Raw genomic sequence first — 144,179 nt, 5'->3', positions numbered from 1 at the left:
TTGTTCCAAACAATCTTAATTAAAACAGTGTAATTAATGGCAAAACCTCATTTCTTATCTTGTTTAAACAAACAAACAAACAAACAAAAAATTCTATTTTCATATAAGCTTACACTAGTAATCATGTTTTCTTTTGACACTTTAACTTTTGTGCTGCTGGAGACCTCAGTCCTTTGAGAATCTCTGGCTTGTATGCCAGTGTTGCTGTGTGATGTACCTTTCAGTATGGGAAGCTGGAGATACAGCTTGCCACAAATCTCTTTGTGTTTTTGTGTTCAGGCTCTCTTGGTGGGGGACTTTCTTGACTTTCATGGACTCTCTGGTCCTGTCTCCAAGTCCTCAGGAACAGTTTGTTGATATCCCTGGGAAAAGAAGTAGCAAGTCTTACCATTTCATCTTGCTTCCAAAGGTTTGAACAGAAATATTTATATTTTCCCTTTGATTGTGTATAATAGTGTTTTGTTTGTGCAAGATGCTAATTTGCCTCTCAAATCAGGAATCTCCTTCTCTGAGTTTTTCTGTTTCCTCCAACACAAATATTTTAAATTTTCACTGTCTGCAATTTCCTGCAGTCTTCTTTCTTCAAGGAAGAATGCAGAGGTTAGAATTTTTCAGAGTTAATAACTTTTCATTATGAAAATATTTTTATTAAAATATTATTTCAGACTAATCTTGGTGTGGAGAAAGAGAGGAACTACAAAATAGTATCAGTGATACTGTTACACAAGTACATGGCATTTATTTAAGGCAATTTTTAGTTTTCCTGGTGGATAAACCTGCTGTTTCACATAACAAAGTATCCCTTATAAGCTATTATCCCCAATAATAGCTTATTACAAGCTATTTTGAGCTTTGAATTCTTGCACTGAAATGAGAATTGAGTTTCATATTCTTAGAATAAAATTCTTGATAAAATCATTTACAAGTTGTTATTCAAGTTTGTTTCTATCACTAGATACCTCTAGAGATGGTAAGGATGGTGATCAGTAGGAAGTACCTGTCTCTCTTTTATGGCCCTATAGAGCTTAGGTATGTAGTTGAGGGGTACAAAGATGTTGGGCCTTTTTTCCTTTTTTGGCAGAAAGAGCCACCACCATAATTCTTTCCATAGTTAACTGCCATTTTTTTTTTTTTAATTTTTTTAAATATATCTCTTTGTTACATTATCTTTAAATTGACCATGTCATGGTATGGCCTTACAATCTTCATAGTGCTAAGAGTATATGAACTTTGGAGTCAATGTTGTTGATGTGAAAACTAGTGGTAGAGGGAATAAACATCCTCAGCTGGCTTTGCTGCTGAAACCATCCCATAGTAAAATGGGACCTTGAGAACATTTTTTAGTCGGATAAAGCTTTGGGAAATAAATCCTATCAAGCAGGAACAAAACTGTGATTTCTATTCTTTCTTACTGGGAATCATAACGAATTCTCATTACCCTGTGGGAAAACCAAACTCACAGCACCTAAACAAATTAATAGGGTAGGCAAACAACATCATTAAATCTGCGTGTTGCTGGACAGTTAGAAGAAATAGGAAGAACACATGAAGAAACTCCAAAAGCCAGGCTGTGTTGGACACGCTGAGTCATCTTTACTTGTACCAGTTAATTAAACCTTTTCCTGAGTGAATGGAATCTTCTTCTGGCTTCATTTTCCTTGCCATCTTCCTTGGTATAGAAACTTTGTGCTGACTCACAAATACTAATGTTCATCTGCCAGTTGTTTTGCACATGGTGCCTGAAGCCCATTTCCAAAACTGAGAACATATTTGAGATGAGCACCTTTGGCAATGCATCTTGATTTGGAATCACATATCATTCACTATCACTTTATATTTCCAGCAGGTCTCTTGCACACCAATTTCACAGCTTCCCATTCTTTCTATGAATAGACAAGATATAGCTTACTTTATAAGCAGTTGTGGCCAAATTTATCTTCAATGCTCCTGTGGTAGTGGGATAAATGCCAACATCTTTGTGACTGAAATTTTGAAGGATATTTGCTGTCTTTCAAATTGGCTGTTGGTCTAGTTGCATCATACAAAATTAGCTGAGACTCCACTGGTAATCCTGTCTCCAAGCTGCTTTGCATAGCATGTGAATACTGAAGCTATCAAAAATATTTTTGTGTAGAAATGAGTTGTATAATGTTTTGTCTGCTTTCCTGAAGATCTACACTAAACTTGGGAAATTTCAGAAGATCTTAGGAAAAGCACTGTGATTTTTTCCCCCTTATTAATTGGATAATGGTTTATGCTTGGAGGAAGCACCAACTTCTGAGCTATTATATACTTTGACCTGCTTGTACATTCCTGTTTGTATTGTTAACAGCTACCGTTATCTGAAAATATCCATTGCATTGACAGAACAATTTTGTTCATTAAGTTTAAATATAAAATGTAAAAATTGCATTAGAGAAGCAAATGCATATTAAAAAAAAATCTGTACAGAACTAGAAGAACGTGGGAAAGAGTATGCCATGCATTCTAATGAGATCTATTTTACAGACTTAGGCTTTTCCAGATGTGGCATATATAACTTGCCCTTAGCCAATATTGTGCACATTAAATATGCACTCATAATAGGACATACAACAGTCTGGTATAAAGTGTTCTGGACTTTAGTTTGAGTTGGAGGTGTTAGTTTTGATTTTGGGAAGAATATTGATTTAAAAATAATATTTACTTAAATATGCCCTTAAAACTTCTCTAAGAGATAGTTTCACAAAAAGAATGTCATGTTTTTGAAAGTGTGTAACCTGGCAGAAATCATATAAAATGGAAATCAGCTCAAATTTACATCTTAAAATACTTTGCTTCATTTTTAAGTCCCGAATCCTGTTCCCATACATGCATGCATTTTTCCTTTTGATTTCTGCTTTTGTAGTAATTGAATCATTGTACTGCACTCTACATAACTCCAATTATGTATTCATCAACACTCTTTCAAAAAGTGCTCTTATTTTCATTGTAAAAAGAACATGGTTTAATAAATACAAACAGTACTAGAATAATTGCCTAAAAATTAACTTTTTTTTTTTTTTTTTTTCATAAATATACCAACTTACATAGCTAATCTTAAAATTTCAGTACCATGTGGAAAATTCAGGTGGATGTTAATTTTACTGTGTAAATCCAATTTATAATGTATGTTCCTTGATTTGAAACCTATGGTACTTCAAATGTATTGTGAACTTGAAGAAATAATATATCAGATAAAATCTGGAGGCTTAAGATTTGCTCTTCTTCACCCCGTTGAGCTTTGTGTAATAGGTAATGGAAAATGCCTTTTCATTAGTGTAGTTGATAAAGTTAAAACTTTTCTTGATTAATATTCTCTTGCAGAAAGCAGGCATGGCTGTGGATTTATGCTACAGATGTGTCTTGGTGCTTGTAATTTCTTTTGTACTAAAGATACAGCTGATAAAGATTTTATTAAATAAAGATAATTGTTGTTGAAGGGTTTGGATGTTTAATATTCCTTAGGTATCTCTACTGACAAATCAAAAAATTGTGAGAATCTTTGATACTTGACAATGACCTTCAGTGATATTACAGGGATTTATGCAAGTCTTATTCAGGTAAATGGTGCAAGGAATATGGTATTTCATTGTTCTCATGTTGATACATGATAAGAAGATAAGGCCTGCAGATAGAGAGTACTGTGGGTAACCATATTAATCTAAGTTTTCTGTTTGACTATTCTAATTATTAGCACAGTAGATGGCACCCTTTAAAATTCTTATACATCTTCAACAAATTCTTGAAGCATTTCAATATTCTCATCATAACACAAGTGATTTTGAGATAGTCATTTACTCTCCCACCAGCTTAAATTAATATAAATTCTATCAGTAACAAAGACTGTGCATATATCAATTTCAGGATGTATTGACTACATCTATGCAAGTAAGTTAAACATACCTGGGAACTTTCTTGGGCACTGATGTCAGCTTATAAGAAATGTCACATGATGATGCTAGTCCTAGCATCAACAGAGGATGCATGGATGATTTCTCCTGGAAATCATCTCTGGAATATATTAACTCTCAAACCTATTAACTCAAATCTATTAACTCAAAATTCAGAAATTGTTTGGGAGCATGCTAGCAGGACCTCAGTCTAGAAGTGTGGCAGAGTCTTTTTAAAACAATTTGATGGTATAGATTATAATCTCCCAGTACCAGGAGATGTTCTGTAGCACTGTCTAATAGATTAACAAAAATGTGGCTTCTCCATCCCAATTACTCTTGGTCAGATTCTTGGCACCAACACGTCTTCTAGGATTATTAGTAAGAGAAGAATACAAGTAAAGTCTTCTGAAAAGAAAGAGGGAACTTGTATGATTTATGTCATCAAGAACTCAAGGTAAGAGAATAGAGTGACACACAGGCAAAAAAAAATTGGAGAATATTTATCTGTTTCGACACCAAAAGCACATAAATATTTTTATATATTAACATGTATACTAGAAAAAAAAAAAAAGAAAAAAAAAAGAGTTCTACTGATGTAAAGACCCTCAGCTAGTAAATTTATTTGTCTTCATACTTTTCAGTAGCTTCATTTGCTTTAGAGTGCAGGACCTGAAGACCAACTCTGTCAGTGGTTGGTGACTAACTGCTCCACAGCTGACGGGAAATTATTCATAATTACACTGAATATTCATAAAATGTGAAGACACTTTCATGCTTGCAGAAGTCTTATGTCTGCAACTGAGTGTGGATACTACACTAAAAGCTAGCTGAGTTATGAGTACTGGCTTCCTCAAGGAGGGCAGGAAGAAGAACTCCTTTTGCATGAACCACCAGTGTAGGAGTTAACAGAAGGTAAATATTCTCTCTGAAAATATTATTTTGCTGTTTTCTTAAACAGATATTAAAGACCCACTGAGATGGTTAAAGCCCAGCTACTGTAAGGTCTTGAAAAAACATTGAAATCAATAAGCATATCAAAGTCTAAAGAACATGAATTTCTGTGTGCTGTTATCTTTTTTTTTCACTATATTTATGTAAAAAATGTAAGATATTCACAGAAATTTAAGGGTTAGCACTTTGGAGCTATACATATTCATTAACTAAGAATGTTTGTTTTCCCCCCTGTTGTCTTTCTCATGGGTACCTGAACTCTTAGGGTACTGCTTTATATTCGAGAAGTTTAATTCTTTTTTAATTCTCCAGTGGTCATATCTTCCACTAAGTTTATGTTTAGCTTTTCTCTCTCCAGGTGTCATTTCATCAGTGAGTAAAATTTGGTTAATGCTACCAGAGAGATGCATTAACTGATTCAGGGACAAATTTCTATTTTCCTGGTAATTCTTCTTATATATATATATATATATATATGTATATGTTAATACATAAAACAGCATAATCTGTTCTGGCTGATCAGAACTGATTCTGATCTCATTCCCAATCACTCTGGCATTGATTTAACATTATTCTTGCTTTATCAGGCATACTAGGATAAAAGCTGTTGTGTGCATTCATCTTTGTTAAAAGATGAATGAATAAGACAGCTTTCGAAAGCTTTTTAAAGAGCAAGGTGCTGGAACTGCATTCTCAATCTGCATTCTTTCCTGCTGTTTTATGGGATGTACTGAAAATGTGCTTTTTAGAGGTCAGATCATTTTTTCTAGTTGTGGAAAAAAAAGGATGTAAGCCATAAATTAAAAGACCTATAGGATAAGTTCTATTCCAGCTACAGACACCCTATTCCTTTGAAAATTATGACTCATCAAAAGCAAGAGTTATATTGCATTTATAGAACTCCAGTTAGTTTAACACTTACACATTTGTAGATTGGACTTTGTAATTAATAATAATAATTCTTAAAACAAGTCCTTATTTTCTGTTAACTCAGGAAAGAATTACAATCTGCTGGAATGGAAATTACTTAGAAGAGGTCTTACCTGATTGTAAGTATCTACAGGGGCTTTGTGATATACCTTCATCTTTTATTCTCCTCTAAATTAGCAGCCAACAGATAGATGTATGACATTTTGTAACCAGCTGCCTCGTGTCATCTTTATGTGAGAAAAAAAAAAAGAAAAAAAGAAGAAATTAATGAGTTCCTTGGAACTGGTTGAAAAATACACTGTAACAGAGAATAATACTCAGCATGGTCAGGCAAGCATGTCCAGAATTATGGGAAAAAGTGCTCAATGAAATACCAGGTTTGAAAATTGCCTAGCTTTCCTGGGGGAACTGCCCCTTTGACAGCATCTCCAGTCTCAGGTGAAGAAAAGAGATATTCAAGGATATGTTCTTTACACTCTATGTTCTTTATAAGGTGCCAGTCTGAATATATTTTTCTAAACTTGTGGCAAATAATTCTGAGCTTTTGTTGTTAAATTAAATTGACCCACATAACCAAGTTAAGTTTGAAATTACTTTGTGGACATTAAGTAACGTTAGAGATCAGTGAGATTATGCAAGTAACATTTCCTTGAGCCTGTCAGCACCTTTTTCATCAACTACACAAGCTGTTTTACCAGCGGACACTCTTGTACAATATGTATAGAATGGGGATTTGAGTTACAGTGTAATGTAGAATTACATTTGGCACTTGGATTAGGGCCCTTACTTCCAATTCTCCTTTGGTTTGTTGTAAAAAGATAAAAAGTGTGTGTCATCCTTTTCTCTGTAACAGAGATTTTTGACAGGAATAAACCATATTCTTCTGTTATTCTTGTTAGCTGAAGGCTCAGTGATCAGGTGCTGTACTGTTTCCCTCATTTATTCAGTGCCGTATTATCCTCCATTGTCTCTTGATTGATTTGAAGTAACTTTAACATTTGTAGGCCACAGAGAAGATTAAAACATTTCTATCTGTCTTTTGAAGACTTTCTCTTAGGATTTTGAGCATGACAGTCCCGTGATGACATTCTAGATCTAGAAGAAAAGTCAGCAACTAGTTCATTAAATGGGACTTAGGCACAATGTCCAGAAACCAGGACCTGGAAACTCATGTTCAGCTGTTGCCTGAGACTTGTGACACTTAAACTTTATATATAAAATGTTTTATTACCTTTGACACTGTAGGCACAGAGCCCATGCCTTTCCATGTGCCTAGGACAACCTGGTCCTGACTGATCAGCACAGTACCACCTGAATGGGATTCAGAAATCATAACACAATTTAGTTTCAATTACATTTAGCCGTCTATAGTACAGAGTCAACATCTGAACCAATCATGACAGATTCTGTACATGGTCAGTTGAATAATGCAGGGTGAGATTAATTTCATCCTATACTAAACAACCAAAATAGGTTAGATGAATCATGTATCATAAAAGTATCTTTCTCCATTAGCTCTCCATTAGCTGTACAGGGAATCTAAATAGATATCTCAGGTGAATCCATCAGAATTTAGTTAAGATGGAGACCACTTCATATTCTTCCTTGTAGATTCCAGAGGGATTAAATATAGGATGCATTCTCAGAACATGGATAAGATACTGATGCAACTGGCTATTGTGTAAATGCAGCTGAGACTGACACTTTCGTTTAGCAGAGATCTATGGTTACTGTCTTCATGTCAAATTTCTTAACAGTTGATGGTAGCCCGAAGCGGACAATAAGTTTGTTGAGATGACTTCAGAGACCCCAATCTTCTGATGTACTTCCTTGCAAGACCACTGAGCAAGGAAAAAAACAGATAGAAGACTGCTGGATTGTCTCATGTCAGTGGAAGAGGGGAAGAGGGGAACACTTCCAGTACTCATGTGTTATAAGGCTTCCTTTTCTCTCTGCTGACAAATGATACATGATGCATTCAGTGCTGAATGACAAGATTTTCATGGCTGATGCAATCTGAAATCCACCATTATTTTAAGGAATAAGCTTGCCAGTTTATCAGTTTAAGTTATGCTCACTTCCGAAACAATTGTTTTGTACTACTGAAAATTGTAATTTCTGTATCCCTATTATTTCCATTGAGATTATAAAGGTATTTCAAACTATTGATGGCATACAGTGAATCACATTTTCTCTGTATTGTATAGTGAAAAGTGATTGTTTCCTAGAAGAACCTAAAATGAGTGATATTTTTAGAGTAAAATATGAATAATTAAAGCTTGAATGATAAGATGTTACTGCTTTAGGCTGTCCCACTTGCAATCAGGAAAGAATTGGTGAACTGGTTTAACCTTTTGGTTTATGGTATCATCATACATCTCTTTGTTTGCTCTTCTGCTGCTATACATCAGTGGAACATTTCTCTGCTCTCTTTTCCCTCAGTAATTACATTCTGAAAGCAGGATGGCATATAATAGCTACTATCATGATGCCAGTACAGCCTCTTGAAGTCTCTTTTGTTATCTTGTTATTTATAGAGAACTTAGTCATTTTGACAAAGAAGTAAATCCCTTAAATGGTGTTACCCTTTCAATACCCAGTTATTAAATCAATTGATTTTCAGAGACAATGGAGGACTGTTGATGCATGGCCCTACCTGAAGAAAACCTATGCAAAATAATCATAGTTTGGGTTGGAAGGGACCTTAAAGATGGTCAAGTTCTAACGCTTCTGTCTTGGGCAGGGACACCTTCCACTAGATAGTATTACTTAAAATCCCATCCAACATGTCCTTGAATGCCAAGGCGAGGTAATCCATAATTTCTCTGGGCAACTTTTTTCACTGACTCACCACCCGCAAAACAATTAATTTCTTCCTAATGACTAATCTAAATCTACCCTCTTTCATTTTAAAACTATTACCCCTTGTCCTATTGCTACACTCCCTGATAGAGTCCCTCTCCAGCTTCCTTGTAGGCCCCTTTAGGTACTGGAAGGCTGTTATAAGGTCTCTCCAGAGCCTCCTCTTCTGTAGGCTGAACATCTCCAATTCTATCAGCCTGCTTTCGCAGGAGAAGTTCTCTGACCATCCTCTGGACTCACTCCAACAGGTCAATATCATTCTTATGCTGGGGTCTCTATGGCTGAAACCCCCACCCAAGTGGGGTATTCTGAGAGCAGAGCAGAGGGGGAGAATCACCTCCCTCAACCTGCTGGCCACACTTCTTTTGATGCCGCCCATGATACAGTTGGCTTTCTGAGCTGCAGGTACACACTGCCAGCTCATATTCAGTTTTTCATCCCCCAATGCACCCTGGTCCTTCTCCTCAGGGCTGCCCTCAATTCATTCTCCACTCAGTTTGTATTTGTGCTTGGGATTGCCCTAATGCAGGTGCAGGACCTTGAACTTGGCTTTGTTGAACTTCATGAGGTTTGTACAGACCCACCTCTCAAGCCTGTCCAGGTCCATCTAGATGGCATCCCTTCTCTTTAGTGCACTGACCACACTACATAGGTTGGATGTTTGTAAACTTGCTGAGGGTACACTCCAAGAAGCATCAGAGGAAGAAAAAAAAATAAAGGGCAGACAAACCCTAACATCCATTGGTTTTGATTTTGTTAACACTTTTGTTAGCAGTGTGATTCTACAGGTAGTAGCAAATTTCAACAACATACAGAATACTATAATGTACATATAGGTGTGTCAGCACTGATAGCTATAGGTTGATGTCATTCTTCACACCTAGTGGAATGCAGGGTGATATCCCCTGCTTTATTGCCTAACAGTGAGTACTCTTGCTGGTAACATTTTCTGCTTTTTCAAGCTCTAATTCTGGGTTTGGCTAAAGATTCTGCCTGTCAGCTGTGGTGGCAGGTGTGTGGATATCGCAAACTGTCATTCATCATCCCCATCAATGCCTCTCCTATAGAAATAATGTTAGTAGCACTGATCTTGCTTTATTTTAGACATCTACATCACAGACACCTGCTTTTGAGCCAGTCACCTTCTAGATGTGCTACTTCTAGGACACATCTTTGTATGTCTGCCATTCAGTGGAATGAATTTCACAAAGTGCTTATTCTATCCATAGAAGATGGGGGTTTAGAGACTTCAGTAAAGACTATTGCTTGGGGAAAATGTACTTTTGGACTGATGAAGCCCACTCAGTAGTAATTACTTTGACCATTCTGGGCTGCGTGAGTGGCTTGCAGGAGACTTTTGCCAGGAACTGTTTGTCTAGGAACTGTCTAACTAGATGGCACAAACAGAAAGACATGAAAGCAGCATTAAACTCTGAACTTAGTCCAGAAATTATCTAAATAGCGCCAAAAATTGGAAAAAAAAATTGCCTTGATGATCACTTCAGAGCTTTTGTCCAGTGGGGCTACATGTATGCTAGTAAATTAAACCATTTCAGGAAAACATTATTGTGTACAGAAACTAGACCATCTGAATTATTGAGATCTTGGTGAGGTTTTGGACTGTGATAAGAGTTTTTAAATGGGAACAAGGGGACCTTCCTTATTCACCTTCCCCCCATCCACCCTCTTCCAACTTCTCCCCTGACTGGCACAGGAAAATGGGGGAATGGGGGCTGCAGTCAGTCTCCATCTGACTTTGTCTCCACTGCTCCTTCTCGGTCACTCTCTGTCCCTGCTCCATGTGGGGTCCCTCCCACGGGATGCCGTCCTTCCCGAACTGATCCTGCAGCGGCTGCCCACAGGCAGCAGCTCTTCAAGAACTGCTCCAACATGGGTCTGTAACACAGGTCTGTACCATCAGGAGCAAATTGCTCCAGCAGGGGTCCCTCACAGGTGGCAGCTCCCCCCAGACTCCCCCATTACTGCGTGGGCTCCTCTCCATGAGCTGCAGGTCCGGCCCAGGGCCTGCTCCTGCGGGGGCACACCATGGGCTGCAGCCTCCTCCAGGCCACATCCACCTGCTCCACCGGGGGCTCCTCCACCCACGGGGGGGCTGCAGCATGGAGATCTGCTCCATGTGGGACCCATGGGGACTGCAGGGGGACAGCCTGCTCCACCAGGGGCCTCTCCACAGGCCGCAGGGGAACTGCTGCTGCCTGCCTGCAGCACCTCCTCCAGCCCTCCTGCTGCACTGACCTTGGGGTCTGCAGGTCTCCTTCTCACTCCTCACTCTTCCAGCTGCTGTTGTGCAAGTTTTTTTTTGCTTTGTTTTGTTTTTCTTAAATCTGCTCTCACAGAGGCGCAAACATCACTTATTGGCCCAGTTCTGGGCAGTGTTGAGTGCCTTTGGAGATGGCTGAAACTGGCCCTTATCTAACATGTGGCAGCTTCTGGATTCTTCTCACAGAAGCCACTGCTGCAGCCCCCTGCTACCAAAATCTTGCCAAGTAAACCCACTGCAACACCCTATTTTGGGGAATAGACAAGTTTCTAAGTGTGTTTGAGGACTATTTCATGCCAGTTGCTCTCAGTGCCAGGGAATATTCCTGATAATGTTTAATTTACTAATATAGATGCAGCCTGAGTGGATGGATGACTGTATTTCACAGAATTTCTAGGTTGGAAGAGACCTCAAGATCATCGAGTCCAACCTCTGACCTAACACTAACAGTCCCCACTAAACCATATCCCTAAGCTCTACATCTAAACGTCTTTTGAGGACTTCCAGGGATGGTGACTCCACCACTTCCCTGGGCAGCCTGTTCCAATGCCTCACAACCCTTTCAGTGAAGAAGTTCTTCCTAACATCTAACCTAAAACTCCCCTGGCTAAACTTTAGCCCATTCCCCCTCGTCCTGTCACCAGGCACGTGGGAGAACAGACCAACCCCCACCTCGCTACAGCCTCCCTTGAGGTACCTATAGAGAGCGATAAGGTCGCCCCTGAGCCTCCTCTTCTCCAGGCTGAACAAGCCCAGCTCCCTCAGCCGCTCCTCGTAGGACTTGTTCTCCAGGCCCCTCACCAGCTTCGTCGCCCTTCTCTGCACCCGCTCAAGCACCTCGATGTCCTTCTTGTAGCGAGGGGCCCAAAACTGAACACAGTACTCGAGGTGCAGCCTCACCAGAGCTGAGTACAGGGGGACGATCACCTCCCTAGCCCTGCTGGTCACACTGTTCCTGATACAAGCCAGGATGCCATTGGCCTTCTTGGCCACCTGAGCACACTGCTGGCTCATATTCAGCCGACTATCCACCATCACTCCCAGGTCCTTCTCTGCCTGGCAGCTCTCCAACCATTCCTCTCCCAGCCTGTAGCTCTGCTTGGGGTTATTGCGCCCCAGGTGCAGGACCCGGCACTTGGCCTTGTTGAACTTCATGCAGTTGACCTCAGCCCATCAGTGCAGCCTATCCAGATCCTCCTGCAGAGCTTTCCTACCCTCAAGCAGATCGACACACGCACCTAACTTGGTGTCATCTGCAAACTTACTGAGGGTGCACTCGATGCCCTCGTCCAGATCATCGATGAAGATATTAAAGAGGACCGGCCCCAGCACCGAGCCCTGGGGGACGCCGCTAGTGACTGGCCTCCAACTGGACTTGACTCCATTTACCATGACTCTTTGGGCCCGGCTATCCAGCCAGTTTCTAACCCAACGAAGCGTGCGCCAGTCCAAGCCAAGAGCAGCCAGTTTCTTGAGGAGAATGCTGTGGGAGACAGTGTCAAAAGTCTTGCTGAAGTCAAGGTAGACCACATCCACAGCCTTTCCCTCATCCACCCAGCGCATCACTTTGTCATAGAAGGAGATCAGGTTCGTCAAGCAGGACCTGCCTTTCATAAAGCCATGCTGACTGGGCCTGATCGCCTGCTTGCCCTGCAAGTGCTGCGTGATGACTCTCAGGAGGATCTGCTCCATGAGCTTCCTTGGCACTGAGGTCAAACTGACAGGCCTGTAGTTTCCCGGGTCTGCCCTCTGGCCCTTCTTGTAGATGGGCCTCACATTTGCTAGCCGCCAGTCAACTGGGACCTCCCCCGATCGCCAGGACTGCTGGTAAATGATGGACAGTGGCTTGGCCAGCTCCTCTGCCAGTTCTCTCAGTACCCTTGGGTGGATCCCATCCGGCCCCGTCGACTTGTGCACATCCAAGTGCCGTGGCCAACCAGTTCTTCGTGGATAGTGAGGGCCACATCCTGCTCCCCATCCCCTTCCACCAGCTCAGGGTACTGAGTATCCAGAGAACAACCGGTATTGCCGCTAATGACTGAGGCAAAGAAGGCATTGAGCACCTCCACCTTTTCCTCATCTCTTGTAACTAAGTTTCCCCCGGCATCCAGTAATGGATGGAGATTCTCCTTGTTCTTAGTAAAGTTAAACTGACTGCATTTTCTGAAACTTTCAAGAAAGTCTCCAACCCTTCTGGCCTATAGAAACATTCTGTATTCAGTGTCATTAGCGTGATAGCATATTTGATTATTCTTTTCATTTGTGTGACTGTGTGCTGCTACCAAAATTGCCATTAGCTATTTTGTTTCTGTGCACATTGAGAAAAAAAACAAACAAACAAACAAACAAAAAAGTCCATTTCAATGTGAACACCAATTTATACTGTAAACAACGTCCACTGATAATAAGGGCTATATGAATTTAAGGAAATCATGGAGCTCTGTCCCCACTGAAGTTCTTATGTGTTACAACATGAGCTACTCTTTCTACTACTGCCCATTAATTTTTACACAGGTTGATTTCTGAGTTCCTCATGTTCCCCTAAGAATCTCCCTTCAACACAAAGGAAGCAAATAAACAAATAAAATAATAACAATAGTAATAGTAATAGTAATAGTAATAGTAATAGTAATAGTAATAGTAATAGTAATAGTAATAGTAATAATAATAATAATAAAACAACAACAACAACAACAACAAAACAGTCCTTTGCAACCACAGGTCTGTTGACATTCATTAACACTGTTAAAAACCCATAACCTTGGGGAAATTATTTTAAGACTTTTTAAAAAGAAATTTCATAACAGTTGTTGGTATCCAATCACAAAAAAAAAAAGATTCAATGTCATTCTGCATATTTACATAACATAAAAATCTCTCATTTGTGAGAGATGGAGTTTCTATGAGCAATTATCAGTGACCCTTTCTTGAATACACCAATCAAATTAGCATCTCTGAGGACAAAAACATATTTATTTTTTATTTTTTAACAAGAAAAAGAAAAATGAAGAAGTCTCTTAGAATAGAAAACCATAACGAGTGTCAGTAGTTCTCCCAGTGGAATTATTTGTGATTATGTCAACCTTTTTCAGACAAATTCAAATTCTGAGATAGAGAATGAAGCCCACAGATCTAAAAGCAAAAATAAATAAATAAGATATAATAAAATAAAATAAAAATCAGTCCATTTCTTATAAATCAAACAGTCTGACAAGTGAGGTAAGGATTCAGAATTTGAACTAGGAGTGGTAGATGACTCTTACTCATGTCTAATAATAGGGAATTACATATCTGCCAGGAAAGAAACAAAGGAGACAGGCAAAATATTTACCATCCAAAACTGAAAATGATGAACCAGTTATCTGTCTGAAACAAATGGTTTTAATTCTGCTTATGCATTTAGTCCTACAAATTTAGTTCCTTTAGTTTCTTTACTCTTTTCTTGGTTGTTTTCACCCAGATATATATTAAGGAGAACAGAACTAAATCCTTATCATGAGTACAGCTCTAATTCCAGGGCTGTTGAGTCTTCTTTTAACCATGAAGTTTTTTTTGAGCGATTTCATAGTTCCAGAATGAATGCTACAAATCTCAGCACTCTCTGCTATTGTGCCTTCTACATTAAATTCACAAAAGTTAAAGTACTGGTCCACTCCATAGAGCAAAGATGAGACTCTGTGACTCTCCTCCAATAATGATATGCTGAAGTTTGTCGCTCTTTTTATAGTTCAATGAATTATGGTGATTTTTTTTTTTTTTTGGGGGGGGGGGTGGGGGGTCTTGTTTGTTTGTTTTTGTTGGTTTGGTGCTTTGTTTGGTGGTTTGTTTCCACCTAGAAGGGAACAGCTTCAATAATCACAGCATAAGACTAATTTCCTTGCTGCAAGCAGTCTGTGAAGTTGTGGAAAGGGAAAAGATACCAGAATGTACCCTGAAAGTCAAAGAAGGTGCATAAACAGTCTCCCACATTTTTAGCTTGTTTTGTATATGGGACAGAGATATCATGAATGTCTCTTCCATCTGCCTTTTGTTTACCTTCTTCTTCCATCTATTTTATTTTTTAGATAAAGAATATTTTTATTTATTTTAGCAATAAATATTATTTATTTATTTTAAATATCATTATTATATTTAAATATTTTATTTAAAAATAAAATGAGTATTTCAAAATACAAGTTATGAGCCTTCTCTTGACCCTCTCTTTGTTACTGAGATTCCAGAAGATGGACTTCATTTTAATATTCTCATGTTATTTAAAACCAGTTAGTTTTCTAACGCTGTGTTCCAGCTCACAGAACTGGGTGTTGGATATCCCAGTCTGAGGTGTCAAATTCTCTTCCTTATATCATTATAAGTCATTTGTCTCTGATAATTATAATAATTTAATTATAAAAGTAGTAGACTCAGAATACTGATGACTGAGTATGCTCCCATATTTAGTATTTTAGCAGTAAAATAATTTGGGCCTCATTTTGATTATCTTTATTTAATTTCACATTAATTGATTACAGATGCAAAAAGGCAGATCATTGTTACATTAACCAGGATAATTCACTTTTTGTTTTTGTTAACAAAAATTGAATTCTATGAGCTAGAAACCCTCCATCCTGCTATTTCTGTAGGCAAGAGAGAGTTTTCATTTAGAAGGGAACCAGTGTAACAGTTCCAAGGTTTGTCTTTGTTTGGATTCACTGCTGAGATGGCAAAGCTAATAAGCTTACATGATGTGATCATTAGTGTGACAGCAACTTGTACAGACCTGATCAGCCTTTCTGCAGCCGAGCTCTCATTCATGGTGCTGGTGGGATAACTACGACAAAGCAAAACTCAGAAGAGGGCTGCAGACCATGTACACATGGTACAAAGGAAAAGTACAGTGGCATAGAGGAAGGAAAGGTCATATAAAGACACAAAAAGGAAACAAAGCCATCATGCTTCTTCATTAAAATTTTAATTGTCAAAGAGTTTAGATAAATTACTTTTTTTTTTTTTTTTTTTTTATCTCTTATTATTTTTTTTCCATATTTACTCTTGATTATTTTACCAATCTCCCTAAATCTAAATTTATTTGATTTTCATTTTCAGTTTGGAAAAAAAAAAAATGATTAGCACGGTATAAATAATACTAAGACTTCCTCTCCTTTTGCTGTTTACTGAGGGCTTGGCTTTCTAAATCTCATCTTTCTAAACTTTACTTTTCTAAACCTGTGGAGACTTACCCACTAGTGGGTAAGATTGCCCACTTCTGCTTATGGCTTCATACATTTCTTACTAGTTTAAGCATAACTTAAATCATGGGTTTAGTCATCATTTTAAATCCTCTGTGACAGTTGTTCTTAGAAGACAAAACATAGCTTTAAAGAGCAATGACTGACAGATAAGATGAATCTAAACGTATAGGTAGAATACAGCTCAGAATATGTTGATTTCAGGCCTCAGCAAGTCAGTGAGATTGATGTAATCTTTCTCAGGCTTCCTTCCACCACAATATCTGATCTCCTTTTCCAAGGTTATTTTTCTATCCCTAAATTCCCATGTGAACTGAAAACTGGATATTGAGCTTTAGTTTCTGAATTCTTATTTTCATGTCTGAGCATTCAATCAAGTCCCTTGAGATAACTCACTTTTGTGTGTATATATGTATAAACACCATTTTATGGCCTTATAAAAGGTTGGATCAATACTTCTATATTATCTCAGAAAGCATAGTTAAGGCATTTACTATTTCTCAAGGTATTAGCTAACACCTTGCATAACAATCCTTCCATAAAATTTATACATATTTATATTTTCTCTTGAATGAAGTTTTTAGCACACTTGCTTGGATGCTTAGATTTGTGAGATAGTTTTGTTAATAAAGTGCTCTGACAGATAAAGAAGAACTTTATTTATTTATTTATTTTTCCATATTTTCTAACTGAATCATATGGGATCCAGCTCATTGCATGGGTAAGTGGGGAATGAGTAAGTAGGGAGGAACAAAGATATAGGATACAGGGATAACATTTGTTGATAAATCTCTCATTCTGCCTTACAAACTTATAAGCCTCTTGGTCTCTTTTAAAAAGGTTTTACAGATTTATTTTTTATTTTTAATAAAGACATGAATATACATTTTCTTTAGCATAAAGAAGAGAGCCTCTGTAAATGTCCTGTCATGTCATGTATAATAAGCATCAGAATTTTCACTGTTTGATTTAAGTTTCTTTCCTTAAGTCTAATAATTCTAATAAAGACTAAGTTTAGGCCCCATACATGTAAGAGAATTTAAAAACTCAAAGTAATTGATACACAAATCCATTAATTGAAAAGCTTTATTAGTTCTTCTGTTTATAGAACCACTTGTCTCAAGCAGCTGGTGATGGCTTAGATGCACTACCACATTCTGCTCTATAAAAACTGTGAGAAGTTCAGTTCTCAAAGGACTACTAATGGGTCAGATTCTTTCTGGCAGTATTTTAAAAATATCTAACACTGATCTAACTCTCTGAAAAATAATAACAGATTCATGAACTTGTTCATTCTCATTGTTTCTCAATTATCACTTCATGCTACGACTGGATTTGGATTAGTAGTGAACGAAACTCATTTCCATCCAGCACACAAGTTATTGCTTGCTTTCATAGCCTAAGCCTTCTTTTCCGAAAAATAAATAAGTAAATAAATAGATAAAGTAAAAATAAAAAAAAAAAAAATGGAGCAAAAATCCACCCACTGCGATGGGATCCTTACCCATTGTGACAGCAAGAAGTCCAAAAGAGGGCACAGGGTACAATTACAGTATTAAAACCACTAGTCTCAAGGATGAATTTTCCCTTCTGCGTCAGATTATGCTTAGAGAAGTATCCACTCTGTTCACATCTAGCCTTTTATTGAGTAGACTGATGTGCTCTTTCTATGAAAAATTTGGCCATTGGACTACTGGGACCCAAGAAAAAACTTTCCTGTGTGTGTGTGTGTGTGTTCATGCACAGGCAAGTAGGAGGTATAATGGCTACATGTATGTTTCTGCCAACAGAACACATTTTTCTATGCCATGAAACTGATGCAAGTTATGCATACCCTATGGGATGGCACATGAAATATGAGATTATTCATGGGTGCAGACCTGCCAGAGGACTTTTTCGTGTGGAGGAATTCAAAGCTTGTTCCATTGCATTTTCTGGAGGCCATTCCTGGAGCAAACCAGTCTCTCAGAACCCACCAGAAATTTTGTTCAAAAGCTAGCCAATTGGATAGGTGGTGACTAGATGAATTTATATTTGTGCAATGTGGATGACAAAAGAGTAGGGGAGCAGAATCTGGGCTGGCAGCACAGGAACATTTATTGCCTCTCACTAAATAAAGCAGCAACCGAGTGGCATGGCATGATTTACATCCACAAGGCAAAACAGATATCCAGATCCACAAAGGAAACTGTTACTGGCATGTGCTGTTCCCTATCCTGTGCCTGAACATTGACTGGGACAATCAGCATAGCCAGAAGGATGCTTATTATTAAAGAATAAGAGTAACTGAAGGCCAGCATCTGAACTAATGCAATAATCCAGTTTTTGATTGTTTGTTTGTTTGTTTTTACTAGCATGCATATAAACAACAAAATGTATTATTATTATTTTATTTTTATTTTTTTACGGTTTCTTTTTCAGTATTTGTATGAAGGAAATATTATGTTGTTTTTAAAGAATAAATATTTAAGAAATACTTAATTTTAATTTAAAAAGTAGGTGCATTCAAAACAATTAGATGACTATACTTGCTTCCTCTCCTAAATGCTGTAAAAAGCAAGTTTTGAACTTTTTTCTTTTGATAACCTTTTCTAAATTAAGGTAATTTCAATTTTATCTTACGTGACTTTCCATTTAATGATAGTTAAATCATTAAAAATTAAAAGTTGTAAGTAAAAAAATGTAAAAAATAATTAATTAATAACTATTAATTAATCATTAAAATTGTAAGTAATGTTTAGATCTTCAGTAGACTGCACATACCTACTTGTATTTTGTTTGGTAAAAAAAAATAAATATATAGAAATATCATTGTTGTCAAGTTATTACTTAGCACTTCAAATGCCAAGAATGGGAAGCAGTGACCAAACAGAAAAGTGTGCTAAAAACAAAAAACAAAGCAAAACAAAACAAACAAACAAACAAACAAACTTTAAATTTAGATAATTAAAGAAAAGAAAAAAAAATAAAAAGACTGTGGAGGGGATGGAGGTCTTTAAAGTTTAATTCCTAACAGAAAAAGTTTCCGATTACGGAAACTTTTATATTATATGTTAATTTTATATTAAAAGAATAAAAGAATTGTTGCTTGTGGTTATTTTCAGAAGCTTTGTGTACATCCAGGTACTACCAAATACTTGAGGAGTTTGCTTTTTCATATCATCAACTTATAGCCTGTGTGTTAGAACAGCAAAAGTGTTCAGTCTCTGATGAAGCTCAGGGCTTAGTTGTGCTAGATGTTCTCTGCACATAAAGCAGTGTCTTTAGTCCCACTGGTATAGGATATGGCAGGAATTAATGCTTCCTGGAATAAGAGCTGTTGGGGCCTTTTTTGATGTTGTTTTCATATGTCAACACAACTGGTCAAAAAAAAAAAAAGTGCTTCAGAAAGGGGATGTTATGGGACAATCACAACTCTTATGTCAAATCATAGCCTCATCCAAAACATACAAACAGCACATTGCCTTGGGTAAAATATCCAACTGAGTGGAATCTAATAAATCTTTAGATTCAGTTTATTATTTTTCTCCCTGAAGTTACTGTTAGTACCAAAGAAAGAAAGAGAGACAGAAAGCCTGTATTCTCAACCTTGTTGGTAGCCTGCTGATTTTCCATATTTTGCTCTGCTCCCCTGCTTATCTTCTATTTTACCTCAGCAGTTTTAACAGGTATATGTGGATCATTGGGTTGGCTGCTTTCCATGTGTTCTTGTCACACTTCAGAAGGTGCTCTGCTATCTACATTTTGTTTTCTACTGCAGAAATAAGATCACATTTTCCATTAAGAAGCACCTGTGGCCTCAGAAAGATTCACCTAAAAAGCAACATCAAAAGAACTCTACTGGCTGGCCTTCAACTGCCAAAGAATGCAAATTCACGGTTAAAGATAAAACCTGTGAAACCCGAGTTCAGCAGTGCTCTCTGTGGGTAGTCTTAAGGCAATGACAAAACATGAGTAGGCAGCAGGGCTTTGATTTTTAGCTGTGCTATCTAGTTTGTTTCAGTCAGCAAAGTAATATTCTTTTCATTAAATATTTAATTTGAATTTTCCATGTTTAACTGCATTTTTTTTTAACTCAATAAAAAATCTTTTGTGCTTGGGGCTATCGTGATTGCACTATCATTTTGTGCTAAATTTGTTCCTTTCTCTCTCTCTCTCTCTCTTTCTCTTTCTCTTTCTCGTTCTCGTTCTCGTTCTCGTTCTCGTTCTCGTTCTCGTTCTCGTTCTTTTTTCATTTTCTTTCTTTCTTTCTTTCTTTCTTTCTTTCTTTCTTTCTTTCTTTCTTTCTTTCTTTCTTTCTTTCTTTCTTTCTTTTTCTTTCTCTTCTTTTTCTTTCTTTCTTTCTTTCTTTCTTTCTTTCTTTCTTTCTTTCTTTCTTTCTTTCTTTCTTTCTTTCTTTCTTTTTTTTTCTTTCTTTTTTTCTTTCTTTCTTTTCCTTCCTTCCTTCCTTCCTTCCTTCCTTCCTTCCTTCCTTCCTTCCTTCCTTCCTTCCTTCCTTCCTTCCTTCCTTCCTTCCTCTTCCTCTTTCCCTTTCCCTTTCCCTTTCCCTTTCCCTTTCCCTTTCCCTTTCCCTTTCCCTTTCCCTTTCCCTTTCCCTTTCCCTTTCCCTTTCCCTTTCCCTTTCCCTTTCCCTTTCCCTTTCCCTTTCCCTTTCCCTTTCCCTTTCCCTTTTCTTCCTTTCTTGCCTTCCTGCCTTTCCTTTTTTCTCTTTCTCACTCCCCATCTTCTGCTTTTGTCTTTTTCTTTTATCTTTTACTTTTATCTTTTTTTCTTTCTTTCCCTTTCCTCCCTTCCTCTCTTGTTCCCTCTCTGCTTATTCACCTCTCTTTCCCCTGTCTCTGCTTCCTTTCACTCTATCTTTTTGATTCTCTCTCTTCTTTTGCTACCTACTTCTCTTCCCAGTTAATAGTTTGATTGTTTGTTTTATATCCAAAACTGAAATGAAGTATAAAAAATGTGATTATCTTAGGAAGGCTTGTTCTCCTTTCTCTTCTTGTGCATTCTGTTTTCTCCTTACTTCCAGTGAAGTTACCTAATGCTTGTTTTTGACCTGATTGATAAAACCTGTTTAAAGGCAAGAAAGTTAAGGAGAAAATACTAGAGAAAACATTTGATGCCAACTGTTCTTGGCTACACAAGGAAAATAGGCAAGAAAAAGGCTGGAGATCAATAGGATATAGGCTAACATAATTTCTTCATTAGAGCTTGAATTTCTATCCTCATGACCTGCTAATTTGTTCTGTTTTCAGCAACATGAGTAATTCACAAAAGGGAAGATACAAAGGTGATTTTTATTAGTCTCGGTGGATCTGTGAATGGCTTTGCCTGTCAAAGGCTCCTTTTCATTCATACTAGCAATAATTTGTTCTGCATTAAGCAGTCCATTTGTATAAGTGCAGGCCATTAAAGCTCCTATGAGAACCTAGTGGAGTAGATTTGGATGAGTTCCACTTGGATATGTTGCTATTCCCCATGTCAGATGTGGAATATTATTTCTGAAAAATGTTTACAACACTGAAGATAAGGGAAGAAGGATGGTATTGTCATACTTTTTTTCAAGGTTTTGTGCAAAACTGATAAGGATTTACTTTATACACCAGATTTCACTTTCATAAAAAATATCTCCCTATCTTTATCTTCTCCGACTTCTGAAATGAAATTCTGTGCTACTTCTGTAGGAAGATATATAAAATATTCAGCCTGAGGCTGAAAGAAGAAACAGAAATATTTTTAATTATTGTTGTGTCTTCCTACTTGAGGGCTAGGAAGACCCCTAGTGTTTATATATTTTTGAAGGACCTAGTTTTTCATAATCTCACCAGATTTTGAGGTATTCTGTATCAGATTCTGCAACTTGGAAACCCTGCCCAGATGAATATTGAATGTTTTGAGTTGTATAAAATGTCCTAGATCCCTGTCCTGATATAAACAGGGAGTGGATTAACAATATCCATGGTAATATTTTTTGTGTGTCAATGACAATAAATTTGGCTGAAGATATAACTGAGAACTAAGTAAAGATATTTCATGTATCTGAAAGTTCTTCTGATATTGATGGATAAGATATCTAAAATAAAAATAATTATTCAGATTGCTTTAAAACAGCATCTTCTGTTTTCAATATCTAATCATACCAAAGCACACTTTATTACTCTGGAAACCTCATGTAAAAATACTGTTACTCATGTTAATAATAGTAGTGCCTAAAGACAATGTCAAAGTAATAGAATCATAGAATATCCTGATTTGGAAGGAAACTGAAAAGGTCCACCTCCTGGCTCCACAAAGGACCATTCAAAAATCAAACCAATTGTCTGAGGGCATTGTCTAAATGCTTCTTGACCCCTGGAAGGATTGGTTCCATGACCACTTTCCTAGGGAGCTTGTTCCGGTGCCTAATCACCTTCTTTGTGAAGTACTATTTCCTAATATCCAATCTGAACTCCTGATGCAGCTTCCTGCCATCCCCTTAGGTCCTATTGCTGGTCACCAGAGAGAAGAGATCAGCACCTCTCCCTCTGCTCCCCCTCATGAGGAAGCTGTAGACTGTGGTGAAGTCAGCTGTTAGTTTCTTCTTCAGGCTGAACAAGCCAAGTGATTTATCTGCTCCTCATATGTCTTCCCTTTCAGACCCTTCACTGTCTTTGTAATCCTGCTTTGGACCTTCTGTAATAGTTTCATATCCTTCTTCTGTTGTTGCACCCAAAACTGCAGATAGTACTTGAGGCGAGGCCACACCGAGTAGAGCAGAACAATCACTTCCCTTGACCAGTTAGCAGTGCTGCTGTACTTGATGCACCCCAGGATACAGCAGGCCCTTTTGGCTGCTAGGGCACACCACTGACTCATATTCAACTTCCCGTCATCTGACTTGCTGTCAATTCCAAATAGTTTACAATATAAATAGGAAAGGCACAGAACAGAGAGTAACAGATGACAAAATAATCTCATACTCATATAATACTATGCTTTACGGGCTGCTGCAGATGACTGTTACTAGTTCAGACTTCTCTATACTTTCCAGATAAACTTTAGTATGATAACGAGTCTTGTAATTTTGATGCTGTATTCATCTTCCTCTATACCTGGTGATCTCCTAATTTATTTCTTTTTCCTTTCCTTTCCTTTCCTTTCCTTTCCTTTCCTTTCCTTTCCTTTCCTTTCCTTTCCTTTCCTTTCCTTTCCTTTCCTTTCCTTTCCTTTCCTTTCCTTTCCTTTCCTTTCCTTTCCTTTCCTTTCCTTTCCTTTCCTTTCCTTTCCTTTCCTTTCCTTTCCTTTCCTTTCCTTTCCTTTCCTTTCCTTTCCTTTCCTTTCCTTTCCTTTCCATTTTATTTTATTTTATTTTATTTTATTTTATTTTATTTTATTTTATTTTATTTTATTTTATTTTATTTTATTTTATTTTATTTTATTTTATTTATTTTTTTCTGTGTTCACAGAATGGTTCAGTTAGAAGGAATCTTTGGAGGCCAACTGATCCAACCCCCCCCTACTCAAGCTGGGCCACCTAGAGCATGTTGCCCAGGACAATGTCTATGTCCTCAAAGAGGAATAGGGATAAAAAAACACTTTTATCTGTGCTATTGCTAATCTGAACAATTCAGCAGTCAAAGAACAATTGATTTTCATTTGACTTAAGCTGATAAATTAATTGACAAGTCCTCCATGGATGCTTTGCAGTCTTACAGTACATGAAAAGTGTGCCTCTCCTGTAGGGCTCGACCAACCAATTAAGGAAATCTAAGTTTGCTCCTGAGATATGAAGATTTTTTCAAATTCTGTAGGAAATGGTTTGCTGTCCAGGAAAACGACTCAAACAGCCTATTTTTGAATGCAAGGGAACAGCTCATAAAATTGCTTTTCAGAACCATCTAATTATGGAAGTGCACATGTTCAATATTTTCTCAATTTTACAACAAAAATGTCCTTTGGACTGTCTTTGATATTAGTTCTTGGGCACAATATATTGTTTAAAATACTTTTAACTGTTTCATTAATTGATATTCAGTTATACTTGTTATTAATTAGTATTATATAAATGGTATTAAATTATCACTGTCCCATAATATTGCCAGACTTGTTCAGGACTTAGGAGAGGCTAGGGACAATGGCCAGTAAGCATACTCTTTTGGAACAATGAAGATTTTAGCTAATATGCTGTTGTGGTTTAACCCGGCCGGCAGCTAAACACCACGCAGCCGTTTGCTCACCCTCCCCCCTCCCTCTCTGGGATGGGGGAGAGAAATGGAAAGTGAAGCCCGTGAGTTGAGATAAAGACAGTTTAATAAGACAGGAAAATAATAATAATAATAATAATAATAATAATAATAATAATAATAATAATAATAATAATAATAATACAATGATGATACTAGTACTACTACTAATAATATGTACAAACAAGTGATGCACAATGCAATTGCTCACCACCCGCTGACCGATGCCCAGCCTAACCCCGAGCAGTCCGTCCCCCTTTCCCGGCTAGCCACCCCTATATATTGTTTAGCATGACGTCAGATGGTATGGAATACCCCTTTGGCTAGTTTGGGTCACCTGTCCTGGGTGAGGTAAGACCCCTCCCAGGTCTTACTGCACCCCCAGCCTGCCTGTTGGCAGGACAGAGCAAAAGGCTGAGGTGTCCTTGGCTTGGTATAAGCACTGCTCTGCAACAATTAAAACATCGGGGTGTTATCAGCACTCTTCTCATCCTAAGCCAAAACATAGCATTCTACCAGCTACCAGGAAGAAAATTAATTCTGTTCTAACTGAAACCAGGACATATGCTAATGTTTCTTGGACTCAGTGTCAGAGAAAAGGTTTGGACTAGTACACATATAACCTGTGTGAACTAATCTGTGGTTTCCATGCACACCCAGAGGTGTATTGTTAGGTGGAATTAGGTGTTCCGTCTAAACTTCCTTCTAATATCCTTCCCTCTAAGCTCTACTGTGATTCATCTTATTAATAGAGAAGATGTCCAACATTGCTTAAGTTCCTGGAGGGGGTTGGACAAACAAAGAAAAGTCCTGGCATTCAAAGATAGCACAGCATCCCAGTTTTTCAAAACACATATGTCAGTGGAGCGACTATTGACTTCTTCTCTTGGTCCGCATAAGAGCCCAGTGTCTAGAGCAGTGACTACCAAGTGAGAGACATTAGTATTAGCCATCCTCAAACTCTTATTTCTACTCCACTAAAGATCTGATAGTGTAAATGTTGGAAATTTCTGAATCAACCTACTCAGTTTGAGCTGTTGTGAATGTAAGAGTGATTGTCAGAGTTCAGAAATTAAAACAAAATCTGTAGTTTGGAGAAAATAGAGCCCAAATGTAATGAGGAAAGCTGAATCAGTTATTTGTATCCAACAAAAGGACGTGTGTTCAAACACAGCTTGTTCGTAAATTATTGTTTCTTTGAAGTGTCTTGTTCAGCATAACCGTAAGCCAAGCCTTTCTCTTAGTACTAAGTTAAAAATAAATAAATAAATAAAGACAGTGTGAGTATCTTATTCTAACAGCTTATATGATCCTGTGTGGATGAATTTTAGTTTTCAGTGCATTATGGTATTTTGGTTCTGGGAAGGATTCATTTGTCCATCTTGGCTGGTCATTTTAAGATATTTCTAAAGTCAATGGAGAGGTGCATTTCTCTTAGCCTGTCTGCATTTGACTCACATCTCAGACATGACAATTCTCCTTAGTACCTCTAAGGGAAGTCTAGCTTACATTTATCCATTTACATTTTACGTATTTTAAGTGATATGAATCCCATTCTCTGAACATGATTCCAGACGTCTAAAAATGTGACCTTAAAATGCAATTAAGAAAATTCATTTCTGGATTATTCTGTAGTTATTTGAAACATATAGAGTATGAACCTGTAGGATAAGTTGACACACTAATTTCTGCAACTGCAGGCATTCAAAGCTTTCAAAAAAAAAAAAAAAAAAAGTTCAGAATCTGCAATTACTCATAATCACACATCTTAGAATTGGAAATTCGTATTAGATTAAGTTCCTTAAATTTTAGAAGAGCTGAGGCTGTTTTGTGATCTGAAAGTTGATTTCCTAAGACTACATAATAGTTTATGTTAGCTTAGTAATTGCTTATTTGTTTGCAAACACCTGTGATTTTATAATTTTCATCATGTTAATAGGGCTTCACTTGCTTAAAGATACTCTTAATGCACTCCTGAGCATGTTAAAAAGCAGGAAAAAAATATTAATATATTTGTTAGCAATAGGAATAGTGATTTGCTTCTTCAATTTTATTTATTTATTTATTTATTTTGCTATTAGATTGGAGAGGAAAAGTTTCTAATCTCCCCATTCCTACTGCTTTCTTCTGTTATTAAAATCTGCAGGTCATGACAACAGAATAAGTTCTACTGAAGAAAAAAAAAAAGAGAAGAAGAAGAAGAAATGGACAGTGGCACAGTGGCGGTATATTTGCAGAGGAAGCTCTTCAAAGCAATCTTAAAATCTGTTTCATATATTGGACCTTAGAAGTGTAAGTACAATGCTTACTTTAAAATACTGTTATGAATAATTAGTATAATAACCAACAAAGGGCAGCATTAGCATAAATGAACTGGTTAACTGAAATTGTTCATCATTGGTTTTGTCTTCTACTTGGTGAGCAACAGAAAATTGCTTGCAGAAGTATAGAAAGGTGAGAGAAGCACAGCAGGATTCTCAGAGGTTTAAACTTTTCTTCTTATTACCGCTTTTCCCCATTCTTTACGATTATACTTTGTCCAAACAGTTGGCATGTGAGCCTATCTGTTTTGATAGCCTTATTTCAAACTTGAGTTACTAGTGATGTTACTAGCCGATTCTCTCAAGCCCTGTGGAGTGATAAGACTAATAGGAAAAAAAGATGAATGAGTGTAGAAGCAAGACGCTAGACTAATTATAATTTAAAAAAAAAAAAAAAAAAAAGACTGAGAAAATAAAGTAGTTCTTTGCCATCAGGGAAGGAAATAAATATGAACATCTTTGGATCATGCAGTTCAGATGACTTAAGGCAATTCATAACCAACTATTAAAATAGCATATACTGTCAACAAACAAAAGTGCAAGGTATGGTAATCGAAAACAGGTTTGTCAATGTATCTTTCAGAATTTAGTAGGGTAATAAAATGAATGAGTTAAATTGTAAAATATTCAGAAATATGTGTGAAGTGAAATTTGGAGTCTGCTACAATTGTAAAGTAATCCTGAAAAGAAATGTAAGTCTCTATAAAGGGAAATTGTATGTAACAGGTTAACTCCCTACCCTTTTTGTTTTAAACGTGGAGAGGTCTGAGCACAAGTGAATCTGGGCTTGATGCTGAAGGTCACAAAGTAGGGATCTTACTTTTTGTGTTTTATCTTTCTGGAATAACAGCATTTTCATTGCCTTGTCCTTCACTCCTTCATGTCATAATATTCAGTCATCAAGAGTCCCTTCATCAAGTTGTCATTTTTGAACTAGTTTGTTTTGGTATAGCTATTCTGTAGTTATGCTTGTTTACAGAGTGAGGGACTTCATAAGTTTGATCAGTGGTTACTTAGGATCAGTGGTTACTTCGGGGAACTCCAGAGAATATCTTGATGTGGTTGACCAAAAAGAGGACTATATTTCAATTCAGTTTTGATCAAAATCTTGGTGTCAGAAAACACTGTGTAGTCAGTTGTTCTTAATGCGTGGAGCACAGATCTAGTGCCAAACCTAGTATGAAGTCATATGGACAGATTGAAGATCAAATTCATAACCTACAAAATGACATGCTCTATAAAAGAATAGGTACTAACTAATTGGCTTATTTCTAGAACCAGAAGTAGGAATTCACTTAAAAAATGATTCAGAACATTGCTTAGATAAAACATACTTAATTTCTCATCCAAATCCTTTTTTGTTGTATTGTTGTGAGTTGATAAAAATTCCCTCCCCACCTATCTCCGCTCCTTTTTTTTTTTTTTTTTTTTTTTTTTTTCTTTCCAGTCTTAAATTCACTGCATTTATATTGGCAGACAATATGTGAGGTTACCTAATTTAACAAGATCACATGATCACATTTAAGGCCACAGTACCCACATCAATCCTAGAAAAGAGTTGTTTTATTGAATACAGTGTCACTGGAGGTTTTAGATATTGATAGCATGATGTAAATGTTAGCAGATTGGACTACATCTGGATTTGATATTAGCACTTTATGGGCTGTGTTCAGGGAAAGAAACAGTCTTTGATAAGTTGTCATGGTAATAGGTAGTGTGCAAAAGCCACAGGTAGACAAATGAAAACAGAGTCAGGGTGTGATTCACCAGACAATATAGTAATCTAGAGTCATTTTAGATACGCAGAATACTCCTGCTGACCTCCAGATGTCACTTAAGAAAGACATGGGCTTCCTATTTGTCCTGGCTCTCAACTACCTTTTCTATCTGAGGTGCATTAGGGTATTTCAGATGACATGAAATAACTTATATTTAAAGGCAAATAAATCACTCCACCAGACTCCATCATCACCTCTATCTTGCAGATCTAGCTTTCTGAAATACCATGCTTCTTGCAGCAGCTCCCATTATTTTTCAGCTGAAGGACTTGCAGTTCTATGTGGATCAAAGTTCTGAATTGCTTTGCACTCACCGTAATCGGTAATATAACTGTGGACATTACTACAAGACAATGCTTCAAAATTGTGCCTCTGATATCTCTTCAGAATTCAGTCCATCAAATTAGTGCTTTTAGAGGTGAATCTATAGAATAATCTATAACTCCCAGTAGATATGGTATAACTTGCCACTGTACAGCTAACAAATTTTAAATGTACTTTGTACTTATCTTCATGGTGGTCTGACTTGGGATTTAAAAGAACGTAGCATACATACATGCCTTTCTTTCTCCTTTCAGGTCTTGCTACCACCCCTCATATTCCAACAGCAGTAAATGTAATTCATAGATTGTTTCATTGGTTCAGTACAATAACATAAATCCCTTATATTTCTATCTATTTGGTAGGAGCAAAATAGAACATGAATATTGTTATAGTGCAGATTTCCTCTCCTAAGGGAGAAAAAAAAAAACAAAAACACAAAACAAAGCACACACAACAAAAAAACAAACAAACAAAAACATTTCTAGTGATTGTGAACCAAAAAGAACCAACACTCCAGAATTCTTGACTTCTTCAGCTGAACCCTGTAATTTTAATGGAGTTTGGTTATCATTACAGATTAAATTCAGGCTCTGATGTAGTTACTTAACGCATGAGATCTCAGGGAGCTGCCCTAACTGTTATGATAATATATGAATGACAGGATTCTATCACTGGCAGCTGTTCTACATGGACCTTGTTATACATGGATGTGGCACTACATCCATGTCTAACAATTTGTCCTGCCAGTCAAAAATCTTGTCAAATATTGATCTGACATCAGATTCATGTATAACAAGATTTTTGATTGGCAGATGAGCAACTGCCCAGAACTAAAACAAAACTAAAACTGCTTTTTAAAGCTAACACTGCCAACCAGTAATCTGGATTTTCTGTAGCATTTATGCACATATACATCATCTTGTATTTTTAATTTCAGTTTTATACATAAATAAAAAACCTTTGAAGGGGTAACATTAAAATTTCATTAAGAAACTAAGTCCAATCTTCATAAAGATAAGCATTTGTCTCTATGCTAAGAAATGCAATAGAAAACCCTGCCCAGCATCTTCAATTTCAGTGCAGCCCTATGGGATATCAAAACAGCAGGAAGAAAGCGAAAAGGCCAAGGGGAATTAAGGTGATATGCATAAGAAAAGCATGTTAGACATGAGGAGCCTGGATATTATTACTAAAAAAATGCAGTCGTGATTTTTGAAGCTTATGTAAACTCAATCAGAATAAGAACTTCTGCTTGCTCATCTCTTGCAATATTTATGTGATTCTGAAGAAGCTTTCTGGATTCTACTGATTAGTAAGAGGAAGAGGAGAAGAGAGCAGCATCAGCTTGACTAAGCTTTTTGCAGACCTGTGCAAAGGACATTACTGCAGGCATGAGACACAGAGAATAAGAAAGAACATAAACTAGAGTGAAGAGATTAGGCATTCAGCAGTGAAACTGCTGCAAACCCCAAATCAGTCAAGATGTATCATCAGTAATTGAGAATTACTCAGGCAGCATCAGTCATTTAAAGTAACCAATGACATGGCTGAGAATTTTATTGCAGAAATGCTATCAACAGCAAAAATATAGTTTTATATTTATCTTTAAAAATCACAGTAGCTAACACCACCTGTCTTGGTCTTTTAAGGCAAAAATAAACATTCACTAGAACTTGTGACATGGAACAATCACACAGAAGTTCCTAGATGTTAACTAGCAAAAAAGCTAGCAAAAAAAAAATCAGGTCAACAGTGTAGACTAAAGTACAAAGGGAAATGACTGAGGCATGCCATTAAATTAGACTAATTATGATCAGCAGTTTAAGACAAGTGGGAATCTTATTACTGATGTCAATTGGCTGCAGATCAGGCTCTAAGGGATCTCACCTACTTCATAGGCTGCCTTTCCTTGTTTACTCCAACTGCTTTGAATTAATCTGATGACCCAATGCATCCACCACAAGGATACAAAATACCCGTTAATGTAGCTTAACTGGTTGGTTAAGTCAGGTTTATGGCTCCTTTGTGTTGCTCAAGCATTGTAAAGCATCCAGAACATACCAAGTTTAAAAGCTATAGAGACAGATTTTTAAACACATATAAACATGTATGCGCCATTTCTTCTGTGCTTATGTTCAATTTATTCAGTATCGTAAGCCACTTAAAAACATTAATTGAACGTTACAATAGCTCTGCATGTACTTTAAAGGGAAGGGCTTTATATCTGTTTCATGCTTCAGTAAGCAGTTGCACAAGGATGAGACAGCTTGCTTAGTGAATTCCATATTTGCAATTAAATTTCTATGTTGTCAATTTCCAGCTATTGTTACTCCTTGAATAAAGAGTAGGCAGAAGTACGGGAGAAGGGAGATGTGCACAAACACAGGCAAAAAAGTATGTACATTTATTTCTTTTTCAAAATAACAGATGCAGTGGTGGAATATGAAGATGTCTGGAATCGGAAAATTACAGAACTGCAGAGCTTGAAGCATAATCCATCTTAAACTACTGGAAGCCAGCTCTCAGCTTTACTGGCAAGGTTTCATATTGTTAAGTTATGAGACATTAATTCATTGGTGGGAATATGAGTTATATTTCTCCCTTAGTTGCACGTGCCTCAGGATAGGGGAAAAGTAGGAGAAAAGTTTTGTCAATGTGAGGATTTCTATGTGCTATTTGTGTTTTATTCACTGCAATCCATTATTAATTCCTACATTCCTAAAACTTCCAGCAATGTTGAAACCAGCGCTTTCAACTTCAGCCTGAGCCATAGTATCTATTAAGTGAGGCCTTTGAAATCTCTACATTTGAAACCGCTCTCAAATCAGACAATCTGGTAAATCTCCCTAGCCTGTGAATGTGTCTGTGAAAAGGCTTATTTTCAAAGAAATACATTTTTTCCTCTGGGTTGAGAGTGGCTTCAGACTGAGTGCTGATACTTCAGAAGTTTAAAACAGTCAGCTGTGGCTGAGGCTGAATTTGAGGTCCTATTTTCAACAAAGAGTAAAACTTTGAGTTCCTGAGACTTTCAGTTATTTTAAAATTAATATTAAATTGCATGCTCTGATACAGCATGTGGAAAAGTGTAATTTTTTTTGTTGTTGTTGCTGTTGTTCTAGAGGTGTGAATGTGATTAAAACACATGGTAAGCAACTGCAGAAAAATATTAAAACAACAACAACAACAACAACCAACCTAAGACACATTAATATTTTTTCAAATAGAAGGAAAACTTTACTGAACAACCTAAAGAAGTGTTCTGGGTGTTCCACCTACCAGTATCCTGATCTAGTAAAGACAATAGCTGAAGTATTTTTTTTTTTTTGGTATTTATATTTTCAAAATTTCGGGATACAAACCTGTGTATTCCAAGAACTTGTCACAGTATGATTTTATTTGGAATTTCTTTAGTTCTTCTATACTGTGGGGTTTTCTTTCATTTTCTTGGGTTATAACATCTGTCAGTTCTGTTTTATGATTTTGTTTATCTACAGAAAATAGAAAAAGTAATGATTGTACCAAGAGACCTCTTTTTCTAGCGATATCTATGTATCATTTTATATGACCATGAAGAATGGTCATTTATGACTTGCTTACAATAAAGACAATGGGCCTGATCCTGGTATCAGTTACACCAGTGTACAATGAATGAAGTTCCACTGGATTTCACCAGTGTAAAATTAAAGTAAGATTTGACAAAATGCTTTTCAAGAACAGGCAAGATATAAAGAAGTGTTTGTGCAAGTTCAAATATTGTTTTTAATAAATAATCTAAAATGAGCTTTAAATCTCTGCTTTCTCCCCTAAAAATGTTATAATTGGCCATAAGGGGGATAACACACTCTAGCAAAGCAGTCTTTCAGCTGCTTTGAGAATACAAGGTTTCTCATGTCTCACTATGTATCCAAGTTGTATAGTTCTCTCGTGACAGCTGCACATGCTGTCTCGAATTATTAACTCCAGTAGGAAACCTGAAGAGCTGCTGTGTAGCTTCTCCTCTAACAGAGTTTCTACACTGGCTTTTTTGGGATCCCACATGGGAAGTGGCTAGTATAGAAGAAGCCTCTCTTTTAATAAGAACTCTTTGGAATATTCAGATACCAAAAATTTTTCTCACCCTGATATGGGCTCATAGTGCTTGGGGAACACAAAGGAAATAAAAATGAGCTCCAGAAAAAAGATGTCACACTTTGTACTTTGGTTGCATTCGTATTTGTGGGTATTAATTCTTAAGAAAATAATAATAATGAGAAGAAGATTGGCTGGAGAGTAAACTGTTGTGCAGTAGGTTGTCTCTGTGATCCAGGGTGAAATGTGTATGACTTTTCTCTCTGTATTCATCTGTCAGAATAATGGTGGCAGTACTGCATGTAGGTCATGTTGACACTTTCTGAGAGTAAATAATTACATTTGGGGTACTCAGATAGTAAAATGACATGCATTTACATGAATTGATATACATGTTCAATATTTAAAATTTCCTAATTGAACTGTATATGTGGGCAGCAAATTATGCAGGGTATACTTACTGTTCCCTGAGTGAATGACCTGATTTTCAGTAGCTGAAGTTGGGTATGTTGAAAACTTTAGTGTGATAAATTGTCTTAGGAGGCAACAATAAAGATTTGGAGTGATAAATAAGACAATTAAGGAATTTTAAAAGTATCTTAGATACTTCTTCACTATCTCTGCATTAAAAAACTTACATTGAGTCAGTTTTGGAAAGGAAATAGGTTCTTTTCTGATTGTATGAAATAAAAAATGTATGAAAGAAAAAATGTAAATGTATAGACAATAAAAACGTAATGTTTATTGTCTTCTTAGCATATTTTGCAGTTGTTTGACATACACTTACTGAAAAATTGTTACGTTTGTTGCCAAGGTGCTTTATTTCTGTCTGGTCATGGGTCACACACCACATGCACATGGGATGACATACATAACCACATGCTGTAAAAAATGTAGATATTCCCAAACATGAACACTTCCAGTGTGATAGTGGGATGTATGGTTAACATCTTGCTCCAGAGTATGTGAATCATTTTACCATGTGCTTAGTGAAAGAACCTGTCTGTGTGTGTGTGTTTCAAAATGACCTTCAGCCTCCTTCACTTACTATTGCTGAAGCAATGTGCTCACTTAATGGAATTGAATTTGAAAACAACTTACCTTCGCATTCTTCTTTGTTCATTTTACCTGAAACAACTTTTTCCATCTGGCCCTTCTGTGTAAACGCAAACTAAACTGTCCAGGTGAACATTTCTGACTATTATCTTCTTTCTAGATACAAAAACATTTCCCTTTTTGTGCTGGCATTAATGCTCTTAGTAATAGAAATCTAAAAGGACAAATGAAAGAGTCCTGGAATAAAATATATGCAGGATAATATTATGTGAGAATAACGCTCTCTCTCTATATATATGTATTTTAAATCAGACTTTGATAAAATCTTTGAAGAAATATAACCTGTATATTTGATGGAATTGTATTAATCCTCCACTGTTAAACTGAAGGCATATGGGGCAAAACTCTGTTCTCATAGAATTCAGAGACTAACCCTTAACTGACCTCAGTGTGTTTAAAATTTCAAACTGCATTGTGTGTATGTTGATTACATGTTCATTCAAATTCAGAAATAGTTTTCTACATACTTAGAATATTTCTGAACATTTAAATTGCAATTAATAATAAGGAATGCAGAAAAAAAAAAAAAGAAAAAAAAAGAAAAAAAAGCCTTCTGCTTCTATTTTGATCTTGTCCAAAACAATGGAGTAAGGTCTGGTTTTGTTGTGAGGGTTTACATTTTCATTCATTTTTATAGAATGTGAAGAAGAATTGAAGACGTGGCTAGGTAGCCCATAGATATGACTGAATTCATATAGATGAGAGACTATCAGCAAAAACTATGGATGCTGATTAATCTATTTTTTCCTCCCCAGAAAAGACAACTTATCTTATCTATGCAGTCATTTCAATACAGTTTTACTCAGCCATTTCTGAACGGTTGTTTCATTGGTTGTTCTGAATTCTTTACATAAAACACTATGTATAAGAGTGAAATTTTGCCGTATATCATTGGTTAAAATGTTGATGACTGAGAGAGATGACAAATGTCTGATGTTAAGTAAACGTAATACAATTTTCAATAGAACTTACAATTAGGTATTATGTTCTGGACAATCCTTTCCAGATTTATAAAAGTCTTATGTTTTACTGGTAAGATATAAAGGTTGTAGAGATGTATATGTCAATCATGCACTGTACAAAATTGAATGATGTTATATAATAAGATTGTTTAAATGATTATAACTTTAAATATTTCATGTAAATAATTTTTTAGAAATTGTAGGTAAAGGTCAGATATAACAGAGGTAGAAAGTAAGCTAATTCTATTAAATTTATAGAAGAGTTACTTTTTTAGAAATTGTTGATGGTATACTTTAAAGATCATTACAAATCAATTGTTCCTTTGCCTGGAAGAAAGTAGTACCTGTAATGTGATTGCTATGTCAATACCAGTCATGAATTAGGTTTGGAAGCATGTAGAAATGCAAATTTCTGCTACATGCTGAGTATTCATCCTGAAGCTAATGAATATTCACTTGACTCTTGTAACCTAACCTAATTACCCATAAAGCCTCAGATAGATTTCACTTGACCCCAAACTTTAAACTGTTAGCTTCTCCTTTGCCTGATAACGAAGTGATAATGCAATTAGTTGTGTACCAAAGCAGAAAAAAGTTGTTCCCCATTAATATGTCAGTGAGGTGCATAACATGGAAAAACTCAACAGTTTTGGAGAAATCCCATTACATTTTTAATCATCTGCTTAAAGAGTGTAGGGGTCTTTTACACATCCCAATGGATAGTACCTACGCTGGGCTTTAGCAATATCAGCAGTGAGGGAAATGAGGAGAAGAAAATAGATTAAAAAACAACAACAACAACAACAACAACAAAACAAACAAACAAACAAACAAAACCGAGGGAAATAAAAAGAAAAACTATTTTCATTTGGACTTAAACCAAGTTACTACATATTTAATTTCATTCCCTGCTTAAGACAAAATCAGAGGATATGTGCCTACATAAGTGAAGAGTCAAAATTGAGAAAGGTCTCTTGCTTTGAACTGTTTAACCAGCAAGACAAAGGTCTAAAAAGTAAAATGCCCAAATGATGACAGCATTAACTAAGAGAAATTCATAATAAAAAGAATCTATATCTTAGGAAAGCTGGGAAATTTCTTCCCTACTTTCTGTATTTTCAAATCACATTTGTATTTTTTGAAATGATTTTGCCCTCTTTATCAACTACAAGTTTTTTCTGTATGAGTAAAGATTCTCCATCTGGCCATATTCCCAATGACAGTAGGTAGAAGCTGCAGAACAACAGAGTTGCTTCAGCTTAGCATTCCTCATGTTCTGCTGGAAGACATATATATATATACATGTGTATTTTTCTTTCTGGACTTGATTAGAAAATGATCTCCTGTTTTGTTTTCAATTGGAATATAATGGTGTTCAGTAGTAATGATGATGGAAGTTGCTCCTAGTCCTTCCTTCAGTCTTCCCTGCTTGTTCTTTTAGAAGGGTTATTTTTTCATTCAGGTCATTTCCATGACCTGGCCTGACTCCTAGCTTGACCATGGAGAATGGTGTCTTACAGCACAGAGAATAAACAAACAGCACAGGTTGCCATAGTCTGTGAACTCCTTTATGAAGACATCATGTGATTCCTCTCCTGCTGTAACACTGAAATTTATGAGAGATACAGACTTACTGTTTTCTTGTCTTAATCCTTCTGAGAACTGACTTTAGTCACTTCAGTACACTTCAATCTTGTTTTAGAAGTGATTTTTTTCTGGTTTTATCCCACCCTTATTATCTGTATCCTGGAAGTCTTCATCTTGTTTCTATACCTTATTTCTATTTGTTCTACTGACAGTGACAGGGAGTGCAAAGGGTACAAAACACCTGAAATATGTTTGTGAATTCCTATGACAGTGAACAAAACTGATGCTTTGCAAGAAGTGCAAGTGTCAAAAATGCTTTTCTGGCCATTTGCACTAAAGGGAATTAAAACAGTAAATCTGGGGTATAATAAAAAACCAGGATGACATTGTCAACTTGTCTGTCATGATTAGTATTGCTGGAGCAGGAGGCTCTTCAGTTGATCCCTAAAGGAAAGTTAAGGATTGCTGTCTTTCTTGCTTTTCAAATTGGGTAAAGAGAAGCTTCCAAGCAAGTGCTTATATTTTTAATTTTAAAGTAGGGTGGTTTTCAATTGACATGATTCTGGACAACACAATGAAAATACAATTCAGATCCTAATGCAGCATCAGGAAGTATGGGAAAGTAGCATCATTAAGCTAGTTAAACTTCTCTTTTTGTCCATCTTGTGCTTCACAGGAAGAGATAACAAAGAGCATTGTAAAAGCTAAAAGAGTGTTTATTCATATTTAGGAGAAATTGATCAATTTTATAGCTTCAAAGATTGTCTTGACCAAGAAATCCCTGACTGCTCAGCAGTCTTGTACAAGCCTTGTTTATTAACTAGGGTTGTTGAGTCCTGATAGGAGATCTTTTTACTCCTAAATAAGCTAATCCCCTTTCCACCTGGTTTAAGACAAATACAAGAAAGAAAGAAAGGAGAAACAAAACAAACAAACAAACAAAAAGTTTGTTTTTGACAAAGTTTTTGTGGAAACACAAATGAAATGTTGAAAAACAATAAAAAATGAATGTGTTGGCTTGAATCAGTAAATTTGAATTACATTGCATGTGTCATAGAATCACAGAATCATAGAATAGCCTGAGCTAGAAGGGACCCATAAGGATCATCAAATCAAACTCCTGGCACCACACAGGTCTGCCCAAAAGTTTAGACCGTGTGACTAAGTGCACAGTTCTATCACTTTTTAAATTCAGACAGGCTTGGTGCAGTGACTACGTCCCTGGGGAGCCTGTTCCAGTGTGCAACCATCCTCTTGGTGAAGAACCTCTTCCTGATGTCCAGCATAAAGTTCCCCTGCCTCAGCTTAACACCATTCCTGTGGTTGTCTTGAAAAGAGCAAATGTAGAAATCTAAGAAATCTAGAATAGTGATTTGAAGATCTCTGTTTGCTAAAGAGAAAAATTTAAGAAATAATGTTACAAAAGTTTATGGGTCAAATTCAGCTTTGGTGTAGGTGGGCATAACTTCCATTGCCTTCAAGGAAAATTGCACTAATGTAAAAATAAGTGTTGCCATATATGTCGCTTTCCTTTTAAACTGAATAACTGGGAAATTATTTTAAAAGCAGGAAACTTTTAAGATTACCTGCTGCTGATGTTGAAGAAATGCATGTAATATTCTGGTAGGTAATTTATGGAGAGGTGCTTTTGTATTTAATGTGTTAGGGATTTCAACAGAGACACTGTGACCTGCAGCTACAATGAGTGTGAGTCCTTCTACTTGTAAATGACAAGGTTCCTCCTGAAATTATTTCTTTTGTATTGTCTTCATAAAGTGACAATATTCTCTCTACAGGCAAACAAGGAAGAAAGAATGAAAGGAAAAAAAAATGTAAAAGTAATGTTTCAAGGCCAAAGAATTCACCTTTTTCCTGATGTAACAAAATCCACTCTGCTTAGTCTATGTAGATTTATGAACTTAAAGACAGAATTTGTAGGAGAGGATGTTAAAGAGTGCTTTTCTTTTATTATTCAGAAGAAATTAAGGCTCCAAACGGAGGAGAAAAGATACTTTTTTCACTGATCAATGATGCCAACAGGCTATTTGATATTCAATTTGGACCATATCAAAACTTGAACCTATCAAAGATGACAAATTTCTACATATTACCTTACATGCCAAATGAACAAATTCCACTGCATACATTTGGAAAACGTCATATAAGAAAACAAAGCTAAAGATTCTTCTCTTTCACCAGCCTTCATTTCAGCAGAGTTCTTTAGGGTTACCCTAGTAAAATCCATAACATTATGACTTATGTATTAAGATAGAAATTAGCTGACGTAACCTGTTATCATGCTGCAATAATTCTCTAGGATGTGTGACCTCAGCCTGGATGGTACACTACAACAACTAAGAAAAATGGTGTGATCCAGGAATAAAAATGGTTTAAATTGGCTCTTTTCCATTCTTCTGCAAGTCTGCTTAGAATTATTATGTTAGGATTGGGAAGAATATGAATAGGTCAGCATACTACATAGACAGTTTGTATAGGTAGGAAATATTGAAAGCACCTAAATTGTGTCATTCTGTACCCTTTCATACATTTGCAAAGCATTAGAGTTACTAATGCTTACAATTTCCTTCCTTTTATGAAACTTAAAATAACCTCAAGATGTCAAATCAAAATAGTAGATAAATTGTAAAATTAGGAGATAGCTCAATGCTTTCTACAAAATGACTGTCTACTTAGAGTATGAAAGCTTTCTTATGTTAGGCAGACCTTTTGTGTTGTTGGTTAGGAGATTGGACTAAGTAGAGTATGAATGGCTAGTTTGATGTTCCATCACTATTTTATAGTGATAGAAGGTTGTCCAAAAACATTGTGTCATGTGATTTGTACACAAATCAGGATTTTTTTTTTTTTTCCTCTCTAAAATTGAGAAGTCTGCAGAAGACTTCATAGTTTGGTTCCTAAAATGCATTAAGGAGTGTGACTGTTGTTCACCATTGATCACAAACATGGGACAATAAAGGGAAAAGAAACACAAGGTGTCACTGTATGAAGGCAGATGAAACTTGCATTATTTTTGGTTGACCTGACAATGAAATTTCTCTACCTGAAGTGTAACATTTATTTGCATTTCTGTTCCCTTTGTCTTTCAACTTTTTCAATCCAAAATCTCAGATTCTAACAAAAAGTCAGTTTTAAAGGGTTTTCTTTGGTTTTCAACACTGCTAGTAATGACGATTTTTTTAAATCCTATTAAATATTTGGAGGAAGTTACTACAAAATGACTAATTTGTTTATTAATTTATTTATATATTCTTTTTGTTTTTGTAGCCATTCCTCTATATAAACCATATATTCTGTCTTTAAATCCAAATGAGGACACAGGAAAGATACCAGGGAAGAACCTCTACACAGTCTGTAAGGAATATTTTATTTGACATTTCAAATATTTTTGAAAAGACTCTTTTGTTCTTCTCTTACAAAATACCTATGACATATGTTACAAATAAAAGCAAGCTGTATAGATACATGTATTCATGTTGAAATTCATGGTGAAATTTGGAACAGCGATATCTTTTCTCCATGCATAGGTATCATAGCACCTACCAACCGTAAAATCACACACTGCATATCCATGCTTACAATGTCTTCAGGAGCAACTGTGCTATGAAATATTTTACCTTCATTTCTCATCAGAGGCCTCAAAAAAGAGCTTCTTATTTCTTCAGTTACCAATCAGCGCAATTCCTTTCATCACTCCTGCCACCTCTCCAATCAGCAACCAATAGCTGTTCTTGTCTCTCTAATCATTGCTCACATCAATATCTCAACTGATTTTAATTTGAGCACAGTCCTGGTGATAGTACAGAAATTGCTTTCCTTCATCTAGCTAACAACATCCTTGTACTTTTCTCTTTTCCTTCTAGACTCTGGCTGACCTTTTAACTTTTTGGACTGCTACATGCTTTTGCCTCAGTTCCACACGCATTTTTGATTCTATTTTCCCACAATTATAACTTTCCTCTAAGAAAAAAAAATAGTTAAACAAAAACAAAAAAATCATGACTTTTTTTTTTTTTTTTAAAGGCCTTTATCTACAGAATTGTCTTCGTCAAATTCTGTCACTTGCTTTCTTTATTTATCAGTATTGTTCCCTTTAAATCATCTTGAATGCAATCCACTAAAGAAATCACTGTAGTCATTAGGATCTCATCCTATTTCTTAAGGTCCATTTCACCTGTTACAGATGTTTTTAGTACAGATGTCCTCAGTTTCAGTCCTTATCTGTTTCCCGCTTCTGGGCATGTCTAGGATGAGTATTTATGATATCCTTGTCCCACCCCTCCCCCCATATAAAACAGAAAGCCTTTTCCTTATTGTTCCTTAATAAGTGAAGAACATGTATATTTAGCCTTTTTACCTATAGGAAAGTGAGATGTAGAATTCCAGACTGAAGGCAGTCTTCTTACCTTCTTTTGCATTCAGTCCTTCCTAAGAGAAAAGCTATGCTGAATTTATTTATTGATTTTTGAAATATTTCTGCATAATTTCTTCATTTGAAGGCCTCTTCTGTTAAGGACATCCACTGTATAATCCAATTTTAAGAAGATCTGACTATGCAGGAGTAGAAGCCAATTTTGTCTGGATTCCCTAATCATCAGAATAATCTCACATGATGGGAATAAGAGTTTACGTGACTCAGTCAACATCAGTGATGATTATCTTCTGCTGAGACTGTTGCAGGGAATAATTTACAGTGTATTAAGCCACAGAAAGAGAGAATGAGCTAAATCAAAAATAAGGATTTGATAAATTTCCACTTTAATTTCTGTTCTTGATCATATAGTGGGATTCAGTGCTCAGAGTGAGATTTACCTTCCCACATAGGACCTGAAGATAGCTAAGACATTTGTAATTAAATCTTCTGCCATCCACCCCCCAGGAGCTATCTTGATGTAAGCATGGAAATCACTGAAGACAGGTGTATATCTAACAACCTAACCTTCTCTTGCTGACTGAATGGAAGATGCCTCTGGACCCTTATGACACAGTACCTTTCCTACAAGGCTTACTTACAACTCATCTGTTAAAGAATGAGACAGGAATCACCACTGTGATAACGAGATGAATGCCATAGTTTTCTATTTTTGTAGGATTGTTGAACAGACATTTATGAATTGTGAATATTACAGGTTCAGAAGACTTATTATTATTATTTATCAACCTGGAAGAACCAAACTCACATCTCTCTTTCCTTTCTTCTTGCTTTTATATTGAGTAAGTTTAACAAGACACTCTCCCTTTCATGCTGAATCTCCCGAAATTAAAGTTTAAAGATCTGTGGAGACAGAAATAGAAAATTATGAGGACCAGTCCCATCCTGTAGACCATATATTTGAGGAAATTGTCTGGTAGGTTAAAAAGTTTACCAGCTTTATCATGTAAATATATAGAGATTAATTTTGGCACTGCCAAAAAGCCAAAAAAAAAAAAAAATGTTACAAAGGGCTACAATCCCCAGTGAACAAAATACTAATGGTCTAGTCATTAACTTGTCATACCTGTTTCACCTAGCCATTCCCATGATGCAAAGAAAATTATGAAGAATTTTTATGTTTCTGTACTCTTGAAAAAAGGGTGATTGTCCCGGGGATGTCTGATTTAGAGTTTATGGTTGCTTTTCTCTGGAGATACTGGATGGGGAACACCTAAGAAATATATCTGATTAAATATGGGAATGTGCAAGATAGAGGGAATCATCTAGCAGAAATGAGCATTTTTAAGGAGCATTTCAAAGCACTATTCCAAGCTAAAAGTTTAAAACAGGTCAGTTGTATTGCACCCTATATAAGTATTTTTCTCTCATTTGCTATAAAGGGAAGGTACCTACACCACAGCATGTTTGAATTGTAATCTGTGTTATCATACTTACCCAAACAGCTGTTAACTTTTAATTCAAGGTACATACATTTCTCTGGATTGCTAATTATAATTACTATATACTGGCCATGTGACTGGTAAGTGACTGGTCACTTGATATCCATGTGTGTCATTTGAAGGGGTGAAGTGAGCTTTTCTAATTAAAAGGAAAAAAAAAAAAAAAAAAAGCTAATAAAGCTAATAAGTTAAAAAATCATGCACTCCAAATTCAAAATATCATTGGGATTTGTGAAAATAAAGTAAGCTCATTAGACTTTTCTTGCTCCCTATTCTCCTTTTCTAATATATATTTGATATTACAAGATATGCCTGGTGACTATGATGCTACAATTCTGATATAAACTTTAAAACTTCTAAATAACAGTTAACTTCTAAATCAGTGAGAAATTACAAGCACAAAATCTGTTTTATATTTATATTTTTTCTATATTGATATCCAAAAGCAACTTAGAAAGCAACCTCATCTAACAGGAGACAAGCCACTGGAAGGATGGTTAAAGCTGTAACTAGAAGAACAGTATCTTCTCTTTTTGCTATAGTTTGATAACCCTTTTCAATATATTAGAGGGAAAAAAAGTATGGTCCCCATGTTTGCAAATACAGATTGAAGCAATCTGAATTTGACATAGCTCAGGAACATATCCAAAAGTGAACTTCAAAAATGCTTAATTTCTATCCATTCCTGGGGCTTCTAAGGTGTTAGTTTTTGATAAGACCAAGGAGACTGATGGCTGTTTTAGAAATAAATTTGCTCATAGTCTCAATGGAGTTTTAATGAACAGAGTTCACTGCAATGAAAGGATACCAAAGTTAATCTGAACTTTGTTACTAGAGGAATATCTAGTAATACCTAGGAATACCTAGTTTCCACATCACACACCTGTTCAGATCTTACCAAAGTTCCTATTTCTCCACACATTTTTATTTTTTTTTCTCTGTGGGAATCAGAACCTGAAGCTCTCTCTCATCGTGGTAGTGCAGGGTAGTGGATGGGAGATGGGGAGCTGTATGAGTCCCATACCAACAGGGAGTGTGAACAGCCTGTATGCACATCCAGACCTGGGAATTAAGAAAAGTTACCAGGTAGTGTAATATAGTATAGTATACATGGACTGTGAATATGTCTACAACTCATGGCCATCCTCAGTGTGAGCCTGAGTCTATGTTGGCTTTATGTCCCACTTCACTCACAGGCCAAAAAATAAACATCATAAATCCAGATTAAAAATCTTTCTATCCAGGGTTTCAAGGCCTCTGTTGCATAGATTGACTTAGATAATTTCCTTATTTATTTGATATTATGCTAGAAAATAGTAAAAAAGAAGCCTCTATTTATCTGGTCATAGCCGTGAGGTTGCAACTCTTCAGGTTGCAAGTCCAGAGTCAACTGCAACTTACTTGAGTTTGCTGCTGCTTATCCATTATATGCATAATCAAGGCTTAATAAGGTCTGAGTCAAAGATCAAGGCTTATTTATGCCAGTATACTCACTCAGACAATATAATTTATGTGATTTTTATACCTTCTCTTTTCACTTTTCTATTATAAGATCTAAATGTATTACATTATATATCAGATGTTGGAATTTATATAATATTTTATAAAATATATCTTCATCTCCTTCTAATAAATTAAACTCATATAATCAACACAACACTTAATAAAACACAGTAATTGTGGAAATCAAAGCACACCTTTGAAACAGTCCAGTACAATTACCTCTGCACAATAGACTTTTCAGGGAAGTACAGTAATTATCAAACAGAAATATGTGTTCATTATTTTAATAATGAACACATACCTTACAACAGATGTAACAGTGACTGCTTCTCTCTCTTATTTCTAAATTTTAACTTTGTTTTAAATTCAGCAAAACCCACAAATCTTCCTTATTCTAAGTACTTTTGGCTTCAGGACAGATGATAGTCAGAAATTATAACTGAAGTTTTTGGAAGTTTTTCAGGGTAACTAAGAGGGTTGTCTGGGTCCTTGGTTAAATAGCAAGATACACTTCTTCTAAAACAGCAAGATGCTTCTAGCCTATACCAATATTACAAAAATTACCTGCAGCAAAGCTGAATTTTCCTGGCAAGAATAGATAACCTTCTTCCATTTTGAATGTTCTTTTCAAATTTTGTGTACTTACCTCAACAAATGTAACACAATATGTCATAATACAATATATAAGAACATACAGTAATGACTTCTGTCACATATCACCTAAGAATTGTGAATCTTAGAACTGCAAAGAATTATAACCCCAATGAATGTCACTTATGAATCCTTGACAGAAAATAGAATAAAATGATTTATTTATTTATTTGTTTGTTTATTTATTTATTTTAGGTTCTAACATCTAGTATCTGTCACTACATTTTGTGAAATGAGTAATAATTCGGAATAGTTACATTTGTTAACTTAAAATTACTGACATCTTTATTTTTATTTTTATTGTTTTTATTTTTATTATTTTTATTTTATGTCAGCCACAGCTGGGAGATCATGAGCTCGATAAACAGCAGATAGACCTTATATGATTAGAAATGATTCAAGTAATTCTGTTTTACATTGTATAGGAGAAAATATCTGTTATCTCAGGCTAGGACAGAGGAATGGATTTAGCCATTGTAAATTGAACAGGATCACATCCTAAAATCTGCAAACCAAAGGTGCAATTCTAAAGAGGATTTAGCCCCTTTTTACTGGGGTAAATATATGGGATGAATGAGGCATACATTTATCATGAATAAAACCACCGATCTTTAGATGCCGAGTCAACATGTTTCTGAGTATCTGAAACTGCCTGCCCAACAGCGTGCTGCCGTCATAGTTTGTTTTTTGAATTTGACTTTCTCTTTATATATTCATTGCCTTAGTCCATGACGATTCTCTTCTGAAAACACAAGGCAAACACCTCTGGTCACGGGTATATTTCAACAAAGCAAACAACCTTCACTTCTGAAAAACTGGCTTGAACATAGGAAGTAGAAAATAGAGATTATGTTTTTTCCACATTGCACAAAAGTTTCAAGTATAAAAATGACATCTTGCAAGAGAAGGTTCAGTGTTGTCTTTACAATGAGTGTTAATTGAACTGTGCAGTATATGAAAGAGAACATCACTAATTATAACAGTTATTAAATAGTTGTATATAATTATGTGTCAGAGAAAGACAAAAGTTTATGTCCAAGGCTAATAGATTAACACCTTTATTATTATTATTATTATTATTATTATTATTATTTTATTTTATTTTATTTATTTTTATTTATTTATTTATTTATTTATTTATTATGGAACATACTTCAAAGACTCTCTTGTTGTAATTCAGTACTTCAGGGGTGAAGTTCAGAACAGAGTGGCTCTGCCTGAAGCCAATACACTGATAAAGTGCTCAAAGGATAGGGTATGTGTTGGCTTGTGCAGGTCATCAGGACAAAAGAATTTTATCCCAAATTCTATTTTATCTAGAGAGCTACGGTCTAGAAATACCACTAAATTATATAGCTGGTTGCTGTTATGGGAAATGGTTTTAGTATTGTTATGCCACCAAAGAGCTACAGTTCACAACCAACTTCAGTATTGCATATTCAGCATTTACTTATTGTTAGTTGTTGTTTATTAAATAATTAATTGCTAAAAAGAGCAGTGGTTTGACATTCAAATGACATTTGTGAAGATATTTGTCAGACATTATATTTTATTATATTTTATTTTATTGGATTTCCTTTGCTGCAAAAAATGTGGTTCTATGTTTTCTAGACAATTGAGTATACTTTTATAGGTAATTTCTTCTCTAGTCTGGACAGGTTTGCTGCTTTTATTGCCAGTTACAATTTACAGCAACAAGTCTGCAATATTTTTCTACTTGAACTTGGTGGACCACATCATGTCCTGGTTACGTGTCTGACCCCAAGAACTTTTTTTTCAGTAACCCAACAGGAGATGTAATACACAAATCTGCAGTTACATTCAGTTTGGTTTTATTTGTTATGATTTATAGTGACATCTGTGGTTTAATGATATGTCAGCTCCCTGGTCATCATTTTCTTCATTGACTTCTCATCCCTCATTAACATTTGTCTCTTCTGTCTTATGGTTGTTTGCATGTAATTCAGAATATTTGAAAATCTATTTAGTTTGTTTTATATGACATCCTACATTTAAACAGACTTGAATCAAGGTTTCTGCAGACCTTTAGACAGTCTTCTATTATGATATGCCCACTCAAGGAAAATCCAAGGGTTAAAAGAATCTGTTGATCAGCAAAATATTTGAGAAACAAGACATTGGCAATAGTTCAACTATGTGAAGAAATATTCCTTTATTAGTCCCAGGTGCTTTAAAATGATCGAATGACATACAAATATTAACTACAAAATAGTATTTCAGGCAGTTGTTGATTAGTAACTGTTAAATTTTTAATCACTGTCATTTCACATCTTGAATTGACCATGAATGATTCACTGTAAGCCATAATGATTTCCATTGCCAGTGTTGTGCAAACAATCAATCTTGTGATCAGGATTATGATACTTAGGAGCTAGAAAGAATTTAGGAGCTTTGTATACATTGTATTTCAGATATGTATGTAAGTATGTAAGCAGACATACTGTGCTTAGTAATATTAAAAGGATTTTCATTATATTGTATATGGATTTTGAGGCATTATTCTTCACAAATGACAAGCTATTTCTGCTCTGTGTAGTATGTGAAGTTTCTGTCTGTGAGCAGAGGGTAATATTTGCTATGTTCTACACTCAGTTCAGTGGCCTGATCTTGCAAATAATTATGTATGTATAGAGCTTTACTATGTGAATGACTCACATAAAGTTACTCATGTGTAAGTGTTTTTAGGAATAATTTATAAGAGAGACCAAGATGGTGTAAAAATGGCCTGTTTCAATAATGAAAATGAAACTAAAAGCATCTATAAACAGGCTTCAGGATTGTGGATACAACTATCTAAAAACTGCTTATGGGGAAGCCTGCTTCTTAACATTTGATACATGCTATTTGCTCTACTGAGACAGCTAGTAAGTGGTATTTTTGTTTCTTTTTGTCAGCTGACAAATCTAGCTGCTACAGTTCTTTTTCTATTATGTGGTATTTACTGTATTTCTATACAGTTTTCACAGATACCAAAACTGCTTTTGTAAACCTTTGTGCCATGTACACCATATTAGAAAACAAACTGGAGGCAAGAAAAGTTGTGTTTTAATTTTCCCATACATTCTCCCCCTTTCTCCACTTTCATTCCTTTTCTCTCTTTATCATGTTCTCTCTTTCTTGTGCTCTCTCATGCTCTCTTGTGATCTCTTTTTTTTTATCTTTTTTTTTTTTTTTTTAAACATTTAAATTCAATTGAAAGCCTTTTCAACTAAAAATATAACCTTTTGAAGTTGTTCATTATTTCTGAGCAAAATAGAAAAGTGTGAATATGATAAAAGCTGTCCAAAATGAAAGATAAAAATGTACTCCATTTGAAACTATATAACAGAGTATCTGTTTTGCATAAAGAATGTAGTTTCCTCATATATCTTATGTTTGATGTGTATAACCATTATGATATATTTACTTTTCATATATGGTCTTGTCTTATAACAGCCTTCTCATTTTTATAGAAATTAATTAGTATCTAGGTAGAGTTGTCATTTTGTTAAATGTTACTTCATTCTACAAATACACTGAAACAATAAACAAAAAAAAGTGTTGGTCAGCACAGTAAATGTATATCAAATGTTTATCAAATCAGTAACATGGAAGACAAGCATATTGTTATAAATGAAGTCTCAACTCAATCTGAATTTAGTAATATTTATAAAAGAAACATTTATAAAAGGTATAAAAGGCAAGTAAACAGCTGAGTGTGCAGGAAGTCTACATTCCACCAACATGCACACACGAACATCAAGCATTCTAAATATACAGAACATTGCTTTACATACTAAACCTGGGTATGCCTATACATATGTACAATCAGAAAACGTAACAAACAATGCTTTAAGTTCCATGACTTAACAGTCTCCATTTTCCATTCCTTTTGAACAATATGTCTCGCTTTAAGTTGTCAAGCAACTCAGCCTTCGGGCCTTATGTATCCCGTTCTTCCCAGATTGAAGAAAAGCATATCCATCTCCTTTTCAAGGCCAATAGGCCTGGGTCAAAGGGCACATCCAGGTCAACAGGGGGCGTAACAGCAAAGGCCTCCGATGGCAGTAACGGGGATGGGGGGGGGGGGGCGATGGCGTAGCAGAAGGATCAGTAAAGGAGCCCGCAGCTCCCTCACTGTCTGGCAGACCACACGTTTGTGATAGTGGCCCCACATGGCTCTTTAAGGCCTCAGAGACTGCTCGCCAGGTGCCAAGCAATCCCACTGCAACCTTGTCGTTTTTAGTTGCAGAGTCCCACACCTTGACCTCAATTTGGTCCCATGTTTCAGGATCATAAACTGTCTGATTGTTAATAAGGAGAATGAGCTGTAAGGTTACCAGGACAGTCTTTGTTTCTAAGGACATATGATTCCCCATAATGTGCAGCTGCTTACCAACGAGAGGCAGTTGTGTGCGCAGGTCCGCTTCTCTCAGCTTGAGCTTCTTCCCAGCTCCAGTGCGCCTATTCCCAGCGACTTTCTGTACGAGCTTCTCTGAGAAGTTTACTGAGTTTGGCCGAACCTGTCTTCATGAGGCGATCAACGTGCCTGTTCCCATCCTGGTCTCCGTTCTGCTAGCCTGCTCCTCTTCATTCCTTCTTTCTACTTCTTTATTTATGACATAACTTCATTGTGCTTTTGCCTTTTTTTTTTTTTTTTGAGGACAGGCTCCCCTCTTATACCCCGTAGCAGTCTTTTTTCAAAACAACTTTTCATTGGTCGAACAACTTTGCATCTAACAACAGCAAACACCCAGAAACTTCCATGCCTTAATGGCTGGAGAACAAGCAACTCCATGTATAACAATATTGACTACATGAGTTTACACTGCACAAGAATATTTGTCTGTCTTGCATGTGTGATATATGGAGTACTGATTCGTGTAAAGAAGATGGTTGTTATGAATAAAGAAGGGGGAGATGTGGGAGTGGGGCCTTGGGGTCAAAAAGCCCTGTGGCTGATGATAACATCAGACTCTTAACAATGAGGCCATCAGAAACGTAAAAGAGTTTAGAGGGAACAAACATCTTTTTAATTCAGGAGACTCCATGCAGTCTCCTTGTTTCTTGTTCTCCAGTCATGGATATTAATAGTAATAGACTTCAAGGATTGTTTGTTAAACACTTGCCAGAATTTGGAAAACTTTGGTATGTTTGTTTCAATTTATACCTTTTCTGCTTGTACATATGTATAGGCGTACTCGTGTTTAATATGTAAAAGCAATGTTCTGTATATTTAGAAAGTTTGATATTCGTGTGCATGTTGATAAGAGCATAGACTCCCCCCACACACAGCGCTGTTTACTTGCCTTTTATAAATAATACTAAATTTAGATTGAATTGTATATTCATTTATAACACGTGGGACTTTATACTGGATATTTTTTAACCTTTCACTTGAGAATGCATCATTATTCTACATGATGTCTCTTCCATCCTAGAAATTCTGTGTGTGATTCTGTGTGTGATGATATTTATAATCATACCCTACAAAAGTTAACAGACCTCAAGCTTCGAGAGAGCATACAGGCTCGAAGGAAGGCCTTTAAAACTTCTAAATTTATGTTTGCTCAGGCACCTGTTTCATTTCAAAGAAATTTTAAATGTATTTAAAGTATTTTAAAGCTTATAGGGGAGAAAAAGCAGAACTGAGGAGAAAAAAGAAAAAAAGAAAGAAAGAAGTAAAGATGCAGCCATTTTGGCCATCAAAGACATCAGTGCCTATCTTTCCTAGTCTTTCACAACTTTGTCAGTGCCTATCTTGCCTGGTCTTTCACAGCTTATGTGGTCTAGCTCTTTTTCAGATCTAAGTACCTTCAGATGCTGATACTTTGTGAGAAAGGTATGCTGAAACTGTAGTGTTCTCCTACGTCTTGTGCTACAGCCAAATAGTTTCAGGATTTCAGTATTTGCTTGTGAAATAGGAGATTGAAGTTCAGTTTCCCATTCTTTTTAATGAGTCAAAATTTTCACATTCCAGTTGAATGCTGAAAGTAATATCCAGTAAGTAATATTCAGATGAAACCATCTGTTCTGCCCCTTCTAAGCCATCTGAAGAAACAGCTAGTTTTAACTATCCTATATAAGAGCTTCTTAAAGGCACATTTTTTTTCTTTCTTCTATTTCTAACTAAACTTAACAACAGCGCAGTAGTCAACATATAACTTAGCATAATACACAGTTTCAAATCTGTATGACCAGATGCCAATTACAACTAAATAGGAATGTGTGATTTAATCTTAGAGATGCCCTGCATGCATTCGTGGGACAATGTGGGAGTGGTGGTTCCTTTGAGAAATAACGATAACTGCTGTCAGATGGCAGTAAGTCTATTAGTTCTGGTTTTGTCATATCCTGGGGCTCAGTTGTTTCAGCTGACTCCAGCTGTTTGCCACAGCATGTGGAGCATCATGTTCCAGTTTCAGTACATTCTGACTTTGACCTTTGGATGCTTTTCTGCCTCAGGTGTCCTTTGTTGCAGTATTTTGGATACTCTGTCATGTCTGCAAATCTCGAGGCCCAGTCTGCAGTCTATGGGTTTGTCTGGTCTCTGTAATTCTCGATGCCAGACAAATTCTAATTGCTGGTCAAGAGTTAAATCTGAGTCTTACATGAATTTCACTTTTTGTCTGTTTTGTTCCAGATTCCAATCATGATTTGATATTATCAAGGATTCAGTTTGTGAACGAATTGCTACATTAGCCATTAGCTCTTCACATATGAGCACTTCTGTATTTTTTTTTTTTTAATTTTTTTATTTTCTCTCTCTCTGCATTGCTGATATGTTTCATTTTTATGTAATGAGCAGCATATCTCTATGGTTAGTCTTCTCTACCTGAGCCTCAACTACCTAAATAAACTGCAAACTACTACAAACATTAAGTGCTTCAGGACCAGCTGCCATCAGTGTTTTTCCTCTGTCTTCTTTTCCTGTGGTAACCATGGCTTGCAGAAACAAAATGAATCATTACTTTTTAAAGCCATTTACATTTATCTTTCCAGGAATTTCAATTTTAACTGGTATTTTAAATGCTCCATCAGAGACCAAATCCTTTTACAGAGATCTATTGTCTTTATGGTACATATCATTTTTTGATCTTTTCATTACTAGAATCTCGAGGGTCCTTGTCTACTAACAGTACAGACCTGAAATTTTGTGAAATTGCTGTGCAGTTCTCTTTTCTTCTGTAACCCCAAATTTCTTCTGAGTGAAAATGAGTAGATGTGCTAGGATAAGGCAGAGAGGAATTGATGCTTCAATGGCTGAATGCAGTGTCCAGACAGGATTGTATCACACCATTTGTTTTGGGAGTTGTCAGTGCCTGAGGTGGTGGTTTGATCCTCTGAAATACAGCATCTGGCACTTACTGGTGGTTCTGATTATGTCACAAGCATAATCTGAACATTAGAAATACTGCATTGAAATACAAGCATGACAATCCCAATATATGCAGAAAACCTGTGGTTGCTATACTCCCATTCACTCCCCACATTTTGTATTATTTCCTCCATTTTATATGGGATCTATTTATTTATTTATTTATTTCTGTCCTTTTTGGGAATCCTTTCCTGGCTGACTACTTTGGATGAGGCTGAGCTGCTGAAGCCCTTCAGCAGACACACTATCTATTGCAAGGTTTTTTTTTTTTTCTTTTTTTTTTTTTTTTTGTTTTCTGGTGAGGTAAATACCTGTTTCATTTGAGTTCCTTCTTTCTTAGAATAATGAGATTCTTTTATCTTTTATTTGACAATTTTGTATTTCTCCTTTAAATGACTTTTTATTTCTCTGGTCATAAATCTTGTCTAGTATAAAGCATAAACTTATTGGACCCAAGTGTGTTTGTCATCCTCCTTCCCCCCCACCCCTTCCATTTTAAAACCACTGTCGGTGAACTGCAGGTAGAGAAGGTCATCTTTCCAGGCTTGAGTTTATGTTCTGTGCTACAAAGTTGTCTTCTACAAAATAAAGTCACCTCTCTCTCCCCCTCCCCCGTTTTATGTTACCTAAGCATTTAAATTTATCCAAATTTATCCATTACTCCAACATTCAGCACCCTCAAGAGTTCTGGAACTCAACTCATCAAACTCCTCTTTTGGTGGCAGATATCTATTCTGTTCTATGATTAAACATAACTGTCAAAGTTTAGCTTCCTGAATTAGCTTGGAATTTGAAAGCTTCAGATTTAGGTAATGGGTTTTTAGTTGATCCAGAGTATGGCTATTTTATCTGGGATACCTTGCCTAGAGAGTAGAATAAAAGTTGATAAACTTACAGATCCAGCTCCATATTAATATCCATAAAATGCCATTGGCATCTGCTGTCTGGGCTGTGTTCTTCATCTGGAACTCAATATGCAAGAAAAATGAAAATGGAGATTCCTTTCCATGAGGAATTTTTTTCTTGTGGAAGAGAAAAATTACTTATAAAGCAAAGCATCAAATGTGTCTATAGTTTTTCTTCTGGGAAAAGAGAAATAACTGAATATATGTTGTCTACATTTTTCATACACTGCCTTGCCACTGTCCAACTGTAAAATAAGGTCATACCCTCTAATTGCTTCTGTGCAGGGAATCCCATCAATAAGCTGGTCTTGGAGGACACTTACAGAATTGGGCTCTTGAGATACAAGAGATGGGAAAATGTCTCAGCTGTGCATAGGGACTAGTGTTTCTACCTAAAAAAGAGTCACTTAATACATGGTGCTATATCTGGACCACTAGAAAAGTCCTTCCTTTCTTTTTAGATGGCTCTGGGATGCACTGTTTTTAGACTGGTTAAAGGTTACCTGACATATTAACCACAGGCTTGTAGACTTGTACACTGCTGTAATAGTTGCCTGTTGTTGCCTGTTGTAGGGCTTATGTTGAACCTGCTAATATTATTTCAGGATGAAACAATACTGTGTAGGTCTAAATATCGAAACACCTATTTATTTTAGCTCTGTCACTAAGTGTTGGGTATTTGATAAGATAAACACTAGACTAATAAGCAAGATTTTGGTTATCCATTGGGTTAACAAAGTTAACACAGTCTGTGTTACTATAAAAGAATTCAATGGAAATAATCACATCTAACGTCTGATGATATGGGTCATGAATAGAAATGTGGGTCATATAGTGATAATAACTTCAGTGAAGTTGAGTGCATGAATAAAATAATTAACCAAATAAAAACACTTGAAAGCTGTATTAAGACGAATTGTTAAGTAATTGGAAGCTATCATTTTGATTTAAGCTGCTGCAGAGTGACCTTAATGTCTTTTGCTTGGTCACTACTGTAAAGAGTTATGTTTACTACCCACCATATGTGAAACAACTGTTGTGTACCTTATGTTAAATGAAATCTGTATTTAAAAGTTATATAGTGTTTTGGGGTCTTTTACTGGAGTCTTTGGAGCAGTCAATATACTTAATGTCTAAGCTGTCCATTTAAAACATCAGAGAGTTCTTGGGACCCAGAAACAACAGCCAAGAAGCTGAATTTGGATGAAAAAGCCAACTGCTTTTATGAATTGTAGCTTGTAGATTTGTAACTAAGTTTGAAATCTGCTAACTATGAAAGTGTGATTCATCTGTAAACTCTACTCCTGTTACATAGACTACATAGACTTTCTGTAGAGTATGTAAAGGAAGATCCAGTTTATCTCACAATATAGAGTTCTAAATTAGCTACAATATACTGCTTCCTAAAAGTACTATTTTTTTATCATTGACTAAGGTAGAAAAGATTTTGAGGAAATAATTCCTTGGTTGTATTCAAAGAAACTGTAGGTTAATTTTTTTTTGGTCAAATACAGATTAGAGACACAAAGCTGAACTCCTTGAATATTATCCACGTATACACCATTTACATTTCGTATTTGTTACAAAGAAAGAAGTACACATTATGTGACTAAGGGAACTAAAGTAATATGCACAATTACAAAAGGGTTAATAAACTTACTACATAACAACACACATCACAAAGAACATTGGTGAATAGAATATGATACTACACATAACTGAGAAAGTGAGTCATAGACAGGATTAGAAGAGGTATGAAATCAGGAAAAGAACTATTTTAACCTGAAAAAGTGGTTCAGATTTGAAGTGACAATTGAGTATGGGGGAGAAAAAAAGGACATATTCAACATAGGTGTGACTCAGTAGAAATCAGCACTGTCACTCCTGGAATGAACTTGTTCCAAAATAAGGATTAAGCAAAGGATTAAAAGATAGTAGAAAAAGGTCTAGAGTATGTGTGACACACACACAGACACACACTTATGTATATACAGACACACACATATATATACATATGAGCCAGTCTTGTTTGGCCCATCAGCTATTTTCAAACACTTCTCTGTCTCTTTGCTGTATGCAGAATTGATGAAAAAAATGTCAAAATTGACAAATATACATATCCTTTGCCAAATGAGTTCAGAGGATTAGTGAAGTTACATGATAAACTTAGCCTGGCATGTTATATAAATGGGGCTGTTAATGTAAATGATACTTCATTAATAACTCCATTTTTGTTATGACTTTTCTATTTCTCTTGGCTGTGTAAGGTTAGATTTTGTATGATATTTGGTAAACACCACATGATGTAAAGACTTGTCTGAATAGAACATAACAGAAAAAATTCAATTGTCTTTTAAATTCTGAGTTATCCACCTAAGACTGGTATCAATTAGCTGGTCATGAAATTATTTTCAGATCTGTGGGTAAAGAAGCATAATGTGGCACTCTGGTAAAGGCAGCAGATATATGATTTCTACATAAATGGTGCACATCTGGACAGATTGGATTATAATTCTGAACCCTGAGATTCTGTAACAGGAAAAGTTTGTATGAGTAAAATGCATGGTTGGGGGGGAAAAAAAAAGAATTTATTTATTTTCAGTGCTGTTAATAGAGTTATAACTCTCTCTATGGGTCAGACAGAAGAGGTAAGTGTTATAATACACACAAAAGTGTAGCGGATGTCTTGTTTAGCTTTCCAATGCTTATAATGATTTTAGCACATTCCTGGAAATGTAATCGGTAAGAATGTTAGTAATGATAATGAACAATTATGAACACATCTCATAAGTAATGGCATAGAGAGAACACACATATATATATACATGTATTTTTTTTTTTCTACTGAAAACACCATGGTCCTGAACTGGGTTCATCATTCAGAACCAGATTATAAAAGCATTGTGAACAGTATTGTCACATTTCATGTCTCGTCAATAAAATGAACTATCAGTTAGGTACTTCTATCCAAGGCGACCAACATTACAGAATGCAATATTGGGAAGATTCATTATCTTTGCTGCCTTTTCATGTACTTCTGATATCAGTGGAGTTTTCTTATTACTTTCAGGAAGGAAAATTTTGTTGTTTGTATATATATTATGAATAGATAATGATTGTATTCCTGGAGTCTGTTTCCTTCCCTCAAATTTAGTCTTATATCCTGATTATCTGATAATTGGTATTTTGCTCCCATGCCTCTAAATTCATACAAAATTAGCATCTGTGACCATGATTTCATCAGCCTTTATGTACCCAAGACTGAGATATGATTAAATCCTTGATAAATTTTTAAATTGAGAAGTTTTAAAAGAACAAAAAATAGGAAAAAATAGAATATTGATGCAAGCTAAACAACATTACTTGCCCTGCCAGATTCCTTTCAAAAAGATTTTAATCAAAGATTTAAAATGAACTAGGAACTGTTGGCTACACAACATTTCTTTATGAAATAGATGAAACTATGGGGATTTACAGATGTTTTTGAGGTAGCTATAATTTGTCTGAATAATGACTAAGATCCTACAAATCACAGTCATCAAAACTTGGTTCTTCCTTAAATCACTTTCTGTCATTATTGTCCCTGATCTACCTTTTCCATTCCTTTTAGTGGTAGTTATAGAAAATGTAAATTTCATGTGACAATGTGATTTTTGCTTTTAGACTAGAACAGAACAGAATATTTCAAGTGGAAGGCACCTTCAAATATCATCTAGTCCAATTGTCTGACCTCTTCAGAGCTAACCAAATGCTAAAGCATATTATTCAGGACATTGTCTCTTGAACACTGACAGGCATCAACTGTCTCTCTAGGAAGCCTGTTCTGGTGTTTGACCACACTCACAGTAAAAACAAACAAACAAACAAGCAAAAAACACCTCCTAATGTTCAGTCTGAACCTCCTTTGGTGAAGCTTTGCTCGTCAATGGTTACCAGAAGAGACTGGCACCCCCCTTTTCACTTCCCTTCCTGAAGAAGTTGTAGAGAGCAATTTATTTTTAGTACTATCTAGCTAATTCTATTTTATAAAATAAAATGTTGAAATAAAATTATTTTTTTTCTTTGAAGAATAAATCAAACAAAGCTAGATATTATTGCTTTACTTTCAGAATTGCAGTCTGTTTATGCTTCTGAAACCATTATTATGCTCATAATTTAACAATGATGTGAACAAGACTGTTATATGTTCTTACTACTTTTTTTTTTTTTTTTTTAATTTTTGTTTGTTTGTTTTGCCAGGTTTCATTTCATGTATCTTTGTTAGCAAAGTAATATATACAAGAATAGTCCTTCCCATGATTTTCTTTAGAAATTTTATACAAGAAAATATTCAGGATGCAATGTAGGACAAACCCGGTAGTTCCATGAAAGAGACAGTTTACTGGGAAAAAGTCAACAAGCAATCTGAACATTGTGAATAATATCTCATTGTTAGGAAAGGCACTGCAAACAAGAGCAATATGCTGTCACAGTTTTAATTAGTTTGTGTCACCTGGGCATTTGGTATGCAGTTTGTTTCCCCTTCCTATCAAGGCTATTGTAGTGTTGGAAAAGGGTTTGCATTTTACAAGAATGTGAAGAATTAAACTATTCACAAGAATTACCAAAAATATGGAATAGCTTCCATGATAAGCATTACTACAATGGCTAGAATTTGTCAGGAAGGGAGGGAGGGAAGGAAGGAACGAGGGAGGAAAGAACAATAAAAGTTTATAACATATAAAACATAGAGAAGATTATTAAAGATTTTTTGTTTATTGCATCTTTTCAGAAAAGCATTAAAAGCAACAGAACTAAACTGGTGGACAAGCTTTTCAAACAAAAAAAGCATAACTTTCAAACAGTTAACATGGTTTAGACATGGAACTGCTAGCTAGCTGCATAAAGTTGTAAGTGCTCTAAGATTGCATTGGCTCAGGGTGCTTCGTGGACACTTTTAAGGAAAAAAAAAATCTTCTGAGGGCTACAAACTACTTGGGAACCACTTCTGTCTCTGGAAGTGACCAAGATTAAGTTTACTGGGGATAAGTATGTGTTCTGGATCATGTATGTCAGCCCTGCTCTTACATTCTTCCTCAGGCGTGCTACGGGCATGCATATACATAGTCAACATACTGTCTCTCACTGGCAGGAAGCTGGACAAAATCTATTTTTTTGGTCTGACCTGAATGTTATTATTTTCCTTAAACTTTGGGATAACATAAGTTTTGATAACAACTCCTGCAGGCCACTATAATTATTTCCCATTCTTTACAGGAAAGAAAGTGGATCTGTACCAAGAATGTTTGTCAAAGTAGTAGATTGCAATACATTCACAGCAAAATGATGGCTACTGAACTGGTCTACATTATAGAAGAATAGAGTGGGGATGAAGTACCACAGAAAACCTTGCTCACTTGAGAAATTGCCTTTTAAATTTCTTAGATATAATACATTTATTTGTTTATTTTTGATATTTTTAAGAAGGTTACCATCGAAGTTTACCATGTCACCTCACATTTTCTACTGCTAAAAAGATGGGATGCATATGTCAGAAGTATTGAAAACCCTAAATTGGCTTGAAAGGCCACTGTACCAAGTCTTGTTTTCTAGGGATGAACAAGAAGGGGATGAACAAGAAACATTGCACATCAGGCCTACAGGGGGAGACCTGTTGCACTGCAGCTGTTAGCTATAGCTAATAGGTTATTATTATACAATTACATGCTAATGAATAAGTAATTAAAAGACATCTTCAACATAAATGGAAATAACAATGCTTCTTTGGTTCAATTCAAAATGTTTGTAAAAGCATAGCTTCTTGCTGGGGTGAATCTCCATTCTGCTGAAATCTTCATTTAAATCTACTTGATTTGAACCCTACCCTCAGTACAGAATCTCTGATTTGTTCCTGACTTAACAGTATTTTTCTGAAAAGTAGAGCATCAGGGGTGGCAAGACTAAAAGGTATGTGTTTCAAATGGAAATAAAAGGAAACATGGATCTCTGGCATACAGATACCAAATTACTATTTTGAATGCCATAAGTGAAATATTACTTTGGTAATGTGTATGTGTATATCTGTTGGTTACATGTGATTCCCGTTATTTTCCAATGCAAATAAAACATTCCTTCGCCACTATAGCTAATTTTCATGAACTGTGTAAGGACTAGACATGTTTAAATCTCTAGAGATTGAGTGGGGTCTTCCTTACAAATAAATATACCTTCTTCCTAGGGGTTACAATTCAAACAGAAGATGGCAGCTCTCCCTTTTCGTTTTTTGAGCCTGGGGATTGTTTCCAGAAACAGATTAGACTTCCTGGCTATATTTCTTGTTTACAAAGTGCTGTATACATTGACATTTAAGAATTTCTGTGCACTTTATTTCAGACTATCATACATCACACCATAAAATTAAAGGCAGTTAGTTAATTTACCACAGAACTCTGTGTGAGACCAAAATTGTTCTGCACTCTACTGGCTGTTGTACAGTACTTCAAAAAGACATCCTCTAAAAATTACCTGTAAGAATTCCCTGTTGCTCTACTAACTACTTCTCGTAATTATGATGGACTTTTCTATCTTTGTAACAGGAATTCTGACTGAAATACAATTTAGTCATTTTGACCTTGCATTTTTATGTTCAGTCACAGAAAGTACAGGGTGATCTAATTTACTTTAAAGGTGAACTTTATATTATAAGCATTAACTTTCCTTTGGGAGATACTTTCTAAAATCATATTCAACAATGTTAAATAAATAAATATATAAATAAGCAACAATGAAGTATTTAAAATTAAATAAAATAAAAAATGACTTTGAAACCAGAAGAACTGAATGTATAAGACAGATGAAATCTTTGAAGATAAGCTGAAAGAAAATATAATTAACACTGATGAAGTAGAATAATGACAAATGTATGTCATTACTGAGCCAAATGCATTATACAAGGTGGAAAATGAATTTTTAAGACTCATGTTAACATTTTACTCTTATACTATATCAAGGTAAGTGAGAAAAAAAATAATAAGAAGGAAAAAATGCATAATAATCAGTCTGTTGAAAGTTAAATATGTGTCAACACTGCTGAATGACATCATTTTGCAAAGTAACTACTGGATTATGTACTAATTAATTTCTAAAGGCTGGTAAATATTAAGGTCAGATACCTTTTGTAGGTCAAAGCACTGGCCTTATTTTTTTTTCAGTATATTCTTAACTTACATTTTTTTTGTGACTTGTATAGAGTTCTGCAGTTAAGCTTATTTTATACACTCACACAATGCAAATACTCTTCATTATGCACTGCTAAGGGGAAAAAATCTCCATAGATCTGTCCTTGATCTTATTTCAAAACGATAAATCTGTTTTCATGTCACTCTTCTGAGTTTATTGCAATAGTAACAAATTTCTCTTCAGTCCATATGGTACAACCTCTTCACAGAATCTGCACAGCTATGTCTGTGTGTTTGTTTAGGATAGTGTGTTTGTTTAGGATATAAACTATCATAAAATAATTATTTGATTATTTTTATTTCTGTTCTGCACAACACATAATAAAATAAAGGATATGTGGTTTTGTACTGTAAATAATAAATAATAACAATGCAAACTACAAAGATAAATCATAAATAAAGACATAATATTATCAGGTAGTTGAATCTTTAATTGACCTTTGCATAAATTTATACAAAAATAGTGGATCAGATCAATTTAGCTTATGCATATGTAAGTTTATTAAAAATATGATTATTTTAAATGCTTCCTCATGTTTTCAAGTCATACAATAAATAAGATAGAACTTGTCAAATGCACAAATTTCTTGAGGTGTTTTAATTCCTCTGAGCTCATATATTTGAAATAATCACTCTAAACTCAATAGCATATTTTTTTTGTTGGTTGATGTCTTATAACATATATCTATATTTAGTTATTATAAATGAGAGATATATCTGATTATAAAAGTAGTAAGAATAGTCATCTCTTTGACAAAGTGTAAATTACAGGATTAATTAAAGAACAAACTCATTCCTTCGGGGCAGGTGGGGGGAAGACTAAAAGACACCAAACTTTTTTGAATTTAACTATTTCTGTTTTCATCACATTTATTTTTTTCCATTCTGTTAGTGTCTTCAATGCAGAAATAATCTAAGGTTCAGAGAAAATATTTTTGATACATTTCGCATCTTATGGCCAAACCTCTTTGCTGAATCTTACTACTGTCTTTTAATAAGTCTGTTTTGCTCTTTCAGTTATTGAATTCTGCCCACCCACACCACCTCTTTTTTATTTTTATTTTTATTTTTATTTTTATTTTTATTTTTATTTTTATTTTTATTTTTATTTTTATTTTTATTTTTATTTTAACTGAGGAATTACCTACAAACATTTCTGTATCCTTGTTTCAGTTTTGTACCTATCTCAGGGTTTCTACAGCAGCCTGGGAGATGGCATTTTAAAACACTGTTTACAATTCACAGAGTGCCAAGACCTGCTTAGACCTGCTTTGGTGAGAAAATATGCTTCCATGTTGAGAAGTTTTGAAGCTTTTTAAGTTGTTTGACCTAGGTCATACACAGTGTAGAACCAATTAGTGGAAAATAAATCTCTGTATCATTTCAGAATCTGGAATTTCTTCTTTGAAATAGTCTGAATTTGATGGTCTTCCAGAAACACAGCAAGATCTAATCATCTAATAGTTTCTTGCATAAAGGATTAAATTCTGTCCCTCAGTGTGAGAAGTGAAAAACTTCTTTTCGCTCTTTCTTTATCTGCATTCAGTAAGTTCAGGAAAGCTGTTGTCTGCCTTTGAGTATTTAAAATTTTTGACCAACAAGATTAATATATTCTGGATGGAAATATATGTAAAAGCTGTTGCTTTTAGTAAATAAAGTATAAATAAGCAAAGTATAGTAAGTAACTATTGTCAAACACTGAAAAAAAAAATATATAAATAGGTGCTCTTTTAATGTTAAACCTTTTTTTTTTCTCTCTTTTTTCATTTATTGTGATTACTTAAGCCAGATTTTCTAAGCAATATGCCAATGCTATTGACATGATGAGATCTCTAAGTCAGTAGCATCTCCCCTATTCTCTTCCTTCTTTTCCCAATTTCCCATTTTCTCTGCCCAAAAAAGGTAAAAGAAAAAAGTTCACTAAAGACACTAAGGACAATCAGATATTTGGATTACTTGACTGTCTCTGGAAGACAAAAATGGCTTCAGCAGAGACACCACTTGCTTAAGCTTCTCTGTCATTGATATTTTACTGGAGATATTTTACTTGCTTGATGATTTTTTTTTTCTTTCTTTTCCTGTGCAATATATAAGCTTCCACTGACATTATTTAATAAAATAAAGTATCTCAGGTAAATCTTTCAGGGTCAGTATAGTAGCCTTGAAACTGATTTCTAATTCTAGTGTATTTTATTTTTATTTTTATTATGTTTTAACCAACAAACCTGTAATGAGAACTAAAGACAAAACTGCCACTATAAGTTACTGGATGTCAAAGCATAAAGGATTTCAGGAATCAGATTGATGATGGACAGAAGACAGGAATAATCACAGAGACTTAAGATTTATGTTTACAAGCTTGTGACACTCCAGCACTATAAAAATTGTAGATTATTCTCTTTTTAATTTATTTTATTCATAAAACGCCAGTGATATAATATTTTTATGTTTAACAAGTATTTAATTAACTTCTCTAAAAAGCTACAAGTCACATTTTGTTAAAACTTCTTTCATATTCTTAAATGCAATTATCTAAAAATTATCAATCATTTTTATTAGTTAATACTTGAAAATGCATGCATATCCAATATAATTATTAACGCCAATCCATTTACTGGTTCATTTAACTCTGGCTATGCACAATTATGTGTGACATTTTGAAAAGAAGCACCATTTTCATAATGATACAATCATTACTTTTTCTGAAGATCAACAAAAGATTTATTCATTTTAATTCTATTGCTTATCTTTCTACCGTCTAGCTTATAAGGATAAGAGAAGCCAGATGGCAATAAAAAAATCTGTTGTACTCTATATAATTGCTATTCATAAGTTGTTTTTCTTTTTGTACTTTCACTACACTACAAAATAAAGCCATCTAAGGAAAGATAAGACAGACATCCACTTCTCAGAGGTGAGAAAGTTGATTTCCTGAGGGGTATGGTGAGCAAACTTAGTTTTGGACTGCATCTGTTAATCGAGGAACAACGTTGGCTATTGTTTTTCAAAAAGTAATGTTGCACAACGTAAATTAATTGAGAAAAAAATATAAAAGTGTTTGGGGCTTGCTGAAGATTGTTGCAGTGTGTGTTCGATCAGGGTTTGGTGACATGCTTGCTGGCACAGGGCTATGGTAGAAGAGAGGGTATTTTTCCCTGTTTTTCCTCAGACTTGGTTTAGACATTGAAGAAGTCACTTAAGCCAGATTTTTAAACATATACTTAGGTTCTTAGAGTATTTTAGAAGTCCTTTTATTACTTAGATCTATTAGGAAATACAGATAGCAAAACAGTTCACATAAGATCTCAGCTTATCTTCTGTCTGGTGCTAAAGTGATGTATAGGTATCTGAGAGTACTTTAACTACGAACATTCCTCAGGTGCCTAGAGACTTTCCCCCAAAAAGAGCTAGTAGGTTTAATCTTGAGGGCTAGAAAACTATACATTCTGGGGTCTAAAAATTTGGTATTTCTTTATGCCAACTACTAATGGAGAACAATGTTATAAATGATGTTAAATACATCTAATATTAAGCAAAAAAAAAAAAAAGACATAGTGTCTATCCTGTTCCAAAAATTATTTATTCCATGTATTAAATAAGAATCTTACTTATATGGTACTCTGTTATCTTTAAGAGTCAACATATCTAATCAATATTTATTGATTAGACATACTGATTGGACATATTTATTTCCCTTTTATTGATAAGGATGAGATGGACTGGGAAAGGAACAATCAGCAAATGAAGGACCAAGTAGAGAGATGGACATGTGGGGTGTAATTTTAGGGAGAGACTTATCAGTTAGGCTTTTTATTAATCCTACACTTCCCTTAGGGTCAATAGAGATAAAAAATATTTTTAAGCAGACATAGGTCAGACATATCATACATTGGAGGTTGATTCTATTCTATTCTATTCTAGTCTAGACTAGTCTAGTCTAGTCTATTCTAGTATTTTGGTAGACTTTTTTATTTTATTTTATTATTTTATTTTTTTTTTGGAGGGGGGGAAGGAGGGTGGAGGTGAGGGTGGTTAGTAGCTCAGACAATTATGCCAAAATTTTAGACCCCTTAAGTGCAGTGATTATTGCCCTTGGGAAGAACCTTCACTGGCCCCTGCTTATTTCTGTCAGTGTCATTTTTGCATTTTCAATCCTTTCCAACCCCTTTCAAACTGTTATGCTTGAAAGAAAGAATACTTATGCGGCTTTGTATTTGTGGAAGTAAATAAAACCATTACTAATATGGCCATCAAGTTTTTTAAATTATCAAGTTATTGGCAATAAATAATTTCCCTATGAATGGTTTCTTATTGTTATTCTTGTTAACCTACCTTTCGTAAAGAAAGGAAATATCTGTACTCTTTTTTCTCAGATACTTTATGCTCCCTTGTATAGTGTTTATATCCAATTTATTTTAGTGTTTATATCCAATTTATTTCTTTCAAATTACTACCATAATATATTTTCTGCTTTTCAAAATAATTGTTGACTCTGTTAACCATACAATCCATAGGCAGTCAAAATGAGGAAAAAATATTTTCCTGTGTGCTTCAGATTTTAGCAACATTTATTTTTTTTCTTTTAAATCAGTGCTGATACGGATTTTAAAAAGTAAAACAATTTTGCAGTGTGTGGATTATGAACAAAAACATTGAAGTGCTATTAGTTCCAACATGTCACTTCAGAGACTTGGACAGATGGATTCTATTTTGTATTGTTAATGGCAGGTAGAGTTGTAAATCTTACCTTGCCTCTGAACAGTTGTTTTACATTTTTCCCCTGGTTTATAAACAAGCAAACAAAAAACAACAACAACAAAGAAAAAGACAAAAAAAAATACACAGGCATAGATTCTGAACCAGAGAAAAGTATAACACGTGTATTATTTAGATGCTGCAGAAATTTAAACTTACATATCTATCACTTCACATGTATAAGGTAGATAAATAAATACTACCTGTATTTTATGTCTAGGAGAAGTGCAAAGATGAAATAAATGAGATGTTCAAATATTTATTTAAAAAGTCACGGAAGAAAATTAAAACAAGCAAACAAACTAAAAAGAGAGAGCTTAAGGTCATCAGTTTTTCTGCTTCTGGATTCATTCCCCATGGAACAGAAATGCAGCAGGGTTCAACACCAGTGCTTAGCAGCAATTAGCACTTTTCTCATGTTATACATCTCTTCTCTAAGTCATGCATTAGCCTTTGGAATAAAGGTCTGTTCTGAATAATTCTGAGAGCAAACAAATGTTGTAGTGCATAAGTACATAAAGACTATGCTTCTGCTGTTTTGCTTAGGTGTTCCTTAACTTTTTTTTTTTTTTTCAATGTTTCATTCTGAATTTAATGCCTTTTTACTACACCAGATGGATGATATTGTATATGGAGCTCCTTTTTTTTAGATTATAGATGCAGTACAGGTATTGAATGAGCAATAGCCAACAAACTTCCCCCATGTAGACTTGTCTATATGCTTGCACATAGGTGTGGTCTTCTAACAAGGTGGTATTTATGTATCTGTATTCTTTCTGTCCTTCCTTTTTTTTTTTTTTTTTTTTTTTTTCTTTCTTTCTGTTTAATTTGCCCAAATAACACGAAATAGGATTGTTCAGGGTATACCAGTCCTGCTGGAACTGGCCTGAGAATTACAAGTGAATCTTAATATGTGCTTTCCTCATGGAAGAATGAATTTAATATGACTCCTCTAACAGTTCTCCATTTATTGTTGTTTTGGGATTTAAACTGTGATCTTCCCTTCCCTTCCCTTCCCTTCCCTTCCCTTCCCTTCCCTTCCCTTCCCTTCCCTTCCCTTCCCTTCCCTTCCCTTCCCTTCCCTTCCCTTCCCTTCCCTTCCCTTCCCTTCCCTTCCCTTCCCTTCCCTTCCCTTCCCTTCCCTTCCCTTCCCTTCCCTTCCCTTCCCTTCCCTTCCCTTCCCTTCCCTTCCCTTCCCTTCCCTTCCCTTCCCTTCCCTTCCCTTCCCTTCCCTCTCTAGTCTTGCAGTTTATGTTTACCATCCATTTTGAGTCTTGAGCAATAGAGCATGATTAAGTCTGCTGGTATGTGACAAATTACTGGACTGATAAATACTCCATTCTGCAGTATTTTGCAACTTTGGACACCCTGCAAATATGTAGTAATGTTTATAAACATCTAGTGAATTTTTGGTCACAACTATCTCACTTTTGTTTGGCCTTGCAACAAAATATGCAGCGTCCCATTACTGAACACCTCAGACATTCAATCCCCATTTTACTAAGATATTAACTAAACATCTTATTTAATTTTAACTGAATAGTTATTGACTCACAAAGAATCCTGACCAGGTTACATTCTTACTTAATGAGGAAATTGCTCTAAAGATTTTAACAACTGAACAGGCCTTCCCTTGGGAGAAAACATGAATTCTTTTCTTAAAAAGTGACTGAACAACCAGATGGGCACCTTCAAGGCATACATAGCTTCAAGGGGGAAGCTTCAAGGGCCTCAGCTTGCCAGCAGCAAAGGTGTTTGTTTACCATGAAAGGATTTTCTGTGTTAGCTTGTTTAAATTTATAATTTCGGAATCATCAAATAGCAGGATAAATATGTTAATTGAGGTGAATTGTGTTAAACTCTTCAGAGCATATAGACATGAATATTTGACTGAAAATAAATCAGTGGAAAAAGTTAGAACAAATTCAGAGCAGTGAGTTTCTTTTTGCCTGTTTCTGCAACATTTATTAAAAAAAAATAAAAAAAATAAATATTCCCACAGCGGTTGTTTAGTATATAAGAAACAGTTTTGCATTGCTATTGTTGCATGATGCTGCTGGACTGACTCCAAAATACATATTTTTAATGTTGGAATTTCCTAATAGTACAGAACAGAATATCAGTGACTGATGAAGACATTAGATTTCCAATCAGAATGCAAAAAGGAGAAGATAGCCCTCTTCTTAAAAAATGTTATTTTTAATATTTGACTGTGAACACTATCTAAGAATTATTCAGCTTTGATATTGCTGTAGCAGTCATGTAAAATTCTGTCCTATTTTAGAGGCAGTGCACATGACGATAATATTTCCAGTGCTTTAATATGTTGATATTTTAATTATGTCTCAGAACATTCACAGCTTTTGTATGCATATGTACCTCAAAAGACTGTGCTTCATATCCTTAGAAATACAGTGCACAACATTTCCTAATTGTATATGTTAGTTGTTTATTGAACAGTTTTGAATTTTAGAAAGCACTAAAGATAGGATGTGCTTTTGTTAACACTCTACAGTAAGCAGGTGAGATTTGGACACTAAAAAATAAGAAAAAAAATTTAAGTAGACCTTTCACAAGATTAGAATTGGGTTATTCTGTTTATATGTGTGACTGTAGGGAGGGAGAAAACTTTGGTAATTTCTGTGATTTCTCTGTTTTCAAGTAGGATATCATTGCAAGAATAAACTCAGAGAATGTCACCACAGAATGTAATGTAAGGTTCCTATGGATTTGAGATGCTCATTATGTAAATTGGTTAAAGTGAAACATTGACTATGTCCAAAATTACACATAAAGTGATGCAGTCAGTATCACATCTGGTTTTCAGGGTACCAAGCAGCTGAGTCATGTTAACAGTAGCCTTATATATAAGTTTTATAGATACCAGACTTCCTGAGCAGCTCTACTAACTGCTTCCACTCTTCTCCAATTTCTGAAAGAAAATATTTTTTAGGAAGTCTGGAAATAATCCCTTCTGATTGAAAAGTCTGAATAAGATGAAAAATCTGTGAGTACTTCCTAACATTCTGCTTCTTATTTCTGTGACTAGACTGTAAAATATGACAGCCAGATACAAAACATTACTTTACACTCATATGAATATTAAGATCAAGGAAAAAAATAAAACTTTTTATATATAACTAAGTCCAGAATCAGGTGTACTTTTTACCTAGTGCATGTTAGATTTAATTTATAGGATTTAAAGGCAACAGAGTAATTATTATGAACTAGGTTTACCTGCATGGTGCAGGACATAGAATTTCAGCATTAAAGCTCATAATACAGAGCCAGAGGAAAAAATTTCCTTGTTATACAGATCTTTAAATGAAGCATAATTTACAAAGTAAAGAATGTTTTGCAGCAGGGAATATACAATATTTTAATCAGTTGATCTTTTTAAATTAAGTGTTATTCAATAAAGTTCATCATCACCGTATTTTCCTGAATCTGCAATAAAATACATATTTTCATCTGAGATAGGCATTTTATTTTTTTGTTTGTTTGTTTTGTATTGAAAAAAAAATCTTTAGTGTACTATGGACTATATTTTTCTTGTTATTTTGACTAATTTGGCCTGAGATAGATTTTCCTTCTGACAGTTTTTCTCCAGGATATTTTTTTTTTTTAAGTAATCTGCAATAAATGTTATTTTCAGTGTTCCTATTTTTCCCCTCTGTACCTTGCTACTCATGATTGTTTTTTGCTTTATATTTGCCACTTTTCACAGAATAAGTCTATTTATTTCTTGACCTGATGTTTAATATGTGTGCAAATGATACACCGGAACTTTTATTCCAATCTTTGCAGTAGTGGGAAGCTGTTTGATGATTTGTGCAATTGCTTGTGTTAGTTAGGCATGGATGTCTTAAAAATTATTGAATTTAGGAGAAAGAAAACTAGTTGTTATTGATTGGTTCTTCAACATGGATATCTCAGGTGTAATCCATGCTGGTATCTGCAAGTGGCAGCTCTTTTAAATCTCTTAGATAATGATTATAACCTTGGTGTTATTGAGCTTTCATTAGGAGTCTTGATTATACAGCACTAATTATGCTTTTACTGGCTTTGCAGTTAAAGAATTCAGTTGAAATTGGGTCTGTTTTCTTTTTGGTCAGTTCTAAAACAAGAATTTAGAAATTTTCAATTATAATTTGACATTGATGTTTCTAGATATATGTTTCTGATCTCTAGCTGATCTGAATGTGACCTATTACTATTATTGTTATTATTATTATTATTATTATTTTTTTTTTTTTCCTTATAAGCTTTATTTTCTGTTTCTTGGAATACAGCAGCTTAGTAAGGATACATCCAAGTTCACTAAAAAAATCTTCATTACATTCTCAAAGTGCACTTCATGGCAATATTACAGTTTTTGCTTAAAAACAAAATAAAGCAACCACAACAAATAGAGAACAAAACATCATCAACAACAAAACGGTTGCAAGATATGTTCATAATAGTGGGTCTCAATTATAATAAACCATCCCAACTACTAACATGCTCAGACAGAAAAGTAGAGAAGCATTCTTTCTTTAGTTAAAGCACGGAACTCTCAAACCCTTATATACCAAGGTATATACAGAGTAGACCCACTTAGTGATATCTTTGAAAAACACAGTAAAAAATGCAAAATTAATTACTGCAGAAGGAAAAAAAGCTAGACACAGTAACATCTTGGTCCACTGATTTAGATGGAAGATTGAAGTGTTGGTATATCATCTTGGTTGGACTAGTGAACGGGAAACAGAACCTGAGGCCTCTATTTGTAATTGCATACAGAATCACAGAATCACAGAATTGTCTAGGTTGGAAGAGACCTCAAGATCATCGAGTCCAACCTCTGACCTAACACTAACAAGTCCTCCACTAAACCATATCACTAAGTTCAACATCTAAACGTCTTTTAAAGACCTCCAGGGATGGTGACTCCACCACTTCCCTGGGCAGCCCATTCCAATGCCTCACAACCCTCTCAGTAAAGAAGTTCTTCCTAATATCCAACCTAAAACACCCCTGGCGCAACTTTAGCCCGTTCCCCCTCATCCTGTCACCAGGCATATGGGAGAATAGACCAACCCCCACCTCTCTACAGCCTCCTTTAAGGTATCTTTAAAGAGCAATAAGGTCGCCCCTTAAAAAAAGGAGCCTCCTTTTCTCCAGGCTGAACAAGCCCAGCTCCCTCAGCCACTCCTCGTAAGACTTGCCATCCAGACCCTTCACCAGCTTTGTTGCCCTTCTCTGGATTCTCTCGAGAACCTCGATGTCCTTCTTGTAGCGAGGAGCCCAAAACTGAACACAGTACTCGAGGTGCGGCCTCACCAGAGCTGAGTACAGGGGGACAATCACCTCCCTAGCCCTGCTGGCCACACTGCTTCTTATATAAGACAGGATGATGTTGGCCTTCTTGGCCACCTGGGCACACTGCTGGCTCAATTCAGCCGACTATCCACCAATAGTCCCAGGTCCTTCTCCACCAGGCAGCTTTCCAACCACTCATCTCCCCAGCCTGTAGCTCTGCTTGGGGGTACTGCACCCCAGGTGCAGGACCCGGCACTTGGCCTTGTTGAACTTCATACAGTTGGCCTCAGCCCATCGGTCCAGCCTATCCAGATCCTCCTGCAGAGCCTTCCTACCCTCGAGCAGATCGACACACGCACCTAACTTGGTGTCATCTGCAAACTTACTGTGGGTGTATTTGATCCCCTCATCCAGATCATCGATAAAGATATTAAAGAGGACTAGCCCCAGTACCGAGCCCTGAGGAACGCCACTAGTGACCAGAGTCCTTAACTGTCTTTTACCTTAACTGTCTTTTTTTTTTTTTTTTTTTTCCTGATGCTGTGACTTCATTAAAGAAATTTCTAAGAACTATATTGAGGTTTTCACTCTTTTTCTTTTTTATCATTTTCTCCAACCATTTTTTCTTCTTAAATCCACATAAACAAAAACCTTCCATTCTTTCCAGAAGTGTGTTCTTTTTCTTTGTTTCCCCTTTACTAGTAAAAAATAAGTGATGCACTTTCATTCAAAGATAATTTAGTATACAAAGCTTTTGGTTGTACTGTGTTACAAACCTTAAATGAAAGAATTAGATGTTATAACAGCAAAAAATATATAAACATAATAAAAATAAAAGTACAGCACTATATAACCACAATAACCTGTAAAAATTATAGGGTATAGATATACACAATGGGCAAAAGAAGGTAAAATCTACACAATAAACTGTGCAGATTATCTGTGCCAGTGCTCAAGCACCAGATGTATTTTAATAGGCATAAACACAGTCATTGTGTCTATCCAATTCCATGATCATGAACACATATTTTCATCATCATTGTATGTCCCATTTATTACATCCCTCTTAAATAGTTCCGATAAAGTAAATCTCCCCATGTAAGAGTCATCTCTATATCTGTATTAAAACTGGGGCCTGAGCTGTGCTTAATAGTTTAATAGAATTCTTGTTCCAGTAATGTGAGATCTTCATTTTGAGTCTTGGGAGAGGTTAAGTTCATACTTTTTACCTGTCAGAAAATGCTCATAAAGTACCCTGGATTTTGTAGGTGTGACAAAAGGACCCATACTTTTCTAAGCCATTATGAAGAATCATAGAACTAGAAGAGAGTCTGGTCCTCATCTGGGTAAAGATGAACTGGGGTTCTAGATTCTACTTCTGGCAGAGTGTAAACATTTTACATTAGATCATCATAAAAGAAAAATAGAGATAGAGCAGTCCTAAAAGAAAAGATCAGATTTTGTTTTGTTTTGTTTTGTTTTTAGTTTCAGCAGAGCTTGATTCAAGCCCATTATTATCTGTTTGCTTTCTGATCCTATGACTCTTTCATTCTTGGCTGCCAGTAGCCAGTTTCAACAAGAAGGGTGGGGAAACTATTAAAAGTGAAAATTTGAAAATGTGTCCAAATGCAGAAAGAAGATAGTCTAGACTCTGGCAAGAAAAACTTGAGTACACAATAAGTCAGGCCAAAAACGTTTTTGTGGAGCAATTTGCTAACAGCATAAAAATGAGTAATATGTATATACATTTGACAGATATGTAAAAGGAACAATATCAGAAGATAAGGCATAAAAGTTAAAAAAATGATTTGTACTGGTATTAAAAATGAAGGCCATTGTAGATTTTTTGTTGTTGTTGCTTAATTTATGTCCAGCCTAAGGAACTGTCCCAAAAGTACTAGTATAAAAGTATTTATTTTATTTTATTTTATTTTATTTTATTTTATTTTATTTTATTTTATTTTATTTTATTTTATTTATTTTATTTTTTAATAATAATATCTACATATTATCAGAATGAAATGACTTTTGCTCCAAAGTTTTTGTTTGTTTGTTTGTTTGTTTTTAAATCAAATATAAGATTATTCATCTTGTTTGTGGTATATATATTACTGTTCATATTACCAAACAAATATAGTGAATGTTTTCTAAAGGACACCAAAAGCATCTGGGAAACTAAAAATCTTTATGTATGACTGTTATTTCAGGCAAATTTTGAAATAACTATGTTAAATAATACAGTTCATAGATACATTAATACAAAAGGTGTATTTGTGTATTCTACACATTCTACATTCTATACAGCATACCCTTGAGTTCCATGCAATTCTCACTCTTTCTTCTCAGCAATGACTTCAGAAAAGGGCAACAAAGGATGATCCTAAATCTTCACAGTTGAAAATGATTGACTGAAGTCAGATATAATGCAGACACATGAAATGAGGAATAACATAATTAGGTAACAGGATTTCATACAATTCCAAATTAAACAATAGAATTCATTTTCATAGGATATTTTGCTTTCCACAAATATAATAGAGTTCTTCTCAGTGAGTTAAAAATTGTTGGAGAGAAATCTGCAGGAAATATTAAATCCATGATACAAATGCAACCTTTTGCTTTAGGAACCTTTTGACCATGAAACTGCTGACATTTTTGAGGATTTATGGGAGGGAAGCTGAACCTTATTTTTCCCCATTTTCTGATATTGTTCCCACAAGCATCTTTCCTGGCAACAGTCACAGGCAGGACATTAGACTAGAAAGACAGTTCTTTTATTCTTATCTACCATATTTTTATGTAGTTAATATTTTTTATGTCTGCTTGTTATTTAACCTCTTGAGAATCTATTCCAGTGATATCACCATTTTTCATTTCCCATCTATGTAATAGCTGTTGTATATTTCACAATAACTATCATAAAAATGACCAAGGACACTGTTGCACAGTAATTTTTGTAAATAATCAAGACTGATTCTAGGAGCAATGGAGAATTACAATAAATAGTTATTCCATAATTAAAATTCAGAGTCCTTTGTTTGTAAGTGACCTGAGGAATCAGAGCCATTGTTTTCAAATGTATCTGAAATGGAACTTAGAGAAAACATAAGTCTAGAAGTCCACATTTGAGGCCCTAAAACCTGCTTCTCAACTTAGAGTTAGGCCACTGTAGAATGGCCTAACTTTACAGATGTCTTAAATGTTCTGGAATATATCTTGCAGAAGACCAGTCTGATCTGGAACACCTGGTGCCTCACCTATTTTTATATTGACCTATTTCCTTAATTGACTGATTTCTTGTTTTAAACAGTTCCAATGTTTTAATTTTAATGTTAAGAAAACAGATTATTTTTCTTTGAAAAGGATTATTTCCTTAACTTTGTGAGTGGCAGAGATGTTATAGAGATAAAGAATGATGTGGAGAGAAAAAAAAAAAAAAAAAACAACAACAAAAAAGGAATTATATTGGGCTCCAAACGTGGATGCTGTGAACAAAATGAAGGGATTCTTGAAGCTAGCACATGTTGTTAGATTTACAGCTCAGCTATAATTGGTGAAAGAGTTGACAAAACATGTTTATACAGGATTCATGAAAAAAGATATTTACTTTGTGTTTTCAGTGCTTATAGGATTTTTTTTTTTTCATTATAGCTGAATTTGTGAAATTGATGAAATGTGCAGGCCTTATGACAACCAATTTTTTCTGTTGTAAAGTGAGAGCAAAATTATTAGCCTTATTGGTAGAAAGCAGATTTTTTTCAGTTTTAGTTAGACCTTCTCATGACAACTTTGTGAAAATAAGAACTATCCAAAGGGTTAAATAAGATAAAAATAGGAATACAGGAATATATGGTCTTCTAAAAGTTTATGATAAATGTAATTATTAATGGAACCAGACAGTAGCAGTGGAATTTTTATTAAAAATATTTCCCAAATTGCTCACGAGGCTGTGCAAAAAGTTGTATATTCTCAGGGAACAAAGTTTGAAAGGAAAAAATATATAAACTGCATACAGGTCTAGTTTGTTTCCTTGTTTCCTGTCTTGCTCTGCTTTTCACAGTAGAAAAAAAAAATAATAAAAAATCAGAACTGTTTTATGTCCCTGACCCAGATCCCTTTGAAAACTGTTTTGTCATCCTTCAGCTCCTTAAAGGAAAAGATGAAAGTGAAAATGTGGATGTATTTCTAATAAGGATAATGAAAGTTGAAAGGCAAGTGAAGGCACTGGAGGAAATGTAAAATGTGGATACTGATAGATGCTCAGCAGAAATAGGTGGAAATGATGAGTCTGTAATGTGACTTAATGAAAGGAAACACTTTACTGGAGAACAAAGATCCTGACAAACAATGCTGAAAGCAGACACTTGAGATTTCAATGGAAATCTGTAGTCTATGTGGAGGGATAGATTGAGTAGAAGCAACACTACATACACTTCTTGTGACTTTCTTTGACATAATATTTTGCATACTAATGAGAGCTGAAAAAGTATTTTTGATAAACAAAATATTTTTGACACCAGTCCCGTAATATAGCACTAACTGGCACAACAGTTCATCATTAGTTGTTCAAAGTGATTATATTAATTTTGGAACGTTCCAGGAGAAAATCTTTCTGTCTCTCTCTCTCTCCCTGGACTGTGGTGTCCCGTCCTCACCACCCCATGTTTCTTAATACAGTGTGGGTTACATTGATATTTTTTTAGTTCTGACTTTTCTTGAATCTCATTTAGCAATTTTGCACTGTAATCTCCGGAACAATGATATTTATCTGATAAATGATTATGATACAAAACTATTCCAGAAGCTAATTCCTTGTCTTCTCGGACTAGGTTTGATAAAGAGGCTGACATTTTCTTTGCTAGAGATGACTTGCATGACTGTTTCTTTCTGCATTGCTTTCACTGTGTTGTTTTCTTGTCTTCCTGTGCTTAATCTTTAGAACTTCATCTGCTATCTATATTGAAAGGTGTTTTATTTTAATCCAACGTAGATCTTTTGATGTTTGATCATACTGAATATTAAATATTTGGACTATGTCATGAAATCTTTTGAATGTAACAGATTTTTTTTTACTGTCCTGAGTGTAATATAAACTATTAATTATGTACTGTCTTTCTTCTTTTATCACACTGTGGACGTTATAGATATAGTGAAGTTCTCTTGTGTTTCACTAGAAAGTGTACAATGAGCTTGACGAAAGAAAACAGATTTTATAACCATGGAAACTGTCAGTAACATCTGTAGATCTCTCTCATTTCTTCATGAAGATTGAAAAAGTCATTAATTTTTGTTGATTTTTATTTTTTTTGTGTGCGTGAAAAAGGGAAATCAATGATGGCCATAATTTTAAATCACATATGGCTAAGTATTTAGGAAACTCTGGCACAATGGGTATGACAAGGAGTAAAAAATATTTAGATTCAAATTAATTTGTCAGGGATAAAATTTGTCTTTCCATAAAATTGGATTGTCTCTGTAGTGCCTCTGCAAACGCTTTAATGATACTTCTAATGATACTTTGAGAAAAATACTGATGTGTATAGTTCTTTTCAAATTTTTTTTTATTTTTTATTTTTTGAGACTCTGATGCCTCTTTCAAACTTCATCCATCTGCCCAAAATCCTGAGAGGTTTTTGTGAAGAGAACAGTCTCAGTGAGATGATCCTGACAGATTCTTTTGGAGTTTGGTGACAGTGATGGCTGAGGAAATCAGAGTTCCTACTTGATACTTCAAAGCTGTTAAATATATTTCAATGATATTTTAGAATACGAAATCACTAACATGAGAATATACAGCAAACAATGTGCTAGGGCTACTGTAGCTGAGGATTGCAATGCTCTAGTCAACTTAAATTCATAGGTAGACATAACACACAGAATCACAGAATCACAGAATTTCTAGGTTGGAAGAGACCTCAAGATCATCGAGTCCAACCTCTGACCTAACGCTAGCAGTCCCCACTAAACCATATCCCTAAGCTCTACATCTAAATGTCTTTTGAAGACTTCCAGGGATGGTGACTCCACCACTTCCCTGGGCAGCCTGTTCCAATGCCTCACAACCCTTTCAGTGAAGAAGTTCTTTTCTTAATGGTCACACTTTTAAGTTAAGTGTAAACATTTTGGGCTGTATTCCCACTGACTTTTTTTTTAACACCATGTAGAATTGCATGTATAGTGAGTGAAAATTCTGTAAACCTCATCATAAAACAAACAACCAACAAAAATAAATTATATTTGCTCTCCTCTATTTCTCATATAGACATCTAACTTTTGTCTAATACTTCTTGTTGAGCTATCTCACTACACCAGTCTTCTCCATGTCTCTACCTCAGCACTTTTGTCCATACCATTTCCAAAGGCAGAGGAGCTCTAGTTTAATATATATCGCATATCATAACTATGAAATCTGACTGTAAGATGCAGTGTTTCCTATCCCTTTGAATTTGATTCTCTGACATCCAAAGCCAAAGTTGATCTCTGCAACAGAAGTTGATCTGCCATAGAGAATGGATCTGACTGGAAGAGGCCAGACTGACTGGCATTAAAAATAGATAATTAGTTTCTTGAAAACACAGAGAAAATTGATTGTAAATCCCTTCTTCTCTGAGATAGCATTTGGGATGAATTAAATGATAGGTGCTGGGTAACTCTGCACTTTTTATGGAAATTGAACCCTATAGTATGGACCAGACCAGAAAAGAAAGCCCTCTAGGTATCCTCTCATCAGCCATCTAGAGCATTAGGACTACTGTTTCAGCTACATCTATTAAGGAAATGTGATTTCTGACAGAAAAGAGAGTATACACAAGACACATCTCTCCCTGCTTTCAGATATGCCATGGTTCTTTTGCAGCCTGGTATTATAATCCTGTCACAGCTGTATTGTTCTCCTAGTTTCCTGCAAGCAGCTGAGAAGTCCTGTAGGAAAGAAGGCATAACACCTGCATTGCCTTTTTCATTGAATTCAGTCAGGCAGCCAGAGAAGAGTCTTTCCTTTTCAACTCCTTTGCTCAGAATGGGTACCAATAGGTATATGGCTTATGTTAACTGGTTGAAGATTATGTCTGCCTATCCCTACCCTCTCTACAGGAGGAATTAAATCTGCATGTACAGCATATGCTCTGTGATCTTTTTGGGGGAGGCAGAAAGCTATCTCATATCCTTAGAAATACCGTGGAAACACACCTTGCTGCTCCAAAGAATTGTAAAAAGCATCACATTTAATTGGAATCTATAAAACATATACATACAGAAAGTTCAGGGGAGGGGTAAAAGAAACCAAACCCTTGTGAAATGTTGAATTTCAAAACTTTTCAGAAATGTGGAACATTCCTTGATAAGCTGTTTCGAAACCTTTTAGATTAATGCTTTTATTTTGAAAGACCAATCATATTAAAGATAATGTGTAGCTTGAAAATGTGTAAATAACATCTCTTATTTTTTAAGATGTTTTAATTATTGCTAGGCTATCCAGTGCAACTCAAATTGAATTGTATAACATGGGAAGGATGTTTGTTCTTTGAAGTGAGTCACATTTCCATAGATTTATTGTTGTGAGAATGTTCTTCAAAAGACTGTAAGTTAATAGATTTATATACCAATAAATGAAATATAATTTCTGAATATTCAAAAATATGACTCAAACACCAAAGATTCATCATTTTAAAATGATTTTTTATTAGTAATAGTATGAAGCTGATGATTTCTTTGCTATTTTGATTTTAAAAGCAGAATTTATTCACTTACAGTCTTTTATTAAAAGAAAAAAGAAAGAAAATAAAGAAAAAAAAATTGGAAACAAGATATTTCAGATACTTCTATAAACAATTATCTGAGAAAATGAGATTTGGCTTTAAGAAAAACAAAGAACATTGTGAGATCTCCAAAAATCATGAACTGACAATCCTGAGATATTACAGGAAGAAGTATATTAAAGTATTCTTCATAGGTTTTGTTGGAGCAACAGAAGATGTTTTCATGCATTTCTAATGATTCTCTATGTACAGCCCTTCACATGCAGCTCTTCATGATGTATTTAGATGTCCCTGTCACAGTGAATCTTTGTACTGACAATAAAATACATTTCATATTTTAAATTCTATTGAGTTTTTCCTTGCAATTTTCTTCTAGGTATTCCTTCCACGTATCTTTAAAATATTTGAGCTTCTGGTTTTTTATACTGAACTGCTGTAGAAATAAACTTTTTTTTTTTTTTTTTTCCCCAAATATAGCAGTATTCTTATGTTGATTTTCATATGTAGTGGTTTTTCATCTCATAATTTTTATATCCGTGTTTATGTTCTGATTTAAAGTGGCATCTTCTCATTGGTATAAAAGTATATTAAAAAGAAAAAGAAAAAAAAAGTAAAAAAACGGCAAAGTTAGAGGAGAGTTGAAATTATGCATGAATCCTCTTATATGTCTTACATTTCGTGGTGTATGTTACACTGGAAAAACATCAGAATATATAATGAATACACAACCAGTAAAGTTAACAAATATATATATATATATCAGTGTGAACAGAGGACTAAATTATCTAAAGAATAGGAAAATAACATGCCTAAAACTATATTAACTGGACATATGCATACATTTTAGGTATGTAAACAAAGATAAAAAATGCATAAATACATACCTGTCTAAGGTTTTGAAATTTATATTCACAGACATTATCAAAAAAAATATTTGTAAAGTAGACTCCTGTGTATCCACTGATGTAATCCACATTAGTTTCAGTTCTTGAGTAATTATTTTCAAAGAAAAGAAAACTCTGGAAAAGGTATTTTAAATTCATGACCTTATGAGCATGTCTTTTCTATTTGGAAGCTATTACCATATTGTATCTCTACATTTTAGTTGCACACTCTTTCCCAAAACTACTCGAGCACAATCTAGATATCTGACAGGAAAAAATGTCAAAATCAAGTATTGCAGCTTGATTATAGCCTACATAGCTTAAAGCCAGAAGACTTGCAAACATCTAATTAAAGTAGAAAACATCTAATAGAAAGCTAGATAACATTTAATACAAGAAAGAAAAGCACAACATCACAGAAAAGACAGAAGAATAAAGTGCTTTTTGCAGTAGATTTGAGAAAACGGGAAACGCAACACAATTAGACACATCAGGGAGCCACAATGCATAAGAGAACATTTCTGTAGTGACAGTAAAGTCCATACAAATTGTATGGTTTATTGGAGAAGAGCTTCACATGAATGAAACTGAAACAGCTGCCTGCTGGGATTAAGCATTAGAGAACAATGAACTGGCCAGCTACTGACAACTCAGTACAGTAGGCACCTGTGAAAGGTAGTCCAGTTTGTCCAACTCAGCAATGCTGATGCCAGTGATAGGGCCTTTTTATTCAAATAGTCACATTTAATTCAAAGCACGATATCAAGGTGCTATGCTCTCTCTTTACAGCAAAGGCTGTAAGTGAAAGTCCTGTGTTTCTTTTATAATTTGTCATGCGGTTCATGGTCTGATCTTGTGAAAAATTTACTGCAACTAGAGACATTAAAATCTATTCTCCATTATGTTAAGAAACAATAGGAGACTCAAAAGAAAATGTCTGTGTATGACATTGCCCCAAACAGAAGTGTGTGTGAAATTTTCCAAGACTTAAAACTACATTATTGGATGGCTTTGCAGAGCCTTGCTTAAGGGAGCAGTACCCATTAATTCAACATGTGGAGAGAAGACAGAAGTTGGCTTAAAATTGGGAGAGGAAATCAAGAATTAACATGAATGTAGTAGAATGTAAAATCTTAGGAATCTACAAAACCTCAAGTGGCAGTGTTTGGGACAAGCATTTGACAGAAGTCTGTCTGTAAGAGCAAATTAAAACCTTACATTTTATCAGTGCCTTCTGTGCTTATAAAAAAAGATCCTAAATCATTCTATTGAAATAAACAAGTTCACATGATTAATACTCATCCCCATTATCATTGTGTCTGCTTTCTAAGTAAAAGGCTATATAGGCTGCTGAATAGTGGGCTAACTGCTTGGGTCAGAACACAGAAGCCTCTTTCAGTTTAAGTGGTTTTCTCTCTAACTCATTTTCTTTCTTTGTAATTTTTACCACTATACACCCACCTACAGGCAAACAAATTTAGAAAAAAATTAGCTTTAATGCAGCAGAATATTTTATCGACATTCTCATAAAAAACAGAAATCTCTTTTTTTTTTTTTTTTTTTTTTCCTGTTCAGAGCTGAAATGGACTACTGTACAGATACTCCCAAATAAAACAAGAAAACTTTGGTAGAGCACATACATTAGATAGAGATGTTACATGTTTTCTCATAAAACTGTTGTCTATTTTGGCCATTCTAGGTATTGATAGATATCACAGGAAAAATAGACATAAAGTTAACTAAAACTAACTGTGTCCTTACTAGACATAGGCTGACTGGTAAGCCCTAAGTTTGGGGCTAATTTGAAAAGTAAATTTAAATATGAATTTTCTGGATCAGTCTCTTCCTTGGTGTCTGATTGCAATTAAATGTTCCCACCAGGACAGTGTTATAGTTCCTGCTGTAATGTATTCATTTTTTTATGTCACATTCATCTTAAGCTTTTGCAATAAGAACTGTGATGATGAATTTAAATATGGGCTATCATTACACTCGTCTTTTCCTGAAAGAAAGAATCATATATGTAGTGAGGTGATTTTTTGTTTGTTTATTTATGTTTAATATGTGCACTCTGCACAGGGGTTTATATTAGAGGTGTACTTTATTTTTTCATCACAAAGAAATTAGGTGGTGAAATTATCTATAAATTTCTGAGTTATCTAAGAATTGTTATAGTGAACAGGCAGTTATCAGTGGGAATAAATAAAACCTTGCTAGTTCAGAGGAATGTATACCGTTGAGTTATATACATGTTCTGAAAATATATTTCTAGTTTAAAGTAGCAGAATGCTTGAATGATTAAACTGTGCTCATGGAACCAATGTTTTGAAAATCTTTATTCCAATACATATTAAGTACTGTACTATGGAACAAGCTTTTCCAGGAACAAGTTAATTCAGTGCAAGAAAAATTAGCTTTTATACCATTGTATACTCAAATATTCCCAGTTATAACACAATTTTAGAAAAAAAGACACTGGTGTGAAGATCAAAATACACCTGATTATCAAGATTGTTTTATTATGATCTATGCTTTCCATAGCCATTAATATTATTTTAAATAAGGTGTATCCTCCAGTATCCTGCCATGGAATCTGCTCGTGTTCGTAAACTGCAGGATTTAAGTTGTGCAACTTTCAAGCACTTTTCTAAAATTGAACTAGTGAAGATACCCTGAAACTAGCTCAAATGGTGGAAATGGATACATCTGTAAGAGCAAGACACAGTTTCTGAGGCTCTTTTTTTTTTTTTTTTTTTTTTTTTTTTTTAAGAACTGAACACTACAAATCCACAGTTATCAAAGTTCTCTAAGATGCAAGCTGGTAGCTCTTCTTGCACTGTCCAGTGCTCTGGGGATGTATCATCTCTGTGTAACATTGGTAGACATGTGGTTTGGGCACTTCTGTGCTATAATTCCATTTTGAAATATGAGGAAATGAAGGTCTGAATTCTCAAAGCATGTATATCCCTCATTTCCTTTAAAATCAACGTAGAGGGCTTTACGTGTTCTGAGTTTCTTTTTTTTTTTTTTTTTTTTTTTTTTTTTTTCTAAAGGAAACTGAAGCTAGAAAGACTGTGCATGGATAAGAATTCTAGGCTGCGGTTATCCAGATTAAAAATAAATAAATAAATAAATAAATAAATAAATAAATAAATAAATAAATAAATATGATCTTTCTTTGGTTTCTGTACCCCTATTTATGTGACTTCTTTCTAAATTTCACTCAAACTGTTGGGCACAGGCCTATCACTCAATACTTTTAGGAATGTGTAGGCTCAGGAGTGGAGTTTAATAGTTCACATGATACAGTATCTTCTTCAGCCCTTTTTGAGCTGCATTCCCAGGCAGTTGTATATTGATTGCTTAGTGAAGCTTTTTTACCTCCTTCTCAATAAATAGATAGATAGATAGATAAAGATTTCTTGAATTCTAAAACCTGAAGATTGCACAGAGCCTTACTTGATGTAGTGGGTTTACGTGGCAAGGTTTTGGTAGCAGGGGGCCATAGGGGTGGTTTCTGTGAGAAAGATCTAGAAGCTGCCCCATGTTTGGGAAGGGCCCCATTGTTTTCCAGAGCTGAGACAATAAGCGATGTTGTTTTGCGCCTCTGTGAGAGCATATTTAAGAAAGGGAAAAAAACACTGCGCCACACAGCAGCTGGGAGAGTGAAGGGAGTGAGGAACGGCCTTGCAGGCACCAAGGTCAGTGTAGAAGGAGGGGGAGAGGTGCTCCAGGCGCTGGAGCAGAAGTCCCCTGCGGTCTGTGGTGAGGACCATGGTGAAGCAGAATGTCTCCCTGCAGCCCATGGAGTACCACGGTGGAGCAGGGTTCCATGCTGCAGCCCGTAGGGGAGACCACAGTGGAGCAGGTGGACCTGTACCGACGGAGGCTGCTGCCTGTGGAAGACCCCTGCCAGAGCAGATTCCGGGCCAGACCTGTAGCCCATGGAGAGGAGACCACGCAGGAGCAGGTGACCTGGCAGGAGCTGCTGCCCATAGGGGAGCCAGGTTGGAGCAGTTTTCTCCTAAGGGATGGACCCTGTGGTATGGACTCATATCTGTAGCAGTTCTGGAAGAGCTGCTGCCTGTGGGAAGCCCATGCCAGATCAGTTCATCAAGGACTGCATCCCGTGGGTGGGACCCCACAGCACAGGGGACGAGAGTAACCGAGAAGGAGCGGCAGAGAAGAAGCGCTGTAGACTGATCATAACTCCCATTCCCCGTTCCCCTGCGCCGCTCGGGGGGAGGAGGTGGAAGAGGGTGGATGGGGGGGGGGAAGGTGCTTTTGGTTTCTTTCCTTTGTTTCTCACTTCTCTAGCTTGTTAGTAATGAGCAATAAATCTTACTATCTTCTTATGCTGAGTCTGTTTTGCCTGATACAATAATTATTGCGTGAGTTTCTCGTCCTTATCTCAACCCTTGAGCCCTTTTCACATATTTTCTCCCCAGTCCTCTTTGAGGAGGGGGAGTGAGAGAGCGGCTGTGGTGGAGCTCGGCTGCCCACTTGAGCGAAACCACGACACTTGACTTCTTTTGTCTTGATCACTGTTAGGAAGGTAGTTTCTGATGAACAAATTTCAAGACAAATAATGTTGTTAGGAGAAGTGTAGGTATCTGCAAAACACTTATGCTGTTAACATTGCAGTGACATGACTAAAAGCCTGGTGCAAAATCCAAGATGTTTAAAAACACAAGTACAGTAATTATAAGACCATAATAATCTTCAAAACCTATTTTCTCCTCATCTGTGAAGTGATGAATTGAACGCCACAAAGTGAAATCTAGCTCATTGTCTCTTTGTTCTGGGCCACTGTTCAAATATATGGATTAAAATCACTCTTTGGTGGTGCACAAGTATTGGGAATTCAGTCAAGCTATTCTGTTGCAGTAGCATGCTGAGGCTGTGATGTGTAAGTGATTGAGTTAGAAGACAGAAAAGGGGAGGAATTATGCAAAATAAATGTAAAGACTGCCAAACTGTTACTTTATGAGCTGTTCTTCTGGGAAGTAGGTTTATCGGTGGTGATACTTCATTCAGGCAAATTGATGTGGGGACGGTTAATGCTTGGGCTAGATGTAGCTGGATGTTATTGTCAGTAACACCACACACCTCAACATTATACATTATATATAATTTATTATTATTATTATTATTATTATTAGAATTCATGTATTTATGTGCTTGTAATTATTTAGAAATTTTTGCCTGAAAGGTAACTCTGTAACAGACTTATCAGAAGGTATACAGCTTATCTCCAAAAGATTTACCTTGTAAGTGTGCAGAAGCTCTGTGAGTCAGAGCATTCACAGTACCATAATAAAATTCTTCTTGTTACTCATCAAAACCTCGATGAATTTGGGAAGTTTTCTGCTAGCTTGTATTGAATCTGAGTTGATCTATACATAGAAAAACCTGTGTCTTAATGTAGCAAACTGGGAAAAATATACTGGTATATAAATACAGCCCCGAACCTAAAGAAGTGTAAATACTATTTCCTTATGATTTGAAATTTAATGCATATCAGGGGCATAAGAGAAAGATGCTATTTGGCAAGGCAGACATTGAGTTACTAATGTGCTTCTGGAAAATTATAGAAATTAATCTACAAACTTTAAATAGAGCTGCAGGCTTTCAAAGAATGTGTATAAAACATATTAGTATGCATCTAGACTTGTAATCATGATGTTCCTAATATTTTAGATTACTTCTGCACTCTTAATTGTTTATCAGATTAAAAAATAATAAATAAAAAAAATAAATAAACTAACACTTTTTTTTTTAGGTTTATTCACTTATCTTTGCATTTGTGTAAGTTTGACTTCTGGCAGTAATTTTCAGGTATAGTTCTTATACATAAAGTTAATGAGAAATGTTTTTCCTATTTTGCAAGATCCTTAAAACATCAAAAGTCCACCTAAATAAAGTCAAAAATCCCTAATTAAAAACATGCAGGGATTAAGGCTTTCAAGGAGGAATAAAATAATGGTATTAAGGCAATGATGGTTATTATGGCAGTGACTTCATTTCCTGTCTTTACTATGGTTCTCATGTAGCTGTGGCCAAGGCACTTAAACCATGTCTACAAAAGGACTGGATTGTTGCAACATTTCACCAGAGCTGAGTTTTGAAGGGTAGTATAATGTTTTGTATTCTGAAATTCATCATCAGGTAGTGCGTGGATTTATCTGCTGTACCTCAGTTTCCTTCCCATAATTACATAATACTACATATTACACCTGTCCAATAGGAGTAATACCACCATATTTCCAACTGGGGTAGTTGTAGACATAACTATTTACATATCTATGAAGCACTGTGTTACCCTAGTCATGAACTTCTTAGAACAGACCATGAGGTCAATCATAGTTCATATTTAGAAATAAGGTTTGAATTGTATGAAGTAAGTAAAGTCTTGGATAACGCACTGAATAATGAGGGTATAAGAAAATATTGATCATTATATCAATCACTAAGTGATCACTATACATTCATGGACTGGAGTGATGCTGAGGTCATGTGGAAAAGATGTTATATAATGTTGTAATGAAGATTATGACATAATACATATGTATGAGGGGTCAAAGTAAAATTGCAGAAGTAACCCCAAACCTGACATTTTCAAGCTATTGAGCACTCAACCTAATAAGTCTTTTAAACATATTTTTGTTGATATGTGTAATATATGTATAGGCAACACTTATATATCTTTCTGTGTAAATGATGGACTGAATAAAAGAATTTGAGAGAGAATAACATTAAATCTCAGAGTGATTAATTCAATTCCCTAGTTCTTTTGATTGTTGATGGTCTGATATGTTTATCTTGAAAAAATTATTGTCGTTTTATCTAATATATTTTTCTCACCTGCAAATGGTAGATTTGGTCTGCAGAAGAGTAGGTGTGAATGACACAAAACTTCTATAGCATACGACACAATTTTTCTCGGTCTTTCTTGCTATCTCATGTGTCCACGTAGCTTCTCATCACAAAAGTCCTCTGGGGCCAGAGGCTATTGCAATAAACAGGAAGAAGAATTTTTTCAATCAGATCTCAAATTTTTTCTTGTTACTACCAAAGTACTGGCAAGTATGCAAGAAATTAAGTCACAATTTTTATATTGCAAACAAATTCATTATTTCAGACCACAGGGACAACAATTTATCAGCTACAGACAATATTCTGGTCAGTAGCTAACCATTCACTGATACTTTTGTATTAGTATGGGGAAAGGAGCTAAAAAAGGAGGGCAACATACATATCCATTTCTAGTAATTGCTGTCTTTTTGGCAGTCAGGTGAAAGCACAGTAACACAGAGGTGAGCAGTGGAAATGAGAATGAAAGTTCTGTTTGTCTTCCTTACCTTTGATTATGCAAACCCCTTTGGGGTTGGGGTCTGCTACAGGCCACCTGATCAGGAGAAGTCTGTTGATGAGTTCTTCTTGCTTCAGCTGCAAGAACAGTTGTGCTCACAAGCTTTTGTCCTGATGGGGGATTTCAACCACCCAGATATCTGCTGGAATAGTAGAACAGCAAGTTCTGGACAATCTAGGAGATCCCTGAAGTCTGATGAGGACAACTTCCTGGTCCAGGTAATAGATGGACTGACCCAAGGTGAAGCCTTACTAAACCTGGTGTGCACCAACGCGTAAGAGAGCAATAGAGAATTTAAAATTGGAGGCTGCCTGGACTGTAGCAGACATGCCCTGGTGGAGTTTGTGATCTTGAGGAATATGGGTCTGGCAAAATGAGTCTGAACTTCAGGAGAGCAAACTTCCGGCTGCTCATGGAATTATTGGCTGGGACCCCCTGGGAAACTGTCCTTAAGGGCATAGGAACTGAAATGAGCTGTCAGTTCTTTAAGTACATCCTTCTGAGAGTGTGAGAGCTCTCACACTCTCCCCAGCAGAAGAAATTGGGCAGAGGAAGCGGGTGACCGTTATGGCTGAGCAAGGACCTGCAGCTTAAACTGAGGAAAAGAGGGAAATATATAGTAAGTGGAAGCAGGGTTATGTAGCCTGGGAGGAATACAGTGGTGTCGTCTGGATATGTAGAGATGGGATCAGGAAAGCCAAGGCACAGATGGAGCTGAACTTGTGAAGAATATCAAGAAGGGGTTCTACAGACACATAGGCAGGAGGAGACAAGCCAAGGAGAGTTTTCCAGGAGACAAGAGAACTGGCTTCCTAAGACATAGAAAAAGCTGAGGTACTCAGTAAGTGCTTTGCCTCAGTCTTCACTGGTGGTCAAGTTTCCTGTGTCTGTCAGGACAATGAACCTCAAGGAGAGAGAGAGAGGAGCAGATTCCATTCCACTGTGAGAGTGGAATAGGTCTGGGACTGCCTAAGGAAATTGGATGTGTATAAGTCCGTGGGCCACATGGTATACATCCCAGGGTGCTGAGAGAGATAGCTGATTTGGTTGCCGAGCCATTCTCCATCATATCTGAAAAATCTTGGCTGTTGAGTGAAGTCCTTGGTGACTGGAAAAAGAGAAACTTTACTCCTATTTTTAAGAAAGGGAGAAAGGAAGACCCAGGGAACTAAGGTGAGCCTTACCTCTGTGCCTTGGAAGGTTATGGAACAGATCCTCCTGAAAGACATAGTAAGGCACATATGAGATAAAGAGATGATCTGAGACAGCCAGCATGTCTTCACCAAAGGCAGATCTTGCCTAACCAATCTTGTGGCCTTCTATGATGGAGTGACAGCATCAGTGGACAAAGGAAGGATGATGGATATCATCTACCTGGACTTGAGCAAAGCCTTTGATATGGTCCCTCACCAAATTCTTCTCTCTAAATTGGAGAGGTATGGATTTGAAGGATGGACTGTTAGGTGAATAAAGAACTAGTTGGCTGGTCACAGCCAAAGGGTTGTGGTCAACGATTCTATGTCTGAGCAGAGGCTGGTCATGAGTCAGATGTCTTGGGACTGGTGCTCTTTAACATCTTTATCAATGACATAGATGATGGAGTCAAGTGCACACAGCAAGTTTGCAGATGACACCAAACCGAGTGGTGCAGTAAATACAACAGAGGGAAGGGATGCCATCCAAAGGGACCTGGACAGGCTGGAGGGGTGGGCCCATGAGAACCTAAAGAGGTTCAACAAGGTCAAGTGAAAGGTGTTGCACTTGGGCTCGGGCAATCCCAGGTATTTATATAGACTGGGAGAAGAAGAACTTGAGAGCAGCCCTGCGGAGAAGGACTTGGTGGACGAGAAGTTGGACATGAGCCAGCAGTTCACGCTTGCAGCCCGGAAGGCCAACTATGTCCTGGGCCGCATAAATAAAAGGGTGGCCAGCAGGGAAAGGGAGGTGATTGTCCCCCTCTACTCTGCTCTTTTGAGACCCCACTTGGAATACTGTGTCCAGTTCTGGGGCCGCCAGCACAAGAAGGATGTGGAGCTCTTGGAATGGGTTTAGAGGAGTGCCACTAAGATGATCAGAGGGCTGGAACACCTCTCCTATAAAGAAAGTTTAAGGGAACTAGGCCTGTTTAGCTTGGAGAAGAGAAGGCTCCAGGGAGACCTTATTGCGGCCTTCCAGTACTTGAAGGGAGCATATAAACAAGAGGGGGAATATCTGTTTACATGTGTTGATAGTGATAGGACAAAGGGGAATGGTTTAAAACTAAGGGGAGATTTATGTTAGATATTAGAAGGAAGTTTTTCACTCAGAGGGTGGTGAGGCACTGGAACAGGTTGCCTAGGGAGGTTGTGGATGCCTCATCCCTGGAGGCATTCAAGTCTGTGCTGGATGCAGCTCTGGGCAGCCTGCTCTAGTGGTTGGCAAACCTGCCCAGTGCAGGGGGCCGGGGTGGGGGTGGGGGGAGGGTTGTTGAAAATAGATGATCTTTGAAGTCCTTTTCAATCCAGGCCATTCTATGAATCTATGACTGTCTTTTGTCTTTTTACCTTTTTATGCAGTTCCAATTAAAATAATAACTAATTTTAAAAGGAAATTTAAGTGCAAAGTTGTATTTTTAAAACACTCTTTTCCTTCCTCTCCTTCTAGACATATTCATACAAGTATTTACTCCTGTAGAAAAACAAACAAAAAAATGTTTTCTGGATATAAATGTTCAAGGTTACAATTGCACCAAATTACCTTGGTAGTGTATGTGGTTGGTTTCATAGAATGTAGCACTCCTCCCACTGAGATAATTGTATTCCAGTAGTAGGTTGGTTGTTCTTAGTATGCATAATATATAAAGCATTTTGGGATCATCTGTGGGTAACAGGAGCTACTGTTAATGTCAATGGCTTTTAATCTACAGCAGTCAAAATTTGTTGCTATTTATGTACTTTTGTTACAGTCATTTGATCATCATTACTTTCAAATATTGTGTCTATTATTGGATGGTCCTCTATTTTTTTCATATCATCCAGTCCCATAGAGAAAATGTAGTTTTCTAAATAACAAAAGGAAATTTAAAAGATTTTATTGAAAATTACAATAAAGCAGACATAATCTATTTTTCAGAAAATTATAGAAGAGTTTTGCAAAATGTATAGTTTTCAGTACTGTATGTAATCATGATCCTAGAACAAGATTACAAAGCAGATGCTCCATAAGACATTATCATACATTATTCCTATGCTTATATACAAACTTTAGAGCACAAAATTCAACTAAGAATTGATTTTCTCATTCATAAATTATATTAGATTTCAAAGTAGTTTTTAAACGTGTAAGAAAGTTCTCTCTTATTTAGCAAAAATTTTAGGAATATACTTAGGTAACATTGATAGGATTTAGGCATGTGCTTATAATTGATTAATGAGTATTCATTATTGGCTTGGAGATCTTTAATAATACAGACCTGATTCTACTCAATAAACTCTTAATGAATCCTCAATATAAGTACAGAAGAATAAAATATGGTTTATTTTTATACTGCTGTTTAAACCAGGAACATGCCAAAATATGATTGTGTGGTTTAAGAAAAAAAAAAAAAAACACAAAACTTGAGCAATGTTTTTTTCCATTGATGCCAGTTTATTTTATTAAAACAAAGTGGGTGTACATTGTCATTATATGTTGAAATGAATGATAATGCTGAAAGTAAATAGGGACTAAACAGAGATACTTGGGACACCCTTAATTTTATCTGTTATGTGGTGATTACCAATGAATGTAAAGTCTGAGGATATTAAAGACTTTAAATTTAAGCCCTTGTAAAGAACTATACTATTTGCCCTTTTTTATTGACAGCGAAACAATGTATTGATTTAGCATGAACAACCTTGGACTTTCTTGTCTGGTATGTACATACATTTAAAAAGAAAATTTCCTGCTGCAATTGCCTTTTCTGCTATCCTTACTTATTCTGATGAGTATTGAACTGGCGCCAAATTGCAAGTAGTGTCACTGACACGTATTGCATTTAGAAGGGCTGATTTAACAAAGTAGCAGAGCAGCAGCAGGCTGGTTGTGACAGTGACAGTACCACTAAGAGGATTTCGAGGCATTGTTAGACTTTCTAAATCTTTCTCTTAACATCTCTCCAATTTTTTAATTTGCTCACTCATTCAATGTGATCTCTTTTTAGAACTAGTTCTGTTTCCCCTTCTGGAAGTCAAGTTCCCTTCTACATTTATATAGGTTCTTTCTCTCTCTCTCACTCTCTCTCTCTCCCTCTTTTTTTTTTTTTTTTTTTTTTTATGATTTATTAAGGCTATTCTAGAACTTGACATGTTGTATGTATCCTCGACAGAGTGAAGAGATGCAATAGGTTATGGAAGTATATAACTGGCCTTTGTATGCTGTCAGTCCTGCTAGATCTTCCTATGCCAAACACAAAAATGGAAGCAGGATAGAGAAAAAATAATCTGCAGAATGCATCACAAACTCAATTAGAAATGTTTGGAATGAGAGAAATTAACAATGAAATGAAGATTCTAAGCTTTGACACACTGAAAGTCTAAATTCCAGATCCAAAGCAATGATGTTTGCAAAGGTTGATTCCTCATAGGAAATAGCAACCAAGATATTGGTGAAGTAACCAAGATATCTACTGAAATGTGAGAGAGATGATTTAATGAACTGACAAGTGCAATGCCCTCAGGGAGATGATTGCAGGAGACATTGCAGTAAGTACAGTAGCAGTGAAATCCAGGGGACTCTGGATGGAATTAGATGTTTGAGATAGATTGGACACCAGATGAAGGGGAAACAAAAGATATATCCTTCGTGGACAACATTGTATATCCCTTTCTGTGTCATTTGGAACAAGAAATGAACAAGGAAGAAATGTCTATTCACAGAATAGAGTTTGATGAATTGAGAAAATAATCTTCTGAAGAAAGAAAACAACGACTGGCTTTGCAGAGCAGGAGACTGTAGAAATGGCAATTGAGAAGGCAACTTATGTGAATACACAATTGCTCTAGCAGCAGCAATTTTTTACCAAAGATCATAGAAGACACAGTAAATCATATAAACCTGCTTAAATTAGATTCTTTAAAGTCAGTGCATAATTTTTGTATAAATCTTTGTATAATTCATGCAATATATACAAACTTTATAGCAGAACTCACTTTGGGAAGGGTGGCATGCATGGTTGGAAGGTCAAAATAAGGATTAGTGAAAAGACCTTTGAATTTCATGTGATTGATTTTAGATGAGTGCAAAGCATGGCATTTAGAAAGGAGAAATAAGACACATTTAAAATAGGATAGAGCTGGCTGTGTAGTTGGACTGAAAAAGATATAAGGCTTATCTTAAAATGAATATGAGACTTCAGTGTGATCCTGTTGCAAAACAGGAAAATTTGGAATGAATTAACATGACTGTTGGTTGTAAGACACAGGAGGCAATTTTCTAGCTCAACCTGGCTTTAGTGGAACCTTGGCAGGAACAAAGTCCAACACTATGGTTTAGGGCAAATAGTGGTAAATTGGAAAGTACTAGCAATAATAGGATGTATAGGAAAAAAATGACCTATGAAGAAAAAGAAAAAAAAAAAAAAAGATTTAAATAATTGCATGTATTCTATCTAGGAAGAGAGAAGAGTAAGTGTTAGGAGGTAGCAAATGTGTCTTCCATTACGTAAAAAACTGTTATAATGAGATCAGGGACTGATTGCTCTCTGGGACCCTAAAGTCTAAGACAAAGAGAAACCAGCTGAATTTTCAGCCAAGATATTTAGTTTAGATATTGAAGCTTTTGAAAGCCAAGGGTTAGTGAAGCAACACAATAAGATATTTCCCTCTCTTCCCCCTTTCTTTCCCCTTCCTTCCTTCCCTCCCTTGCTCCCTGACCCATAATCTCTTTCTCCACACTCCACTCTCTCCCCCTTCCTTCCTTCCTTCCTTCCTTCCTTCCTTCCTTCCTTCCTTCCTTCCTTCCTTCCTTCCTTCCTTCCTTCCTTCCTTCCTTCCTTCCTTCCTTCCTTCCTTCCTTCTCTCTGTTTTTCTGCCTTCCTGCTTTTTTATTATTTTATTTTATTTTATTTTATTTTATTTTATTTTATTTTATTTTATTTTATTTTATTTTATTTTATTTTATTTTATTTTATTTTATTTTATTTTATTTTATTTTATTTTATCTATCACATATATTCACAAATGTTCTTTTAAAGTTTGTCTAAGTGTTTTTTAACCTACCGGTGAGCAGGTATGACTTGATGATGCCTTCAGCCCTATGATTTCTGAGATTTTGTTTTCAAATGACTGAGAAATTTAGCAACAAAAATATTCTACTAGCCAGAAAGCAGAGACATTATTAATCTGGTTGTTCTATGGAGTACTCCACAAATGGATAATGAATTCTTGGTAAAGATGAATGAAAATAGCCTGTCAATGTGAATGACATTCATTGATTACGAGAAAGATACTGACTAGCATCAGAGAAAGAAAAATGCTGTGCTGAACAGGACCTAACCATGACAAAACACAGTCTGTAATTTCTGAGAAACATAAGTGGGTTGGGCTGTGGCAGACACAAATGGGAAAGAAGAAAAGGAGAGCCCAGAGCAGTGTTTCCTGTGTGCAGTGTACTATGGTACACATAAAAGGACCAAAGGGCTCTAGTACTGTCTGAGGATGTTGTGTGTGATCTTGGAACAGGCAAAAGTATTACTCCTATCCCAGGTCTGAAGCTAAAGTGGAGAGTAATATCCCACAAATGGCATAAATAAAACTGAGGTTCAAAGAAATTGTGAAAAGGGAGTTCTGGGAGGAGTTTGAGGATTAGAGGAGGAGAAGGAAGAATGCAAGTGTTATGCCAAGATGGATTCAATTCTGAATTTAGAAACAAGCATTCTGCAATAGTAAATTTCTTCTGCTCATTGCAAATGAAATTGAAGGAAATTTGTATTCCTTTATTTCAGGTATGCACTTTGGCCAACTCTTTTTGAAAAGTAGAGAGTGAAAAGCAACCAAGATGCCTTAATTTCTAAATATAATTTATTTTGTCAATTGAAAATCTTCTTGTTTCATCAAGACCAAGTGACTTTCTCTCTCTCTCTCTCTCTTTTTTTTTTTTTTTTGGTGCAAATACTATTTTCTTACAGGGTTTCTACAACTCCAGTAACTGTGATTATGTGATCTAACCTGGACTTCTGGATACTGATGCATTATAATTGATAACATATACAGTTCAATTGATCAGACAAAAATTAAGATTAAAACAAGAAAGAAACACTTTTTAACTAGAAGCAAAAATGAACATTTTTTTTTTTTTTTTTTTTTTTTTTTTTTTTTTTTTTTTGGAAAATAGCAAGGCTGAGCTGATCAGAAATCACAGGAAAGAAGTCAAGGAATCACCCCCTTCTACTGCATTACTTTGTATTAACGTTTTTACTTCTCAATTAGTGTGTCTTATGAAGGACAATGCAACAAATGGGGATTACTGACATGGAAAATTCAATGAAGTGTGGTAAAAAAAATGCACTGTGAGTTCGTTGTGATTGAAGAAGTCAGGAATGAAATTTGAGAAATAGGAAAAATATTTCTATTGTGTCAATAAGTGTAATTAAAACTGAGATGATCATTTTATTCAGAATCTCTCTTTCCTGCTTGCTGATGTCCTTCTCAGAAATTTACCTTTCAAGATAATGCATCTAATATTAATTCTTTTCTAGCTCATTCTGTGGTACATTTTCATTAGACGTCTGAAAAAAAAAAGAAAAACAACAAACAAAACAACAACAACAACAAAAACAACTCCAAAAGAAACCCAAACAACACCAAAGAAAAGAAACTATATTATAAACAACATCAATTCCCAGCACTAAGAATGAACTAATTGAAAGAAAAATGTATTAGGAATGCTATGTCCTAGTTATTGTAAATTCCAATTGAATTTTCACAAAATGTTAAAATTACCTATGTGGAAGGGTTGTCTGTGTGCTTGCTTATTTGATTTTGTTATAGGACTATTTATACTTTGTTACACTTTGCTAGCCCAGAAATTACTTGTGTATAAAAGATTAACTTTGGCGTGTGAAGGGTGGTCTTTCTCTAAAGTGTGCAACACCATTCGGTAGGGAATGTGTATGGAAGCAAGATGGCCATGATGCCCAGAAGGTACTGCATAAGGGTAATGGGTACAGGATCCCTGCAGTGGAACACTCTCAGCTTGTCAGGGACAGCTGAGAGTGCCTCCCTTTTCTGCTGCCCACCCTGGAGAGAGGTTCCCTGGCAATATAGCAGCAGGGGATGGCTGCAGCTCAGACATTCCAGGTCTTGGGAGCTGCTGTTGACCTGAGGCTCACCTGGTTTGTGCCCTGATCTAACCCTGTTGCCTCATGGCTCTGACTGCACCTGGCACTCACCCTGTGGGTGTCAGCCTTGTTCTCACAGCCCCTCCTGGCCATCTCAGGGCTGTGTCTGAGACAGGTTCCCATTACCAGTCCTGATCATGACACTATCTATGCAAAAGGATGAGCTCCAGTCCTGGCCTCAGCCCATCCCCAGGCCTGAGGCTGCCTCTGGCTGCTCTGCTGAGGTGGTGGCTTGGGCCCAGGCTGCCAGGCTGTGACTTGATAGCCCCATAGGAAGCCTCCTCTGGTCCCTCCATAGGGAGCCACCAGCTCACACATTGCCTTGACATGATAGAGACTGGTGGGAGTTATGGACCTGATGATTGAATACTATGAGAAGGGCTGGACAAGGCATTGAACTGAAGAGATTGTTTGGTGTGGCTGAGGGTCACAGGCTCCACAAAACTGCAGTGTAGGGCTTGACAGAAGAAACTCTGTCTAGGCTGGGGCACTTGAGAGTGTTGTTGAGGTCCACATTTGACAGGCCTTCCTCACCACATCTCAACTTCCATTCAGTCAGGGCTCAAGCACAAAGTACTCATGCCACTCATAATTTCTGGTGCACAAGAGAACCTAGACACTCAGTTACATGGCAGCTGAATTGGTCGTTTATGGTGGCTCACACTATCTGTGGTCCTGAGGAAGGCATGGCTTTTGACAGAAGGAATGACGTATCCTGGTGTTGGGGAATATATGTTTGCAAAACATTGAGCTAACATGATCTTAGTAAGAGAATGGCTGGAAGTCCTGACACATAGGAAGAAATTCACAAATTCTAAAAGATGGTTTTGGGTATCTGATAGGAATAAAAGGGCATTTCCATAATTAAGCAGTAATTTCAACACTGAGTAATAGGTGTCAAAGATAAATGGGCACCAAAAGTGTGCATAACAGTGGTGAAATAAACACTACCATAAGGAATTTTGCAGGTTATAGCTGTCTTCAAAGGAAAATTTGTATCACAGTGGACTTGAAGAAAAGCTGAGCATGAGGAATGTAAACGCGTAACTTAAACTTAGTTAAATTCATTACAATACTTCTTTCCTATAAGCAGCTTGGAAAATTATTGATTAAACAAACAAACAAAACCTAGGTTGATTTTTGGCTGGCAAGTACTCCGGCCCTAAATCAGATGTTGAATCTGAGGCAGCAGTGTGCTTATCAGCCTCAGGTCATGTCCTTAATGCTCAATGAAAGGGAAACCTGTTTCTCATTCAGTGATTGCTCAGCTATAATAAACTGCTAACATTTTTTAATTTGATACTTTACATACTCATTAAACTCTGGTATCATATAACAGGGCAGAAGGTTTGACTTTTTCCCCAGGAGCAATTTTCTCCCGAAGTCTGAACATTTCATTGCTATACTGTAATTTAAAGGGTTATGGAAGCTTGGTGGAATAAATTACACTGTTTATGAAAATAGCCCAAACCAAAGACAAATTAAAAAAAAAATAAATAAAAAAATGCCCGGCTTTAGTGCATATACTGTTCAGTAGCTGCAAGTCACATATAGGAGGGTAAGTTATGGACAGAGAATTATAGAGAAAGGAAAGGAAAGGAAAGGAAAGGAAAGGAAAGGAAAGGAAAGGAAAGGAAAGGAAAGGAAAGGAAAGGAAAGGAAAGGAAAGGAAAGGAAAGGAAAGGAAAGGAAAGGAAAGGAAAGGAAAGGAAAGGAAAGGAAAGGAAAGGAAAGGAAAGGAAAGGAAAGGAAAGGAAAGGAAAGGAAAGGAAAGGAAAGGAAAGGAAAGGGAAAACACACTCAGCCATGTTGAATTTATACACCAAGCTAGAGAATGCAGAGAAAATAGCTATCAAAGTGACTGTAATAAATGAACTATTAATCCAATGTAGGAAAATAAATAGGTACTTAGGCATCAAGGCTTAATATTTCAGCCTTTCTTCTGATTGTATTTCCACATGAGTAGGAGGTGGTGGGATCAGGCATGAAAGCTGTGTTAAATCATCTATTAAAAAGGGAAAATAATAAAAGAATCCAGGTTAATAATTATAAATAGTAACTTTCAATTTAATTAAATAGAGGAACGGGACAGAAGAGTTTATACTTTATTGAACCAGGACTGTATGTTGTGAAGCATAACTCTATAAACTAAAATATATTCAGTAAACTGGTGCATCCATTAATAGACCAATCAAAAATAGGCTGGTATATCTTAAAATTAATATAAAACAGTCACTGCATTTAAAACAATTCTTAACCACAAAAGCATTTTGCATGTGCTAATCACTTGTACATATTAATTTATGGTAATAAGTAGTTTGTGGTGGAAATTTAGCTGAAATATACCCCTAAAATAACTGTTTCCCTGTTGTCAACTCCTTTTTATGTTAAACCATGTATTTGCTCCTTAAGAGGTTCTACATGAGGTGGTGATATCAGTCCATTCTCTGTTATTTTGTGGATCATTTTTGCTGACTGATGCCTCTTTGAATACTTCTTCTGAATGGCTGATGTTCAGTCCATATTGCATTGACATTTAAGACTTGAACCTGAAGTCTGCTATCATCCACTTAGCTTATATATATATATATACATATATGTATATATATCTATGTGTGTATATATGTACATACAAACAAGAAGTGATATGACTGATTCTCTAGGCAGGAAAGCTCATGCAAGCTGATGATTATGATGAAGGTAAAAAATGCAAATTTGTGTTCCTCACCAAGACAGCATGGAGACAATTACCTCTAGCTATTTTCTGTAACAAACCAATGGCTGAACTTGGGTACTGCTACCAAAAGCAATGTGCTTGTGTCTTTTTTAGATAAGGTCATTGAGCTTTTATGAAAAGCTAGACAGAAAAAAATGTCCCTCTAAAATAGCAAAAGACGAAAACAACAGAAAAGTAGATGCTGCCTCATGGCTTCAAAAATCAGTAAGCACTCTATGGATGTGATTCTCCTTTACAAAAACATTACAGCATAAAACACAGAGCCAGCATAGATTGACAATATCTCTCAAGAGAAGAAAAAGGCAGAAAGGAAAGTGAAAATTAGCAGGAAAGGAAACTAAAGGACAAAAATGTTAAAATAGTAGACCTCAGCAGGTGCTGATATAAATATGAGACCACATAAATAAATAGAAGATTGTAAAAGTCAAAGGAATGTATGGAGATAAAACACCAGAGCAAAGGGATAGAAAGAAACATCAGGGTAATACAAAATATTGTCCTGAAAGTAATTTTTGCCATAGGGTGCTGGTTACAATTCAGGCAGACAATGTTTCTAGTTGTGAAGAATGGACTAGATTAACACATGCAGATTAGCATTTCAGCATGAGATCAGATTTATGATCTCTATACTCCAGAACCAGCTCTAACTGTGGATATCAATTGTTTCAAAATTGCAAGAATCCTATCATAACCAACCCTTGCACAAACTGCTCATCCACAAGTACAACACATTTCCTAAAAGGGAGGGACTATTTCAAGACTGAAGGTCATATTGCTTTATTTTATCCATAAATTGCAGATATTCATGCTGTTCTTAAAAGTACATAAACCTTGTTTGAATCTTTTTTTTTTTTTCTTTTTTTTCCCTCAAACAATATCAAATTGTAGCATGCTTTTGTGAGACATTTGATTTGTCCTCTGGAATTTCTCTCAGGTTTAAAAAGAGGCATATTTGTGACAACTATACTTTCAATCTTTCAATATTTCAGCTGGTACTCAAAGTTAGCTATGGTGATTCTGGTAATGAATTATGGGTTTTGATATGCATGTGTCTACATTAGTTTCCAACTCAGACCAGAAAGAACTTTGTAGCAAATTTTCCAGTAGTACCCACATTGGTTTGCAACATGGAATGATTTAAGAGTGCATAAACTGAATTACTTCTGCATGAAATTAATCAAAATTGCTTCAAATGCTATATAGCCGTCAGTAAAAGTGTCAAGACTGGAGTTAGTCTGAAGTTAATCTACAAAAAAATGCATATGATATGGACATCAAATTCTCGGCACCAGCTGTTTCACTTGATAGATATGCTCTTATTGCCTAAGACAAACTGCTAATGCAGACATAACCATCTTTAATCAGTTATCAGTTTTGCAGAAATTAAGTTTGTACTGAAAACTTTAGTCTGTGTGTGTGTGTTTTGCTTGTTTGCTTGTTTCTTTTTGGACTCCTCAACTGTATGTCCTGTTCTTAACCCAATGGGAGAAAAGAATCAGTAGGCATATGGGAGGTAAGTTAGGCACAGATGTATACTCTTTGTGAATCTGTGGGGAGTGGGAATTTATGGTGGAAGTGAGGTGGTGAAATTCAATAAATGATTGAGAGAGGGAGTATTGGTAGTTAGGGATGTGGAAAGATTGAATCTCTCTTGAGAAGATGAAAGGACAGTTCAGTAATTGGGAACAGCAAAGATCCATTTGGAAGGCAGGGAAGGAAAGAAGTAGTTAAGATACTATAGTTGTTTTCAGATCTTCAGTTCAGCTCCAATGCACTGAGGAAGTGATCTGAAAATTAACAGAGAATGGAGTGCAAATGCTGTGATATTTTATTGAAACACACACAGGCTTTTATTACAAATGTGCATTTATATTTGCTAACTTTTGTATATAGGGAGTTTATAAAACAATGATGCCTATCCTTTTGGTTATGCTTGAAAAATAACTAATGTTTTGACATAAAATCTGGAGTTTTCCTACTCATTTCTGGTATAAACAGACCTATTGTGCATGCATGGTGTAGTACTAGGATTATACACTGTAGTATTATTCAAATATGCAAAGTCCCAATGACATAATAGGCAGGAGAGAGTATGGTTTAATGTATCTGTAATCCACATATTAAAGCTCTCTAAATATGATTTGACAAGACAGTTCATAATACCTCTGAGCTTTAACATTCTGTTGTGTCTGTGACATATAAAACACAAATTACAGTATAGGACGGTCTCATAAAATTCCGTTTGTAATCCATATTCTTCATTACATTTATTATACATATGTATGTATATATATGTGTGTATTTCTAAAAATTTAAAATATCTACCCACACAGTATGGGAATTCAGAGATAATTCCTTCTTCCAGTCTGTAGTTCCACCTGCTGTGCCTATGCATTGAAATTAAGTAACCTCGAAGGGCTGTAGAATGTGTCTGTACCATCAGCAGGGGAGTAAAAAGGGAGGTGTATATGGGAGGACTAATACTTAACTTGAAATCTGCCAGCTCCACTGATATGGTAAAAATGCCCAGTGATCCATTACACGCCATCCTCCTGCCATCCTGCCATCCTTAGTGTTCCCAGTAAGTATGGTAAGTCTCTATTCCCTAGTCTGCAGTTTCTTGAAGTGTTTGACAGATGATTCTCTGCAAAGGATGGTGAATATCAGTGCCACAGTGTGCCACTGAGCTACTGGATTTTGTGCCTGGTGGTAGCTGTGCTTTCCATTGCAAAGACCCATTGCTTGTATGAAAAAGGAAGATGGCAACAGTACCATCTAAGAATCTAGAATCACCTGAAATGAGTGGCAGGGACCCTAAGAGAGACATCCTGCTAGTAGCATCTATGATCGACATAGGTGACTACACAAATAATTAGCTTTGAGAGAAAAATGCATGATTCAGGCTGTCTGGTATCATCTGTGGGTGCTACAACCTGCCTGTCTGCACAGTGAAGCAAAGTGTTTAATGGTGTGTGCTTTGGGTGTTTAACTAGGCATGTGGTGATTTTGTATCAGTGACAGTGTTAGCAAGCGAGCTGTATCTGCTATAGGCAGGAGACAGCTCTGGAAACAGCCCCAGATAGGTGGTGTGTGTATCCCCAAGGAATTGTTCTTGAATGTAGAAATGAGAATTTTGGGAAGGGGTGTGTTGTTGCAGTACCATGGAGGGAGCAAGGGTGATCCTAAGTAATAAAACCCTTTTTGAATTATATTAGAATTTGTTTTATATACACACACACATACGTATAACTTATATAGAGAGACCTTTTAGAATAGTTTGAGTTCCTTCATGATTTTAGAGGTCTCATATTTTTATTAAGATGCAGCCCTAGTCACTTCATGATAAGGAGCAAGAAGACTCAGGAGAATGTTATTTTAATAGCCTTAACAGATCATACATTTACATGTCTAAGCCCTTCTCTGTTCACACTGCCACCCTATCATTAGATCAGTCTAATACTCCTAATTTAATATGCCTTTTCTTTTCCATAAAGAATGAGAAAGCCTGTCTAAATGATTAGATCACTATAAAGAAAAGGTCTGTTAGTGTTCTCTCTATCCAGCATATCATGTGGAGATATAAGATAATCCTCATTATGCAGCATTCCTTTCTCTGGGCCTGATCAGGTTCCACAAATAGGAAATGCTCAAATTGCCAATATTCATTTGCATAGCTTGCCAATTTGCCTGCTGCTTTTCCACTGGGACCTGTTCCAGACTGCTTCAAAACCTTTCAGTGACCACTTATATTAGTCTGTTTTTTCCATTGTTGTACTTGTGAACCGTCTGAGATTTTTTTTTTTTTTTTTTTTTTTTTTTTTTTTTTTTTTATGGTAGCTTTTAAACATTTATCTCCCTGTCTGTTTACTGCTGCCCGAGCAATATGTTTCCCAAATCTTGTCTTTATGAAAATGCACACCAGAGACTTGTCCTTTCAACAACTTCTAATTAGGCTGCTGAGGTTGAGATCTGAGCAAAACAATTTTAAGGCTCACTTCCCTGAGCTGGCTCCAGTGCTTCCTGCTTAGCAGAGCTCACTGCTTAAGAAGCTTATCAGCTAACTTCCTGCAGGTGAGACATTTGACAATCATCTGACATTACTTTTTTCACTGTATCAGTAAGCTGGACTGCTGTTATGACAATAATAACAATTAGAAAGAAGAACTGACCTTGTACAAAGGAACGTTGTGTCTTGCATGCAGAACATAGTCTCTGTTGGAAGTGCTGGGGTGCATGCAGTATCACTAGGTGTAAATATTCCTGCTTGTACCTGAGATGCATGCAAAGCTGGCCTTTGCATAGCTTTTCACTTCTGGTTCTTATTGTTGATTGCCTTGAAATTTCTGAGATGTTCATCAATTTCCCATGACAAAGGAAAGATTTCTTTCTGTCATCTTCCCTCCCCTCAATTGTCTGCCAGACAATGTCCTTTTAAAATCAAACCTTTTTCTACTTCTGCCCCCTAGAATATTGTTCTTAATTCTAATTTTTCACAAAATGACAGTTCAGTCAGTGCAAACAGTGCAAACAGGTATTAAATTTGAACAGGTTAGTCCAAATGTTAGTAAGACGTTCTTCAACACTCACAGGATAGTCTGTGGCATGCAGTATTAAAGCTGCTTTTGAGAGCTTTGGTTTACATGCTGGACCATTTGGACCATTTGGGAAAATACAAAGCCCATTGTTATTGCAACAATGATAAAAATGCAATTTTTTGTTTTCTGTCTCCCATTTAATAAAAAAATATAGAAAACAAATTTTTTATTTCTTCTATTCACTCCCAAACCTTTTCCTCCATATTAAAAATAGGACATAGTTACATCATTATTCCTGCTGGACCTTAGCATTCCATCCTTTAGTCAGTATAGAAATTGTGGAAAAAAAATCAACTGTAAAACATACATTTAAATTCATATTTGATATTAATATATCAAAACTAATCTGTAATATGAACATAAAAATAGATGAGAAATTGCAATTTTACACTGTACTCTCATTAGCAATGTCCCTGAAAGAATGCTTGTATGTTTATAATCTTTGTAAAATTCTATAGGTATAATATTTAAAGATTAACCATTTCCTTTAAAAAAATGTTCATTTGAAGCTACAGAATTTGTTGGTGAATTAGCTGGTAACAGTCTTCTTTTGTAGTTCTAAAACAGTAAGTCTTTTAAAAATAAATGCCTACTATAAATAAAGATGTTTACTGTTCATTCAGTTACTCCATGCATTTTATACAAAGACAAATAATTTGAGAGATGTTTAAAATAGCTAGATTCTTTCTACAAGCACTAACTGATTTTATGGTGCTCTCTTTTCTCAGGATGACTTCAATCAAGAGATTAATAATTTCATTTCTGTGATAAGCATATTATTAATACTCAGATATCTAGAGAAAGAGATGGATAAGACATACTTTGTCCTTTTTGTCAGACTTTGAGACAAAGAAGAAGTTTCCTTTGATTTTTTTGTTGTGCCATGTGTTAGGCCATAACACATTTCATTTCTGACCATTCTGCCTTATGCTTTTATTGGCCTCTTGCCTGTTTCTTGGGGCGATTTCACAACATGTGTCTTGAGCTCTATTTGATTCACTCCTCTGAGGTTGATTTTGTCCCTTGGTGCCAATACTTGTAATATAATTGCCTGTGCACAGGCTGCTTGCAGACAGAATTCTTCTGCGGAGTACATTTTGACACACCCCATGTGGTCCTCATGGTTTGCCAAAGCACTTGCTACATTACAACCTGTTTTTTTTTTTTTTTTTTTTTTTTTTTTTTTTTGTCAGCAACAAGTGCCTTCCATTATGTTTTTTTCTTCTTTTTTTTTTTTTTTTTTTCTTCTCTGTTGTCCTGGCATCACTTTTATAAAGACACCTGTCTTTTTTGGGTTCTTATCTTCAGAAAGTGAGTTAATAGCTAAGGATAATAAGAGCAATCACAGAGTTTGTTGGATATTTATTGTTACTGAGTTACCATTAGGAATTTAAAGAGAGAGTGGTTTAATAACATTGATTAGATCCATAAAAGAATTCAAGCCACAGCAGCTTTCCATCTTTTATATAATCAAGTCATTCAAGCAGAGAAAATGGAACTAGGTTCATTTCCCACTTTGGTATGACAAGCTGAACAATATCTTTTAACTAAGCCAACAAGTTATGGTAGGCAACGTCACTTTTTAACCTTTCTCGTTGAAACTGTGACAATGTACAACACAAAGCTGAAGATTAATGCATCATAAGTGAACACAAGAGAAGCATCACTCTAGCTTAGTGCTTCAGGCTTTCACCTGAATAAAAAAAGTGTTTTGTTCAAGACACTATTCAAATAGTTGTTTCTGTATTCTACTTTCAGTGGTTTTTGGATAAACACATTAGTGCTATGGACTGACAGGGAAGTCATTGCACAGTCAGGACCTCTAAGTCAGACAGGAGCAGAGATGTTTTTTTTCAGAATGATTGTTTTTGCATTTAACCATCTAAATTCCAAGCTCCACTTTACCACACAAGTCTTTGTGAGGAAGGCTTGTGGGTGTTACCTTATCTACTTAACCTGAACTACTTAGCAGTTGATGTTGTCAACATTGGTAGGCATTACTGATCTCAGATGGATTTGCAAGTATTCTGGAAATCTGAAAATCAGATTGTGGTATTTGGATATGTAGGACTTTTTATTTTTTATTTATATATATATATATATTAAGGCATTAAGTGTAAGGCATTAAATGTACAGTACAAACATTCAGAATGAGTAAAGCTGACTAAAATGAAATTTAGTGCTTCTAATATGTCACCACCTATTTCTGGAGAGGTATAACAATGCACAGATATTCCAGCTGTGCATCCACTAGTCTTGGATCTACTCAAAACATTTGAGTCTGGATTAAGAGTTTGACACTTAGTGCAAATAAATGATATGAATGTAAGAATTCAGTACATTCTGCAGTACTCTGTATGGACAAACCTCAAAATGTTTGAATACACATCTAAAGATTCAGTCTTTTGCTACTATTTTTGGTCTTCTTGCACAGGATGCAGGGTCTAAATCATCTAGGATTATGAGATTCTAGAAATAAAGAACAACAAAAACAAAAAATATAATCACAGTGTAATTTTCTTTTCTTTTTTTTTTTTTTTTTTTTCTCTCTTTTATATATATATATATAATATTTGCTTTTATTCTTAAACTGAAAAACTGAAATATCAGGAAATGTGGACACAGCAAATGTAAATAAAAATTCACTTCCAAAAAAAAAAAAAACCTTTTTTTTTTTTTTTTAACTTCTAAAATATCCTTGAGGTTTGGCATTTATTCAGCTAGGTAGTTACTCTCTGTCTACTCAGTTTTCTATCTTTCATCTGTAAGTATATTCATATTTGGGTGGAGGTAATTTTATCCTAGACAGGCATGTCTAAGAACCTGTCTTATTGAAGTGTATATTTATTTATGTCTCAAGAAAATGTTAAATGATATTAGGTGGATGATTATTATACCCATTTCTTCAAAAATACCTTAATATTTTTCTAACCAAGTTTAGCTCATTTTGATTGGTAGAAAGCCAAGGATGTCTTTCCCTCTACTCTCTCACTTCTATACTTCAAACAAACAAGCAAAAATCTTACTTGAAAAAAAAATATTTCTGATATATTTTAAAATAAATTGAAAAAGAGTTAGGTATTCATCTTAACATTAATATTGTAACAGAAATGCTAAGTAACTGATTAACTGATTAACTACATAAGGGTCAGGTTGTCATGTTCTGCACTTCATTTTGGTTCTAGAACAGTCTTTCTGCATCTCATCTCTCTATACAGCAAAGACTGAACCAGTTTCCAGGCCTATGTGTGTTCTGCACATCCCTGTGTTGAAATGCTAGAGGGTCTTACATTCACATTGCAAAAAGAGCATTTTACATGATGCCCACATATACGATTTCAGCTTTGGTTCCATTTTGCACCAAATTTACATGAAAAAGTGTTCCTTCTGTGTATTAAACCAAGAAGTTTGTACACTTAAAATGATTTTTTTTTGTTTGTTTTGTTTTTAGTGTCCTGATGGAATTAGTTATAGAGCAATAATCATGATAGTCCCTCCCTTTCTTCTGCCTTTTAATCTCATTTTGAAAGTTCCATAATAGAAGTACTTCCTCAAGATGGGAGTACAGATATAGGTCTCTTCTTAATACTATGGACAAGGATCAGACTGAAATGAGCACTGATAAGTCTATCTTTAATGCTCTGTTCACATCAGGAAAACTGCTTTCTTTGATAATGACGTTATCAAATACAGTTATTTATTTCACGATATGGAGCACACCGCCTGGGGGACCATTAATAATTCATTGGCTGAGATTGAAAAGATATTTTTATGCCTGTGCTTTGTATTGAGAAGATGAATATTCTATTCTTTAAAGAATTTAAGATGTTCAGAACAATCAACTATTAAATGAATTAAAGGAAGATTCTAGGGTTGTTTTTTATCTTTCTCTTGTGAAATGTGTGTGTGTGTATGGGGGGAACATCAAAACCTAGTTTTATATATGTATTGGAATGAAGATAAGGTATTGAAGGTTATTCTTTGCCTTTCCTTATTTTTTTTTCAGTTGGATGAAGAGAATAAGTGGACTGTGCATGCCAATGTTGCCCCACAAGTTGACAGCTTGCAGAGTTCAGTCAAAAGCAAAGAAGGAAGAGTTTGTACTTGTATGTTGAACAGCACAAGTTAATTTTCCACAGAGTCAATGAGGGAACTGTCAGAACTGTCTTGCCTTTGACTGCTTATGGTGATGATGTTGCTAGGGCAAAATGCAAAGTCAAAAAGCTTTTCCCCTTCGGTTGTTAGTTCTTTCTCTGTTTTATTAATCTGCAAATGTCTTGTACATTTATAGTACTGTATAAGTAATAATGTAGGGAACATTAAGTAGATCTTAATAAAAGCTTTCCATTAGCCCTTTCAAGCATGCAAACATACATGGAGAGGACATTCTTTAAATAATCAAATTTCATGATTTGGAAATTTGCTTTTAAAGTGACAGCTTTCAGGAGCTGTATAATACAGATATTGTTCTTTAAAACTTTAGGGAAGATAGGAATAGATCAGTAACATGAAGTTACCGACATAATTGTGAAATATTCATTCTGGTAAATACAGTCTTCTGTTGTACTTTGACGGCAAACTTTTTTGTCTTATTGAGGCATTGTATTTGACATTGCATTAATTTGTATGAAAAGGCTTAATAATGTATGAAAAATATTAAGAACATGGATCTGAGAAAACCATGACAATTTAAAAAATATTTTATATAAAAGGAGGTGAAATAATTACAAAGTTGCTCAACATATGATCTAGTAATGAGCATGCATGCAAATAAAATAATCCCAGAGACTAGTTTACAGCAAAAACAGTGAGGACTGTTTGTGCTAGGGAATCTCAAGGCAAGGAATGGCCTTTTCTCCTTGAAAATTAACCCATAATGTAATACTAGATATTTTCTTTAATTAAATTATTATGCTGTAATATAATTGCCATTGCTGAAGAATATGTTTTTTTCCTTTGGGATTTTTTTTTTCTTCCTAATATCTAATTTAAACCTACCTTTCTTTAGTTTAAAACCATTACTCCTTGTGTTATCACTACACTTCATGGTAAAAAGTCCCTCCCCAGCTTTCTCGTAGGTTCCCTTTAAGTGTTGGAAGGCTATGATAAGGTCTTCCCGAAGTGTTCTCTTCTCCAAGCTGAACAAACCCAACTCCCTTAGCCTCTCTTCACAGGAAAAGTGCTCAGTCCCTTTGTTCATCTTCATGGCCCTCATCTGGACTCCATCTAATACATCCAGTTCTTTTAAGATTTTCATTAATGATCTGGTTGATGGGGCAGAATGTGCCCTCAACAAGTTTGATGATGACATAAAAATGGGAGGAGTGGCTGACATGCCATAGATTTTGCTGCCATCCAGAAGCATCTTGACAAAATGGAGAAATGGGCTGAGAGGAACCTCATGAAATTCAATAAGTGTGCCTGGGGAAGAACAACTCCAGGCACCAGTACATGCTTGGGACCACACTGCTGGAAAGCAGCTTGGCAGAAGAGGACCTAGGGATCTGGTAAACATCAAAATGAACATAAGCCATTAGTATGCTCTTGCAAGAAAGAAGACTAATGGTATCCTCGGATGCATTAGGCCAAGCAGTACCAACGGATTGAGGAAAGTAATCCCTCTTCTCTACTCAGCAGTCGTGAAGCCACACTTGAAGTGCTGTGTCCTGTGGACTCTGCAGTACAAGGGAGATGTGGACATACTTGAGAGAGTTCAGTGAAAGGCCACAGATGTGATTAAGTGACTGGAACATCTCTCCATAAGGAAAGGTTAAGAGAGCTGGGTCTCTTTAGCTTAGAAAAGAGAAGGCTCAGGGGAAAAGCATCTGAAGGGAGGGTGCAAAGATAAAGATATTTTCTTTTCAGTAATGCTCAGTGACAAGAATCAGTGGGCATAAATTTAAACGCAGAAGACTCTGTCTGAACATCAGGAAACACTTCTGTACTTTGTATAACTGAGTACTGTTACAGGTTTCCTGAGAAGTAATGTAGTCTCCCTCTTCGGAAATATTCAGAAACTTTCTAGACATAAACCTGCACAATCCAATCTAGGTGGTTCTGCTTGAGAAGAGGGGGTGGACAGGTAACTTCCAGACATCTCTGCCAACCTTAGCTCTGCTCTGATACTGATTCTGTAACCTGCAGCTGTACTGTTGTTCTGCAATTCTGTAACCTGAACCCTGTAGTCATCGCTTCATTATCATTCACAGATAACATTCGCCAAAGGAATGCCCTAACCAAATAATCAGCCACTTTGGGAAGTTAAGGTATTAAAAGTACTTCTACACCACTCCCCTCCCCCTTTTCCTTTTTTTCTTATATTTTTCTTATTTTTCTTATTTTATTTTCCTTTATTCTGAATGAAAATGGGTGTATGCGTGCAGCCACTGTTTTGGATAGATCATGGGGTTGAGAGTTATCCATGATTTGTTCATGCCTACCAGGGTAAGCCTTCCCTAGGAATTAGGCAGATGACACATATGCTAAGGATCTATCCAGACTCTTCCAGGTTGACAACAATGCCTGAATGCTTAACAGTCAACCTGGATGTGCCTATATTTTAGGCAGATTCTGGAAGATTATACACTTGGATTTACAATTCTAAACTCCACCTCATTCTTACAAAACAAAAATGCATTTCTCATAAAGTTATTAGGCCTTTTCTATTTGGTCACTACAGAAGAACTAGTTGTTCAGAAAGAGTTAATTATATTTTTATTATTTTATCATTCTACTGACTCTCTAATATCCTTCATCCAATTATTCCCTGTCTCTGTGCATCTACATGTATGTATTTTTTGTCCATCATCTGATATCCAGTGGCTTTTATGAGAAGAAGTTTTGAGAAAATTCAGCACTCTGTAGTATTTCTTTAAATGAAATTTTCCTCAAGTGAAAGCCTAAACTTTCCTTTATGTTTGCTATCATATAAATTGTGTACAACTTTTTATTTTTTTTTTTAAATGTATTTTATTCTGGTTATTGATACTTTGTGTATTAAATCACTGACTCTGTAGCAATGGTACTTCACTCAGCAAATCACAGATCATTTGCAAGGTATTCCTGAACTATGGCAATAGAATTCTAAGATTATATTCATCTTCATAATCACTGATTCCTGATAGTTTTGACAGAACTCAGATTTGCTGGATGTGTTGAATTTAGTATCAAAATTCAGCATGCTCTAAGGATAAAACTGCTGATAAAGGTGGAAGCTGGAACAGAAAGGACCACTGAGTACAGGCGAATGCACAGGATGTGGAGGAACTAAGATAGTAAGAAAAGCCTTCTTTGATGTAAAGATAATTAAAAATGTTCTAAAGCCAGTTGTGGTGGCTTGACCCTGGCCAGTAGCTAGACACTACACAGCTGCCTGCTCATTCCTGTCCCTCAGTGAGATGAGGGAGAGAATAAGAACAAAAGCAAGAAAACTCATGGGTCATGATAAACAGTTTAATAAAGGAAAGAGGAAGAAAAACAAAACAAAAGAAAACAAAACAAGTGGTACAAATCATCATCTTCAGAATTAAGCCAGTGCCAGTTTCTGGCCAATGTCTACCCCTCCAGCCCCTAATCCTCCCTTTAGTTTTTATTGCTGAATATGATGTTATATGACATGGAATACTTTGGTCAATTTAGGTGAGCTGTAAGATGTTTAGGTTGTATCCCAAGCAAGACTCTTGCCCAACCCTACTGAGGGGCATAGTGGGAAAGAGAGAAATCATTGATATAGTGCAAGTACAGCTCAGCAGAAGCCAAAACACTGGTGTGTTATCAACACCGTTTTGGTCACAAATCAAAAACCACAGCAACATATTGGTTGCTATGATGAAAATTAACTCCATCTCAGTCAGAGCCAGAACACCAGACCTAGAAAACTAGCTGAGAAATGATAGTAGAATGAAGTCTTAAAAACACCTATTCAGTTAGAAAAACATTTTTGTTTGTTAAGGTTGGTTAATGTCAAACCATGTATTATTATTAAGAGAAAGAAAGAACTGGATGATGCTATCAGGAGACTTCTATCAATAATTTGTCGGTGATCTTGGGAATCTGGAGATATCCCAGTCAACTGGAAGTTGACAATTGTGCCAATTTTCAAGAAGGGTAAGAAAGGGCAAGAAATAATACCCTCTTAATTAAAAGTCTGCCAGTCTCACTTCAGTGGCTCATAAAAATATGGAAATTATGAATTAAGACTGGGAGTTACTGAAAAATATTCGGAAGACAGTGCAGTCATTGGTCATAACCGACACAGGTTCTTGAGAGGAAAGTCCTCTTTAATGATTTTATTAAGTCAAGATGGCCCATCTAGCCGACAAAGGAAAGACAGTAGATATAATCTTTTTGAATTTCAGCAAAGCTTTTGATACTTTCTCTCACAGTATCATTCTGGACTAAATGTCCAACATAGAGCTAGACAAGTGCATAATATAGTGGGTGAACAATTGGCTGATGAATCAGACTCAAAGGATTAATTCAAATATGGTTAATTCAGGCTGGAGGACAGTTGCTAGTGGGGTTCCATGGATCTCCTTTTCAGGGCCCGTTCTCTTAAATAATTTTACAAATGATCTGGACTTAGGACTCAAATGCACACTAACTTTGCTGATGACACTAAATAAGGAGATGTTGACTGCCTTGAGGACAGAGAGGCCTCACAGAGAGATCTTGACAAATTAGAGGGCAGGGCAATCAGCAATTACATGAAGTTAAACAAAAGCAAGTGCCAAATTCTGCACCTGGCATGGGGCAACCCTGGATATATATACAGAATGGGGGACAAGAAGATGGAAAAAAGCCCCTCAGAAAGAGGTCTGGGGTTCTGGCTGATGTTAAGTTAAATATGAGACAACAATATGCCCTGGCAGCCAAAAGGGCTAAATGTATTTTGGGGTGTATCAAGTACAGCACAGCTAGCATGCTGGTCAAGGGAAATGGTTGTCCCACTCTGTGCTGGTTCAATCTTACCTTGAGTATGGTGTATTATTTCTCAAGAAATATTATTAGGACTTTTTTACTCTACTTTTTGTTATGTTTATTTTCAAGACCAATATGTAATATGCATGAAAATTTGTGGATTTTCACTTACCGAAATTGTTGTCATATCTGTAAGGCAGGAAACTCTATGAAAATATGAATTTAATTTGCAAAGAAGAGAGTGAAGCGAAGTGAAGCGAAGAGAAGAGGTCTGATCAAACTGAACTGAAAAACTGAAGAAAGATGGACTAACTTCTGTAACTCATTTTGCTTAATAACAAGTTGTCGCTGCTGTTGTTTTCTAGACCTTAGTGATAAAATAGGAGTTTAAGTCATTATTGTCCTTAACTATCTGTTATGAATCATTTGATGCACGATTATATCCTCTTCGCAAAAAGGCAACGTAGCAAAAAAAGATTACTCAGCAAAAAGGCAACTATTCACAGAATTACAGAATCACAGAATTTCTAGGTTGGAAGAGACTTCAAGATCATCAAGCCCAACCTCTGACTTACCATTAACAAGTCCTCCACTAAACCATATCACTAAGCTCTACATGTAAATGTCTTTTGGAGTCTCCAGGGATGATGACTCCACCACTTCCCTGGGCAGCCCATTCCAATGCCTAACAACCCTTTCGGTAAAGAAGTTCTTCCTAACATCCAACCTAAAACACCCCTGGCGCAACTTTAGCTAATTCCACTTTGACCTGTCACCAGGCACGTGGGAGAATAGACCAACCACCACCTCACCACAGCCTCCTTTAAGGTACCTGTAGAGAGCAATAAGGTCGCCCCTGAGCCTCCTTTTCTACAGGCTGAACAAACCCAGCTCCCTCAGCCGCTCCTCGTAAGACTTGTTCTCCAGGCCCCTCATCAGCTTTGTCGCCCTTCTCTGTACTCTCTCGAGAACCTTGATGTCCTTCTTGTAGGCAGGGGCCCAAACTGAACACAGTACTCGAGGTGCGGCCTCACAAGAGCTGAGTACAGGGGGACAGTCACTTCCCTAGACCTGCTGGCCACACTGCTTCTTATACAAGCCAGGATGCTGTTGGCCTTCTTGGCCACCTGAGTACACTGTTGGCTAATATTCGGCCGACTATCAACCAATACTCCCAGGTCCTTCTCTGCCTGACATCTTTCCAACAACTCTTCTCCCAGTCTGTAGCTCTGCTTGGGGTTATTGCGCCCCAGGTGCAGGACCCGGTACTTGGCCTTGTTGAACTTCATGCAGTTGACCTCAGCCCATCGGTCCAGCCTATCCAGATCCTCCTGCAGAGCCTTCCTACCCTCAAGCAGATCAACACACGCACCTAGCTTGGTGTCATCTGCAAACTTACTGAGGGTGCACTCAATGCCCTCATCTAGATCATCGATAAAGATATTAAAGAGGACTGGCCCATTACCGAGCCCTGGGGAAAGCCACTAGTGACTGGCCTCCAACTGGATTTGACTCCATTCACCACAACTCTTTGGGCCCAGCTATCCAGCCAGTTTCTACTCAATGAAGCGTACGCCAGTCCAAGCCATGAGCAGCCAGTTTCTTCACAGAATCACAGAATTTCTAGGTTGGAAGAGACCTCAAGATCATTGAGTCCAACCTCTGACCTAACACTAACAGTCCCCACTAAACCATATCCCTAAGCTCTACATCTAAACGTCTTTTAAAGACCTCCAGGGATGGTGACTCCACCACTTCCCTGGGCAGCCCATTCCAATGTCTAACAACGCTTTCGATAAAGAAGTTCTTCCTAACATCCAACCTAAAACACCCCTGGTGCAACTTAAGCCCATTCCCCCTCATCCTGTCACCAGGCATGTGGGAGAACAGACCAACCCCCACCTCTCTACAGCCTCCTTTAAGGTATCTGTAGAGAGCAATAAGGTCGCCCCTGAGCCTCCTTTTCTCAAGGCTGAACAAGCCCAGCTCCTCATAGGACTTGTTCTCCAGATCCCTCACCAGCTTCGTCGCCCTTCTCTGGACTTGCTCGAGCACCTCGATGTCCTTCTTGTAGCGAGGGGCTCAAAACTGAACACAGTACTCGAGGTGCGGCCTCACCAGAGCCGAGTACAGGGGGACAGTCACTTCCCTAGACCTGCTGGCCACACTGCTTCTTATACAAGCCAGGATTCTGTTGGCCTTCTTGGACACCTGAGCACACTGCTGGCTCATATTCAGCTGACTATCAACCATCACTCCCAGCTCCTTCTCTGCCTGGCAGCTCTCCAACCATTCATCTCCCAGCCTGTAGCTCTGCTTGGAGTTGTTGTGCCCCAGGTGCAGGACCCGGTACTTGGCCTTGTTGAACTTCATGCAGTTGACCTCAGCCCATCGGTGCAGCCTATCCAGATCCTCCTGCAGAGCTTTCCTACCCTCGAGCAGATCGACACACGCACCTAGCTTGGTGTCATCTGCAAACTTACTGAAGGTGCACTCAATACCCTCCTCTTGAGGAGAATGCTGTGGGAAGCGGTGTCAAAAGCCTTGCTGAAGTCAAGGTAGACCAGATCCACAGCCTTTCCCTAACTTTTGCCTTAATATTAGCAACTATTAGTGTAAATCTGGCATCTTGGATCAAAACAACAATCAGACTTCCTGCAGAACAGACTGATGTGGAAGTAACACATTTCCTCTGCTGTCTCTGCTGTGTCTGCTGTGTCTGCTGTAACCCCAGAAACAAACAGCTTTAAGTTGTCCATATCTTAAACTGGCATGGATGATGAATAAAGCATATCGGTTTATATAGGCAAAACTAAAGACTGAAATTCCAGTGCTGAAGATAATGTTAAAATCTCTTTGATGTCTGTTGTTGAGAAAGACAAATTAGACTTCAGTATAGCTGTTCTACAACTACATGTACCACATAGTTAAAGATGACACAACATGCGCAGAAGTTGAAATGTCAATTCTTTCTGGAAGGCTATAGGAGAAATTTTTACTGCATTTGGCATAACTCCCCCACTTGCTGTTGCCTGAGAAGTATTTACAGTAGTCAAAATATTTTCACTTTTTAAAAGTATGCACTTAATAATTGTTTTCCTATGTATAAAACAAACAAGCAAACAAACAAACAAAATGATTAAAATGATGTTGGGAAAACAACAACAACAACTAAACTTATTCAGTACTTCTGAAAGTTTTAATTCCAGCTTTTAGTGAAAATAATTCAATAATTCTTTCAGTTTGCATACATTTCTTTCTCTCTCTCTCTCTCTCTTTTTTTTTTTTTTTTTTTTTTTTTTTTAACATACTTGTTTCTTTATAGGAAAAAAAGTAAAAAGTTTTGCAAATGGAAGTAATTTTTGTGACACAGAAGTCTGATGACAGGGTTAATTGAAGTAGATGAATTGTTCTCAAATCTCAGATGGTTTAACTTATGGCATAACAACTTTTTATTTATTTTTTAACTGATTAAAAATAGGTTGTACTAGAAATCACATAAACGCACACACTCTTTTAAGATTCTCTGCCTGATTTCTTGACCAAGCAGGCCTGGATAAACATCAGGTAGGTATCTTCATGATTATCCAAACTGACAAGACTACAATAAGTTTGATCTGTGTTCTTTGTCAGTCACTTGAGACTTTTATGGATAACACATAAAACACAGGGACCTCAAAGTTCCTCACTCAAAATAGGTCAGGAAAAAAAAACTAACACTTTTTTGACACAAATAGAAAGCGAGTTTCCAGTCAAAATAAATGAAACTACAGTGAATGATATCCACTGTATATAACAATATAGATCTACAAAATTTCTAACAAGCTTTGTAGATGATAATCCAAATCCCTTTATCTAGGTATAATAGTTATGCTCACTTTGCCACTTTCACAATGAAATGAGGCTTCTGTTTGCTACACTAAATTATATCAAAGTACAAAGGACAGTATTTCAATTTCAAAATTTTTTACAAAATTAAAGCAGTAAAATAAAATCTGGGGAAGGAGAATAAATTCACTGCTAGATGACTTACTATGTTTAATTTAATGACTTTGGTAGATCTGATTTTCTTGGTAAGGTTTATATGAGATGTATGAGATGTCTATTAATAGTTTACCAATTTTCTGTTACCCTACAATTTTCGTCTGTTTATTTTTGAGAGTATAATCTTAAGAGTAAAAAAATTCAAATATTTGCATGCATCATTTTATCTCTAAACACATTTAACCTGAATCTTTAAACTGGCTCCAATTGCTTGGAAAGAAATGCTGCAGATAGATAGGTGTGTTACTTGATATAGTACTCAGAGGTGCTTTCTGTTGCACAGGTAACACTTCTGACACCCTAGTACTCTAAGAAGCCAAAGTATTCATCAACAATATTCTCTGTGTTTTGTGTGTGAACTGATGGGCTTTCAGGGGTTGTGAATGTGGCAGGAGGAACTAGAACCATGTTGGAACTACTTTCACAGCCTTTCTTCAAAATGCATTTCTAAGTGTGGAGGAAAGAAAAAGAGAGACTGTCCAAGAACAGGTCATGTGGTTTGTAACTCTTCATATTTTTGAGAGCTGGAGAATCTGCTCTAGAAGGTTTAGAGGTTCATGAGAGCTGATCACTTTTCAAGAAACACCTTTTAAAAGTCCAGGAGCAGGTAATCCAATTGTGCTGCAAGCCAAGCAAAAATGACAATAGACCTGCTTGGCTGATAAGGGACTTCCTCCAGAAACTAGGGAAGAAAAAGAAAACTTAACATTTGGAAGAAAGTCCTGGCTTCACAGGGAGATTACAGAACTGCAGTTCATATGTGAAGGGAGCAAATACAAAGCTCAACTTGAGATGACACTGGCCAGTGTGGTGTCTGACAGCAAAAAGTTTTTTTTAAGTGTGTCAACAGCAAGAACGTTTCTAAAAGAAACACTGGGCTGATACTTGATGCAGATAGTAATCTAACAGGTATGGATGAGGAAAACACAGAAACATATTATGCCTTTTATTTAATTTATTTATTTTTTTTATTTGGGGAGTGGGGGTGTCTCAATGTTTAATATTAATGATGGATTTTAGGCTGCCCAGTTCTCTGAGTTGGAGGACCGTGATTGGGCAAGCAGTGACCTTTAATTTAATAAGTGGCCTTCAAAATTCTAAGGTATCAGTATTATCTGCTGAATGTTCACAAGTCCATGAAGCATGACAGGATTCACCCCAGGATACTGAGGGAGTCATCACACATTATAGCTGGACTCAACAATTTACCAGATTCTTGGGTGTTTGGGGAAGTCGTTGCTGATTAGAAGCTAGCTGATATTGTACCCATCTACAAAAAGGGCATGAGAAACTACAGATCTGTTCATCTAACCTCAGTGTCTGGAAAAGTTATGGAGAAGATTATCCTGGGTGATATTGAAAGGCAGTTAAAGAACAAATAAATTATCAGGAATAGACACCATGGGTTCATCAAGGGAAATAGTAATTTGATCTCCTTCTGCGATAAGGTCACCTGCTTAATGGATGAAGGAAAAGTGGTGGGCGTAATCTTTCTGGACTTTACTAAGTCTTTTAATACTGTCCCTCATGTCATCCTGCTGGGCAAACTGTACAGCTGTGAGTTAAACAGGTTCACACTATGCTGGGTGATGAATTGGATCAATGATAGAGCGCAAAGGGTCATAATTAAAGGGAATACATCTGGCTGTTGACCAATAGTGGTATTCCCCAGGGCTCAGCTCTAGGGCTCATTATGTTCAACTTTTTTATTCATGATCTGGATGCAGGAATGGAATGCATCTTTAGCAGATCTGTTGATGATAATAATATGGGAGATGCATGGAGGTACGGGAAGTCTTGCAAAGGGATCTGGATTCATTGGAGCACTTGGCAATGAAATTAATTTCAATAAAGGTAAAAGAGGGTTTCTACACTTGGGATTGAGTAATGCCAGCTACAGGTACAAACTGGGAGATGAATGGCTGGAGAGCAGCTCAGCAGAAACAGATATGAGGGGTGCTGGTCAACAGAAAGCTCAACATGAGCCAGAAGTGTGGTCTAGCAGCCAAAGGGGCAAAACACATTTTGGGTTTCATTAAACACAGTATAGCCAACCAGCAAAAAGAGGTGATTCTCTCATTATATTTAGCACTGGTGCAGTCTCACCTTGAGAACTGTATGCAGTTCTGGTCTCTGCAACATAAAGGATAGTAATCCAGCTGTGTATCATCAGCCACCCTCAGCAAATATGCTGATGATACAAAGCTGGGAGGAGTGGCCAACACACCAGAAGGCTGTGCTGCCATTCAGTGAGATCTGGACAAGCTGGAGAGCTGTTCAGGAAGTAACCAAATGAGGTTTCATAAGAGCGAATGTACAGTCCTGCACCTGGGGAGGAACAACCACATGTATCAGTACAGGCTGGGGGATGACCTGCTGGAGAGGAGCGCTGCAGTGAAGGACCTGGGGGTCCTGGTGGATGACAGGTTGACCATAAGCCTGCAGTGTGCCCTAGTGGCCAAGAAGGCCAATGGGATCCTGATGTGCATAAAGAGCAGTGTGGTCAGCAAGTTAGGGAGGTGATCTTCCCCCTCTACTCTGCCCTGGTCAGGCCTCACCTGGAGTACTGTGTCCAGTTCTGGGCTCCACGGTACAAGAAAGACGGGGACCTTCTGGAAAGAGTCCAGCAGAGGGCAACAAAGATGCCCTGGAAGGGGCCTGGAGCCTCTTCCCTGTGAGGAAAGACTGGGAGACCTGGGTCTGTTCAGCATTGAGAAGAGAAGACTGAGAGGGGATCTCATCAATGTTTACAAACATCTTAAGTGTGGTAGACAGTGGGATTTGGCCAACTTCTTTTCAGTGGTTTGTGGTGATAGGACAAGGGGGACAAGGGGCAATGGTCAAAAAATAGAGCACAGGAAGTTCTGCACCACTATGCAAAATAACTTCTTCACGGTAAGGATGACGGAGCACTGGAACAGGCTGCCCAGGGAGGTTGTTGAGTCTCCTTCTCTGGAGATATTCAAGGCCCATCTGGACGCCTACCTGGGAAACCTGTTCTAGAGAACCTGCTATGGGAAGGGGGTTGGACCAATGATCTCTTGAGGTCCCTTCCAACCCCTACAGTTCTGTGATTCTGTGATTCTGTGATTCTGTGATTCTGTGATTCTGTGATTCTGTGATTCTGTGATCCTTTCAAGGTCTTTGAAAGCATCCAGAGGAGGGTAACAAAGCTGGTACAATGGCTGGAGGGAAGGTCCTATGAGGAGAGAATGAGGACAATTGGATTGTCTAGTCTGGAGGAAAGAAGGCTAAGAGGTGACCTGATTGTACTCTACAAATACCAGAGGAGGGGAAGTGGAGAGGAACAGGAAGTAGGAAGTGTTGATCTCTTCTGCTTGGTAATCAATGATAGGACACACAGGAATGGCACAAAGCTGCATCAGGGAAGGTTCATAATGGATATTAGGAAAAATTACTTTACAATGAGGGTGGAACAGTAGGAAGCCTGTTCCACCTTCTGGGGCTTCCTACTGTTCCACCCACTGAGGTGGTTGATGCCCCATGCCTGTCAGTGTTCAAGAGATATTTGCATAACGGCCTTAATAACATACTTTAACTTTTGGTTAGCCCCCAAGTAAGATTGGATGGTCATTGTAGGTCCCTTCCAACTGGACTATTCTATTCAATTCTATTATATCTTTTATTTTACATTATCTAGTATCTAATAGTTTTTGCCTGACAACTGCAATATTACTGTAGAGGTTTGTATACTTCTTTACAAAGATTTCCTCCTGAGCATCCCATGGTCTTTCTTTTCATTGAATCTGTACTACTGTACAGAAACAAAACAAAACAAAACAAAACAAAACAAACAACAAGCAAAAAACAAAGGAACAACTCATCTTCATGCTCATCAGTTTCTTTCCTTCCCAAGAGGTTCTAAGTGTGGTTGCTTTATTCTAAACATTTTTAAACAAGAAAGAAATATTAAATGCTATATTAACTGAACTTGATTCCCTTTAATGTTTCCCATTAAGAGACCATAAAACAGGAATGTAAAAATTGCTTTACTCCAAGCTTTCCTTTTAGTAAAACAAACACGAAACCTGTAAGCCATGCTGTAGCCAATACTATATTTTGGAACTGTACTATAGCCAGTAGCTGCACATTTGAGGACTCAAAACACCTGCTACTGAAGAAACATACCAAGTTTCTGTTGTTTTCCTACTGTAAGGTTGTATTCCAACCAGGATGTGGCAGAGGTTAGTACAGAAACTATTTTTTGTTTGGTTCTTACTAAAGAGAACTGTGGTTCAACCAGGTTCCTGCACTAACTATACTTGTTAATCTCACAGAACTGACATAATAGTCACATTTGCTGTAAGCATTTGTGTGGCATTGCATGATTCTGTCTTTCTGCCTCAGATATGCATGGATTGCCATCTATAAATTGAGAATTCAAACTTTTTTTTTTTTTTTTTTTGAGTTTTGACATTTTAGGAATGAAAAATGTAAGAACAAAATATTTTTGTTTATTATCATTAGTGAACATGAAGCACAGTCTACTCCCTTATTTTTCCCCCTTGTAATGCAACAGAATTATAAATGTCAAATACATATTTTGTTAGACATAATACATGAATAATATGTCGTGCACAAAACTTTTCCAAATAAAAACATTATATGCTTGTTTTGGAAATACAAATCAGGTACATCCGGAGCAGAAAATGTTTCACTAGTGACTGTCATTTCAGAATAAATGTCTTTGTCTACAGTGTTTGTTTTTCCCTGAGGAACAGTTGAAGGTCACATTATTAAAAGCGCAAAAAATTATAATATTTGTATTAGTTAACTAAAATTGTCAGAAGAAAAAATATTTGACAATTTGGTTTCTATCTTTTTCTGTCTCCACTTAGGTAAGTTATGGAAATGGATTTTAGAGTGTGGTGGTTTTACCCTGCTGGGCAGCCAAACTCTACCACAACCACTCTCTCACTTCCCATCCTCAGAAGAAGAGGTATAGAAGAAAGTATGCTGGGGAAAAAAAAAAAAAAAGTAAATAAATAAAGGCACATGAGTTGAGATAAGGACAATTTAATTACAGGGAAAAGGAAGAGGGAAGAAACAGCAACAAAAACAAACAAGCAATGGCTTCACAGAAGCACAAAGGGAAGGAAAAAAGTATTTACTTCCCATCAATGAGTAATGTTCATCCACGTCCTGGAAAGCAGGGCCTCAATATGCATAGCTGTTGCCTGGAAGGACAAACATCTTCATAATAAGAGCTACCCTTCTTCTTCCCCTTTCCCACTTTTTATTGTTGAGTGTGACATCATATGGTATGGAATATCCCTTTGGCTGGTCTAGGTCAGCTGCCCTGGTGATGTCCCCTCCCCACCTCTTGCCCACCTCTGGCACACTGTCTCTGAGGGGGGTGAGGAGCATCTTGATGCTGTGCCAACACTGTTCAACAAGTGATTACACACTGGTGCTGTTCTGGCTTGTACTGGGTCTGGCTGGGATGTTAACTTTCCCTGCAGCAGCCCATACAGTGCTGTGCTCTGCACTTGTAGATAGAACAACAGTGGTATCACACCAGTGTTGTGTCTGCTGCTGAGCAGCGCTGGCACAGCATCAGGACTCTCTCTAACCCTCCTGGGGGGGGGCAAAGAAATGAGAAAAGAAACATCACCAGGGTAGTTGACCTAAACCAACCAAAGGGATATTCCTTACCATATGATGTCCCACAGCAATAAAAGGTGGAAACATGAAGAAGAGGGGAGGGGTGGGCTCTTGTTGGGAAAATGTCGGTCCTCCTCTCGAACACCGGCTGCGTGCGTTGAGGCCTTGCTTCAAGGACGTGGTCAATCATCGCTCATTTGTGGGAATTAGAGAGTAATTTCTTTCCTCTGCGTTTCCACATAGCCTTTATTTTATTTTTTTTTCCCTTTCCCCCTCCCTTTTATCCTTTCCCTTTTTTTTTTTTTTTTCCCTTTAGTTAAATTGTTTAGTTAATAATAATCTTTCCTTAATAATTATTATTTTTCCCTTTAATTAAATTATCCTTATCTCAACCCGTGAGTTGTTCTTTACTTTACTTCTTCCCCTCCTTAACTAAGGAGGGGGAGTGAGAGAGCGGTTGTGGTGTTTAGCTGCCTAGCACGGTAAAACCACCACATGGCTACAAGTGCAGAGCACAGCACTGTATGGGCTGCTGCAGGGAAAGTTAACTCCATCCCAGCCAGACACAGTACACAGAGTTAAGAAGAAAATTAATCTATATTTGTGTCTGGAGTCAGGAAAAAATTAGATTAGATTAAGAGAATGAGAAATGTATAGAATAGATTAATAGTATGAGAAGTGTATTTTTGCTCCCACACCATTACAATTATGAATTCATATTAATTGTGCATGGTCATTTCCAAAGAGTCTGAAATATTTGAGGACTTTATTATTATCATTATTATTGTTATTATTAACTATTATTATTTAGGTATTTTTTAATTTTTTGCCTGTGTCAGGTCATTATGATCCTGAGCAGCCTTGACTGGGACTCTCACTGTCACTAAGTGCCCATGCTCAGTATAGGGACTTCATTTCCTGTATGAGGCACGGTGTAGATATATCCGTCTCTAGCTGTGCCTCCTGGAAGGGCCTCAGCTTATCTCCTGAATGCATGCTTTCAATGTATACTACAGCCCTGTCCTTCATCCTGCCTTTGGCCCTGTCTCCTTTCACTCCTGATGGAGCCACTGGATCTGTCAATGTTCTATCAACAACTTTGTTCTACCCACTGTTCTCAGATCCTGTGGGACTGCATGCCAAATTGGGAGTACTACCTCTGGGGTGTCACCCTAGTCTCCTGGATCATTCCCCTTCATGGAGCAGAATCATTCTGAATCTCATGACTGTTGTCTTGTCTAAAGGATGTTGGATGACATCACAAGTGATGTCCCAGAGATATTATTTGATTACATTCCACTAGAAAGTGACATGTGGTAGCATTCATCTTGACAAAGGTAGCACTTGGCAAATGGTAGTGCAGTATAATGCCTACATCTGAACTTGTCTCGCAGGTTCCATTTATAGTCCCTTTATTGTGGATATGAATAGGCACCTTAACAGCGTAATTCATCTCACATATTTTAGATATTGCTCTACAATAAATCCCCTACTTCGGTGGATGGAAAGAGACAGATACCTGAGGAAGATGATGCCTGTCATCTTAAATATACTCCCATGAATATTTCAGAATGATTACTCACTGGTAATAGTAGTTTTCCCCTAATTTCTGGAGGAGAAATCTTGATGAATTGAAGTGGGTTGACAGGAATCTCATGGAGCAGAATATGGAGATGTGCAAAGTCCTGAAACTGGAAGGAACAACCCTAGGCACCAACATAAGCTAGAGACCACCCAGCTGGAAAGCAGTTTTGCAGACTAGGACCTGGGGGTCCAGATGGACAACAAGTAGAGCAAAAGCCAGCAATGTGCCCTGGGGTCAAAGAAGTCTAACAACATTCTGGGCTGCATTAGGAGGAGTGTTGCCAACAGGTCAAGGAAGGTGATCCATCCCCTCTCCTCAGCAGTGATGGGACATATCTGAAGTGGCGAGTAAAATTCTGGGCTCCCCAGTAATATAAAAGGTTGACCAAGGAGATGGTGGAATCTCCATCCTTGAAGATATTCCAAAACAGACTGGAAAATGTCATAAGCAATCTGATCTTGATGACCCTGCTCTGAGCAGGGAAGGTTAAACTAGATCATTTCCAGATGAAAGTTGTCCCATCCAACTTAAACCACTGAATAATTCTGTGATTACAAATTACTTCAGTAAATGTGCAGACAACACCAAGTTGGGGGGAAGTGATGATCTGCTGGAGGGTAGGAAGACCCTGCAGAGGGACCTGGACAAGATGGGTTGATGGGCAGAGGCCAACGGAAGGAGGTTCTGCATGACTAAGTGCCAGGTCCTGTACTTTGGCAACAACAACCCCATTCAATGCTACAGGCTTGGGGCAGAGAGGCTGGAAAGCTGTGTAGAGGAAAAGGACCTGGGGGTGTTGACTGATGCTTGCCTGAACATGAGCTGGCAATGTGCCCAGGTGGCCAAGAAGATCAACAGCATTATGGTTTGTATCAGGAATAGTGTAGCCAGCAGGACCAGGGAGGTGATCGTCCCCCTGTAGTCTGCTCTGGTGAGACTGCACCTCGAGTACGGTGTTCACTTTTGGGCCCTTCAGTACAAAAAGGACATAGAGGCCCTGGAAGGTGTCCAGAGAAGGGCTACAAAGCTGATGAAGGGCCTAGAACACTAGTCCTACATGTATGAGAAGCAGCTGAGGGAACTGGGGTTGTTTAGTCTGGAGAAGAGGAGGCTCAGGGGAGACCTTATTGCTCTCTACAACTACATGAAAGGAAGTTATGGGGAGCTGGGGGTTGTCTTTTTCTCACAGATAACTAGTGATAGGACTAGAAAGAATGACCTCACGTTGCACCAGTGGATGTTCAGATTGGAAATTAGGAAACATTTCTTCTCAGAAAGAAGTCAGGCATAGACTGACTTCTCAGTCAGGCATTGGATTGGGTTGTCCCTGGGGTTGTTTAGGGAAAGTTTGGACCTGGTGCTTAGGACATAGTTTAGTGGTTGACATTTGTAGTAGGTGGATGGTTGGACCAGATGATCTTGGAGGTCTTTTCCAACCCTAATAATTCTATGATTCTATTATTCTGATTATCACTTGTTCCATCGTCTCTAAGTTCTTTCTAGCATGGGATCCTATTTATGCTTAACAGTTGGAAATCAGTCTCTAAAACCAAGAGCTCTTCACCATTCAACCTAGAGACTTGATATGCTCTAGAATTGAGATAGAAGGTATTGAAGATAGGTGGAAAATGCTGAAGATGACGAGGAAGATCTTTCTAAGCAGTATGGTTTAACACTCTGTTGTAGATAAATACTCAAAGTTCCTCATTTGGAATTTTTTTTTTTGGTCTGGAACAGAATTCTGCAGTGTATACCTATAAACGGTTCCCCCATTTTTCTGTTCAAGAAGTTGTCAAGAAAGTTAAACCTAAAATCTCTTATATCTGAGATTTATCTATTATATATATTATATCTATTATATCTATCCTGAGACTATAGTTTATTTATTAAGTAGGATGTAAAATCTCCTTTTGCCTATAGGTTGTTGAATTTTCCTGCCTACATTGTATTCTACAGCATGTGTATGAACACATACAAGTTACGTTCATAGCAGTTAGCTTTGGAATTATCCTAGACATTTGTTTATCTTACATTTGCATGCCCTACTTTTTATTGTTTCAGCTGGTCATTCCACCTGGATTCTGATGCACTGTAAGAAATAAGCTCACTATTCCAGTGAGGTTAGATTGGATGCAATGCCTAAAGGTTATCTAATGAATATGATTTTTTTTTTTTCCCCAGCAATTTTGGTCAGATGTGTAATGGTCAGTCTTTTCTTTTGTCTACAAGGATTTAAAATATTCTCTGGTCCATGCTGACACAGAATTTCTCCATAGAATCTCCTGTCACTCCTGTTTTCTAGAGATGGTACTTGACAAATATCTTTATTGAGAGCCATACAAACATGCTTGAAGACCTGAGAAAATCAAACTTTTGATTTTTCTTAACTTCCTGTGTTTGGAGTCCTTACCATCATGGGATATGAGAGAGAATAATGGTTTGAATGTCCTTTATGCTCTCACGTTGGAGTATGAGGAGTCTCAAGGCACATACTTGCGTAATAAATCTTGTATGCAGGAGGCACCAGGTAAAACTGTTATATATTGTCTACATCTGAAGAGTCATTGCTATGTAGTGTCTGTAACCATCTTTTCCATTTGGTGGGGAAATTGACATTTACTCCAACTGAAATATTTTTTTTTTTTTTTTAAAAAAGGTAACTTATTTCTGTCTTCTAGATTTCTAGTGTCACACAAATATTCTTATCTCTTTCTGACCTTGTTCAAAAATGAAAATCACGTGTACAAGAAAAGCCATATAGCCACTCTCTCAGAATGGCTTTTGCAATACCAACTTCAATGAGTAATGGCTATGTAGCATATTATAATACACTGTTTTGAACTGTTTCCTATATTAACTTAAGAGAAAAAATAACAATTTCAGAACACTTTCATGAATGGAGTGCTGCATCATCTCCCTCATCTTTATATACTGTGAGGAAAAAAATAGAACTGTGCCTCCTTCAGCTGTCATTTTAGTTCTAGACCTGCAAAGAGCTATCATAATACAAAGAATCCCCTTTTCTCTACTGAACGTAATTCCACTATTTAATTGTCTTATATATAATAGATATGGGAAAACACTTACCTTTATATCTTATTTTCTGTGCTCATCTATATCTATTTGTTGTATTAGAAATGAATGTTCACTTTCATCTCTGTGGTAGAAGGTAGGACTTTAATACTTCTTTTAACTTCAGGTGCCCATCTGGATCAAAACGTTTTAGAACAGACATGTTCATACAAAGTAGCAGAGAGTGACTGACTGACATAATACTAATATTGCCAAATGTTAATATTAGTAAATTATAATACTCGCACTGCTTTCCCTTGCCCTTTTCCTTGCCCCTCTCCTCCCTTTCCCTACCCTCCCCTCCCCTCCCCTCCTCTGTTTCCCCTCCTCTTCCCTCCCCTCCCCTGCTCTCCTCCACTGTCCTTTGCTCTCCTCTTCTCCTCTCTTCTTCTCTTCCTTTTTCTTCCTTTTTCTTCCTTTTTTTTTTTTTTTTTTTTTTTTTTTTGTGAACAAGCAAATATCTTTTTCAGTGCACACTTGCAGAAAAATATTTCTCTTGCTGAGAATAATGGACTAAAATATATTTTTTTTTCCCTTGTATTTTGATATGAAGATTAGTGAGAAAAAGCTTCCTTGCAAAATACAAGTCAGAGTCATTGAGATCTTTTTCTTTTTATTTATTTATTTAGGGGGTGATGAAGAGCAAATGAGATGATTAAGTTGATATTTTCAACATACCAGTTCTGGAAAGCTCTTCAAATTCCTTAGAAGGACAGATTCAAAACACTATAATGTCCTCATTTGTCTGCAATTCAATTACAGTGGGTACACTGTAAGACGATTCCTGTGGATTATTAAATGTTTTGAGTGACAATAGCTTTACACCTATAACTTTGCTTTCTCCCAAGAACAACAACAGCTATGTTCTTGTATATTGTGTTATGTTGTTGTTTTGTCTAATTGTTTTCATTTACATTTGATATTACATTATTCTGAAGCTCCTGTTTATCTGGATTCTTCACAAACCAGAACAGGAAGATGCTACCTATCCAATTTCACTTCATGTCAAAATTTTAAAAGGTAGTTGTTTCTGTAGCACTAAGAATAGATAGAAAATAACAGATTATAGTCTTCTCAAGTATATAGGAGCCCATACATTGATTTCAGTCGGTTTTGGATAAGGGTATAAGGGGAACATAACATAAGAAACAAACACTTCCTTCTTCTTTAGTAGCTTTTGAAGGCTTATCTTTTTATTTTATTTTTAAAGTCCCAGATATCAAGAGGATAATATCTGTCTGTGACTTAAAAACGTGAACAGCAAGGAGAATCAAAACATAACTAGCCTTCCAGCGCTACATCTATGATGCAGAGTAATTGCTGCACATAATTTTAAAAGGAAATTACTGCAGTGTAACTCAGAGTTTCAGTAATGTGAAGACTTTTCATCCTTCTTCCCAATTTAGTGAAAATCAAATTCATTGCAAACTCATTCCAGATCTTGATCATGTTAGAAATGAATGAAAAACAAATTCAGTCTCTAAAGCATTTTTGTGTTCTGTAGCCTGATAAAAAAGGTGGATGACATTTATTTGGTCAAGCATCAGGAAGAACCCATAGGGAAAAAATGGGTAACAGTTACCATTCTGGTGTGTATTGAGAGTTGAGTTCTAGGGTCAGTGGAATTTCCTAAGTGAAATGGGTTTAAATACTTATTTCATGTTATTCAGTGGAGTGAAGTAACTTTAAAAGGACTGACTAATTTCTTAAGTCCCAATAACCTATGGGAGAGAAGAGCAATACAGTATGACTCTTCAATATATAAAACACCTTTTGTGAAAATGGAAATATTTGACTCCTCAATAAACATCTAGGAGTGTTGCATTTTTTATTCTTTTCAGGAATACCATATATTTTGATATCAATAGCTTAATTCAGTCTTGAAAACTCTGTGCTTTGACAATGCATAAACAGTTCCATATTGAGGTTTCTGCAACTTCTAACACATTCTTTTTTTTTTTTTTAAATACATCTTAGTTTTACTTACAAGTAGAAAATATACAGTATATATGTTGTTCTTGACATGTTTGCTCTTGCTGATGTTTGTTTTTCCAGGTGTGAAATTGTCACCTACGTCACTGATAAGCTTTCTTTTTGGTTTCTGATATGTTACCGTTGCTATTTTTTTCCCCCTTAATTGTTTGGAGAAGATGTCAGAATCTTCTCCAAAAGCCCTTGTTAATTCAGTAAAGATTTCAGGAGGGATTACATAATTAAAAGTATAATCTCATTATTTGTTGTTAAGTCATAAGTTTTGTTTTAATTTATTGTTAAGTTGTAAGTTCCTTTTTTTAAATTTCATTTTGAACTTGTATTGACTCTTTTTCTCATCTGTGTTTAGAAGTATATTGTATGTCTTTATGAACACTGTAGTGTATGATTAGTCGCTATGAATTACAGTTCAGTTTTTGTCCAAATGGTTTTCTGATCTAATCATATCATAGAATCATAAAATGGCTTGGGTTGGAAGGGTTAAAGATCACTTACAGAATCACAGAATCACAGAATTTCTAGGTTGGAAGAGACCTCAAGATCATTGAGTCCAACCTCTGACCTAACACTAACAGTCCCCACTAAACCATATCCCTAAGCTCTACATCTAAACGTCTTTTGAAGACTTCCAGGGATGGTGACTCCACCACTTCCCTGGGCAGCCTGTTCCAATGTCTAACAACCCTTTTGGTAAAGAAGTTCTTCCTGACATCCAACCTAAAACACCCCTGGCGCAACTTTAGCCCGTTCCCCCTCGTCCTGTCACCAGGCACGTGGAAGAATAGACCAACCCCCACCTCATTACAGCCTCCTTTAAGGTATCTGTAGAGAGCGATAAGGTCACCCCTGAGCCTCCTTTTCTCCAGGCTGAACAAGCCCAGCTCCCTCAGCCGCTCCTCGTAAGACTTGTTCTCCAGGCCCCTCACCAGCTTCGTCGCCCTTCTCTGGACCCGCTCAAGCACCTCGATGTCCTTCTTGTAGCGAGGGGCCCAAAACTGAACACAGTACTCGAGGTGCGGCCTCACCAGAGCTGAGTACAGGGGGACAATCACCTTCCTAGCCCTGCTGCTCACACTGTTTCTTATGCAAGCCAGGATTCTGTTGGACTTCTTGGCCACCTGAGTACACTGCTGGCTAATATTCAGCTGACTATCAACCAATACTCCCAGGTCCTTCTCTGCCTGGCAGCTCTCCAACCACTCATCTCCCAGTCTGTAGCTCTGCTTGGGGTTATTGTGCCCCAGGTGCAGGACCCGGCACTTGGCCTTGTTAAACTTCATGCAGTTGACCTCAGCCCATCGGTCCAGCCTATCCAGATCCTCCTGCAGAGCTTTCCTACCCTCGAGCAGATCGACACACGCACCTAGCTTGGTGTCATCTGCAAACTTACTGAGGGTGCACTCAATGCCCTCGTCCAGATCATCGATGAAGATATTAAAGAGGACTGGCCCCAGCACCAAGCCCTGGGGAATGCCACTAGTGACCAGCCTCCAACTGGACTTGACTTCATTTACCATGACTCTTTGGGCCTGGCTATCTAGCCAGTTTCTAACCCAACGAAGCGTGCGCCAGTCCAAGCCAAGAGCAGCCAGTTTCTTGAGGAGAATGCTGTGGGAGACGGTGTCAAAAGCCTTGCTGAAGTCAAGGTAGACCACATCCACAGCCTTTCCCTCATCCACCCAGCGTGTCACTTTGTCATAGAAGGAGATCAGGTTCGTCAAGCAGGATCTGCCTTTCATAAACCCATGCTGACTGGGCCTGATCGCCTGCTTGCCCTGCAAGTGCTGCGTGATGACTCTTAAGAGGATCTGCTCCATGAGCTTCCCTGGTACTGAGGTCAAACTGACAGGCCTGTAGTTTCCCGGGTCTGCCCTCCGGCCCTTCTTGTAGATTTAATTCCAACTCCCCTGCCATCCACTAGATCAGGTCGCCTTGGACCTCTTCCAGCCTGGTCTTGAACACCTCCAGGGACTGGGCATCCACAACTTCTCTGGGCAACCTGTTCCAGTGCCTCACCACACTCTGAGTGAAAAATTTCATTCTAACCTCTAATTTAAATCTCCCTTCTTTTCCTCATTTAGTTTAAAACTATTCCCCCTCATCCTGTCATTAAGTGACTGAGCAAAAAGTTGTTCTTCATTTTTTTACAGGAACCCTTTAAGTACTGAAAAAGTGCAATGAGGTCACCCCAGAGCCTTCTCTTTTGTAGGCTGAACATCCACAGCTCTCTCAGCCTATCATCGTAGGAGGGGTGCTCCAGCTCCTTGATCATTGTGGCCCTCCTCTGGACCCATTCTAATGGATCAACAAAGAACCTTAAAAGAATAAAAATAAATAAAATCTGGACTAGATTTTCAGAACTTGTAGATATTGCCTTTGCCTGTGCACTGAGGGTACAACTGGAAGGAACTGATTTGTATGGTGCAGATATTATTTGCAAACTCAAAAATCCTTATGGATTGTGTTGCCAGTAAGAAGCCTGCCAGCAGAAGAAATAAATAGGCCTGGTGCAGATTTTCTTAAATTTATTTATTTATTTATTTTTAAATCAAATTTGGGTAGAAATTAATTAATTAATTAATTAGTTTATTTATTTATTTATTTTTGTAGGCCATAGTCTTACCCAAATCAATGTAGAACTAAGGCTAGCTGTGATGTGAAGTTGCATCTCATGATAATGAAATAAAATAGCCTTGATGACCCCTGCATTTGTGTACTAGAAATTAAAAACAAACAAGCACCTAGTTTGATGTTTCCTGACATTTTTTCCTTTCTTTTCCTTCTTGCCAAAGAAGTTGGCTAGAAGACAGAAAAGGAGAAGGGACAAAGTCTCCATTTATTGTTTTCCTTTATCCAGTTCTATGGATATTCTGCAATAATAAATTATCCTGTACTAGAAGGCTATTGTCTAACTTCAACACAATATTTCTTGCCTAACTGCAGCTAGTGCTGCTCCTGGGGATGAGTTCCCATTCACTAGGACAGGCTGGGAGCTAAGCTGGAAAGCAGCTTTTCAGGAAGGTAACTGCGAGTCCTCATGGACAAGAAGTTGACCATGAGCCGGCAATGCACCACTGGGGAAAAGACGGCCAACAGCTTTGTGGGCTGCATGTGGAAGAGTTTTGCTAGCAGGTCAAGGCAGGTGATCCTTTCCCTCTACACGTTTCTGATGAGACACATCTAGCGTGCTGTGTCCTGTTCTGTGTTCCCTGGTACAAGACAGACATAGACATACCATGTCTATGACATACTATGTCTTTGTAAGCCAGCAAAGAGCTACAAAGACAATGAAGCCACTGGAGATTCTGATATATGAGATGAGACTGAACAATTTGGAAGACTCAGGGGGTATGTAAGGATTTGCATAACTGTGTGATAAGAGAGACTAAAGAAGATGGAGCCTGACTTCTCAGTGGTGAATAGTGTTTTTTATTTGTGTGTGTGTGTGTGTGTCTTTGTTTCTTACTATTGACCCTAGATGAACTTTTTATCTGCATTTTCTCCCCTGTCATTTTGAGGATTGTGACTGGGTAGGTCTCTGGCTGCTGGCCAAGATCAGCCTCCTTCCTCCCTCGCCCTCGCCCTCGCCCCCGCCCCCCCCCCCCCCCACCCCAGTAAAATGGAGCATTTCAAATTGCCACATATAGATATAACCACATGGTTCCTGCTACAATGAGTATTTAAAGACAGAAGGTAATACAAAATTCTGAGTATTTTCTCCAAAAGGAGACTAAAATCCAATCCCAAAATAGATGCTTCTATTTACAATTTGTTTAACTGGATAAATAACATTGACCAGCCTTGAGGAATATCAAAACTTCCTGTGAGTATAACAACTATAAGTATAAATAGAAAGGTTTTGTTGTTGTTGCTGTTGTTGTTGTTGCTGTTTTTTGTTGTCGTTGCTTTGTTTTGTTTTGTTTTGCCTCAGTCATACTCAGGATTTGAGGACTGTGTGGGCTACTGTTAGAAATAAAATGCTAGAACAAAGACAATATTGGACTGAAACATATGAGTGCTTATATTTGTGATCAAAGAAAGAAGTTGAGATTGTTTGTCAAGCACTTTTAAGCACTTTCCATGAATTCTTCTATGAAATAATGCAGTGCATTCTACTTTTAGATAATACCTCTTCTTCTGGTGTACTTATGACCATCCACTCTTCCTATAAGTGAGATTCTGAAAAAAACAGAGCAATGTAGCTTTCTTTAAAGCTTACAAGCAACAGAGATCATAGTAGATTGAGTCCTCATAATTTATTTTGTTATAATGACATTCTGAAGACTGCATATTCAATATGTGTTAAGACAGCCTGGAATCTCAACAGGAGCAACTGATGGTCATCTATCCCTTGATACATACCAATTAGTATTGCCAACCAATTAGTATTGTCAGCAGGTCGAAGGAGGCGATCCTCTTCTTCTACTCAGCCTTGGTGAGGTCTCACCTGGAGCATTGTATGCAGTTCTTGGCTCACCAGTACAAGAGGGACATGGAGCTACTGGCGTGAATTCAGCAGAGAGCTTTGATGATGATTAGGGGACTGAATCATCTCTCATACATGGACAGTCTGAGAGATGTGGGCTTGTTTAGCTTGGAGAAGACTGAGAGGGGATCTGATCGACATATAAAAATATCTGAAGGGAGGGTGTCAAGAGCATGGGACTGGACTCTTTTCAGTGGTACCCCATGACAAGAAAAGAGGCAACAGGTACTGAAACACAGGAAGTCCCGGATGAATTATGAGGAAATATTTCTTTACTGTAGGGGTGACAGAGTACTGGAACAGAGAGTTTGTGTAGTCTCTTCTTTGGAGATATTCAAAATACCCCTGGATGTGATCCTGTGCAATGTGAAAAGCTAGGTGACCCTACTTGGCAGGGTTTTGGACCAAGTGATTGATATTCAGAGGTCCTTTCCAACCTCAACTATTCTGTCAAATTTTCTAGGAAAATCCAACAAATGTATTGTTCTTTGAAATTAATTCTCCTTCAACTAAATAAATTGATTAAAAAAATGGAAAATATTTAGTGTAACCTACTGGTAACTTCAGTAATTTACAGTCAGTGAACTAGTCATTAAAGTTTCATGAAATAACACTAACAATATAGCCAGGAAGTCCTAAGATAAGGATGAAAATAAACCTTGATTTTGAAACTGTTTTTGTGAATGTAATTGAGGATGTATATAATCTCTTATTTTCTCATGGTTTTGGTTTGTTTGTTTTGTATACTTGCTTTAATTTTCACTTATTTTCTTTCTTTTTAAACTGTCTATTTTTGCTTTTAAGGTCTTCAAAAAATATTTGACATTATCTATTTCTTTCTAATAATTACTCTCTCCAGACTATTAGGGAGTACCATCTCATAATTCACTTTCTTCTTCCCCATCTGTGTGACAGCATCCATTTTCATCCTCTTATCTTATAAACTGGATTGCAAGCTTTATGCAAGCCAGGCTTATCTTTTCGTTCTGTACTTTTATCACACTTAGCACAATGACTTCAAAGTGCTATGGTAACAAAACTACTGTCAAGACTTTCTTCTTGTTTGCCTCTTGTGCACTCCCTGTACCTTTGATATGTTCTACATCTTTGATATGTTTCTCTTCCCACTCTTACTTTCTTCTGCTGGCTATATCAATGTGGCTAAATGAAAGATGGTCAGGGACTCATCACTGACTCTGAAACTAAGCAAATAAAACTGAGTTACATCCACACTTCTTAGGATTACTTCTCTTTCTAATAGGTTTCTACTTCTAGAACTAGAAAGTCTTCTAATTCTCTCTAGGTGAAAGGATCTCCAGGGCCAGATGACCTCCAGAGGTTCCTTTCAATCCCTCTGTGTTTCTATGTCATTCTGCAAAAAACAGTTGAAATGGTGTGGAACAGAGCTAGGGAGCAAGCTAAAAATTAAATCATGCAGATGACGGGGCATCCTTCAGGCCTTCAGGCTACTCCTTAGACCTCCTGCTTTTTGCAGTATAGAGAGTGTCTTAACTACAATTTGCTCATATGCTCAGACTGGGACAGGACTTTTTCTTTTATGTCCTTCTCCCCTTCTTTCATTAGGGGTGAGCTCTTTCATATGATATCAGAGGTCCTGAAATGACAGAAGATAATGGAATGCAGAAGAAACAAGGATGTCAGCTAATCCATTATGTTCTCTGTGATCTTTTTGAAGAAATAACAATGGAATTGTGTTTAATTTTAATAAAATGTGTGAATAATGTATACCTTCTAAGAGACACTATCCATAAAATAGTGTAGTAAACTGAGTGTTGTGATATCTCTCCAAAGAGAAGATCATTTTATTTTCAATTAACCAGTTCTAAGAGCCCACACTGAAAATTTTGTTTTTATTTAAAGTGAAAAACTTTTAGACATTGAAGGCATACTTTTTAATGTTTTCCATTATTGAAACAGTGTCTCTAATCAATTTTAAAAACCTGAGTGAAGAAAAAGCAAAATTATTACTATAAATAGTAATAATAATAAGCCTACTTTGAACAGAGAGATGATAGCTCCACTAAGTTACAGGCAAGTTACTCTTTAAAGTTTGTTCTTTTTTTTTTTTTCTTTTTTTCTTTTTTTCTTTTTTCATGTGTTTATTTTCTGTCCTGGAACCTTATTCTTGATTTTATCATTTTGAATTGCCAAAATAAAGGTGGTTATTATTATTATTATTATTATTATTATTATTATTATTATTATTTTATATTTATATTTATATTTATATTTACATTTATATAATTAATTAATAATGATACAACATATATTATAATATAATAATATATTATTATAATATTATATTATTAATAATATTATATTAATTAAAATATATTATGCATTATATAATATTATTATTAATAACAATAATAACAGTAATAATAATAATAATATATTTTCTCTTGAATTATTCCTACAGTTTAGAAATGCAGGAGAATCTGTAAATATAAAGCAGATTGTGTCTCTATGAAAAATAGGAAAGTATAACTGCCCTGTACATAAACTCTTTGGAATTTTAATCTGGATAAAAGTTCTGGGATCTTGCTACTTGAGATGTATTTCCTCAAAAACTACAAAGATCCCAGAATTTTATTTTTTTTTTTGATAAAATACATGTGGAAATTGTGTATGCTTTGTTTCTGGAAAGGAACAAGGGATGGTAGTAGACAACATCACTTTAACCATTATTTCTACACAACTGGTGTTTTTTCCCTCACTTTGATTTCTGAATGTAATCCTTTAGCATAATAATATCTTTCCTCTCTCCTTTCTTATATTTCCTAGATATTCATTTAATCTGTTTCATTTCTGAGTCTTGATAGGCTGTCTGGCTTTCTACTTATTTCTGCTGAAAAGCCTGCCTTAAAAAAACATCTTCCTTTCTGTGTTCTCATATCACTCTCCTTCCTTTTGTCTTCAAGATCCCAACCATGACCCTAGCCATACAACCTGAACCCTGCCTTATCATAAAGCCCATCCAATTCAGTTTTCTTTTGTACTCCCTGGAATCAACCCTTACAAGTCTTATTACTGGTATCCTCCTGGTAAACTCTGGCACCTGAGCTTACAGCTGAAAAATATTGCCTAGATGAAAAAAGTCATTCCTGAAATTGTCATATAGACAGAAGCTTTTGGTTTAGGGCAACATGGACAGACCGAATAACTATTTTCACCTTGGGCCAGCTATTTCTAATTCAATTACCTCCCACTAGATGTACAGGAATATTTGGTGTAACACCTGCCTTTGTTTTATTTTTCATGGAGGGCAGGCTGATATCTCCTCTTTCATCCTTCTGTCTTTATCATCATGTCTTTCACTCTTTTGTAGGAAGAAGATGCCCTCCCACCACAGAACAGAAGTCTGGAGACAGGAGAAGAGGGTCTGCTGAAGGCCAACTTGTTCCATTTCCTTTATGTTGCACTCAAGGTAAATGAAATACTCTTTCTTGCATGAGGAACTGTTACCTGGAGTAGAAAATTCCAAAATATTGTCCCTGAATGTAGGCAGATGATTCTGATACTTTGGTGTTTGCATCTATGACAATTTGGGAAAAGTCGCCTGTAGAACATAGGAATTTGGCATGTGTTTATGTGTTTATAACACAATAACATAATTCTTTCAAGCAGTCAATTCAATTCTGGAAGTATATCTTTTTATATCTTTTTTTTTTTTTTTGTTATTTTTTTTCCTAAAGTGATGGGTAGCACACATTGAATAATTTTAATTAAAGAAAGAGATTTTCCTCTTCAAATGTAGTTAAACTTTGTTGATTAGGACATTTCTAGTAAGACAAATACTAAGTCAAGAAAAGACATTGCCCTTGCAAAAGGAATAAGTCGTGATAAAAGTCGGTGATCGTCCAATAGTGCTGATGATAGAGTTGGTTGGCAAAGAAGCCCTAAGAATACTAAAATATGGGCTCCAATACACATACGTTTTTAACTATTTATGCTAGTTTAGATTTCATAAGTCCCTAGAAGTTTAGTAAGCATATTTTGACATCCTTAACAGAGATGAACTGTCATGAAGATTTTGGGTCCAAAGAAGGAAAATGAAGCTGGTGAACAGTCTAGAGAATAAGCCTTATGAGGAGCTGCTGAGGGAGCTGTGGTCATTTAGCCTAGAGAAAAGGCTCAGGGGAGACTTTAATGTGCTTTACAATTACCTTAAAGGAGGCTATAGTGAGGTGGGGAGGAGCCTCTTCCATGCACCAAGATAAAATGGCCTCAAGTTGCACCAGGGAAGTTTAGGTTGCATATTAGGAAAAGTTTCATGACCCTGAAAGAGTCATGAAATTGGAACAGGCTGCCCAGAGAAGTAGTTGAAGTAACATGGTTTAATGATGGACTTGGCAGTGCCAGGTTGAAGTTTGTACTAGATATACGTATTTTCCAACCTAACTTATTCCATGATTTTATGAAAAACATACAAGAGAGAAGACTGGGAAAAAAAAATATATTGAACTTCAAAATATCAGTCTTTTTTTTGAGCAGTGTTCCATTTTTTTGGTTTGTTTGTTTCTTTAAATAAGGCATATATGTAGAAATTTATATATATTAAAAAGCTATGATGTGTTTAGAAAGACACAGGCATACATCTATGAAAAATGTACTAGAAGACCAGAAGACTGAAACCATTACTAGAATTCTGAGAATGGGGTACACCTAAGCTGTTTAGGAGTCTGAGGGGAAGCATTTGTCATTTGGATAAGATGTTTCTCAATCTTTAAACAGATTTAGAAGAAGACTCAACTTATTAAGAGTGCTATGAAACTGCAAAATAAGGTCAGTACTGGACCTAGTACACGCACCAAAAAACTCAAAACAATGAGACATGCATAAAGATGGATATTCCAGGAATAGTCTGAGAGTCTAGAGTCTAGGCTTAAGTAGTGAGATACTGTTCCTTTCTTTCAGAAGCAGAGTAGATAGCTTTACAGAGTGATTACTAAAATGGGGAAAAAATGAGGAAAATTACCTTGCCTGTCCAGATTTATTAGGTGTTTATGTCTATCTTCATGTTATGTAAAGTAAGCTTATTTACTATAGTTTGATATTATCTGTTCCCTTCGTGGAAAATAACAGAGTATTTTGAATGAAATATATTGTTAATTTTGTTGTTGTTGTTGTTGTTGTTTTTTAAATTCTTCCCAAATATAATCTTGAGGACAAATCATTCTCTTTAGATGCTCATGGATTAAGCTACAAATGTGACTGTGAGCCAGTCTGTAATATCTTTGACTCAGTGTTTCTGACAATAAGAAATATGCTACCCACTCATATAATGCTGAGGTAGGTTGATAGGCTAATATTTGAAATTCCTTTGCCATTGAGCAACAGGAACAGTTCTAACACTATTTCTACTCGCTAAGTAAGTTCAGAGATCGTACATCATGCACAAATTTTTTAGATCTAATACAGTTTGGTATAATTATATAATTTGCAAATGAAGCAGCATTGCTATTTCTCTAAAGTTCATCATTTAGCCGTGCGAAAACTTACAATATACTTGAACAGTAGATACTCAAGCATTTTAGATTTAATTAGTGTCATAAAATTTGAAGTGTTACAGAACATCCTATGACAGCTGTGAAAAAGAAAGTAGAAAAAGAGGGAGAAAATACAGATAGCCTCTGAACACATAAATCTCATGTTTTGTTTTTTTTTTTTAATAATGTCAGCATTTTCAAGATATTTTCAAGAAAGAAAAGCAACAAGCAAGGTATAAATTTTCATTATTTACCTTTTACTGATTAGATATGATATTACAAGTCCTTATTTACCTTCCTCTGAGAATTTACAGACATATTGTAAATTACATTTTGGTAATATAGCAAAATAAACTTAATTGTTTTCAACTGAAAAAAAAATGTGATAAATAATGGCAGTACTAATTTTATCTCTAGAATTACAAATCTTTTGGCATTACAATTACAAAACTTCATTTTCAGTGGTAAATTGTTACAGAAAAATATGAATAAGATTGAGTGCAATTCCAGATCCACCATGTTTTGTTTTGCCATTTATTTATTTATTTATTTATTTATTCTCTTTTAGGTTTGAATAGATTCCTTTATCTTTCACCTAGATTTTCACTCCTAATAGGCATGTTGTCCTTGTTAAAATCAGTCTTTGACCCTTAAGTGTTTTGGCTATATCTCGTGGTTTGGTATTGAGACTAGATCACATAAATTCAGTTTCTTCCAAGAAGGATGCAGAATCTAAGACAAAAAAGACAGTGATGGACTGAAAACCCTTCTGTGAGGTTTCTATAGATGTGAAAATGGATTATTTCAAATTGGCTGCCTGGAGATGATCCATTTTAGGCACTGCCAGTGAAGTCTCTTAAAGCAATAAAGGCATAAGAAAATGAAACTTAGGGCTTGAAGTGCAAAGAATATGGCCTGGTAACCTCTTGCTGGCATTACAGATTACTTCTGTGGGTGCAGATGCACTGCTCAGAATGCCTCCCTTGAGAGTTAGCATTTGATTCCAATATCCTCACAAATTCAGCCTGGTTTCCTCTGCTTTCTTTACATCTGTCAGACTACTTATCCTCAGTGTACTCAGCCTCCTGACCTGGAAGTCTGGGACAAAGAGTAGAACCACCCCCCCACACACACACCCTTACCCCAAGTTCAAGTGGAAACAGTTAGAGACCTGCTGCTCCACCTGGACTGTCACAAGTCCATGGGAATAGATGGGATCCACCCAAGAAGGAGAGTTGTCGGATGTGACTGCTCATCATCTATCAGCGGTCATGGTCATCCGGAGAGATCCTGGATGACTGGAGACTTGCTAATGTGATGCCCATCTATAAGAAGTGTTGTAAAGTGGACCTGGGGAACTACAGGCCTGTCAGCCTGACCTTGGTGCCAGGAAAGATGATGATGAAATGAAACCAAAGGCCTGAAAATCTGTATTACGAAATGCATAGCCAGGAATATATTGATATTGATATAAATGGGCCTGAAAGGCCTAAGTACAATTTATCTTGGAATAACTCTATAATGAACGAACAATATATAAAGTCACAAGACGAATAGTCAGATGACCTCACATTATTATATTTAGTGTTTCAAATGCAATTATGACTAACAGAAATTCATAGGAGACTTGTTAGGTCAAAGAATGAAAATGTAGAACAATAACAAATTCAAATGTAACCACTGTATATGCAATACCATAATAAATAAATAGTGTAGTTTTATTTTGTTATTGTCTGTGTAGTGAGGTATGTAACCAAATGTAGCATGCAGAACCTGAAAAGAATAAGGCAAACAGAGCAGCTCTTCACCTCTTACATAATCTGTGACTAAAGGTGAATGGCGAAAGATATTTCATCATTTCGCAGAACCTGAAAACTAGGGATAGCAGGCAAAATTATGTAACACCATATTTCAGGTGAAGTGAAACATCTTTTTCTGCAAAGCATGTAAACAGAGAAACTCCTTGTCACATAGAATAATAGAATCATTAGGGTTGGAAAAGGCCTCCAAGGTCATCTGGTTCAACCATCCACCTACTACCGATGTCACCCACTAAAACATGTCCCTAAGCACCAGGTACAAACTTTCCTTAAACACCCCCAGCAATGGTGATGCCACCACCTCTCTGGGCAACCCAATCCAATGCCTGACTACTCAACTTCTCTTTCCGAAAATAAATGTCTCCTAATTTCCAATATGAACATCCACTGGTGCAACTTGAGACCATTCTTTCTAGTCCTATCACTAGTTATCTGTGAGAAAAAGACAACCCCCAGCTCCCCACAGCTTCCTTTCATGTAGTTGCAGAGAGCAATAAGGTCTCTCTCTCCCTGAGCCTCTTCTCCAGACTAAACAACCTCAGTTCCCTCAGCCACTCCTAATAGGACATGTGTTCCAGACCCTTCACCACCTTCATAGCCCTTCTCTGGACATGTTCCAGCAGCTCAATGTCTTTCTTGTAGTGAGGGACCCAAAGCCGAACGCAGTACTCAAGGTGCAGCCTCACCAGAGCAAAGCACAAGTGATCAATCGCCTCCCTGGTCCTGCTGGCTACACTATTCCTGATACAAGCTGGGATGCCACTGGCCTTGTTGGCCACCTAGACACACTGCCAGCTCATGTTCAGGTGAGCATCAACCAGCACTCCCAGATTCTTTCCCTCTGCACAGCTTTCCAGCCTCTCTGCCCCTAACCTGTAGCAATGAATGGGATTGTTTTGGCCAAAATGCAGGAACCTGCTACTTAGCCATGTTGAGCCTCATCCCATTGGCCTCTGCTCATTGATCCCAGGTGCCCAGGTCCCTCTGCAGGGTCTTTCTATCTTCTGGCAGGTGAACACTTCCCCACAACTTGATGTCATCTATAGGTAGTAGACACCCCTCTTGACTTAACCACGAATAGAGAACTCTACCATGTCATGGTAACTGCCCGAGACAATTCCCTACCACCACATCTCCTACTAGTCCTTCTCTGTTTGTGTACAGCAGATCTAGCAGGGCACCCCCTCTGGTAGGCTCACTAACCATCTGAGTCAGGAAGCTGTCTTCCATGCACACCAGGAACCTTTTAGACGGCTTCCTCAGGGCTGTATTGTATTTCCAGCATATGTCTAGGAAGTTAAAGTCCCTCACTAGAACAAGCGCTGGTGATTGAGCAGCTTCTACCAGCTATTTATAGAATGCCTCATCCATTTCTTCATCCTGTTTTGGTGGTCTATAACAGAGCCTCACCAGGATGTCTGCCTTGGCCAACCCCCTGATCCTTATCCACCTTATTCCAACCCTGAGCTCAATAACATCAAAACACTCTCTAATTATAGAAAGCCATGCCACTGCCCTTCCTTAGTTGCCTGTCCCTTCTGAAGAGCTTCTAGCCACCCATTGCAGTACTCCAGTCGTGCGAGTGGTCCCACCACATTTCAGTCATAGTGACTAGATCATAGCTTGCCTCCTGCGCAATGGCTTCCAGCTCCTCCTGTTTGTTGCCCATGCTGCGTGCATTGGTGTGGAACTTAGTGCACTTCAGTTTTGCCATTTCCCTCACCCCCAACTCAGGCATTGCTCCCCCAGACTCATTTTTATTGAGCCTCATTTTATCTCTGTCCCCCTTTAGGCCTAGTTTAAAGCCCTCTTGATGACCCTGTCAGTTCCTGGACTAGGATCTGTTTCCCCCTTTGAGACAGATGGAACCCGTAGGCAACCATCAGGCCAGGTGCAGAGTAAACCTCCACATGATCAAAGATGATTAAGATGATTAGGAATCTATTATGACTAACTTGATTAGGGGATTGGAGCGCCTGTTGTGCATGGTCAGGATGAGAGAGCTGGGTCTGTTTAGCCTGGAAAAGAGAAGACTGAGGGTAGACTTCATCAATGTGTATAAATATCTGAGGAGAGGGTGTCAAGAGGACGGAACCAGATTCTTCTCAGTTGTGTCCAGTGACATGACATTATGCACAATTGCATTATGCACAAACTGAAGCACAAGAAGTTCCAGCTAATATGAGAAGGCACTTCTTCACTGTGAGGGTGATAGACGACTAGAACAGGTTGCCTGGAGAGGTTGTGGAGTCTCCTTCTCTGGAGATATTCAAATCCCTCCTGAATTGTCCTCCCATGCAATGTTCTCTAGGTGATCCTGATTGGCAGGGGTTTGGACCTCTTCCAGCCTCAACCATTTTGTGATTCGGTGATAATCTATCAAAAATCCTAAAGGTAGTGTATAACCATAAAACTTTCAATGTAATGTGATCTTAAATAAGGAAACAACATAAGATAGTGGTGAATAAAAGTTAAAAAGAAAAAAAAAAATCACTTATCTTGTATCCATTCAAAATAAAAGGCAGTGGAAGAAAGAAAAACATAGAACTTGGCAACTTCCCAAAACAAACATCTAAAAGTGTTGAATGAGCAAAACCTAAATAATATTGATGGATAAGTCACTAGCATTTATATGATGGTTTATAAGAAGTCTTGTAAGCATGTAGATGATCCATTGAATTCAAAGAAATTTATTCAATTTCTGAGACTTTATAATAATTTGCAGAGATGTCAGTAAGATTCCTGGGAACACTAATTCCTGAGAACATTATATATTTTTTTTATTATTATTATTATTTTTTACAGACTACTGCATTCTGCGCAATCTTTCTACATTGGTAACTTGATATTTATTTATCATATTGATAAATTCAGAAATAAAGCACATACGTTAATGTAAAATTTAACATTTTTCTTTAGCATAAGTACATGTATTTTATGTATTTTTCTGATCTTATATCTATGTATTTTTCTGATATTATAAGGTCTCATGTTCTTCCGTTAAAATATTTAACCTGATTGCTTTTGAAGACAAGTTGCTGTAGTACAGTAATTGAAGTTGTTTATAAACATTTAGAATTCCTAAGTGTAACATTATCCTCTATAATAATTTGTTGATTGAGCTGGCAGAAGACAATGGGTTTTGATTAGACGGTGCTGTCTCATTAATATGTATGGTTCTGTTTTTCCGTTTTGTTCCCACTTACGTCTTTACATTCAGAGTTGGGGGAAAAATTATTTTTCATTATTATTGGTTCTGCATGATTTTACATAATTACATTCTTAGACCTCTTCCAATATATTAGGCCCCTGATTACCAATGACCTATGTACTCCTGTCAGTGTGATCAACAGTCACCTGAAATCAACAACTCACAACTTAATTAAACAGACTTTAGATATAACACTGGAAGATTCTAGACTACTTTAAAACAACAGAGAGTTAGCAGGTAGAAAACAACCCAGTGCCCTTATCATTCATTAGGGCAAGATCAAATTTAATTTTGGGCTTTGCTGCCACAAAGGGGTACACAAATAACATAGTTCTTATGAGAAGAGAAGAAGCTGGGATAGTTAGGCAGGGCAGGGAAATCTGGCCTTGCTGTTCCCACACAGATGAAGGGAGAACAGAGATGGAAAACTCTACTCACTGCATTAGGGAAAGTAGCTGCATCAGTAGTGGTTTCTCCAGACACCTTAATATATCCCTCAGCAGCAGCAGCTCTGATTTTCCAGGGGTAAAATACAGACAGAATAAGGATAAATAACATTATTATGGCCATATACAGAAGTCTTATGTTCTAGGCAGCTACTGGGTTTGGTAATACTTGAAAGGAGCCAAGACCCTGATCAATCTTCAGCTGAAAGACCCATGGTAGCATTCATATAATTGGTTTTCCAGGATTTGTTGTTGTTGGTATTGTTGTTTTTAAATCAACAAAACTTTCATGGAACTTTCTCCTGGAACCCTTTCTGGACAGTACTACCATTCCCTTTGTAATATGGGGTAGGGATTAATGGACACAATTATCACTATGACTTGATAATGCTGCCATACCCATGGTGGAATTGCAATACAAAGGAACATTATATACCTGTGCCAGAGGTGTCAGAAGCACAAAGGGACATTGAGTATCTGTATTCAAGAAATAATCTGAAAACGAATTTCTGATAACTGGACTTCTAAAATAATTTAAGTTTGGCCATTTGTTTATGCACATACACACACACAAACACTATATATATATACATACAGATGTATATTGTATATATATACATATTCAGCCAGGAAGCATCTACAACTACATTTTTTTTTGTGGAGAAGCATGAGAGTAGACCAGGGTTAAGAATATTCTCTGTCTACAGTTTACTGTGGTGTTGGAGAAAAAATTACTGTTAGAGTCAACAAAACTTGATTTTATAAGAAGCTTCAGATTGCTTCACTCTCTGGAGATGGATCTGAGGAGAAATCTGAGGATAAAGGCTATTTGTGTTTTGATTTTTTTTTCTTTTTTTTTTTCCTTTTTTTTCCTGTTTATTTGTTTGTTTGCTTGTTTTATTTTTTATTTTTTTATTACATTATTATTATTATACATATTTATAATATATATATATTATTTATATATAATAATATATTATTATATATATTGTTATATGTATATTATATATATATATATATATATTTTTTTTTTTTTGCCTGGCTTTGTACTGTTACTATTTGGGGCAGCATTTTTTTTTTTTGTTGGCTTTCAGTCAAAAAGGGCACAGGATATCTGAGCACTACTCTTGGTTAGATGGAGTAATTAAATACTGAATAGTGATTTGAGTCTCATCAATAGTGATGTGAGTCTCATCATCATAATGAGAAACAGACTAGTGGTGTGAAACCCTATTTTTTTACTGCAAAATGATAACTTCATGATGTGTTTGTGTTTCCTATCTTTCTATGGGACCCAGACTTTGTTACATCTGCAGTGTAAGGAATCTGCTTGGAAGAATCTCTCAGTAATGCTTATTAGAGTGATCAGGATGTTCAAGAAGGTCCTTTGGGTAGCACTGTCTAGTTTATTATAACAAATAAGTAAGCAAGAAATTCACTGTGGTCTATAAAGATTTATTATTTATTTATTTATTTATTTTTTCCACAGATCTGTGGTGTGCAGATTTCCAACGTGTGGTTACTTTGACTTTACTCTGAAATATCCCTTACAAGAACTCCATGGCAATGTTACCTTGATGAAACCAAATGTCCAAGATCTTAAATCACTTGGTATGTACTGTAGCAGG

The sequence above is a fragment of the Netta rufina genome (genome assembly GCF_964035555.1).
Source record: "Netta rufina genome assembly, chromosome: 1".
NCBI lineage: Eukaryota > Metazoa > Chordata > Aves > Anseriformes > Anatidae > Netta > Netta rufina.
Note: the sequence above shows the minus strand (reverse complement) of the source record.